Source organism: Arvicanthis niloticus, chromosome 2, assembly GCF_011762505.2.
Source record: "Arvicanthis niloticus isolate mArvNil1 chromosome 2, mArvNil1.pat.X, whole genome shotgun sequence".
NCBI classification, from domain to species: domain Eukaryota; kingdom Metazoa; phylum Chordata; class Mammalia; order Rodentia; family Muridae; genus Arvicanthis; species Arvicanthis niloticus.
In genome coordinates, this window is record NC_047659.1 from 116,943,563 (window position 1) to 117,087,741 (window position 144,179).

Consider the following 144,179-nt stretch of genomic DNA (forward strand, 5'->3'; position numbering starts at 1 on the left):
TGGGGACATGGAGGCAGATGTTCGCCTGTCTCCACCAGTCAAAGATAGTTGATATATCTAGGTTAGGTATTGGGTTACACTTCTGATTGTATGGGCATCTTGTTATTGAGCATTACCAAACTTATAAAGCCTTTGATTAATATTTAAAAAATTGTATAAAAGCAAAAAGAAGGGGGGTTGGGATAGGGATTTTCTAGAGAGGGGAAATGGGGAAAGGGGATGGCATCTGAAATGTAAATAAAATATCCAATAAAAAATTTTTAAAAAATTTGGGCTGTCAGTATGTCGGTAATGTCATATTTAGCTTAATCTATACACTGTATTGCCAATTTATTTAGAAACACCCACACAGATATACCTAGAACTGATGCTTTGCCAGAGAGTTATCCCTTAACTCAATCAAGTTAACTCTTAAAATTAACCATCACAGACAATAACAACAGTGAAAGTATGGTAGATATTAATTCAATTATAACAGTCAACTATGAATATTAATGGGTCACATTGCAGCAGTTCGAAGATATAATTAGAGAGTATCAGAAGAATAAGCCATGTATAAGAAACCAACCTTGAATGTAAAGACACATATAGATTAAAACTAAGAAACTGAAAAAGATACACCATGCTGACACCGACAAAAAGAAACTGGTAATAGTTACACAGATTTCAGACAGGGAAATTTCAGAGCAAGAAATGTTATCTAGGATTTGGTCTGGGGAGGTGGCTCAGTGATTAAGAGCACTGACTGCTCTTCTCAAGGGTGGGTTTGGTTCCCAGTACCTACATGGTATCCCACAACTGTCTATAACTCTGGTTCCAAGGTACCTAATGCCCTTCTGGTCTCCATAGGCACCATGTATACCATGTGATGAACAGTTATACATGAAAACAAACACATAAAATAAAAATAAACCTTTGAAAAAAGAGCATTATCAATTCTGTAAGAAGACATAGGAATCCTTAGCATACATGTGTCTCACAAGGTTGTCGAACACCATGCAATAACAACTGATGAGACTGTAGAAATAGAGGAACACACCAGCATAGTTGGATATTTCAGTGATTATGTCAGAACTGAATGGCTTTAATGGGCAGTTATCCCTTAACTCAATCAAGTTAACTCTTAAAATTAACCATCACAGACAATAACAACAGTGAAAGTATGGTAGATATTAATTCAATTATAACAGTCAATATATATATATATATATATATATATATATATACATATACATATATATATATAACTATATAACAGTTATATAGTCAGCTATATCAACAAGGATATAGCTGAACTAAACATATCAATCAACTGGATCTAATGGACATAACTGGTTACTCCATTCAACCTCGACAGAGTATGCATTCCTCTCAAGTTTACATGCAGTGATCACCAAAACAAGTCACATTCTTGTCCATAAAGCATATAATAGACTGCTCCAAAACTCCCAAAGTTATTAAAAGTAAAATTTGTGCATAAAGTAGACAGGCAACCCAGAAGAAGGTTTTAAGCTCTAATTTAGAAATAAGTTTGCTTTTTTTTTTTTTTTTGAGAAAAATGATGTAAATGCCATAAACCATATTTGGACATAATGGCTAACTTTTTGTTGGCATTTATTTTAGGAACTTTATATTTTTAAAACATTTTTTTTTCTGAGATGGGATCTCATGCTGTAGTTCACAGTAGCCTGGAACACACACCAGTGCCCCTCCTTCAAGCTAAAATTTAAAATACATTTTATTTCATATGTGACATTTTAATCAATCACAAATTCCTCTGGAAATGTGGTAATTTTTAGAAATGTAGCAATTCCATTTACATGTATCAACTGAATTATGCACCTGTCTAATAAAGCACATAAACTAGAATATTCATGAAACGATAATATTCATAGCAGATCAATTCACATATATTTTGTGCTTGTACCTAGTTCTTGGCATGGAGTTTAGCTTAAAACCTTGGAATTTGCAGAGTGGCAGGGATGATAGGCACATCTTTTGTTACAACAAACCTCTTCCCACCATACCTGAGTTGGTGTGAATGGTGTGAACTGTGGGAAACCCAGAGCGTTTCAGAATGAGAGCCAGTTATTTGCTCGGTATCTTCATCCTTCAAGCACCATTCTCTCCATAAATATTGACAAATGTGTTCAAGACACCCTCTCCTCTCACTGTTTTCCTTCACATTCCTTCGAGCATCCAGGAATGCTGTCATGTTATACAAATATCTCTCTGATGGTCATTTGACACTGCTTGCATGATCCTCTCTGACTATCTCATTTTTGTTTGTCTATATATGGCAAGTCTGCCAGGGATGCCTTGTTCTAAAGACTGGGCCCAGAACAATTAATTTCTTCTCCAAAGAAAATACAACTAACCTAGAATTCTTACCCAGTGTTTGCTATCAAACCAAGGTCTTCTGCATGCTAGGTAACCTCTGTACCACTGAGCTACCTGCCCAGGCAGGCCCACTGAGAAAAACCTTTGTGAAAGAGAGAAATTGAGTACGTGAATGAGATTAAGCACTACTATTCTTCCAGTACACCAGCCCATTCTCCTTCCATATGTAAATCTCCTCCTGGGATTAACTCTAATGACCCACACATTTCACTCCCTATCAATGGCAAATCCTCCTTTCTATGTGTTCCGAGTCCAAAGTTCCAGTACATGAAAGATGGTACACCAGCCTTAATAATTTTAGTGGGCAGCATCCCTAGTGCTGGATTACTTTTGTATTGTTGTGATGCATACACAACAAGGACCATTTAAGGAGAAGTGTATGTTTTGGCTCATGGTTTAAGGTACAGTTCATCATCATGTAGAAGTCATGCCAGTAGCGAGGCAGCTGGTCGCACTGTGCCTCCAGCCAGGAAAGGAGGTGAGTACTGATGCCTCACTTGTTTTCTCATCAGACCTCTCTAGAAATGTCCCCAGAGACATGTCCAGATGTTTGTCTCCTACGTGAGTTTAAGTTCTATTTAGTTAACAATTAAGAGTAACCATTAGAAGCCTACCCCTTGTCAACTTGACACCAAATATATCACTTTAATATGATAACATTCCACTCCTGGTCCCCAGAATATTATTTTCATTTCATAATGAAAAATATATTTAGTTCACCTCTAAAAGTCTTCAGAATCTTAACAACTCCAAATTGTTCAGAAATGCAAGTATTGGTTCAGAAATGTAAAATGATCTGGAGGTAAGAACACTTTTTTGTTCTTGTGTAGAACCCAGGTTGAATTCCCAACAGCCACATAGTGACTCACAACCATCTGTTACCCTAGAATCCAACACCCTCTTCTGACCTCCATAGACACCTGACACACACGGTGCATATGCATACATACAGGCAGACACTCATACACACAAAATTAACACAAAGCTTTACATTTTTAAGTGTTTTAAGTTATAGAGTATCTTCTGAGACTCAAACTCTCAACTGTGAATCCAACACATTTTTAAACGATAAAACAAGTTATACTTCCAATGTGAAGTGGTACAAACTGAGCATTCTCTTTCCAATAGTGAAGAATGAGGACATTGCAAGGAAAGACCAGATTAGAGCGAGACTGAAACCCTAAAGGGCCAGTCAAAGCCCTATAGAATGTCTATATCTAGGCCACTTGATGGAATCATGAAGGCTCCAATTGTCGTAGGAAGTCCATCTTTCCACCTGTGCCACCTGTAGTGGACATTGCCTTTCTCTTCATCTGGCTCCTCTGTGTCTGAAGCTTTCTTCTGCAAGATATCCCCTGCTCCATCATCTCCAACATCCTGGTCTCCTCCTGTAACTAAGACTTCACTTTCACAGTTCTATGCAAGGCCTCTTGGGACCTCTATGCAAGGAATCTGACCCTGAGAGACATTGCCAGGTGTGATGGCTAGATTTCTGTAAACTTGACACAAGCTGGGGTTGTCTAGAAGGAACAAACCTCAACTGAGAAAATGCTTCCATCAGATTCATTGGTAGAAATGTCTGTGAGACTTTTTGAAACAAAATACTTTTATGTATATGAGTGTTTTACTTGTACGTGTGTGTGTGTGTGTGTGTGTGTGTGTGTGTGTGTGTGTACCACTGAAGAGCTAGAGTTTGGAGTCCTGGCACCCACAAAACTGCTGGTGAGTATGACAGCCTGCTTATAATTACAAGGCTTAGAAGAGAGACCAGAGCAAGCTTGTGAACTAGTCTAGCTGTATCAGCAAGGTTTGGGTTCAACTGGGAGACCTGCCTCAATGAATAAGGTGGAGCAAAGTTCAAGACTCCCTCTGTCAACCTTGACCCTCCACTTACATGACAGATACATGCATGCACATATTTATCATGCACTCATATTTACAAATATATGCACACACACATGCACACCACACACACAGTAAAGAAAACCCTAATAATAAAAAACATCAGACTGAGCTGGGCATAGAGAATGGATTGATAGTCACCAGATCAGGGAAAGATATGTGTGAGCAAAGGGGTGTGTGTGTGTGTGTGTGTGTGTGTGTGTGTGTGTTTACAAGCTTTTCATTGAGTCTTAGGTACCCTAGTGTTTAAGTCAATTTGAATATATCCAGAGCAACATCTACATGGGTATCTGGAAATTTTTTATGGGAAATATACATGTGTCAGAAGTGGGCTTCAGTTTCTGAAAAGTAACCCATTATGGCTGCTTTATATATGACCAGAAATCATTTATATGTCCTTAGGTTTGGATTCTGTAACCAAGCCCATGACTTAGTAATTTTTATGAAGAACATATTTGTTTCTCACAGTTCTAGCTGGAAAGTCCAAAGTGAAGACATTCTTAGCTTCGTATCTGGTGAAGGACTTGTCTATGCTTCCAAGATGGAGTTTTGTTGCTGCATCCTCCAGGGGTAACAATAACCATGTCCCCATGAAATGGAAGAGTATAAAACGTCATAAAGCCCTTTTATAAGGGCAGATCCCATTCCATAGACAGAGGCCTCATGACTTAACCACCTCCTAAAATGCCATACACCTTAATACTATAATGTGGCATGGTTTGTTCCAAGATACAAAATTGGGGGGATACATTCAGATGGTGAAATGGGAGGTCTGTCATGTCCTTTTGAGTCAGGACAGACTCTGGCTTCTTTGATAGAGTGTGACAAAAGCAGTGCACTGCAACCTGCAAGCCACACTGTCCTCTCATAAAGCATGCTCTTCTAACACTGTCCTCTCATAAAGCATGCTCTTCTCTTGGAGAACACTTGATCTCCTAAACTTTCAATGTAAGAAGTCTAATTATTCTGAAGTCACCATGAGGGCAAAGCTGCACTTGAGCAGGCATTTGGTTGACGGTTTGTGACAGCCTGAGTTGAGCCAGTCTTTCAGTCTTCTCAGCATGGCACTGCCGTGGGAATTAAGAAATGCTTACTCTAGCCTCCAGAGCAGACTATCTCAGGTCTGAGACACAGAGGAGCGAAGCGAACATCAACAGTCCTTCCCATGCCATACCTGGGTTCCTGGCCTACAGCATCAAAATGGTGTTTTATACTGATTTGTACAGCTACAGAAAATGTGAACTAAAACTTGACTGTCCTCACCAAGTTCTCCAAACTGAAACCCACAGACAGAAATTACCAGTATCCATCCATGTGCTCTGTAGATGGTATGATGCAACCCAAATCAACGTGGTGAGTGGTGTAATAAAGCCTCTAAAACAGTAGTGTCCAGGGACAGGGAGCTTGTTCTCCGGCTTCTGTTGTGGGACTTTATGGTCTAACACACTACAACCTTGACTAGAATCCAACCAAATTAAACTCTTCATTTTCTTTCTGAAATGCCAAGACCTCAAAGGGTTGATATCACATTTAAATTAACTAAATGACACCATTCTTCCTGACATCGCAGAGAGCTGCTAATCTTGGGGAAATGAAAAATATGAAACAGGAGTAGACATCTAGATGAGAATTTTATGTGCTTTAAAGGACGTGCCAGGGCATTCAGTCTCCCCACGTTGGCTCTCTCTAGTCCTTTTTTGTTTGTTTGTTTGTTTTCTTTGTGTAGTCCTGGCTGTCTTGAAATCTGCTCTGTAGACCAGGCTGGCCTTAAACACAGAGATCCACCTGCTTCTGTGTCCCAAGTGCTGGGATTAAAGGTGTGTGCTACCATACCAAGCTCCCTCCCTCTCTCAAAAACACTTGCCTTCTCTGAAGGAAGAGTCCCACTTCCAATTCTTCCTTTCTTGCAAACTCTAGTGGCTCTTCATGAGATGTTAGTGCCCCCCCTTATGTCATTTCTGCAGCAAATGGGGGCAGTACAGTGTTAGTCTCCTGACTGGGGCTTGTGAGCACAACCCTTCCCATGTCCATAGCAACAGTGATGCCTCAGTTTGGAGAATCCACCCAGGCTGCAGTCAGAGGCTACTGATTTCATTGCAAAAAGAAAAACCTGAAGAAAGTGTATTCTCTCGTGGCATGACTCTGCCCTATTCGTTTTTTATCATTACCCAGGTAAGACTGTACTGTAAGACCTTAGAGTGAGGCTTTCTCTCAGCTCTAACAGGTGTGTTTGACGTTCCTACACAGCCCTTGTGGTAGTAGCTGAAGTTACTTGTTTAGTTACTCGTTTGGAGCTGGACATATCACAGAAGGCTCATGTCAGATGGATCTGTCTTGATTTCCACTTGACCTCTCTGATGAAAGGCAGGTGGTTACGGCCCCAGGAGGATTCAAGTTGTGGGGAAATATGCACTCAGGCATGAAGATGTGCCATTGCTGGCTTGATATTTCATTTTATAGAAGGTGATATTTGCCTTTTACATCATTCAGTTTATTTCATACACTAGAACTTAGGGAGTAAGATAAATGTACTTGGGCCAGCAAGATGGCTGTATGTTAAACATTCTTGCTGCCAAGTCTGACATCGGAGTTTGATCTCCAGGACCCGCATGGTAGAAGGAGAGCACCAACTCCCAGAAGCTAACCACCACATGCACACTCAGGCATACATTTGCCTACACACATGCACAAATACATTATTTTAAAAGATACACGAGCAGCCAGAGACGGGATGACTCTCACCTGGAGCCCTGACGGCCAGGTGGGAAATAAGCTGGAAATGACCACCAGCCCAGTACCATGGGCCATGGACAGGGAGCTACCCTGAGGCAATCACTAGACTGGTATGACTCAGGCCCAGGTGGGCAGACCATGTCTGAGATGAGCCCAGCCAGGGGCCACACTGCAAGGGCAGGGCATAGCACTCCTGATACCACTCCTGGGATGACCCCTGACACCCAGAGGGCCTGGGCACCACTAAAAGGAACAAGTACTAGAGAAATGAAAGACAAAGAAATAGAAGGATGGGGGCAGATCTGGAGATTAGAGGGTAGTGAGGAACAGCCTGATGCGAGTACCTGGTGATGCCACCTGAGACCATGGTGAGGTCCTGGCCTGTGCTGCCATTAAGGACCATGCCCAGGTCAATGGCCCTGCAGCAGTAGGGGTCTGTTATCACCAAACACCAGGCAGATATCCCTGTTCTGGGCTGTCCCCCAGGGGTCCATGTTGATGTCTGAGGAATGTACAGTGTAGGGAACTGGCCCTGCCTCTATCTCCCTTGCATTGTCATGGACAAGAGAGAGATGCACTCCCCTCTTCCCCCCCTCACACACCTTTTGCCACCTGCAGCAGGCAGAAGAGCAGGTCCTGAGGTCATGAGAGCGGGAGAGCTGTCCCCTGCTTCTCACCAGCTGCAGCATGAAAGAGCAGGTCCTGTACCTTGCTTGGACAGCTCAGTAGAGCTAACCCTGGTGTTAGGGTGCACCGGTGAGCCTCACAGAGGGAGGGATTGTGGGAGAGCTGGCTCTGCCCCTTGCTGGCTGCAGTGTTGGATGAGCTAGCTTGGGCAGGGCTGGAGAGCTTGCCTTGGTGTGTGGGTACACGAGAGGTAGCAGATACCTCCCAGGCCCAGATCCAGGGCTTTGAATTGGCCCACCCCAAAATCTACTCTATCAGTGAACTGCTGGAGTGCATAAAGAGGCTGGTCCTACAGATCCAATACTACAGAATCTCCATGACACAGGACAGCAGGATATCCAAGGGGAGTCCCAGTGAGGCTCCAGTACTGATAGAGTAGCTGAAGCCAGAGGCTTAAACCAGACCAATGACTCATTGCAATGAACATTTGCAAGCAAAGAAGTGTGGACAAATGGGAATACTGTGGGACACACTACAGCTTCCATAATGAGAGTTTTTTTCTTTTGCTGGGGAGGTTGGTTGCAAGGGTGGAGGGTGAGTACAACAGAATGAAGAGACAAGTGGGAGTGGAGTGCATGATATGGAATTCACAAAGAGCCAACACGTTGTTTTTTTTTTTTTTAAAGGCACATTATTTTGAATTACAGATCTGCCATTCAGTGTGTTGTTTCTGATAAATAGGCTGTTGATGATATCAGTTGCCCATCTATAAAATGGGGAAGTAGCAGCACCTACTAAACTAGGATTAAAGTAATTGATAAGGGTTAATTGAGTTATACATATAAAGCAAAGGCAACAGTGCCTGCATGTGGCACATACACAACACATGTGAACTACGACTATAATTCATTCATTATATTTAGGAGAGATGAACAGTTGTCATCTAAAATTAACTTCCTGTGATCTCAACACCTCTAATTAGAAAGACACAGCTTAATTTCATGCTTCTGGAAGTTTAAAGGGCCGCCACGCCACCTCCTGGCTTCAGTATTGTGTGCTTACCTGACCCGAGAAGAGCAGCTTAATTAGGAGATTGAGACTTTCAGAATTGAGACTTTGGCTTACGATAGGCTGGGCAGATATGCTTGGCAACTGTAGTCCAAGTGCCCTTTGCTTCTAGATGTCTCCTTGTTGACGGGTTTTGTTGTATGTTTGCTTGTTTTCACTATTGTATTGGGTCGTTATACCTCTACCACCCTTCCAACCCTTATTCCACCTTAACCTGTTCCAACCCCCCAACACTAGGTAGGAGAGAAAGAAGGTTACAGAGTAAAGGGGGTATAGACCTCTTCCAGTCAACAAAGTAGACTACTTCCTGCTGATTAGGGGCACTGAGTTCCTTGGGGCAGGTATAGTCTTCTCATCAGGGTATCTCTAGCTCCTTGTCTGCTTGCTCACCAGCACTTGACAAACCCACAGCAACAGGAACCAGGAGCAGCTGCCCCAGGCCCTCCTGGAGCTCTCCCATTATACCCTCTCCACAATTCCCAGAATTAAACTATTTGCAGCTGGCAAAAATCATGCTCCTGCTAGTGCATGAGAGGCAAGCCATTATCACCTGCTGGGAAGCAGCCTCTTATCCCACCTGCGATTAAATAAAAACACACTCACATAACATAGCTGGGTTTTTAAAGAAACCAAAATTCTCATTACATCGCCTCATGAAGAACAGAGATACCTTTGCTTTTCCCAGGACATTGAATACTCAACAGCTTTTGGTCATCTCTGAGCCTCTCAACATTTTAGGCTAGGAGATCACTTCATCCTTCATCTCCTGGACCGGAAACTCATACACATTCTTTGACCTCAGTCAGTCTGAGAACCAACAAATAAATGATTTTGGAAACAGGATCAGGGTCTGTGGCACATTCTTAGCAAGCAGTTCTGTGGTCCAACTGTTATGTTGTCTTGAATAAGGCTCCAGTTCACGAATATTAAATATACACAAATAGACATATAGCATGGTTTAAGTCTATCTGATCTTTTGTCTCCTTCCGAAAAGTATATAAACAGTAGAAGAGGAGGTATGGGGATTTTGTGGCTGGATGCTTAGTGTCCACCTTGCTTTTTCTCTCTTCCTTTCCCCCCACCAAAAGAACTTCAACGTGGAGCCCCTCCCTCCTGTCTCAACACGATGGTGGGATGGTGGTGCCCACCTTTAATCCCAGCACTTGGGAGGCAGAGGCAGGTGATCTCTGAGTTCAATACCAGCCTGGTCTGCAGAGTGAATTCCAGAACAGCCAGGGATACCCAAAGATAATCTGTCTTGAGGGAAAAAAAAGTAACCCTTCTCTATTTGAAGGGAGAGACAGGATTTTTCTATATATCCCACATTGGACTTGAACTTACTATGTAGTTCAGGCTAGACTCAAATTCTGGAAATTTTGCTTTAATCTCTCAAGAAAGGTGCTATTATTGATAACAGCACTCTACCATTCATCACTCATTCACTCATTCATTAGTAACATGTCAATGAGAAATCCAGGTCACCCAGAAGAGCTACTTAAAATAGACTCATACACTTTCAGGGAATGATTGAAAAACTAAGCAAGATCTGTCCTTCCTTCCTTCCTCCTTTCACTGGTCATGACAGTATTTCTGTAATATTTTATCTCTGAAGTTATCTTTCAGGTTTGATTTAATGCGACCAAACTTTAACTATGAAAATTTGATGGGCAAGAAGAAAGGAGTTGATACACCCATGTGACCCTAGGATAATTTTTAAAGATTGTTAAAAGGGGTATGTTGGTGTAGCCATTCAATTTCAACACTTGGTGAGGCAGAGGCAGGAAGATGGAGAGGCTGAGGCTAGCCCGGACTACAAACAAGATCCTGTCAAAAAGAGAGAGAGAGAGAAAGAGGGAGAGAATGAAAAGAAGAAAATAAAGAAAATCTTTGGACATTCCTATTCGGAAAAAGTCATTGAGAAATGAACCTTATTTTGAGGTACCATTATATCTATTCATAAGTGCACAGGGGAAATGCAAAACCACCAGCAATAACTGTTGCAAGGAAGATCCATGGACAGACAGATGCTAAAGTCAGACAGCAAATGTCTGAGGACATAGGCATGGGCTAAGCCCCCCTGTGATAGCTGTTTATGACAAAGCGGGACAACAGTGACCTCATAATGGAAGAATGAAGCAGGTATAACCTTACCTCGAACAGTAAGGTCAGCGTTACTGTGCCCGTACATGCTAAGACCCCCGCATCTCTTCTGGAGTATTGTTGCCCAAAATACATGATTCACTCTCAATCATGAGAGAATATTAGGCAAATTTAAACCAAAAAAACATTTTCAAGGCAACCAACCAATGTTCTTTAAATTGTTGACTGTCAGGGAAGACACATAATGCCAAGAAGAGATCCCAGATTTGAACAGAAAGACTAGAGGGTAAGGCAGCTGAAGAGCGAGTGGGATTCTAGACCAGGAAAAGGATGGGAGTGGAAAACTAGTGAAATCCACATCTGTTCAGGTGTGCTGTACGAGTGTTGAGGCCCTGGTTTTGACAGTCATACTATAGTCACAAAACACAAACGTTAGCTGGATCTGGATGCAAGGGTGGATGAAAAAAACTCTTCAAACTATTTTTGCAACTTTTTATAAACTTAAAATAATTTCAAAATACAAAAACTAGGAGACAATACACAACTCATTTTCTGTTTAAAAAATATATTTAATTGAAATAAAATTACATCATTTTCCCCACTCTTTCTTCCCTCTAGCCCCTCTCAGCTATCTTCCCTTGAGCACCCCATGCTCCCTGACTCTCAAATTAATAACCTCTTTTGATTACTGTTACATATGTGTGTGTGTGTGTGTGTGTGTGTGTAGTCTGTTATTATTGTTTATGTGTATACAGTTTTGGGGCAGAGCACTGTACACTGGACAACCAATGGCAGGCTCACTTCTCTGAGAGGCTAATTCTTCTAACAGTCCTTAGTTGCTTGTAGTTCTTGGTCTCAGGGTAGGAGCCATCCTTTCCACAGTAACATGTCCATAGATATTGGTATTGTTTTGGTCTTGTTTATTCAGTCATTTCTAAGAGAGAGAGTTTCACAGCAGACTTCCAGTCTCATAATTGGTCCCCCCCCTTTCTTTCTCTTTTAGTTTTTCAAGACAGGGTTTCTCTGTGTAGCTCTTGACTGTCCAGGAACTGGCCCTGTAGAGCAGGCTTGCCCCAGAGATCACCTGCCTCTGCCTTCTGAGTGCTGGGATTAAAGGCGTTCACCACTACCACATACTTGATTTTCTTGACGATAGTCACTCTGACTGGGCTGGTGGAATTTCAAAGTCGTTTTAGTTTGCATTTCCCCGATGAGTAAAGATGCTAAACACTTTAGATGTTGTTTATTAGTTATTGTTACTAACTTGTGTGTGTGTGTGTGTGTGTGTGTGTGAAAACAGTATGCACATGAAAATCAGAGGACAGCTCTGTGTAGTCATTGCTCTCCTTCCATCTTCACACAGACTCCGGGGATGAAACTCAGGTTGCCAGGCTTGCATGGTGAGCAGCCTTAGCCACTGAATCATCATCTCATTACCCCACCTGGTGACGCTCACGGCCCATTTGTGCTTCTTCTGAGAGCTGTCTGTTCATTTCATTGGACCATTTATTGACTGGCAGCGTTTTGAGTGTTTAGTTTTGGTAGTTCTTTATATATTCTATACATCAATTCCCTGTCTGAAGTCTAGTTGACAAAGACATTCTCCCATTCTGGAGGTTGTCTCTTCACTCTTATCAGTAGTTTTTGTTTGTGTTATTTTTGCTTTGCAGAGGCTTTTGAAATTACAGTTCTTGGGGGCTATTTCCTTTGCTACTAAGTCCTATTCAGAAAGTTCTTGCCTGTGCTTTTATCATGAGATGTATTCTCTGTTTTCCCTTGGAATGTTCAGCATCTCATATTTTACATTAAGCTATCTGATCCGCTTTGAATATATTTTTATGCAGGATGGAGATATGGGTCTAATTTCCTTCTCCTGAGGTGGGTATCCAGGTTTGCCAGCACTGTTTGTTAACTAAGTTGTCTAGTGTATGTTTTTCATACCTTTGTCAAAAATTAGGTGGCCACAGCTGTATAGGTTTGCTCCCGGGTCTTACGTTCTGTTGCTCTCCGTGTCTGCTTTTGTGCTCCTGCAGGCTGCAGGCCACTGTGGTTTCCGCTTTGTTCGAGGTCAGTGCTCTGCTGCTCAGGACTGCCTTGCTAGCAAGTCCGTGGTCTTTTGTGCTTTCATAAGCGTGTAAGGAGTGCTTTTCTGTAGTTCTGTGAAGAATGTAACTGGAATTAACGGAGATTGATTTGATCTGTAGATTCTTTTGGTAGTATAGCCACTTTCACGATATCGGTTCTGACTGGAACATGAGCAATCTTTCCATCTTCTCTGTCTTCTTAAATTTCTGTTTTCAATGTCTTAAAACTAATTGTAGAATCTTTCGCTTCCTTGGTTAGGTTTACTTTAGGTACTTTTTAAGCTGTTGAGAACAGATTTTTCCTTCTTCCCTCTTTCTCTTTCTTTCTTTTTTCTCTTTCTTTCTTTTTTCTCTTTCTTTCTTTCTTCGCTTTCTTTCTTCTCTCTCTCTCTTTCTTTCTTTCTTTCTTTCTTTCTTTCTTTCTTTCTTTCTTTCTTTCTTTCTGTCAACAAGTGTCTCATGCTCAATTTTGTAGGTGGATGCTGAGGATTAGAACTCAGGTCCTCACATTTGCACAGCAAGAGCTCTCTCCGGAGAAAGCAGCACCCACCGCAGCCCCTCCTCAATCACTAGGAAACCCAGAAAGCAGCGTTACCTTCACTGCTTTTCATCTTCATAGGTGAACTCGGTTAGAGCAGAAGCTTCCAACTTTGCCATCATTAAAAGAGAGATGCAGAGGGGTGTGAATTGCCTTCTACATTTTGCACCCCCTGCATTTGAACTTGCTGCAGGATGGATTTTTATCATGTTTGGCCATTCGATTAATTAACTCAGCGGTGGTAATTGTTTCAACATCTATCCCCAACCTCCCCCTCTCCCCATCGCCCCCGCACAGGGTGCCTCTCCAGCCTGAGGGACCAAGTCTCCATTAGAGGTTTTCATTGTATCAGCAGGGCTAGGAAGGGCGCTTGACGATGGTGTTCATAATTGCTTTGTCTAATTGCACGAGAGAGATCGGGGTGGGAAACTTTAAAAGCATGCCTGCATTGAGTGGTGTTTCAATTTGCCTGGTTAAATTATTTTCTCCTGTTGCTGATATCATGTCTGAGTTTATGAAATGACAGTGTGCCCAGAGAAAGGGATAAATGCTGACTAGAGAAGGGTTAATCTAAGAGCAAATGCCTCAGCCTATCTCTTGCCCCTCATCCTGGTCTGTATGTCCAGTAAACTAACGCACAACCTTAGGTGAGCACTGTTCTACTGTTTCACCAGGCTGCACGCAGCCACAGGGACTTCTGATGCTATAGCTTCTCAAATGTAGAAGGCATTCCTGCCTTCCAAAATCATGTCTTTTAAGGAGAACCTAGGACATACCCAATGGGGTGTCTTTTCTAGATCACTCCTGAGTTGGCAAAAGAAGAAGGAAGCAGGAGAGAGTCTGGTCTGGGCCTATCTCTCTGGTTTTCTCTTTTGCCTTCTGTTCTAACTTCTGTCTAAATGTTAGACCTACCCATATCTTCATCTCAATCAATTCCTGGCCTCAAAGGGTAGGTCTATCCTTCTCTGTTTGTTGAGTTGCTCACTACTTAGCTTGGCCTTTGTGGTGGTTTGAATGTGCTTTGGCTCATGGGAAGTGTGCCTTGTTGGAGGAAGTGTGTTACCATAGGGGAGGGCTTTGAGGTCTCCTCATATGCACAGGCTCTGCCCACTGTGGAAAAGAACCTCCTTCTGGCTGCCTGAGGAAGACAGAGGCTCCTCCTGGCTGCCTTTGAATGTAGAACTCTTAGCTCCTGCTCCAGAAGCATGTCTCCCTGCACGCTGCCATGCTTCTTGCCATGATGATAGTGGAACCTGTAAGCCAGCCCCAATTAAATGTCTTTTTTTGTAAGAGTTGCCTGGCCTCTAGAATGTATGTACCAGAGACCTGGGAGGTGAGAGACTCTTAGGACTCAAAGGGAGGGACCTTAGATGAAATGCCCAACACTGGGGAGAGGGAACTTGTAGAGTCCACTTTCAGTAGAGAGACAGGGCATCAAGTAGAGGGATTGGGTTGCCATCCCACAGTCAGAAACTCTGACCCAGAATTGTTTCTCTCTGAAAGAACTGCAGGGACAAAAATGGAGAAGAGCCTGAGGAAAAGCAGGTCCAGGGACAGGCCCAAACTGGGATCCAGCTCAGGGGGAGGCCCCAAGGCCTGCCACTATTACTGATACTGTGGTGTGCTTACAAACAGGGACCCATCATGACTGCCCTCTGAAAAGCCCAACAAGCAGAGCTGAACGTGTCAGATGAAGATACTTACACCCAACCAATGGACAGAAGCTGGTGACCCTGTGGTTGAATTAGGGAAAAGCTGGAAGAAGCTGAGGAGGAGGGTAACCCTAGAGGAAGACCAGCAGTCTCAACTAACCTGGACCCCCGGGATCTCTCAGACACTGAGCCACCAACCAGGCGGCATACAGCAGCTGATATAAGGTTCCTGACACATATACAGCAGAGGACTGTGGGGTCTGGACTCAGTCAGAGAAGATGCACCTAACCCTTGAGAAACTTGGGGCCTCAGGGAGTGGGGAGGTCAGGTGGAGTGGGGGACATCCTCTTGGAGATGGGGGGTGGGGCAGGGAGGTGTGGTATGTGGAACAGTCAAAGGGTGAACCAGGAGTGGGATAAAGTAAGTCTGGACTGTAAAAAAAATGATTTAAGAATTAAAAAACAAATGAGTTGCTTTGGTCATGATGCCTCTTCACAGCAGTGAAACCCTAAGTAAGACAGCCTTGAACTCACAATCCTCCTGCCTAGGCCTCCTGAGTTCTGGGATAACAGGTACATGCCATCATATCACCAGAGTCTTCAGGTTTTGTTTGTGAACTAGAGGGAGACTGGTTCAGAGTGTAACTAACTTGTCCAAATGTACACCTGGACGGTGGTCATCTTCTGTTGTCAGAACCGGCTTCTTGTACTTTGTGCTCTCTAAGTATTCATGACAGTGACCTTTTCTTAGTGTTGAGGGTGGCCAGGGTAACTCATGCAATGCCTCTAGCAGATATCACTGTGAGAAAGTCGTTGAGAGGAGGGCAGAGAAGCCCAGCTATCAGACTCCCTTCTCTCCCAGGGGCAGATGGTTTCCCTCTCAAGGCTTCAGTGTCTCATCTGAAAAGTCAAAGAGAGTCATTACAGAATGATGCTACAACCCCTAGCTTTACTTCAAGTTGGCAGGTTTCAGATTAGTTTTTACTCATATGGTTCTCTACTTACTTCCCAACCTGTGGAAGACCATTTTAAAGGTAGGGTTGTAGATAAGCACCCAAGTAGGTGTCCTACTGACATGAGTCTGCCATGATGAGATACCTGGAGTTGCGTCTAGGCCCTTGACTCACAGTCTGGCCCTACACACCAGCAGCAGCAGCAGCACTCTGCAGGATCAGAGTAAATGCAGGAGTTTAGAGTTGTGAAGGTGGGATCTGTCCTGTAGGAAACACGAAATGACCAATTTATGCCCCCGGGTTTGAGAAACTGATTTGGGGCCTGGAGAGGCAAGAATTGATATAGACTCACCTATGTAAACTAACTGGAGGGGGATGGATGTCAGATGAGGGTGATGGCACAGCCTCCCCTCCAGCCGGCAGGGACACGCCTGTGCCTCCAGGCTTTTCCAATTGGAATTTAATCTGCTTCCATTGGCACAGCTCCATTCTTTCCTGTTCCAAGACCATGAGAGTTTGTGGAGAACACTTCCTCCATCTCATGACTTCTCCAGTTGCAGCTCTTGGCTCACAGCCATCTCTTCATGAGATCCCCAAAGGCACAAAGTGTCAGGAACTAGCACTGTGATTCTTTGGGAACACTTAGGGTTAGATGGACTTTGGGCAGGGTAGCTGAATGACTCATGGCGATGCCAGCTTAATATCTCCAGAGTCCATTGGTGTGGAGAAACACTGAACTGAGAAGGAAGAACAAGACATCAGAGAATTGGGAAATGGCTGTTTCAAGTCAGGGGAGGGAACAGGGGATCAGGATATAAAAGTCTAAGGCACGTGTCTCAAGGCACAGAATCAAGCTACCTGGGTGGACTGTTATTCTGGGTTGTTTGATAGGCTTCTGTGTGCACTCATCTCTTCTGAAGTCCGAAGATGCATCCCAGCACTGGGCAAAAGAAAGGTGTGTAAACTTCCTGCAATGGGACAGAAGCCAATGGCTGGACATTGTTTCAAGCTGGATCTGGACTTTGCCAGTCTTCCGTAGTCTCACAGGCAAACTCACCAGGATAGACTGATTGTTGCCACACTGCTCAGATACGTACTTCACACTGAGGAGGGCAGAGATTCTGTACTTAGCCCAAAACAGAGTTTCTGCAGGTAACTGACCGTGCAAAGCTGAAGCCCCAGTGCATTGCAGGGCACAGCCACCTGGGCAGCTGAAGTGGTCCACCTCCATCTTGGCAAGCTTCTCAAGGTTGCTAGCAAAAGCTCCTCCATGGACTTCCTCCGTGTGGTATTTTGGGGCTGTAAATTTGGGCATAACTACATGAATGAGCCCCCAAATCTGACTCATTCAAGCACTGGCTTTCCCAGTGCTGTGAAGGTTCTGGAGGGAAGTGCTAACTTGCTTCTTCTGAATGCCCAGAAGCAGCAGGCTAGCCCTGCAGCAGTAAGAGCATGTATCCCTTGGTGGGTAGGAAGGAGAGAGAATATGGAGGGGGACAGGTGACACGGGGGAAATCAGAGGAAATGGGGGAGGAGAGAGGACATGGAGGAGGCAAGTAGATAGGACGGAGGTGAGAGAATACGGAGGCAGTGCCAAAGGTTATGTAGGAAGTAAGGTATGTAAGAGGCCAGGGGTTAAGTAGGACAGCAGGGATGGAGGGAGGGAGGATATGGAGGCAAACAGAAGATGCAAACTACCTTGCTCTGTGGGTCTCAGTCCATGTTTCCCCCAACAGGCTACCATCTCTCCCTTTCCAACAAACAGTGCACAGGTAAAGAAAAAAAAAAGTGTAAGGTCCTAAGTCGCCCATGACCCAGCAAGTAATCCCCCATCCATGAGCATGCAAGCAACTCTAATTAAACTCCCTGGTATTTGATGCTTTTTTTTAAACTATGAAAGTAAATGGGAGATGTAATGAGGAGGTTTCTGAAGGCAGTGAAAGGGGGTGGGGGGAGGGAAATGAGGTGTGTATAACTATCACCAAAGCATATTATATAGGTTATAAAATTGTCAAAGAATAAGTACAAAATTATTTTTAAAACAAAAACGACACAAGAAAGTCTAAGGTAGATAAGGCAGATAGGCATGCAGGTGGGTCTGCGGGAGTTCCCAGGTACAGTTGATGAGGGCGGGCAGCATGAAGAGCAGGTGCTTTTGGGAAATGAATGATTTCTCACTCTGTGGAGGCTGCAAGTCTGAGACCAAAGTCCCGGGAGCATCAGGGTCTCCTTTCCTAAGCTTGCAGATGGCATCTCTTCCCGTGTCTTTCCTGGGCTCCCTCCTGCCCATGTGACCTAATGCCCACCAGACGACCAGTCTTAACCTACTTACTTCATTAAGGTGTCTCTTTCCGGGGGCTGGAGATATGGCACAGTGGTTAGATCCACTTGCTGCTCTTGCAGATGACCCAAATTCAGTTCCCAGCACCCACATGGTGGGGCACAAGCTTCCTCAACTCCAGTTCCAGGCATATTTGAAGAACTCTTCTGATCTCTGTGGGCACCAGGCACGCACATGGTGCACACACATGCATACAGGCAAAACACTGACACAGATAAGAAAAATGTAAATACTTAAAAAAAATTAAAGACACCCTTTCTCTGTCTTTTTATAGTCTTTTTTTTTAAATAGTCACTCACATTGTAAGATTCCATACATTATTTCTTCAACCTAGTAATTTGGAGTGCACAGCTCTTCTGAGGAGTGAAGTCGGCCTTTTGGTTGATATCAAAAGTGACCATACAGGGCAGTCTTCAGAGATTTCACCTGCACACCAGGTGTTCTGGACCCAGAACTGTGGTAGGAGTGCTCTGCAGACTGAGGGTGCCTGCTCACCCACTCACAGCCTCTCTCTTGGGAGAAAGGTATAGAAGCTGAGGGCACTGGAGAAGCTGGGAGCTGATGAAGAACAAACAGGTCACTGGTCTTGAGAGAACAAGATCCTGATTTTACATGTGCACAAGACAGGCTGCTTGAGTGCAGGACACTCAACCAGCTGCTTGAGAGGTTCCCTCATCACGTTTGTCTGGGGTGACTGTTCCCTCACTACTCAGCCTCTTACAAATGTGGTGGATGTCCACTGTGCAGGAGCACGTGGCGGTATGGAACAATGAGTTACAGCTGGCTGGTGGCCTCTGAGAGGCCAGCATCAAGCCCATAGTGAGGGTGGAGGAGACAACAAAGTGAGCCAGGGAAGGGAAGAGTGTAAGTTTACACAAGTAGTCTCATAAGCAGACTATCTCTGAGGGTTGCTGGGATCCATGCTACCAGGGACGTCTGTAGAACATGGCTCACAGTCATCTACCTGGGACAAGGATGCTGGGCTTTTGATTCAACACCAGTACCTGCAATTGGCTGAAACCCATGAACTTCCTGGCACTGGCCCCTGTCTTGGATATAGGCCCCCTTTGCTCCTTTTTAAGGCACAGACTAGAGGTGCTGGCAGTGGGACACTATTCCCCTCTTGGGATACAGCAAACGCTTGTTCTCATCCAGCGTGCTCTCCCTGTGCTGAGAGCTGATGTGATCACTGGCTGGATGCACCAGTGATTTCTGAAAGGCACCTCCAGACTCTCCGTATCTGCTGTGCCTCTTCCTTACAAACCTAGCTCCCCGGTTTGATGTCCATTCTGCGGATACGATCCAGCTTCCAGCATATACAGGTGGGGCCATCCCTCTGATGTATAGTCAGTACAATTATAACCCAACAAACATGTTACCCTTTCTCTTTACCTCACCAAATGAAAGATAAGCCCTTAACTAAAGAGAGGAGATCCTGCTGGCATTGAAAAGTCTGTGCTTATGACACGTATGTTACTCTGGGAATGAGAAAGAGGAGATTGTTAGTGTCAAAGACAATGAGATGGAAGACCATGGGACCAAGACAGCTCAGGGCGTGTCCCTCGTAGAGAGCCCTCAGGCCCTCCTTCTTATACCTTCTATTAAAATTTTGGTGTCTGTGCTTTGGGGACTGAAGTCCAGTCTCCTCAATTTTCACAGGACACTTACTGGTCCAGATTGGTCATCTGCTCCCCGACCCCCTATTAATGGGGCTTGCAGAACTTGTTCTAGATGATATCTGAGGACTCTGGGACCTGTGTGTGGCTGCTAACAAGAACCTGGCAGATGATTCCAAGCTAATTCTGCAGAACAGGAGGGAGCTTTTCTCCCCAGTCCTGCCCAGTCTTCACCGGAAATGGGATGGAATGCCTCCGAAGCCCTCGGGGCTTTTTTTTTCATGGTTCATGTGTGTTGGGAGCATAACCTCTCTGAAACCCAGTCCCACATGTAAAATGAATTGAGTGTTCACATTGGACCAGGTGATGTAGGAGAGTCAGCCATCGGCTCTTAGCACTTTATGAAGAAAAGCTCCAAATCACCACAGATAATGAAAAACAGAAAGAAAGAGATCCCTCCTATGGCTTCCCATTGATTACCAACAAGTGTCAGGTTACTTTTTATTAGAATAAATTATATTTTCCTGGCACAGGAAACATCTTGGAGAGGTGGAAATAAATACATGCCTCGATTGTGCTGGTGGCAGTAACAGACAGTTGACGTCCACAAGGCAGATGAAAGAAAAAGGCTGGATGCCATCAGCATCACACTCCAGGGGACAAGCACAAAGCCAAAGAACTGTAATTCTTTCCTTGGCATTGCAGTCCTACTGTAAAGGTAACTCTACCCAGACACCCCGCAAATCAACAGATGTTCATTTCAGATTGTGCTTCCAGGTCTGAGTCTGTCGACCTGGAAAGTCTTTTCTTATCCAATCGCGCCACCCTGCGGACACTATGGGCACTGCGGCCTCGATCCAGGCATCCATCCATCGGTTTTGAAACGCTGGTTTAAGAAAGTAAAGAGATCAGTGTCTGGAGCTATAAAGTGGATTGATTTCACGTTTGTTTGTTTGTTTGTTTGTTTGTTTCCTTTGTTTTGTTTAAGGGAAGGGCAGGGGTTTTCAATGACTGAGGAGATGCTGAGGAATATAATCTTGGCTCCCAGTCTACTGCTGTACCTCCATCCTCTTGGAAGGGCACCGGGGTGTGGGCGGAGATGGACCGCATCCAGACTCGTATATCTCTTTCATTTTGGATTTCCCACCCCACACCGCTGCCTCTGTGTAGTTTAGGTCTTGGCACAGAGTTGGGGGTACTTTTAGAGGATGGGCTCCCTCCTCCCATTAACACCCCCACCCCCCGCCCCGAGCGCCGCAAGTGTCCACGCGACGACATATCCCCCTGGTGGTAAAACCCCGCTACTGTACAGTATGCGGTGTCAAGGCAAAGGCTCTGACCAAAGAGCAGCTGTCTATGCAAGCCTTTCTGAACTGTAAGATGTACCACTTCTTAATTGGATTTGAGGGATGAACAGGAGCACCTGGGGACCAAATTACACGCTGGCCAAAAGACGATTTCTTCCTTCTAGCACCTCCCGCGAAATGGGGGGAAATGTTGGACTGAAGTCAGAATTTCTCTGGACTCTCCAAAAACATGGATACCATCTATTACACTCTTACTGAGCTACCTTTCCCCGCAGTCATCTAAAATGGTCCGAGGCGGTTCAGGATCGTGGGAGTGGCGCCTAAGTGCTATAAATGGGAATTCCTAAGGGTCAGCACACTCCTGGCTCACGGGACCACTTTGCTGAGGTCTGTGAGGGTGGGGACTGCAAAGAACGCGGAAATGAAGGGATAGGAGGACTACAACCTAGGAAAAGCAGGATGCTCAATGGTGACGTCCCCTGAGGACGCCAGGCCACCCGGACACGCTGTAGATGGAACAGCTGCTCCCCATGGTCAGACGCTAACTCTAGTTTCGAGCCTGATTGCCAGTGGAAGCTGGAGGACAGAGGCCTATGAGAGTAGAACTGCATCCGGGTGTGTTCCAGGGACAGAGGGACTCGGTGGGTCGCTTAAAGAGAAAAGCGCTTGGGCGCCTCTTAGCGGCCACACACGAAAAATCCTAGTTTTCCCCACCCCACGTGGTTCGCTGAGCAGAGGAAGCGTTCACTTGCAAGCCGGCTTTTCCGCACTTGCTCTGATGGCGGCGCTGAGACCTATTCGCCTCTTTTAATAACGATGCCCTGGGAGGGAAAAAAAATAGAGGCTTTTAAAATCCAGACTCGGTGGTGTGTGTGTGTGTGTGTGTGTGTGTGTGTGTGTGTGTGTGTGTGTGTGTGTGTTGGGGTGTTGGTGAAAGCAATAAAACTCAGATCGCTTCCTTAGCGAGATAGCGGCAGCTATAATGCTCGGAGGGGATCAGGGTTTATTTGCAGATCCTGGATAAAAGATGATATATCGAGGAGGTTTAGAGTGTCACTGTGCCTGGCCTCTCGGGAAGCCACAAGTACATATTTCCTGAAATACCACCCAACACAATATCTAATCCAATGCCACTTAAGGCTGGGAAGGGAAAGCCAGCATCCCACAAGTTTGCACCCAGCTTCTAAATTCAAAGTGGAGAGGAACACCCCCCCCCCAGGGGTCTAGGGCATCTTAACGTTCCCTGGCTCTTGTCTTCCGTCCAAGTGCTCACTAAATGATGGGCCCTAATAAATACGTTTGAGAAATGTCCTTACTCTTGGCAAATATTGGATTAGCTTTTCAATGACCAGGCTCTTGAAAAGGCTGGAGAAATCCATGCCAGGTCTCAACTAAGCCCAACAGTCAATAGGTAAAGAAAATAAGTTATTTCCCTGGCGGGAATGGGGAATATTGAGAAGGGAGTGTTCACACTATGGAACTATCTACATGGTGGCATTTCAAAGCACCGAAGGGGACAGAATTTGAGGTAACTTGACATCGTCCTCAATTTAGTAGTGTTCATAGTGGCCCCACTTTCTGTAGAGAAACACACCTAGCTTCTATTTTATTTCCACAATGCAGTCTGAACATCTTTTGGTTAGAAGATATGTTGCTTATATGGGTGATGTTTTTAGAGGTTGTACACGGAACCAACTCAGACTGCTTAGGGAAGGCCAGGTACATTCTTTCTAAGCATTGCTCTGGGCAGGAGACATTGAGAATTAAGGAAGGAGTCTCTTCAGGTGAAAAGCAGGGGCTGTGGGGTCAGGTTCTGAATTGGTTTTCCATGGCACTAAGATGCCAGACAGCTATACCTCTGAGGTTCAAGTAAGGATGTGCTTTGACAATCAAGTGACTCTGCCTGGTGCCAGATGCCTTGGCTGTGGCTGCAGCCTAGCAGGGCTGAGTAACCCCCTGGGTCCTTATCCTCTTAGGCCTTTCCAGAAGTCTGTGGAAGGTCCCTTTGACCATCAGTCCATGGGTGCAGGAACATATATGGTTTACATGTATCCCAAAGCCCAGAAGCCCTAGGAAAGCCAGAGAATCAACTAGGTCCTGAGCACCCTAGGCCTGTCCAATGGCTTCAGCATGGGGCACCCTGTCAGCAGAGCCTAGCTGTCATTTCTGATATGGTGAGCACCAGGGGCCCTAAGTGTGTGTGTGTGTGTGTGTGTGTGTGTGTGTGTGTGTGTGTGTGAGAGAGAGAGAGAGAGAGAGAGAGAGAGAGAGAGAGAGAGAGGAGACTGACTCTGTGTCATGGGGCCTAGGCGGGGCAAGCGCCCTCTGAAGCCATCAAAGACAGGGTGGCTTTTTTCCCCCTCCTCCATCCTCCTCCCCAATAGATATAGCACGAATTTTTAATGCGTCTTCCTTTCACAGACAACAATACAGGGTTTGAAAGCCGGACACAATTTGGGTTTTGTGCGGGTCCCTCCTCGCGCTCCCTCGGCCCAGCTGGCCATATGGAATCCAGCATGGAGTCCGCGGATCACAAAGGGACCCAGTGACAGGCTCAACAAAACCCCAAGGAGACTTCTGCCTGACTCCGGGATTCACTGCCCGTGATAAGCGCGCTGAATGGTGCGGGTGGGGGGCTGGGGGGCTTCTCTCTCTTCCCCTCTCTGTCCCCTGCGATCCTTTCTCTGTCCCTTTTTAATATGCACGCCTCTAACATCTCCAGCTCCCAGCTTTCCCATTGTGCGGTTTTGTGCGGCCTTCTGTAGATTGGGCGAAGATAGACTGCCGAAGCGGACCCTGCGCGGGGTGCGCTCCCAGGGCGCTAGGGTTAGGGCCACACAGGGCTCCACGGGCGCTTTTATTGACTCCTAGGGGACCCGAGGACAGAGAAGGGCGGGCGCACGGCCCACCTCCAGGGACTCCTGAGCGGACATACTGAGAGTGCAGGCCTGTGGGCCTCAACCTGCCAGGCAGTGGAAACCTGCAAGAGTTTGGACCTTAACACTCCCGTGAAGATCTCAGAGCTCTTGTGATTGTTTGTGGCAGAAAGCCTGGACCCTGAACACCCACCACTCATCCTTCCCGGGCTGCCCAACAAACCTCCCGACAACCATAGAGGCCTGGGGCTTAGGAGAAGTTACACATAGGATAGTGAGTAGTTGGTTCCAGGGCAGGTTGGGCATCTGCCTTTTGTATTGCACAGCAAACATAGGCAGTGAATTCTCTGGCTTTTACAAACAGCAAAACAAAACCCCACAGTTTCCAAGCTTGTGCGTAGAACAAAGGGAGACTTTTCAGTATTTAGGGAAAACTGTCCCCTTCCCAGAGTTGATGGGAAAGGACCTGTAGGGGGATATTAGAAAGACTGCTATTGCCCTCAGTGATGGGGTGTGTGTGCACAAGGCGGAATACAGTGTAATCACGTCCCTGGGTGTGTTGTCCTAATTTGGTCACAAGGATAATCATGTTTGCTTTAGATATTGAATTAAATCTGATCACCAACTGGATGATCGAGAGAGGGAGGGAGGAAGGGAGGGAGGGAGAGAGAGAGAGAGTGAGTGAGAGAGAGAGAGAGCGAGAGAGAGACAACTGGAGTGTCTCCTTTTGCCCAGCCGGCCACCTCTTTACCTTCTAGCCTCAACGTTGGAGCTCTGGAGGACCACAGACACTAGATCCAAATTGACTGACTTTCAACCTCCAGTAATCTTAGAGATTGCTGGGCTCTGAAGCCACGGTGAGACAGAATAGAAAGGCGTGTGCCCCCTGAGATGCTAACTTGCAAGACCATGTGTGCTCAAGTTCTCAGTGGAAAAAGGACAGATTGCAACCTCTGTGGACTGTGTGCACTTGCCTGTCTTCCTAGCTGGTGGTGGTGGGGGGTTTCCCACTCCAAGCTTATACTTTCTAACCATTCACCCAGAGCCATGACCAAGAAACCAAGAACTATCCAGCTTCACAGGATCCGGTCCCAGGCCAAAGGGATGGAAATGAGTATCAGTAATGAGAAGGGTGGATTGCCTAGGATCGCCAGTAGCTCCACTTCCCTGGCTTTTAGGACTAAAGAGTTTGGAGGAAGGACCAGCAACATCTGGTTCAGTGCCCAGGACCCGGCCAGTTTCTATAGACAGGCAAAGCCTCAGAAACCCTAATGTTAGCTCTCCCACCCTTCATCCCAGGGCTCAGGCCTTGAAGAGGTCAACTAGGCCTCACCTTGGTAGGCAGATATTGAGAAAGTGGTGCAAAGAGAAAGCCATCAGCCTCAACCTCAGATCTCCCCCCCCCCATCCCCTTAGCCAGAGGTAAATTAAATGTAACAAAGTGATAGCCATCAAGTGTAGTGGTTTCAACAGCTTTTCAGGCTGAAGGAGCCACTCGTAGATTTGGGCGAGTGAGGGGGGCTTGCTCTCCTTGTTTGGCGTTACCCAAAGTCACTTTCCCTCCCCCTGTTGGGGATTCAGAGAGCGCGCAGAAGCCGGAGAGCTCCAGGGCCAACAAGGGCTTTGGACCACTGGCTATAGCAGGCTGAAAGCCAAGCTGCTCTGGTGCTGCTCTGACTCTCTCAGGTCTGCCCGCACAAGGCCTATCCGGAGCGCTCCTCCACGGTCTGGGTAACCCCGCGGCCACTGGGCTGCGAGGGGGAAACGCCAGTACAAGCCCAGAGTACAGCCGGCCTAGGCTCCAGATTTAAGATTGACGCCCCCCCCCCCCCCCGCAGGAAGACAAAGTAACAAACTGAAGAACTGGGCTTGGTTTTTGGTGTTTGTTTGTTTGTTTGTTTTTAAACACAAGATTTTTATTAAAATTCTTATTTAAAAAAATCGAAAGCTTTCAGCGCCCGGCGCTCTTGGGGAACCACGTGGAACTGCTGAGTTCCAAGCTCCGGGTCTCAGGAGATGGAAAAGGGGGTCGAGGTTGTTTTTCCTACACATATTTTTCTTTTTCATAGTTGAAAAAAAATGTTTGCACTGAACAAATTAAAAATAAAATTAAAATAAAAAAAAAACCGATGCAACTCAAACATAACCCACCCAAAACAAACGACAAAGAGAGTCAGGCCCGATGGGGATACAGGCCCATCCACAACGTCATTTGGCAACGATCACTAGCGATATTTACAACGAAGAGCGGAAATTTGCCACCAGTTGTCAGAACGTGTACATGGCCATAAATATTTAGCATTTTCTTATAAAAAAGAGATCCTCTATATTTTAAAGTGTTCTCCACTTGCTTTAGAAGGCTGACAATATCGCTACTCACACAAACATAGTTTACAAAATTCACGAAAGCAGTGCGGGGGGGGGGGTATGGGGTGGGGGCTGGCTGGTCCTTTCTCTTTTCAAGTGACAACGTTAACGTTGGGATGGTTTGGTCCCCTCAGGGAGAGGCAAAGAAGCGAAGCTGCACAAACATTCTGTAAACACGGCTTAGAGTTCTACCCTCTCCAAAAGTTCAAAGGAGAGAGCGATGGGGCAGAGTGGATGGAATCTGCCACTCGAGGAGGCACAGGCAACCTCCCGGTGCCTCCTCAACTGAGCCGAGAGTCCGACTCGACTCTATAATAATAATTATAATAATAATAACAACAACCGTGGTAAGGATCGAGTCCTCCTCGCCACTGCCGCCGCTGGGGTGGGGCCAGGGCCTAAGGTCTCCAGTCTTGGAGGGGCGGCGCTCACCAAGTCCACTGCTGGGCCTGGACCAGGGGGTGTGCTGTCGGGTACTGGGGGGTGCTGGCCGAGCTGTACTGGGCGTTGTACTGCATGTGCTGCAGCGACTGAGCGCTGTAGGCGGAAAAGGGGATGCCTGCCTGGAAGGTGGCGGCTGCCAGGTCCTGGGCTTTGAGCGCGTGGCACGGTTTGCCGTCCCTGACCAAGACCGGCACTGCCACGCGGCGCGGCGAGGGCAGAGGCGTCACCTCCATACCTTTCTCGGCCCGGGCACGTTTCATCTTGTAGCGATGGTTCTGGAACCAGATCTTGACCTGCGTGGGCGTGAGACGGATGAGGCTGGCCAGGTGCTCGCGCTCGGGCGCCGACAGGTACCTCTGCTGCCGGAAGCGCCGCTCCAGCTCGTAGGTCTGCGCTTTGGAGAAGAGCACTCGGCGCTTCCGCTTCTTGCCTGCGTCCCCCCCGCCGCCCTGGGTCTCCTTGTCATTGTCCGGTGACTCGTCAGCCGAGGGCTCTGGGGACTTGGAGCTCGAGTCTTGGGGGGGAGCGCTGGCCGCCAGCCCGTGCACTGGGTGGGGGGTGGGGGGAGAGAAGCGCATCAGGCGCCTGGAGGCCAAGTGCCACCTGGGCCACCCCGAGTCCCAAGGATCTTCCGTGGGCCCTTGGCCCGTTGGACCAGCCCAGACCCGCTGCCTTTGCAGCAATCCCCGCCCGAGGAAGCCGTCGGGGTCCGCTAGGGTTCAGAGGAGAGTCTGCGCAGCGGGGGTTCTGAGGCACAAGTTTCTAGGGGTTCCCTCTATTCAGGAGAATTTAGTGCGAAGCAGAGTGTGGACGGTCATCGAGGGTTAAGGGCTCTGGCCCCCTTAAACCGTTTCCTCTCTGGAGAGACGTGGGCAGATTTTTAAAAGGAAAACCTCACAATCCCAGCATTGATGGGTTTGGCGGGGTAAAGCAGGTTTGGGGGGCTTTCGCTTTTGCTTTCGGGCTTTCTGGACGAACACACACACACACACACACACACACACACACACACACACACACGACGCGGGCACCACACATATTTCTTCCTTTTCCCTTTCCTCTTTCTTTCTTTCTTTCTTTCTTTCTTCTTCTTCTTCTTCTTTTTTTTTTTTTTTTTTTTTTACAATCATGCAGGGGCAGAGATGAACTATTATACCCAAAGCCTCCTCCACCCTCTGCCGCTAGCCGGACCTTGACCAGGGATCCCTGCTCCAGGGTGCAAAGCCAATTCCTCTGGGGCATCTGATTCCAGGGTACTCCGGCCAGAGCCGTAAGTCCGGTTGACATCTCTAACCAGCTCTTAGAAAACATCCCTCTTGTCCTTTGCTTTAATTTCTCCCGTGGAAAATATATGACATCAAGTATTTTGCAGGGACTGGGGAGGGATGTCTATTGAAAAGGGAAAAGGACATACGAAACAAATGTTTCAAAATCTAGGGATCCAGGATGGGACTTGAACATTAAATGGCTTCTTCCCCTTAACTCCCATCGTCCACCCGGGTCACTGCCTCAGCAATGGAGGCAGCCACAGCCGTTGCGGCCAAGTTTCGCTACTTACGGGAGTACTGAAGGCCCTCGGTGCTGGCCAGCCAGCGAGTGTAGGGGTTGTCGCTGCTGTCGTAGAAAGGACTCTTAAGGGGCAGGCTCTGCACAGCGTCCAGGGCGCCCTGCCCCAGCGGCCCGGCCCTCTTGGCGGGCTCCGGCCCTTCGCTCTCCTCCTCCGGCCCTTCGGCCACCGAGCCTTCTTCATCGTTGGTGTCCGGAAGGTCCAAGATGTCCTTGACTGAAAACCCCGTCTTTGTGTTGGTCAGCGACATGGTTCCGGTCCCCGCAATTTATGCCACAAAGTTGTAGCCTCACTTGGTCAATTCGTGACTCTCCCCAGCCCTGGCGGGCGGGGGAGGGGGTTAAGGAAAGGAATGGGGGAAGGGATGGGGGATGGGTTTTAATTATTGGGATAATTATTATTTAAAATGAGAGGACAACTATGGGAAAAGGGAAGGGGGAAAAATAATAAAGCCCACCCGGTGCCTCTCTCTTCTCAGAAAGCACGCAGAAATGTAGGCTGTGACTGGCGGCCTGCGCGCCCAGCGCCGCGCGGCCTCAGTTTGTAACTCCAGGAGAGGTGCCAAGGTGCCGTCAGCTCCGGCTCCGGCGGCCGCTCCGCGCGCGGTGGCGGCTGGTGGCGAGGAAAAAATGGGCCATTGCCCGAGCGATCAGTCCATATAAGGCTGGGCTCCACTCACGAACCTGGGGAGGGGGGGAGGGGGAGAAAGAGGGAGGGAGGAAAAGAGGGAGGGGATCGAGGGAGCGAGAGAGGGGTGAAAAAAAAGGGGGGAAGAGACATTAAAACCGCAAAGGTTGGCCACGTGTGGGCGGGTCTTGGGAGTCAAGTGGATGAAGACAGTATTTGCAGATGTGAAATTGTGGGTTTTGGGGAGCTCTGCGCTCCCAGCCAACGGCCCTCTAGAGCAAGATGAGAGGTGTAACGTGTCAATTAATTGCAAAGATGGGGAGAGCTTTTTTTTCTCCTTCAGTATTTACATACAAAGGACCACCGCGTCGCTCGCGAGTCCACACACTTGAAAAGAGCCGTTTTAACAAATTGCATCTTAAGGGAGGGGGGGGGTTGGGGTGAGAAAGAAAACAAAACAGAAATGAGGCGGGGGGGGGGGGGCAAAGAATCCTTTTTAACATTCACAGGTTCCTACCTCTCCAAGCCCCGTGCACAAGTCCCCCCACCCCAGCCCCCCAGCTAGCCAGAAAATTAGCGTTTTGTGGTGCCTTTGGAAAAGGGGGAGGGGGTGAAGGCTGAGCCGCTGAAATCGCTTCTTCCCATCGCTGGTGGCTCCCTAAACAAGATCCGGTTCAAATGGCAAGAGCCCAACTTCTGTAAGCCTCCTAGGTCAATATTTTGGTTGAAGCTTAAGGATGAGTACTAGAAATGACAAGTCAAGTAATTGATTCTAGTTAACCGCGAAAGAGCTGGAAACCCAGGAGAGGAATAGACTTGGACATGCCAGAGCTACCACTGAGGACCACCCCCCTCCGGCCGCCTTTTATTTGCTAAAGACTCATTTACACCCCCCCCCTCCAGCCCCCAATTTCCTAGCGGAGGAAGAAGACTGGCCCTCCACTTTCTGCTCTGCGGGCGGTCTAGGGCAGGGAGGGAGCCTGCCGCTCTAGCAGTGGCAGGGTTCAGACCTGCGCCCTAGCTCCTTTGGCCTCTGCTTAATTCCAGCTGGCGAAGGGAAGAGCCTGGGTCCCCGGCTACCTTTTTATTATCCCAGCCTCTCAGGCCATCTACCCTTCCAACCTTCAGCAAAAGGTGGAGCGACGGGAAGAAAGAGAGGCGGTAGTGTGTGTGTGTGTGTGTGTGTGTGTGTGTGTGTGTGTGTGTGTGTGTGTGTTTGCTCCTCCTATCCCGGTGAAGACCCAGAAAGCTACAGAGAAGAGGTCGAAGGGCCAGCGGATGTTGCTGTGTTGTCTTGGAGTTTGCTTCTTTCGTGCAAATGTTTTAGTTTCTCCAGTTTTGTTCTCCTCGGGGAGTGCGCTAAGGGCGTGCTCCAGGCTTCCAGTTGGCATTAGGTTAGTGAGAACTTTCCAACAACCTCTTTCAAACCTGGGGGCTGAACTTCTCTGAGACAGGAAGGAAAATGCTGTATCTTACACACCCTTCATCCTATTTAAATTTAGGAGGTGCGAGGCAGCAAGTTTGCTACATACCACTTGTTCGCCCCACTTAACCTCAGGAGTGGGCTTAGCTTGTGTGTGTGTGTGGCAGAGAAGACCAGGCTTGGTTCTTTTCACTTTTTCTAACTGTCCTTGTTTGGGTTGGCGAAGCAGAGCGCTCAGGCGCCGAGTCCTTCAAGCGCACAGCTGCTTGGGCCGCGGCGGCGCCCCCACCACCCCCGGGTTTCTAGAGCCTTGTGACAGCGCCTCACTCCGAGCTGCTCAGCGGCTTTCTGCAACTCTCGCTGCCTCGCCCCCAGTATGTGACGTGGGTGACAATGGCTCAGGTTGGAGCGAGCCCCACGTCGGCGCGTCCTGGGTGGTCGGACCCGGGCAAACACAAATACAAACCGATTGCTAAGCTGCGGACAATGAGGGAAATGTAGACAAATGTCCCGCTCCCGTTGGAAGCCTTTGTCCAGGCCCGGTTTTTGCATTTATTTCAGTGGCGAAATAATACATGATTGACGCTCTCTTTCAATGTGTCCTAACTGTTTGGAATAAATCTAAGGTTGTCCCTAGTTGTCATGGCATTCAACCCTTTTCAATGGACTATCTCTTCATTCATTTCTGAATCCGTCCACAATATTAAGGAAACCCCTGCATGTCGATGTTCCCCATTCCTCTTTCTCTTACTTTTCTTTTCTCCTTTCTTCCTCCTCCACCCCCCCCCCCGCAAGAATTAGTATCTGGTTTGAAACGTGTTCCTCAAACTCATTACTTTCTGTGTCTTTCCCCCACTTCTATTTTTCCAGCTTCGTTCTCAGCTTTAGTGCCTGTTGCCTCTCCCTCCCCCCTTTCAGGCTGGGGCTCCCTGCCCAGCAGGGTGGGAGGGGGGAAAGTCAGCTTTCCAGAAGTCGGGGGTGGGGTGGGGGAAAGAACCCAGTTTGGATCCAGGGGTAGGATGGGCTTGCTACACCATTGTTACTCGGTGGCTAAATAAATATTGGGGAGAAATAGTTTCTCAATTCAAGCACTGCAGGGAAAAAAAAAGTTTCTCCCTTTGTTCCTCCTCCTACTTCTCCGTTTCAGAGGGGGACTTCTTTGAGGATCAGGGGAGCCTCTTTGGGGGGGCCAGAGGACTGCTTGGTTGGATCAGGCCAATTCTTGAAGCGGGTAGAAAAGGGGTCGCTTGTTAGCAGTCTCAGAGGCACCTTTAAGGCTCTGATGTGGGTGTTCCTCTGGGAGCTACCTAGAGCCTGCTCATTCCCTTGTTAGAGTTACCTAACACTCTTTTCCAACTTTACTCTTTGGCTTTTCCTAGGCATAGTGGGCCTTTCTCCTTAGAAGCAATCAGTGGCTATTGACCATGCATGCTTCCCAGCAAAGTGCACCAGAGAATTGTTTGTTTTCCTCAGGGAATCCTGGGAATTAATGGTGGGGAGGGAGTGCTTGCTTGGGTGCTTTGAGACAGACGTCCCTTAGCCCCAGTTTACTGAGGCAGCACAAGTTCACAGAGGCTGGGGCTGTCAGAACACCCACTCTTGGGTCTCAACTAAAGGGGACTATAAAGCAGTTCAGCCCACAGGCACTTTTTCTGGATTACCTGAGGGCCCATCCTTCCCCTGAGGACTCAGGAAGCCACCTGGCTCTTGTCCAGCTCTACCCTCACCTCTTACACTAAGCTTTGAAGGTCTGTGGGTACTGGGTACTGGACAAGGGGGGGGGGCAAGAGAAACTCAGGCCTTGCCTTCAGCTGCGAATCACCACAGCAAGACGTGCTCTTTCCATCTTTTCCTAGGGGACCCGGGGAGTTCTGTTTGCCACCCTTTCGTGGCCCCTGGGGTTTCCTCATCTGCTTCCAAAGCGTTAACATTTGCAATTGAAAAGACGAAGGAAGCCCGCTGGGATGCTAGTAATTGAGGGGGAGAAACTGGGCTTGTTAGGAGAAGATCATAAAATGCAAGTCCCCCAGGGGTAGCAGGCAGACCTGGGAAGGCCAGCACAGGCACAGCTGGAGGCAGGGGACTAGACTGCCGCCTGGAAGAGCAGCTCCAGCGTCCTCTAGACTTCTCGGGCTGGGCTTAGGGTCAAAAGAATGGACGGGTCAGAGGCAAAGGAATTTCTAACCAAATTAAACAAGCAGTTGTATTCTAAGGACACCCCAAAGGCCTCCCAGAGAGAGTCACAGCTAGGCCTTTGGACCATCTTCATGGCGAAATCCTACATATCCAGCAGGATGAGAGGACCCAGTCGCGGCTCCTTCCCTCTTTGAAGAGTCTGGTATCAATGCCCCGCCATACTGATTTTGCCAATTCAGAATATGCGAGTGCCTGCTTGTTCTGGCACCAGTTTCAACTCTGCAAGGACCTGCGCTAGTCTTGTCCACGCGGAATTCTTTAGTAAGCTCTTTCCAGGCTCTGTCTTTGAGGCCAGGAGAAGACAGCGTTTTGAGTTTGTGTTTGGGCTAAGCTGCTGTAGTAGTAGGCCGGCCTCGAGTCTCACTCTAATGGGTCTTCTCCTAATGTTGCAAACTTAGTTGAAGTGGGCACTAAAGTTCTACACAGAGCCACCCTGGGCTAGAGGGAGACCTGTCTGGCATCTTTAGTGAAATAGCGCACACTTCTCCTGGGTCAGCCTGACTTCTGGAGCCCTGCTCCAGCAGCCCCTTGGTCTTTATCTTCAGACTTTCAGTCTCCCAACCCTTAGAAGAGGCGCGGCGAGTTACCAGCGGAGGAAGTTACCGGAGGAAGGCTCCTTTCTCCCCAGAAGCTACAAAAGAACCTTCCTTGGGATGTTTGGAGGCGCAGAGGGGTCGGGGGTGAGGGCTCATCTGGCTTCTGTTGTTGAGCCCTGGAACAGACTGAAGCACCGGCTCAGGAGGCTGGAGAGCACGGCGGCCGAGCTGAACAATCGCTGGAGGCCCAGGAGGGGAGGAGAATGTACACAGGCTAAGTGGCTCCACTCCAGGACAAGTGGCCCTCTAAGTTGGCTGGTGTTTACCTGTTTACTTTCCAGGTAGCTCAAACACGAGTGCCCTTTTCTGCGCTCAGGAGCAAGGGGCCGCCTACCTGCGACCTGCTTTAAGGACTTTTCCCCTTTCGGCTCCGCGGCTCTACGCCCCCTGTTGGGGAGGGGGTGAGTTCTAAACTCGAGCAAAAGCGCTAAGGAAGAGCGGTAGTTTGGGAAAGTCCAAAGAGGCTTTGGCACTTTCCTCTCTTTGGCAGGAGTCTCCCTGTGCGTATGGATGAAACAGCGCTTCTAGCCCCAGTCCCCCATCTTGGCTGGGCTTGGTTGGCCTCTTGGGACTTTTGAGTTCACATCTCCCCCTTTCCGGTGATGAAATCTTGCTGGGTAGGTGCATTCTCCAGATGAAGGAAAGGCAGATGAAGTCCTAGGGGCGGGGGTGAGGGTGGGAATCTTGAGCATCGGATCCAAAGGGAGCAGGCGACCCTGAAGTGTCCAAAGCTTCAGCTATCCTCAGGGACCCCTCGTCCTCACACCTGCAAAGCACTTCCAATCATGAAAAATACAAGGTCTCTTCCCTTCATTTGGAAACACTATTTATTTGACTTTTTTATTTTTCTTTCTTTCTTTCCTTCTTTCTTCCTTCTTCTTCTTCTTCTTCTTCTTCTTCTTCTTCTTCTTCTTCTTCTTCTTCTTCTTCTTCTTCTTCCTCCTCCTCCTCCTCCTCTTCCTCCTCCTCCTCCTCTTCTTCTTCTTTGCCTCCTCCTCCTCCTCTTCCTCCTCTTCCTCCTTCCTTCCTTCCTTCCTTCCTTCCTTCCTTCCTTCCTTCCTGGAATAAAAAGGGGCTGAAAAGAAACCCCCTTGCTGGTAGAGTGTGTGGTTGAGCTCTCAGGCTCTCAGGCTCACCCCGCACACCCCAGCTCAGATAACAACCTTCAAGTGGATTAGTTTATTGTCTGGTTAGTGCTAAGGTGCAGGCGTTTGTCTTCTTTCACTCCCGAAACAAAGCAGTGCACCTTCCTGTTCCAGCGAGGATTAATGGCGCACACACAAAGGTTTTGTCCGAGGAGAAAGGTTTATTTTATCTCTCGTTGGAGGCAGAGAGTGGTATGCACTCTAAATAGAGGGGCATGGAAAATGGCTCCCATTCTGATTCCTGTGGGCGGTCATAAAGATCATCAAAAAAAAAAAAAAAAAAGAAGAAGACATCCTCCAAAACAGGCCCCAGGGAGGTTTGGCAAGAGCTGGGGTTGCAAGAGGTTGGGGTGTCAGCTTTGCCATCCATGTGAAAGAAATTCTGGCACTGTGGCCCAGGAGTACCACCCAGCTCCCTTCCAAACCCAGAAAAAGAAGTTGGGTGTGTGTGGGGGGGATTGGGGAAGTCAGCTCTTGCTTCAGTTGGTTGGCTTGTACCTTTGCCCCTGGGGGTAAGTGCATTGATAGAAGCTCTGTGGACACTGCGGGGAGGCCAGGCGCCTAGCTGAGAAGAACCTGACCTTACCAGTCATATAGAGCAGATAGGCCAGTCATGGAGGCTGGCTGAATTGTAGGTTTAAGCTTAAGGTGAGTTTTCCTCTCGCCTTCTTTCCCTCCCTTCCTCCTCCCTCCCTCCCTCTCTCCCTTTCTTCCTTCCTTCCTCTCTTCCTCTCTTCCTTTCTGTCTGGCTTTGGCACATACCATGACATTAATTCTTTAACAGCAGGAAAGGAAAGATGAAGGGTACTAATCAGACAGAGTCCCCCAAGTCATCAAGAAAGGGGTCAATAAGTTTTCCAAACTTAGGATCTGAGCTCCAATAATGTCGTAGGAAATACCGAGCTCTCTTCCCCTTAGAATGGCAGCTAACCAGTGAAAACTGATCAGACCTAGTCACAAGACCTTTAGCCTGGGGCCACCAAGCAGGTAAATGTGGATGCAGGAGAAAGAGAACTAAGAGATGCAGTCCCCCATTCTTTTTCGAGGCAAAATATACAACACTTTACCAATTATCTGCCCCCACCAAAGGGGGTGTTTCCCTAAGACGCAAATTGTCATAGAAATTGGGATTTCTTGTATTAATCAGTCTCATTGTGTGGGCATAAGACCCCGAGGGTCTATGTTAGGACTTTGATAAATGAACTTTAATGAGATCTTTGAAAATGCATCCAATAAACTAAGAGGCGAGAAAAGCCGTTTAACTTTCATGGATGTTAAATTGAACACAAAATGAAGCTCCAGGCAGACTACAAAATGGAACGGGCCTCTCTCCAATATTTTCTTTAAAAACGTAGCTTTAAGCCCCCCTCGGGCCAAAGGAGCCTTGTTCCAGCCAACCCATTATCATCGCTTATTGGGAAACCAAACGGCACGTCCCCGCGGGCGAACCCCTGTGCTTTATTCGTTAGCACAGCTCTAATGATTAAATATGGCACAATGAGATTACGCGTCATCACTGTTGCCTTCAGGAACGTTCTTCCAGCCAAACCTGACCTTCCCTTGATAAAGGCAATTCCAATGCGGGAGATTCAGGTTTCTCAGGGAAGCCAGGCGCTGAAAGCACTTTCTAATCTGAATTTACTCCTTAACACGTGACAGAATCATTACCACAGACTTTGGGAACCAAGCTGCTGCTCATAACCCGTTAGCATTCAGCACTTCAAGCCAGACCAGGCGGGCTGATGGGCAACGCAATCACCCGTGTGAGAGGAAAGCACGCTCTTAGTCGGAGCTAAGTGCAGGGAAAGACAGACACACACCCGCGGGGGCCTCCGGCACAGAGCACAGAAAGGGGACGCCTGAGTCTCTGCCTTATTCCTCCAACCTGGGAACCAAAGGTTTCCCAGAAAGCAAGGGCTCTTCTCCATCCCGAGTGCCACCAAAGTGGAGAAGGCACGAGAGGCATAGAAAGGCCTGTTTGTGAGTTTGCGTGCTGGGGAGGGGAGGGCATGGTAGGATCAGTGGAGGGGGTCTTCCAGCAGACACCCTGACTTTAACAGGCCCCACCAAGGTTCATTTCTGATCCTCTGGCGATCTCTACTGTCACAAATGAGAACTGTCCAGAGCCCGGTGAGGCCCAGGAGACACTAATGTTTCAATCAGCAGGTTTTCGTCGCCTCCCCGGCGACCACCGTCTACAGCTCCAGCCCCCAGCCCTGTGGGTCCTTGACTCTGATTCCCGCCGCTCACCCTCCAGCTCCTTACGGCTCCCGGAGCCACTCGCGTGCCAGTTCCGCCCCAGAAGGAACCTTCCTTTCTCATTAGGCGCCATCTCCAAATTCCTTGGGATTCTGGCCTCTGCTTACCAAGATGAATCGTGAGTCACCAGCGGCGCACACGGGGAGACTCACCCCTCAGAGGTGGGGACCGCGGCGCGTCCTTCCTTACTGCAGCCGGCAAAATCGAAGAGCCCCGGGGGGTGGGGAGGAGGCTGGCGAGGCGCTGGACGCGCCCGCTCCGCCTCCCACTCCCCGCGCTGCGGGGACAGCACCGCGGCGACTCAACACCCGCCTTTATCTAGTCCTCCACCTACCGGGACGCCCCCTCCCGCTGCGCCCTTCCCCCTACCGCAGGCCTCCCGGGCGGGGCCGGAGGGTCTACCGGGCTCGACGTGGGCGGGGGTAGCTGTGGGAGCCGCTCCTGCCCACGAAGCTGGGGGGTCTCCCGCAGCCGCCCAGCTACCCCCAGTCCCCAGCCCCCAAGGCAGCCCCACGTGCTGTCAGGTGAGGCCGCGGGAACATCTGGAGACTGTGGCAGGTAAAACTTTTCTCAACGACAGATGCGACAGGGGTGGGGGTGGGGGTGGGGGTGGAGGGAGGAGGCTGTCTCTTCCCGAGAGCCTCCTTCCTCTAGTGACCAGCCAAGTCCTTGGAAGGCTTAAGATGCCTGGATCTGCCCACCTGCTGCTTCCCAACTCCGCGACTCTGGGACAGAGCCACGTCTCGAGTCCAGAGATGGACGAGTGGGTCGCCGAGTTGATCAGAGGCTTGGTTCTCGAGGCATAGCGAGGTCCCTGCCCAGAATGTGGTCGCGTCCCGGCGGTAGCAAAGACCGACCCCAGCGCCGGTCAGCCCCAGGAGAACAGGCAGTGTGTCCTGGCAATGGGAGGGGGTTCTGGGTTCCGGGCTTCGTCTGCAGCCCGGTCCCCGCTAGAGAGCCGCCGGCGCCCCGGGAGCTTGCATGCATGCAGGACGTGGGCGAGCAGGAGGCTCACCTGAAGTGCGGCGGCGCGGTCCCGCCTCGGCTAGCTTGCTGTTCCTGGTCTTGGGTACTCCGGCCTGCAGCTGGGGAGCCCGGGTTGTGGAGCTGCCCCGAGAGCGCCCTCCTCCCAGCTTCGGGCTGGGGCTCCAGCCGCGCTCACTCGCCCGCTCCCGGCCCCGCGGCCGCCGCAACCTCAGCGGAGGGGCCGCTCCCCCGCGCAGCGCTCTGTTTGTTTTTCTAGCCCGACTGACGTGAGTCAAAATATTGGCCATATGTTCAGCGGTAATAAATTGGGTATGAGCGCAAACACACTTGGGCTTCGATGGCTCTTTCAGCTGCCACATGGCCGGCTTGGGAGGGAGGGGGTTTCCACCTTCCACCCTGCCTTGGCCCCTTCTCCCCCAATCCGAGGTGGGATTTCTCTGTGGCATCTCTCTGAGCTAGAGACCCGGACCCACAGTCTCTCCTAGCACTCGCCCCTCCTCTGTGCTCATCAGGACCCGGCGCGGTGTATGTAGCTCCTGGCGAGCCCTGGCTGCTGGTTTACAAGGTCGCCATCTATAAATTGCTTGGTCGCTAAGACGCCATAAAACCAAAGGGCCAGATGTGGCACGTTATTTATGTGTGAAAGCGCATTTACTCTAGATACACGGGTCCAAGGCAGATAGCACTTCGTAGGAGGTCACAGACCTCTGGCCCTCCGCTCCAGTCTCCTCCCCTGGTGCACTACCCAGCCCAGATTGAGGAGTGTAAGTCTTCCCGGGAAAGGTGTTCAGCTCAGCAGCCCAGGAAGTATTTGTGCCAAGGTGCCACCTGTCCAGGATTAGTGAATCTCATTCCCCACCCCTCTTCAGATCCCCCATTCTGTTTCCTCTCGCTTGTCCCCTTCTTCATCACTCAAGTCTGGGAGGCTTTGTGGTGGCTTGCTTTTCTTTCTTTCTTTCTTTCTTTCTTTCTTTCTTTCTTTCTTTCTTTCTTTCTTTCTTAGGAAGTCCATGACACCTAGGTCTGACCCAGGAAAGCTGAGCTTGCTCACTTTGTCACTTAGGTAGAATAAGTGTAAAGGGTCCCAGACCCTCTAGGGAGAGGTTGATTGGGGGGTGGGAATCAGGACAGGAAGCCTAGGAAGGGGCAGCTCACCTGGACGGAGAACTGAGGCTCCTCCTTCTCACAGACTGCAGCGTCTCAAGTCCAGGCTGTATTTAAAGTAAAAGCAGCTAAGGCCCTCCTAGGAAGCCACATGTGAAACCCAGCCAGCCTCATGTGCTTCAGGAAAGGCAAGGCTATATGGTACGATTGGACCATAATAGAAAGCAATTGTCTGTCTTGCTTTTCTCCTTCAGAAGGCAGTTTTCAGACTGCATGTCCCCAAGCTGGTCACCTCACACTTCCCTTGCACGAATTCATTAAGAGTCATTGTCTCTCCTGGCCATTATTTGATTCTTTCTTGAAGTGAACCCAGCTCTCTCTGTGGTTAATAAGCACTGAGCCAGGCCTCCTACCTTCCTTCTCATCTTCAAAACACCTGGGGTTCCCTGAATGGCATCTTCCTCCTGGCCACATAAAATAAGAGATGAGAAATGTTATCCTACTGCAGGGAAAAACATAAACATCGGACTTCACTATTACAAGGTACCCCACCATTGTGTTCCCTAGATAACTGTCCTTAGGTGGCTGTTACGGGTGGGAAATGATGCTATTGAAAGGAAGTGGGAGGGAAAGAAAGTGTGTGTGTGTGTGTAATATTCAACAGGTCACAAGGGAGCTAGAAACCTGGACACCTGGACACAGACATGGATAACACCATGGGGGTCTTTGCAGGAGTATCCTGAAATCTCTAGTTACTGTAGAAAAATCTAAATAGACCTTCAGGCCTTCAGGAATGGTTGAGGCTAGAGAATTAGTACTGTCATTAATTTAAAAAATCATTTCTGGGGGTTTAATCTAGGTCTTACACAAGTTAGGCCAGCACTGTACCACCGAGATGAAGTTAGTACCATCGAGATGAAGTTAGTCTCCTTGGATTTGATGTCATTACTTAGGTTTAAAAACTGAAATACAGAATCTTTTTTTTTCCACCTTCAAGCATATAGACCCTGGAGTTTGTGGTATATTGGGGTTTTTTTGGGGGGGGGGGCGGTGAACTTCCTGCTGCATGTTCAACATTAGACAAAAGGAGTTGATGGCAGGCCTTTACATTAGCTGCCTTGTGGGGATGGATGTGCCCTCTGATAAGACTCTCCCACTGGTATCACAGACATCTGTGAGACTGAGTTCTGAGATATACAGGGGAACTTAGAAGCTTGGTATTTGTTGGGCTCAGTGAAGAAGTCAGGCTGAGAGACATGAAGCACCAAGTTTTCCAGGCAGGCTTCATCTTGTCCCCCATAGTGGCAAACCCCACTTAGAAACAGCAAATGCACCAAAGCATCACCCTTGTAATTGTTAATAAGAATTCGCTACAAAAAAGATGCAGTGAGGGGCAAGCTGCAGATGAAACACAACTGCTTTGTTGCATCCCCTTAAGGGTCCTGTGCTTCTTCAGAAACCCATAGCAAAACCTGGCCTCATTAAGCATTCCAGACCTACACGGGATTCACCAAGTTCTGATCCCCTCCCCCTCTCTCATATACCCCTGAGACAGGGTTTCTCGGTGTAGCCATGGCCATCCCAGAACTTACTCTGTAGATCAGGCTAGCCTCCAATTTGTAGAAAACCTCCTGATTCTGCCTCCAGAGAGCTGAGATTAAAGGCATGGACCGCTACCACCTGGCAAAGCCCCAAGCTTTCTAATGCTATTATTATTTTGGAAATGTTCCAGTCTGATCCAAGGACTTGAACTTCACAGAATCTTTGTACTGGAGAAGTCTTTCCCACAAAGTTCCCTAAAGTATCAGTTCTGAGAACACATCCGGTTCTTCTCTGGGAGGGAGCAGTTCTCAGCATTTACAAGTAAACATTAAGCAGTTGTGCATCCTTGACTTTTGCAGGTACATCTGTTGTACCTCCTGACTCCTGTTTTAAGTGGATGCATACTGGCCTATCTCAAGAGTCTTTCTCAGATCTCACCTCCATGAGAACCTCTCTGGACACCATTCATGTTGCTTACACAAGGCATTCGTCTTTGGTGAGACTGGCTATGTAGCAACTCAATGTCTGGTAGAAGCAAACATTTCTTACCGAGAGAACCAAAATCATGGTATTATACTATTTGGCTGGCTGGTTGGATCTGTGGATTTTGTTTCTTCTTGAGACATAGTCTGTCCAATGTAGCCCAGGATGGAGTTGAGCTTCCTGTTGCAACCACACCATCACACTTAGCTGCACAATTGTCTTTTTTTTTTTTTTTTTTTTTTTTTTAATGTTCAAAGGTTTTTTAGCTCAATTCAAAACACACTGGAGTTCTTTGAGGGCATACCTGCATTTTTTTCCTCCCACAGATCTCTTAGCAGAGTGAGGAAGCAGAAGGCAGAAATCATTCTTAGGAGGCTCCCAGGCTCCAGAGGTCAAGCAGGGTCCCAGCTCTCCCTTATTTCCTGCACAGAACCATAGGAAGCAAACGGAGCACAAATGGGGTTGTTTTGTGAAAGAGTTGGCAGCATGGGCCAAGTCTTCAAAAGGTAAAAATCCAGTGCATCTGGGAACGGAGCTAGGTTAGTGGTGAGCACGAATGAGAGCAAAGACTGCAGGGTATGGAGACCTGTGGGCGGGACAAAATACTCCTAATGGTAATGGGTGCATAATGCTGCAGATATACCACAGCTGACCAAAACTGCACACACAACATAGATTGTGTGCTTCATAAATTTTGTCTCAACGATGCTTAAAAGACCAACATCTCTTTTCCTCATCTGGGCTAGGAAATAGGAGGGGTGGGAATAAAATTGGGTGAGAACAAGAGATTCTGAGCATACTTTCCCATTTCCCTACCTTTATTCTAACTATTTTGAAGCAAAGTTTCATAATGTGGCCCAGGATGGTCCTGGAGTTATAATCCTCCTGCCTCAATGCCCCCTAGTCCACGTATTTCAAATGCTTTCAAGAAGTTGAAAGTCTAGCAGGATGCATACCCACCCACTCCCCACTCCCCGGAGTCAACCTCTATTAATGTTTTGCACTTACTATACTAAATGCACCTTATCTTTGCAGAACGATTCAGCATTGGAATTGCAGGCATCCTGATGCGTTCCCCATCAGATATTGCAGCATGTATTTCCCAAGAATGAATCTTCTTCAAGAGAACCACAGTAGCAGTACCACACTCCAGAATATCAATAATATCAGTGCCATAATATAATACTGTCTGATAGTCATTCCTTATTTACAGCGCTTAAAATTTTACTGAAAACAAAATCTACTTTTATAACCGTCCGGTTTCCTTTTTTTTTTTTTTTTTCCCCAGATCTAGGACTTATTCGAGGCTTGTGTCCTGTGTCCTGTATTGGAGCTTTTCCTGGTGCTGGGCATCGAACCATCTACCACATCTATCACAGAGCTACATTTGGTTCCTATATTTCAGTTTTTGTTTTTAATTGGTACTAGGTATTGATCATAGGGCCTTGTTATCCTAGGCTATATAATAGGTTTACAGCACTGACTATATACCAGCCCTGAGAGCTTTGTTAATGTCTTTATTCTTTAAAAATGCGTTACATTATTTCTTTGCCAACTACTTTTCTTCCACCCGCTTCTGTCATTGACTTTGGAGAACCCAAAGTCTTTTTCTTCAATCCATTCTTTTGACGGCAGTGAGGGACACTGTCTCAGCTGCCAGCACTCAGGTCTAAAGAAAGTCCTGTTTCATGAGACACTTTATTGACTTCTAGTAAAAAGATGCATGTAGTAGATGATTTGATCTCTAAAATGGGCAGTCACATAATTTACAGCGCCTCTGGCTTACAGGATTATTGCAACTGAAAGCCACGTGCATGCTTACTTAGCAATGCTATACCTTTGAGCTACACTCTGCCCCCAGCCCTGGAAGTATTGCATATTTAATATTTGAAAACTAAAGATCAGTTTTATTCTTTGGTTTCTGGTCAGAAGTTTCTGTCTGGATGACATAGTTCTCCAATAGAGAGGTCACAGGGCAGGAATGGCGTGGCATCCCAAAGTTAGGTGTTCTAAGCTCAGGCTAGTCTAGAGGTTACAACAACATAGTTGTCCCAGGTTCACTGTTTACCTTCCTCACTTCATGAATCATAGACAATGCCCTGCTCACTCCTCTGTCATTTGTTCTTCTTGTGGCAGTGGGGTGAAGGAAGGTGGGAGTGGGTGGGGCCTGTGGAGTGTTCCGCACCAAGGGAGACCTTACCAAGGGAAGCCATATTGTTTGGTATTTACAAATCAGAGAGAAAGAAGCAGTCTATGTTTCCTTAGAAGCATCTGGCCACCCTTGTATCATTGGAAGTAAAATACAAAGGCATAGAGATCAAGTGCAATTGGTATTTCCTGTAATAATCATCTGTTTACAGCCCCTGGTCCTTTTATGTGTTAGGGGTGAGAGGATGAAGGTAGGAAATTAAACTTCCTTGTACTTCATCCAGAGAGCTTTCCATAATGATGGACAATCCATTGGCTGAATTACAAGTTAGTTTTTGAGCCCTCTAGGGTTTTCTTGCTGAAGTTATATTTATCTGACCCTAGTGAATTTAGCTCTTTGAGTGATATTTTTTGGGTGTGTGTGTGTGGGTGGAATATCATGGGTGATATCACAATAAAGGAAATGATAAGGTCTGAGCAATTATAGCATCACAGGAAGAAAAAAATTACATTTGGGGCCAATCACAAAATTGTCATCTAGATCATGGTTGTCAAGTGTAGCTGGTGCAGATGTTGCTGTTGGGGGAAAAAAAAAACCCTCATCATAAGTCTCAGTGATTCTTTGACAGTTTTCAATTTCAATGGGAAATCATGGAGGTGAATTTGATAAAGGGTTTGGAGATGAAGAAAAGGTTTCTTCCGCCGTCCCCGTCTCTTGTCAATTTAGAGATCATCAGAAAATTTGTAAATCTTGTTGAGTTTAAGACTTTAAATTGTTTCGGCTGTTTTCTTTGTTGCAGGGCTGGGTGTTGATACAGCAGCCGTGTGTGTGTGTGTGTGTGTGTGTGTGTGTGTGTGTGTGTGTGTCTACCACTGAGCCACACTACCGGCATCATCTATGGAGTGTTCGTATGGTAAGGACTTTGCATAAGAAGAAACAGGTCATTTGCCCTGACATAGAGGAACTACAGTGTCTTTGGTCTTGTTTCTTGAAAAAAAAAAAAAAAAAAAAAAAAGAACCCAGTCATTAGTTTCAGAAGTTATTTTTATTTAGGCTCTGTGTTTACTTGGTGCATGAGTTTGCTAGAACTGAGTAACATGTATAGTTCAAAGGCTCAAAGCCCCAAACTCACATGCTAACAAGTTGGTTCTTCTGAATGTGAGAAGGGAAGAGTCTGCTTCAGGATTCTATCCTTAGCTTAGAGATGACTGTGCTCTCCCCGTGGATCTTCCCACTTGTGCATATTGTACTGTCTCCATCCCCAGACCCTGAAATTAAGGTGCTGGTGATTAATTCCAGGGCCTTGTGCATGCTAGCCAGGTGCTCTAAACTTCAACCTAGCCCTTCTGCTTTTAAGAGTGAAAGTATTCATCATCCTTTGGTAACATCCCAGCAACCACCTATCTACTTGTTTACCTCTGTAAACATCTCCAAGTAAGGTTGCATCCCAAAAAACAGTGCTTTGGATGGGATGGGAATCTTAAAGATCGTAGAGAGCCCAAAGACACAATGCCATATTTAGTCCAATGTCAGTGCTGGCCTTGGCTTTGGGTTTCGCTGTGCAGTATTTCAGATGCGTTTAGAAAGCTGGAACTTTTAAGTGGATGAAATAATTTGAATAGTAATTGTGGTGGTTTGAATATGCTTGGCCCAGGGAGTGGCATTATTAGGAAGTGTAGCCTTGTTGGAGTAGGTGTGGCCTTGTCTGAGAGAGTGTGTAGGGGTGGACTTTGAGACCTCCTCCTCCTCGATGCCTGCTCTTCTTCCTGGCTGCCTTCAGATCAAGAAGTAGAACTTCTTCCTGGCTCCTTCTCCATCACCACGTCTGCCTGGACAATGCTGTGCTTCCTGCCATGATGATAATGGACTGAACCTTTGAACCTGTAAGTCAGCCCAATTAAATGTTGTCCTTTATAAGAGTTGCCTTGGTCATGGTGTCTCTCCTCAGCAATGGAAACCCTAACTAAGACAGCATTCTTACTATTGTTTGGATCAGTGATTCTCAACCTTCCTAATGCTGTGATGCTTTAATATCTTATGTTGTGGTGACCCCCCCCCCCAACACTAAATTACGCTACCCCAAAGTGGTCATGACCCACAGATTGAGAACCATCGATTTGGAGTTGGATTTTTATTTTTTTAAGTTGTGTTTTTTTGAGACAGCATCTCAGTATGTAGTTTAGGGTAGTCTTGAATTCACCATCTTATCTCAGCTTCCCAAGTGCTGGGATTACAGATGTGCCTCACCATGCTTGGCCTGTGTTGGATCTTCATTGTCCCCCAAATGTTCAGGTGTTGAAGACTTGTTCCCTGTAGTGGCACCATAGAGATTTGAATCTCTTAGGTAATAAGGTGTGCACTACAGGAATCAGTATGGTGGTTCCTCTTCTGAGTTTTTTTTTTTTAAACTAATACTAATAGAAACAACATTCCTGGAGTGTACCCTAAGTATTTGACATCAGTATACCACAGAGACACTTACAAAATATGCTTATAGCTTACTGGTCATAATAGCAAAACTCGAGGCTGAAGCCTAGATTCCCAACAAGAGCTGGATGGATAAAGACAATGTGGTGTATGTATACAACAGACTTTCATTCATTTGTAGAGAAGAGTGAAGTTTTAACATTTGCAAAAAAAAAAAATGGATGCAACTAGAAATCATGTCAATCAGATAGACCAAGTTCAGCAAGAAAAAAAAAATCACTTATTTTTTTTCATATGTGAAGACACCTGATGTTGACTTGTGTACCCCACCCCCTGAAAGTTAAACATGGAACTTCAAGAGGGAAGAAAGTATTTGAAGGGAGACATGAGGGACAAGAGTGGGTAGCTATGGAATATGTGTGTCATGAAAGCAAGGGCATTGCTTGAGACGGAGAAGGGGACTGAGGAGTTGGGGAGAGGTGGGGGAGTGAGGGAAGAGGGGAACAATAAGAACAGAGTGTAACAATATACATATGAAGATATTACGACAAAACTCACTTTATATGCTGAGCGAAATAACAATAACAAGAAGATCAGATGAGACAGAAGAAAAGAGGTGAGGCCTACAGGGAGGTCTTCAGGCCATTTGAGTGTGCCCTGGAAGGGGATTGTGGGGACACAGTCCCTTCCTCTTCTTCCATTTTGCTTCTGTTTACTTCACAGACGTGAAGTGAGCAGTTGACCTCCTGTTTCCAACACGGCCATGCAGCACCCTGCCAAGCAATGGGTCCATCTGTGTGACCACAGTTGGAGATTTCTAAAACTTTTCTCTCTATAAGATCATTTTTTGTGGGTATGAGTTAAACTGACAGAAAGTGGGAGTTAGACAAATCCCATTAGGAAAATGGATACATGTGTAGCAACATCTTGGAGAAAACAACAAAGTTGCCAGGTACTGTGCTTCCCTCGGAGGAAGCAGCTGTGAACCTGGCCTGCTAGAGCTGGGCCCTCACTGTGTTCAGCATCTCTTCTCTTTGGCACTCCCTGGTTGATACTTTACCACAGAACTGCATGTCTCTGATAGCTACATAATTCTCACTGAATTAATGGAAGATTTTAGGTTTACTAATAACTTCCAGTTGACTATTGAGATGTAATTACAGCGCTTCTGTCTTCATCTTCATAGGCTGGTGGCTTTCGGGAGCTCATAGCATACCAACCAAGGGCTCATTACAGTAATCCTCCTAGCATCACTTGGACCAGAGTTACAAGTGTCATTACTCTCATCTTGTGGGAGGGAAACCTGAGGGACAGAAGAGGAAGGACTATTGTCTAATGCCACAGAGAGGTACAGAAGGGGCCTCACTGTCCCTTTGTGGTACCATTTATTCTGGAGAGTTCTATATTTATCTAGACCATCCCCCAAGGCAGCCCTTCTTTTCTATTTTGGCATCCCCAGTCACTGTTTGTGTATGCTGGCTGGTGTCTGGCCCAGGCACAGTTCTGGCTGAATTGAGAAGAAAAACGACAGAACTTCCATTATAATGCAGTGTTTATTATTGGATCAATATGATCGATGGCCACCTGTCAGATCTGTAACATTATCTGGGAACCAGCAGATGGAGCTGTTACAGATAGCATTCAGAGGTTTGTTTATTCTCCAGAGCACGTGTTTCCATCCTGGGGGAAATACCACTTTATTGTCAGGGCCCTGGCGTTGTTTGCAGCCAGATGTTGAGCACACCTCTTCTCTTGGCCCAAGTCTGTGGAATCAAGAGGTCATTTAGGTGTAGGGCCATGGTTTTCACATGAAAGCAGTCTTGTGACAGTCACTGATTCCCACAGGCCCTTGTGGCCGAGAACAGATGAGTCTTACGTACAACAAGAGCATGACATACACTATTATCTAGAATTCTTCTACTTAGACTCCCAGAAGTGGTTACATATGGTGTGCTGAAAACTGCTGGTTTTTGTGAATGCAGCATCTATCACTGATAGACTCATGTTCTGGTCCTTAACTGAACAGGAGAATTTGTTTTACTTGTACTAAGAAGGATGGCGCTAGATGACTCTATCTTGAGCTTTTGAAGATACCCATCATACTTGAAATGTATTTACCTTCCCTTTTTTCCTGTTAGGTGTTTTTTTTTTTTTTTTTTTTTTTTTTTTTTTTTTTTTTTTTTTTTTGAGGGAGGGGTGCTAGGGTAGAGTAGAGTAACTAATAATTTTTGAGTCCTTATTTTTAATAAGTATGACCAGGAAGAGAATAGTTGCTCCTTCAGGTGAGGTTAGAAGGAAAGAAAGCTTGTTTGGGGGCTGCTTGAAGGACAGCATCCTTCTGCTTCCCCATCCTAAGTGCTAGGATTATAGCAATAGGCTACTGTGCCTGGTTTGTGCAGTGCTGGGAACTGAACCTGGGGCCTTGTGCATGCTGGGCAAGTGCACTAGCAATGGAGCTGTATTCCCAGCACCCTTCTTTCCTCTCCTCATCTCTGTTTTTCTTTCTTTTCTTCTTTCTTCCTTTTTTTTTCTACCCAGGTCCCCTTTTCTTTCTTCACCTCTCCCTTCCTTCTCTGCCCATCCCTTTTGCAGATTGATCTCAAGAGAGGTTGGCCTTGAACTTCTGATCTCCCTGTCTCTGCCTCCTAAGTCTCAAGCTTGATTACAGGCATCCGTGCCTAATTTGAATCCTCTTTTAAAATCTATTTATTGTCAGTAACTGGGGATCCCAGTTACTCCGGAGATTGAAATGGGAGGACTCCAAGTTATGACTAGCTAGCCTGGGCAATTTAAGGATATCCCATCTTAAAAACAAAACATTAATAAGTAAAAATTAAATATCATCCTCACATTTTCCTGAAGCTTATGAGTATAAACTAGTTTTAAATATTCAGCATCTTGAAAAGTTTTTCTTTTGTTAATCAGGACCACAAATAAGGGGCTAAAAAGATGGTTTAGTAGTTATGAGAGCTTGCTACTTTTCCAGAGGACCTAAGTTCAGTTCCTAGCACCCACATTGGGCAGCCCATAAACACAATAACATTAGCCAGTGTTTATGGTTACCAATGCACATGGTATATGCTTACATAGACACATACACATAAACAATTAGTATTTTTAAAAACCACAGATAATTACTATAGAGGAGCTGGGCAGTGGTGGCGCACGCCTTTAATCCCAGCACTTGGGAGGCAGAGGCAGGCGGATTTCTGAGTTTGAGGCCAGCCTGGTCTACAGAGTTAGTTCCAGGACAGCCAAGACTATACAGAGAAACCCTGTCTCAAAAAACAAAACAAAAAAAATTACTATAGAGGAATTTTGGATTGAATGTTCACTTTATTCCAATTTGATAATATCATTTTAAATATTTATTTTTATTATATTACTTAGCATGTGTGTTCATGTGTGCATGCATACTGTGGCGTATGTGTGGCAGTTAGAGAACCACTTTCTGAACTCATTCTTTCCTTATGTGGGCTCTAGCAGTTGAACTTAAGACTGTCAGGGTTAAGACGGTTTTATATATATACAAACCTCAAAGTGTTAGCATTCTGTCTAAACCCCACCCCCACAGTTACCTGGCAACAGCCAGGTAGGCCTGGCCCACTATAAAAGGGGATGCTTGCCCCCTCCTCTCTTTCTTGCCTCTTGCTTCTCCCTGTCCCCTCACCCCTTCTGCCTTTCCTTCCCCCTCTCTCCACGAGCTCATGGCCGGCCTCTACTCCTTCTCTTCTCTTCTCTTCTCTTCTCTTCTCTTCTCTTCTCTTCTCTTCTCTTCTCTTCTCTTCTCTTCTCTTCTCTTCTCTTCTCCCTCCCTCCCTCTTTCTCTCTCTCTGTCTTTCTCTCTCTCTCTGTCTCTCTCTGCCTCTACCCTTTTAACTTTCCTCTCCATGCCCTGAATAAACTCTATTCCATACTATACTGGTGTGTGACTGGTCCCTCATGGGGAAGAGATGCCTCTGCATGGGCCCACTGAGACATCCCCTCCCCCCATACCTCTCCACACACCCACAGAACATATTCTCTTTAGCTTTATCTTTTTATAAACACATCACTAATTGCTAAAGAAATGAAATTTGGTGGTGCCAATGTTTCAAATTGAATTTAGAGTTATTGTATCTGTCCAAGTATATACTAAACAAACAAACAAACAAACAAACAAACCCTAGAACCTTTTAGAGAAGTAGTCTAGGATCTCAGTGATGCAGCAGTTCTGTAATCCTAGGAGGTGGAAGACTGTTAGCACAAGTTCAAGACCAGCATGAGCTGCAAGTGAGTCCCTGTCTGTAAGACAATGAAGAAAGAAGGAGCAACAGAGGAGTGGGTTCAGAAGAAAAAGAAGTAGAAGGAAGGGGAACAGGAGGAGGGGAAGGAGAAGCCAGCTGCTTCATCTTGTAATGTTTGCAGTGATTGTAGGTTTTGTGGACAAGAAGAATATGGTGCCTGCAGTGTCCTGATGTCAGGGAGAGGCCTGGATTTTCCCCAAAGAGTAGAAGAAGTACAGCTTTATGGCAGGACCTTTGCTGTTCTCTTAGAGATGGTGTGCTGGGACTGGAGGGACGTCTGGTTAGTTTAGTTACAGTTCTGCTAGAGCCAGTGTTGGCAGGGGCTAGCTGATACAAGCCATTAAGTTTAGGGTGGAGGGAGAGATGAAGATAATAAGTTGGTGAGGACATGCATTTCCAGGCAGGAGATATTTGCACCCAGCAATTGTACGTAGCAGGCAAGTGAAGGTAACAAAGCTGTCTGTGTGTCTTTTATTCGCAGATTCAAAAGGAAGAAGGGTTAGGGCTGGCTGCTATCGATCTGGGAGCTAGGCCTGGTGGGAACAAAAGGGAGCCAGAAGGGGTTGGTAGCGTGGCTGAGGTGCTGGGCTAAGGCGAAAGAGTGTGCGTGTGTGTGTGTTTTTTTTTTTTTTTAAAGAACTGTAAATCTTTATTAATAATCTCTTTTTATCAAAGGACTATTATAAAACAGCCAACAATTAACCAATCTATATAATATATCGATTAATGATAACTTCTTCTACTTTTTTGAAAATTACTCCTCTTTTGTCAATTAATTGTTGAGGGAAATTAGGATTTGCATCTCTCTTGAGAATATTAAACAGAGACTTAAATTCTTTGTGAAGAACTTAAAATAAGATCTTAGCCAATAAGCATCTCCTAGAAACTTTTGAAAATCATTTGAAATAAGCAAGCTATCTTTTTTTTTTTTGCCAGACCCATTATCTGTTTTTTTTTATTGGATATTTTATGTATTTGCCTTTCACTGTTATCTCCTCTTCCATTCCCCCCCCAAAACCCCTTATCCCATACCTCCTCTTTCTATTTTTATGAGGGTGTGCTCCCACCATCCTCCCAATCCTGCTTCCCTGCTCTCGCATTCTCCAACACTAGGGATCCAAACTTTAGGCGACCATGGCCCTCCACTTCCACTGATGCCTAACAAGGCCACCCTCAATTACCTATACAGGTGGAGCCATTAGTCCCTCCCTTTGTGTTCTCAGGCTGGAGGTTTAGACCCTGGGAACTCTGGTTGAGTATTTTGATACTCCTTCTAAAAAGGACCAAAGCACCCACACTTTGGTCTTCCTTCCTCCTGAAAGTGTGTTTTTAAAACTACATGCAACAGATAACTTTCTTCGTGTAAAATCCCACACAAGTAACATTGAATCTATAATTAAACATACATAATGTATATATGTTCATATACATTGAATACATAGTATATTATCTATGATAAAAATATACTGTACACATGTTGTATGATACCCTTCCTCCCCTCTCCTTCTTTCTTTCTTAATTCCCTTCCTCTCTCTCTTTCTCTCTCTCTCTCACTCTCTCTTTCTCTTTCTCTTTCTTTCTCCTTCCCCCTCTCTCGGTGTTGACCTTAAACCCTTGCTCACACACTTCTGAGCTGTCACCAGTCCTCAGGTACTTTCTTTCATTTATCGCTACATTGTGAAGATCTTTGTGTGGCTTATACCTTCTTCTTATCCCTCTTTCTCCCTTCCCTCCCCTCAATGCATCATAACATTTCTTTCCTCCCCCTTTTTAAGTTGTAATTAATTGATGATTTTCTCTTTTTGAGATGAGGTTTCTCTATGTATCCCTGATTATCCCAAAAATCCCTTTGCAGTTTGGGCTGGCCTTGAACTCAAAGAGATCTACCTGTCTCTGCTTCCCGAGTGCTGGCATTAAAGGTGTATGTCACCATCCCCGGCTTTTAAAAATTCTTAACTCCTGATAATGGACACTAAGTTGTTCCCAAAATTTTACCCCAATAAATACTATACTAGAAAAGTACCTGGAAAGTTCCAATTTCTAAGCCCTTAGGAGAGTTCTTATTTATAAGTTTCTCAGAAGAGCTGTGAGAGTAAAAGCCTCTGCTTAGTACTTTCACACATACCGATAATATAGAGCCTTTGGGTTTGCCCATGGCTGGTCAGCCATGCATTCTGAAAGTGATCTTCTAAGAGGTGAACCAGCAAATCTTACAGAGTTCCAAAGTCTCTTCATAGCCTTCAAATGAACTCCCTCCTACAGCCCTCAGTCCCTGGCCTTGTTGCCTGAACCAGCATTTGGAACTACAGACATCTGCAGAAGAGAAAGGCTGACCGCTTTCTGCTTCCTGCCCATCTTGCCCCTGTCCCACAACAGCTAGTCTCATTATAGTGTTACAAGGAGAGCTTTTGTCAGCATTAGTGAGCCATTTCTCTGAATGTTCTCAAAAGAACAACAGGCTTGTGTGTGTGTGTGTGTGTGTGTGGTGGACGCAGAACTCTCAGGGCTAAGCTCAGGTGGGGATCCTTTGACCATGGGATACACGAGGGAATTTACATTTAGATGAGGCAAGAGCAGGCCTGGGTACTGTGAGATCTGAGGAGGCCTTGTGATATAAGACACAGCCCTGAACGTGAAGGAGATGAGCTTATTAGAAAACAGGAACTCTGTAAGTGACACTGAAGAGCTAAGCATGTGGGACACAGCACACAGAAGAGAAATCCCAAGAGACAGTAGGAGTGAGCATGCCCAGAGCTGAGTGACAGCGTGTGACCTGAGATCCATTTTGTCTGTTCACTCTGAGCTCATGGGTCCTCTGCTCAAATGCTACTCTCTCATGTCACTGATGGCCAGTCTCAGACTTTCCAGAAGTGTGCTAAAAGCTGATATAATGATAGATTTAACTCACCTATGAGGCATGTGTATATATATATATGTGTATATATATATATGTATATATATATCTCCCACCACTAAGCTCCACCACGGCCCCTCTTGAAGTGTAATTTTAATGCATCATTTGTGTATTTAGATCCTCACACTGCGGTAGCTCACACACACACACACACACACACACACACACACACACACACTTGGCTTATTGCCAAGTGGATGTTTGATAGCAGCTTTCCCTAGCAGGGACCAAGTATTTAAAATTTCATTTTAAAATCTCACCCGCCGTGCCCCAAGCCAGGCAAGGGTGTCTCTTCTGTATGCTAAAAGGTCTCATGAGAACACTGTTTTTGATGGGAGCCATACATATTGGTCAGAGAGTAAAGTTGAAAATGTGAGCAGACAAGGGAATTCACACCCTGCTGGGGGCTGCCTCAGACTGTTCTAGTCGCCGAGACCTAGATGTTTATGGTCACGTGCTTCATATGTCTTTCCTTCTCATTTCCATGTGGGGGCTGAAGACTCCTTTTCTTTAGTGGCTTCATAGTCACTGACATACCCGTGTAGGCAATTATAAGCTGAGGAATGTGTTCTGCAGGTCTCAAGTTCTCCCACCGAGGTCATCGGCTGATCCAGGCAGGCTTCAGGTGGAAAATCTGCTGGAGACCTTAGGAGATTTGCTAGCTTCCAAATGATTTCTCAAACTAGCTGCAAGTTCATTAGCCTGATACCAAGGCCTGACTTTTTGCAAGGAGGGTTCATGTATACAGGCCGTATGTTCTAGGGGTGAACGGCATTTCTGAATTACCTGGCTCTTTTGTGCAGACTAAGCCATTTTCAGCCCTGAACTCAGAGATTTCAGCTGAAACTGGTGCTTGCTTCAGGCATGGACACACAGACATGTAAAATGGGACATGGTACTCAGCAGTACCAGGCAGAGGGGCTGGGGACATAGATCAGTTGGCAAAGTGAAAATGAAGACCTGAATTCAGATCTCCAGCACGCACATTAGCTGGGGACTGTTGTTACTTTACAACCTGGCTGAATGGCATACACCATTGTCAGGGATGGCTTGTGGGCTATTGCAGTTCCAAGAAAGTACTTCACCATCTTGGTGATGTCAAGAGTAGCCCCAGGTTTTCCTGGAAGAAGTGGTTTCCACAATGACCTTCAGTGAATGAGTTCCTGGTCAGGTAGCAGCAGCAGTGTCGGGGCTTCCTGGGAGGAGCTCCCTGAAGGACCCCACGGCTTGCCTGAATTTTCACTTCCTGTTGCTTACAGCAGCCACAGAGAACATCCTTTCTTTTTCAAGTTGGCTTCTCTAAAATATGACTACGATGTGGAATTATTTGGATGAAATACAGCTGATTGACAGGCACATAAGCCTGTGTGTGAGAGCTTGAGAGGCAAACAAACGAGAGGCTCCTGGTGGCTGTATTAATTCTTAACATGCAAAGACAGCCACATGTTGGAAGCTAATACTCTAGCAAGGCTGAAATCTGTTATTATTTCAGAGTATTAGCTGTAGAATAACTTAACCATAGTGACACATGGAGAAATCAGTCTGACACAAGAGCCAGTGTGCATTTTCTTTAAGATGAACTGGCTGATGGTTTGTGCAATGTTTTAACAGAAGGAATAAGCAAATTTTGAAAGTAAATGAATCAGAAACTAATATGCAAGTAATACATTTGTGGTACGTGAACGACGGTGCTTTGGCCTGTGGTTATTGCTGTATTGTTCTAGAAATGCATATTACGCTCTCTGGCTTTATTTCGCCTGATTCCACGTGTCCCAAAGCTCTGTGCATTTTGTGAGTTTCAGGACCTGTCATTCATCAGCAAGCAACTTAAAATTTCTTTTCCGAAAAGACATTCAATTTAGTGTTATTAGACAAGGTAGTGGGAAAAATATTTTTTCTCTTGCTGTGAAAAGTTGAAGATGGAGAGAAAAAAAGACTGCTTTGCCATTTTAATGACAGAAAGAGAAAATGTCTTCCTCTGAGGTCCCCTACTCTTTTCTTTCCAGCTGCTCAGATTGAGCCTAGAGCCTAAAGCATGCTCGGAAGGCGCTCAACTGATGGGCTATGCTCTGAGTGCGGGGGGGGGGGTCCCTGTTCTTTCTCAAGGCATAAGGAACATCGTATTTTATGGCTTATTAGAAAACAATTACACGTTGAAAATAATTAAAACGCTCTGGTGAAGGCACCTCTGTAATCCTAGCCCAGAGAGATCTAAACCAGTGACAGTTTGATGTGTGCATCTTTGGCATTTTAAATGCACAGGTATACCTATTTATAATATAAATAAAATAAAGGGGGGGCTGTTCTATAGCATTGCACTGCAAGCCACTTTTCTGTTTGACTAGGTCTGCAGGACGCCTTTCTGTATATGCAAATACAGGTCTAACATCACAAGTGGTGCTCCGTAACCGACTCCCCCAGTTCCCTAAATGTCAGGTGTTTTGTTGGTTTTGAACTTTATGATTGACATTGCAGGCATTGTTCATTATGTTGTGTATATATCAGTATGTGGCTTTTAATTATATTCTTGAGACAAATGACCGAAAATGTTGTTGCTGTTTTCAATTTTTTAAAACACAGTTTAAGCAACAGATTTAAGTTTTAGGGTATAGGCAACTCTGATTGTCTCTGCTAGGGTTATCCACAGCAGGACTGAATTCCTCCTGTCATCCAAGTGGTAGTAGCAGAATCATACAGTGGCTGCAACATTGTAGCTGCCCAGTGCACACAGGTGTCTGACCTTCCCCTGACTGTGGGGAGGATTGTGAACCCCTGTTGTCTAACCCCAGTTGTCTAACCTTGAGGTCATCATTGGCAGATTACCTGAGCAGGTCTGACCTACTCACATGTTCCCAGTGACAGAGAGTGAAACACTTGGACACACTCTGGTGCCAGTCAGGAGTGGCTGGTGCAACCACATGGAAAGCCATGTAGCCAGGAGCCAAGAGCTGCGAGTAGGAGTGAAGACCTCCATGGAAGACCCTGGTTGGAGGCTTCAGTCCTATAACCACAAGGAATACCTACCGCCAACTGCTAGTGAGCCCAGAAGACCGTGAGCTCTTGGGGAATGCCATCCTGTGTTGGCCATAAGCAGAGGGTTCTACACACTTGATTATCTGTCTTGTTCATTCCCTCATTGGTAACTGACCAGTCCGCTGTAGAAAACTGACAGACATGGTGAGCAGAGACAGAACACTCTGGGCTTGCTTCTTTCTTGTTCCCAGGCAGTGGACTCTGGTACCCTGTGTGCCAGAAATGAGGCAGGGCAGCCTGTGGTGTGAGCCCTGGTTTTCAGGTTATGCACTGTGGTCCTTCATCCTGTTCCACATGGAATCCACTGGGAAAGAAAAACTCTGACTTTGCCTCACAGTTTAGGACACAGTCTTCTACCTGAAGTACCCTACCTTTTGTAGGGACTTGTCCTTCCTAGCATCTTTAGGTTATCTTATTAATGACAGCACCTTTTCTAAGATGTAAAGTAATTAAGTTGTGTGTGTGTGAGCTCATGAATCCTGATTTATCTAAAGGATTAGAACCTAACACTGACATTGTCACTTCAATTGCATGAGATTATTTTAAGGAATATACCCTTTGGCATTCACCAATCATTCCTGTTCTCAATCCTCAACTTAAAAAAAAATTAAAAAGACTTATTATTTTTAAACATGTATGTGTGTGTGTGCACATGTGCACAAGAGGCACTGGATTCTCTGGAGCTGGAATTACACGGTGTTGTGGGTGCTGGGTATCAACTAGCTCTCTTAATCACTGAGCCATCTCTCCATCCCCACTCCCAATATATTTTGAGCACTTCTTTGTGTGTCCTGGCACAGGTACTCACAACTCTCTCAAACTTCCCTGGTTTTCCCTGTGCAAAGGCATCTAGACAGACCTAGGTACTGGAAGCCTGTAGCTTCTAAGTCTTATCAAGAGGTAAACTCCTCCTCCCCATCTATCCCTCTGTGATAAAAGTGAGAAGTTTATCCTGGATGGTCCATCCTCTTTCTGACACCACTGCTGAGCTGGCTGTTTCTTACATCACCCTCTGCTCTGTTCTGGAGCCCAGGAATGTGGGAAAGCCTCAGGACAGCAGTGCACACAGCCATGATAAATGTTCTGGCTAGGGTTTAATATTTGTTTAGTCTGTTTTGTTTTATTTACCTATTTATTTATCCACCCAAGGCCTTCTTTGTGCAGGCTAAGTGCATGCAGTCACTGCATTACACCATCAGCCTCCCTGTTGTGAAGCTTCAGTCTAAGAATGGAATACTGCATCTGGCTCCTTGGTTTAATTAATTTGCATGTTTGCTTTTAGAAGTAGAGTCTAATAGTGTATCTCCCTGGCTGCCGCAAACTCTTTTTTTAAAAAAGGTTTTAAATTACATTTTTAATTAACTGATTCATTTTGTATGTCTGTGTACCACAGTGCGCGTGTAGAGGTCTGAGGACAACTTTCTGAAGTTAGTTCTCTTCTTCCACCATGTTGGCCACAGGGATTAAACTTAGTTTGTCAAGCTTGGCAGTTTTATCCTCTGAGCTATCTCCAGGGATCCTGGCCTCAAATTCATGATCTTCTTCCCTGAACCTTCCAAGTACTGGGGTTTCCCGTGTGTGCCACCATGCCTGGCTTTACTTACTTACTCACTCATTTTTTTTTTTTTAATTTGAGTATTTTCTTTTCCCCAGGGTGATTTTGTTATTTATTTGAAATCCAATTAGGTGCACTTGTTTCTGTTTGACTTACCTTGTTTTAATTTACTTTTTTAATTTTTTAAACAGGATCTTTTTTTATCCTTATTGAGCAGGAAAACTCTTACTAAGAGTTTATCCCAAGAAGTCATTTTTGCTCCAGAATCTAAGTTCAAGGCTCCAGGATCTCCTTCGGATCCTCTAAGGGAGGGTGATGAGCTCAGTTACTACTGGACAGGCTTCTATGTCTGGTTGCCACTTGGGACTGGCTTTATCCCCAGGAAGGTCCTTAAGGCAGAGGATGAGCCCTCTAGGATATTTTCATTACTAAGGCAGGTCCCATGCAGTGTGTTGGTGGGGCTCCAGAGCAGAGAGAACAAGGCACAGGGAGAGTGCAAAGGAACACGCAAGAGGCACAGTCCCACACAAGGTGTCCTGAGCTCTCAGTTGTCCAGATTAACATGGATGAACATATAATCCTGGATTCAAAAAAATATTACTTTGGAGGAGAGTGTTGGGACAACTGGTGAAGGGTGATGATGATATTAGATATATTTAATATTGTTATATACAACACTATTTCATCAATATTCAATTTTTTTAAATCAAAGATTTGCCTCCTGGATTACTGTGATGGTTCTTGAACACAGAGTGGAGACTCTAGGTACAAAAGGTCATTATAGTTATATCTTCCTCTGAAATAATATTCTCACATATAGGAACACATACATACAAGCAACATCCACACATATGCACACATGTATAACATGTACACATGCATACACATCCATCATACACTAACACAGTGATATGCAAATGTATACATACATCCATGCATGCACACCTTCACCTATGTGCACATTCATGGCATAAACGTGTGCATACACATGCATACACTTATATATCCACAAACAAGTATATTCAGATAGGCACACATGCATGGCATATGCACATGCATACATGTATTCATGCATATACATGCATATATACATACATGCACACAGATATGCAAGCCCACATGCATGGTTTTTATACATATACACGTACACACACTAGCAAAATATCAAAGTGAGAGTACCTAGAAATTTGTTGATACCATTCTTTCAAATTTGTGTAGTTTTGTTCTTAAAAATCAAAGTACAGGTTTTGATAGTGAGTGACTTTGAGGTGACTTTATGTATGATGAGTGACGTGAACTGCATTCTATCCACTTATCAAAATTTGTTTCTCTTCAGCCACTTACGTAGTTATAATAAAACATATACCACATTTTAAATCATGAATGAAACCTTAACACATATATTTCCCAGTACACAAGGTAAACACTCATTATTTATAAGAAAGTACAGATAACAAAGCAGGACATTAAACATTAGTAAATAAACGGGTGAATCTGTGAGCAGAGCCATCTCATTGGAAGGTAAGCCTAGGGGCCAGCTCATCAAAATAGCAGCCTAAAATCTTAATTAAATTTTTTTTTAAATCTTAAAACAATATTTAGGGAAACCTCATTTTGTAGAGGGTAATTCAAAAATTTTGGTAGAAAAATTTCCTAGCCTATCAAGGTGCTGAAAACCATTTAGTAAATTTAATGTTCTGTGGAAAGGAGAACCCAGAGGCTGAGTCTTCATTAAGTCTACACAGAAGTCACTCCACCCACCTCTGGCTTTAGAAGGGAGGAGCCACACATCCCTAGTCTTCCTATCACTTCCTGCCCTCTTCTCACATTTTACTAAAAGCAGAAAGAGACCAATTGGTTCCTTCCTCAATGATAGAAAGTCTCCTGAGGCGACCGCATTCCTCTATGCATACACTGAACTTTCTACACAACTGCACCAGCTGACAGCTTCACTAAACTTTCTACCACCACATAAGAATGCCATGCTCTAGCTTCCAGGAGAACCTTCCCAAGCTGCTGGGAGCACCTTCCCAAGCTGCTGGAGAACCTACACAAGCTGCTGGGAGCACCTTCTTCCCACCTTCCTTTCTTTGTGTCAGTTCTCATGGGCATAGTCCTCAAAGTCAAGATCAAAATTTCTACTGCTGAGTTGTTTGAGGTCTTTTTATTTTGCTTTTGTTTCTGTTCACTCACTACCTGACTCCAAAGCCACTCCTATAGCTAATATATTGATTTGTATTTACTTATTATCTACTTTTGTGGAAGTGGAGTTTAAAACTAGTGTTCACGCACACCAGGCTCTCTGTTACTGAATTACAAAGTTAGCAGACTAAATGAATGCACATGGGTTTTTTTTTTTTTCTTTTTTGACCACTGAAACAACAACGAATGAGTACAATTTCAATTTTATGTAATCTCTATAAACCTTCAAAATAACATGCTCAGTTTTATAGTTCTTGATTTCCCATGGTTCACTTGGACTGCATGTATCTAACAGTGATGCTCTGCCTGGTCAATCTAAAAATAAAACTGTTACTCAGGCTGGAGAGACGGTGCCGATGTTGAAAGTACTTGCTGCTCTTCCAGAGGACTGGGGTTCGATTATTGGTACTCACATGGTGGCTCACAATTGTCAATTCTTTGGCCTCCGAGGGCACCAGGCACACAGGTAGTGCACTTACACATATGCAGGCAAAGCACCAATGCTTCATCCTGCATGGCCAGAGAGCTGGAAACATGACCAGGGTTGCAAGAGAAGGAAGAAAGCACAGACACAGAGAAACACGTACAGAAAGGCTGGAAGAAGTTGGGGCTGTGCACAATCTGATAGAGTGGCACCAACTACACAACACCCTGGAACCTCAGCCAGATTTTTATGTACAGCACAGGGAGAAGGGTTAGCTAGTCTCCTACAGGGCAGGGTAGTTAGTTAGTCATAGTAGGAAGTCTGTGGAAGACCAGGCTGTAAGGATCTGGGCGGAGGAAGCTGCAATTGTTAGATTTTGCACACCCTGGTCAATCACCTGTAAACACTTGTACTTACATACATTGTCAGCATTTGCATTCAAATCAGAGAAGGCTTTGCCCACCCTCTGAGCTTCAAACACATGTCCTTGATTTGGCTGGGCACATTGAAACAATACATCCACTCAGGACTTCATCTACTACATACTCATTAACTCAAAGCTTCCTCAGCTCCTCATTGATGCATAAAGATAAAATACAGATACACAATGGAGTACCACTCAGCTGTTTAAAAAAATAACATTGTGACACTTGCTGGTAAATGGATGGAACTAGGAAAAAAAATCATCCTGAGTGAGGTAACCCAGACCCAGAAAGACAAACATGGTATGTACTTTCTTATAAGTGGACATTAGCTGAAAGTAAAGGATAACCATGCTATAATCCACAGACCCAGATAAGCTAACTAATAAGGAGGTCCCAAACGGGGGAATCCATGACTCTCCCTGGGAAGGGAAAAAAATAGATATTGTGGGTAGATTGGGGGCAGGCAGGTGAGGATGGGAAAAGAAGGGATCAGGCAGGGCTGGGGGAGGATGGAGGGAGAGAGTACTAGGAGACACAACTTGAATTGGGGGTGCATTTTAGGGGTAAGGTAGAAAACTAGTGCAATGGGAAGTTCCAGGAATCTATGAGGGTGACCCTAGCTAAAACTTCTAGTAATTGGAGGGGGGGAGGTATGGAGCGTGAACCAACATTTTCCTCTAGCCAGGCAAGACTTCTAATGGAGGAATTGGGACACCAACCAAGCCACAAAACCTTCAACCTATACAGTTTTTCCTGCCTGCAAGATTTGCTGGGGTAAAGGTGGTGTAGAGATTGTGGGAGTGGCCAACCAATAAGTGGTTCAGTTTGGGACCCAAGTCACCAGAGGGAGCCCACCTCTGAATCTGCCTAAAGGGCCAGGAACCAGAGGCTGGATAGCCCAGAGACATAGGGTATAGCCAAACACAATCACCAACCAACCAACCAACCAACCAACCAACCAACCAATCAAACAAGCCAATGAAATGATTCCTAATGATATTCTGCTATACTTGTAGACAGGAGCTTCATCCAGCAACTGATGGAAACAGATGCAGGGACTCACAGCCAAATATTAGGTGGAGCTCAGGGAATTCTGTGGAAGATCAGGAGGAAGGATTGTAGGAGACAGAGGAGTCACAAACACAAGAAAACCTCCAGCGTTAACTGATTTAGCATCATAGGGGCCCAAAGACACAGACGCAACGGCCTTCTGAGTATATGTTATGGTTGTGTAGCTTGGTCTTCTTGTGAAACTCCTAACAGTGGGAGTGAGGCTGTCTCTGGCTATTTTGCCTGTTTTTTTTTTATTGGAAGTTGATATACCATGTTTGGTTGATATCCTTGGTAAGCCTGTCCTTTTCTTAAGGGAAACAGGAGGAGTGGATTGTGGGAAGGAGGGGCTGGGAGGAGTGAAATTGTGGTTGGGATGTAACATGTGAGAGAATAAGTAAAAAAAAATACAAGTAGAAAAGTTTCATCATTTTCAGTCTGTTTTTCTAATAATTATTTTTATTCTACCTTACAGGCAGATTGGAAAGTTAAAGAAGCCAGGCCTTACCTTAGATAGTTCTCCACATGCTGCAAAGAAGATATCATTGTCCTACCAAGTGGATTTTCAGATGACTCGGAATCATGAGATGCTGGCTAGGGATCTGGTCTAAGTCTCAATTGCATTGGCAAGCTGAGTTTTCTGAAGCATGGGCATACATCCAAAGGAGAGTACTTTCATTCAAACCATACCTGCAGGGCAGCTTTCTCCCAGGGCAAGCCCCTCTTCTAGACAGACACCTCTACTGTCCAGCAAGGTGAGCCTCTGTCTTCAACTGGGGGTATATGTATTAGAGTCCACAGTGGTCTTCATTATTGGGACCCCAAAAGAAAAGATACCCAGAGTTCATGTCAAGGCCTGCATTTGGGTACAGCATATGTACATGGGAGGGATGGTGTGCAGAGAAGATAGACTTTAGCTGACAACAAGGTCAGTAGTGATCAGCATGTGCTCCTATCTCAGGAGGAAAAGGGGGAGGAAGAGAGAAAAGGAGGGGGAGAGACAGAGACACAGGCACAGAAGAGACAAACACACACAGAAAGACAGAAAGAGACAGAGTCAGAGTCAGACAGAGAGGCAAAGACACAGAGACAACTCAAGAGAGAGGTAGAGAGAGACAAATAGACACACATATACAGACATACAAAGAGACAGAGACATAAAGGGAAGGAGAGTGAGAAAGAAGAGAGGGAGAATGGAGGGGGAAATGGAGAGAGAGTCCAGTAAGGGAGAGGGAGATGGATGGAAAAGATAGATTGTATTCCTATCTTCCGTTCATGGATACATGTATTTGGTATCAAGAACAGAAGAAGTAAAATCCCACAGTGCTCCATGCTGAGAAAGTACATCTGCCCATCACTGGTGGACATGGAACCCCCTGGCTAGATACAAGCTAAATGACATTGTGCGAGCTTTGGAGATGCTTTGATTGCTCTATTTGTTCTGAATGTGGTATCCCTAGTTTGGATGACAATCACATATTCATGATATTTAAAGAACTGGAGACTAGTGGGCCGTGTGAAGAGCATGGGAGGGGACATTGCCATCAGTGTCCAGTACTGACAAGTGCAAAGCCACTAGCCACAGGAAATCATTGTGTCTAGGCTAAGCTAGGCGCAGTGGGATGTATCGGTACCCCAGCATTTTGGAGTTTCTGATGAATCTCTTGAGTGTGCTACTTTGAGCCCAGATAACAGGGAACCCATGTCTCAATAAATAAACAGATAATAAGAAACCCCAATCGAATACAAATAAAATAATTAAAGAGTAGTTACTTCAGTTGCAATGTTTATATATCAAAGAGTTAATAGCCACACATGTTCAAGATTTATTTTATAAGATGAAGAATATATATGTGTATGTATGCAAGTCACATATGTGCAGGTGCCTCCTGAGGCCGGAAGTAGGCGTTAGATCCTATAACTCCTGAGCTGGAGTTACAGTGAATTGTGAGCTGACTGGCTGACCTCTATCCACAGGAAGAACAGCACAGTTCTTCATGGCTGAGCTGTCTCAGCAGTCCAGTGCATGTTATATGCTCAGCACTTCCCTTATCATAAGAAGTTCCATTAGAAAGTGCTAGAATGGCTCCCACAAGGGGGACAACATAGTCCCTGTAGCATTGTTCAGATTTGAATGTTGAAATGAGACATCATAATAATGTAATAGCATGTGTAACAAATAGTGAAATTTGGCATTTATTTATTTATTTATTTATTTATTTATTTTAAAGAAATGGTGTTATCGCATATCGCTGGCTGACCTGGAACTTTCTATGAAGCTATAGCTAGCCTTGAACTCACTATAGCTAAGCCAGCCTTGAACTCCTGCCTCTGCCTCCTGAACACTGAGATTATATAGGCAGAAGCTTATATGACTAGTACCAACTCATGGAAAAGCTCAACAGGATACATAGCTTTGTGTTAAGGAAGTTCATTACATATGGTGTTGGATATCTTTTCCCTTGCATGGGTCTCCATATTGAAAGGGGCATTCTTTACCCAAAACGTGTTCTGCTCCAGCAGATATTCTGCTTCACTGCTGGACTTTATTCCCCCTCCCCCACCACAGTTGCCACTTCAACAGTTCTTCTCATCTCATGACCTGTCCCCTTTGATGGGATGAGGACATCGAGACTTTCAGGGTCAATTACTTAAGTTCTGGTCAGTACAACACATTCATGCTTTTTTTGAGGGTCAGCACTTATTTTATTTTACAGTAAAAAGTACTAAAAATAAGGACAAGGGCAGTTAACAACACACACACTCTCCTTTAGATGGAAAGGATTTATTTTTCTTCCCTTGCCTGCATTTTCCTCAATTTGCACCAGATTGAACATTGATCCAGGGTCTGTTGTTTGTAAAGTCTTATCATAGGTGAAAGCTTCGAGTAACTGAGGGCAGCCTGGACATTCTACGCATCATCTGGCCCTCCAGTTACAGACGTGAGGACAGTCAGCACTTAGCACACAGAGACTGAAAGAGAGGCAAGGACAAGGTGTTCTTCGGGAGGTCAGCAGGGCCCATCCTTTCGAAGGGGAAATGAAATGCACATCTAGGGAAGAAAGGGGCAGGGAGCAAACAAAGCATGGTGGTTACAGAATGAAAGGGCACCCAGAGAGAGAAGAGTGATGAAAAACACTGATAAGGAAGAACCAGGATGAATAAGGGAGGTGCATGCTTCTGAGAACAGGTCCTCTGGAGTAACCAGGAAATATTTTAATGCAAGAGGAATCCAGCTCGCTCCTCCTCCCACAAAGGTGTCTGTGATTGTGTGTGTGTGTGTGTGTGTGTGTGTGTGTGTGTGTGTGTTATGGGCTGTGTTTGTCATGGTCAGTGTGTAGAAGACAGAAGACACACCTGTTCTCTCCTTCTACCATGTGGATCGGGAGGATCAAACTCAGGACTTGATAATTAACCATCTTTACCTGCTGAGACTTCTCACTGGCCCCTGTTGGAATATTTTAATTATGCATAACAATGATTTTGTATGACACCTTTACATATATATGTATACAATGCAATTTGATCACATTCATTCCTTTATTACCCTCTCCTCTCTCCCCCCCCATTCCTACCGACTCCCTGTCTTCTACTTTCATATCTTTTTTTCTTTTGATGATCCAATGAGCTTCCCTAGGGTTGCTTACATCATTAGGGGTCGTTCACAGGGAGGTGGGCAACTTGCCAGTGGTCACACCAGAAAGAAAACATCTCTACTTCCTTCAGCAAGCTTTAACTGCCAAAAGTTCCTGAGGAAGAGGTGGGGGCCGGGCCATGTGGGTCTCTCCCCTCGTCGATCTAGTTTGATCTGATTCTGAAGTGGGAGGCTAAGTGGTACTTCTCCATCTTCAATTAATTGGTTAATTAATTAATCAGTTTTGCTATGCGAGAAGTTGAGCTGAAGGCTTTGTGTGTAATGCGGTCTCTTCTCCTACCCAGCTTCACTTTTCTCACTTTACTCTTTAAACTAGCACATGCCTAGTAAGTAAGTACTGATTGACAGCACAAATCAAACCAAGCAAATAGGTTATTGTCTGGAGAACAGATATTTCCTCTCTGTGTTTTCTGTATCTTAATCAAAGCGGGAAATGCATTATGCATATTTGTTTCAATTTGTGTGTGGTGTGCATGTGTATGTCTCACATGTATGAAGGTACATGTGTGTTCACACATGTTAATGTTAATGACATAATGTTAACATTCATTTTGGGAGAACGGTTTTCTTCTGTGGATTATATATCACAACCAAAGTAAAAAATAAATTAAGTAGAGAAGAAAGAAAAACTAGTGACAAGATAGTCACCACATTTCTTGGTAACGATCAGCTTATGTTTTTCCATCTTTCCACCCCCCAAATGACAACACTATATCTTTTTCTGTAATATAATATATATGTCATATACATAATAAATGTAACAGCAATCTGGAGAGCTGGGTCAGCAGTTAAAGGAGTGCACTGCTCTTGCTGAGGACCCGAGTTCAGTCCCCAGCACCCAGGAGCATTCACAACTCCGGGGGCATTCACAATCATGTGCACATACCTACACACAGAGCCACATAACATAAAATAAAATACATCTTTAAAATGCTAACGGATGTGCAGTACTGACTTAGTGTTGACACTGTGAATTAAATGTAGCTGTATAATAAGCCACCCAAAAGCATGGCGACCCAAGACCACAGGGATTTGTCATTTCTTGGGGTTACCTGAGGGTCTTGGCTGTTTTCTCTTGAGCACTAATACAGCTCCCTTCTTCTCTGGATTAGCTGGACTGTGAGGCCCAAGATGGCCTCACTTTCATGGCTATTCTTGGCACTTTCCTTGACTGGGATGTCTTCTTCTACTCAGCTCCCCTACCTTTTGCCCTTCATGACAAATTCTGGCCACATCTTGAGCATTCCTGGAGTGGGCAAGGGATAGAAAGGTCTCTTGTGTGATTAAAGTGCTTTCAGACCATCATGGAGAGTATGTGATTTGGATCCCCAGAGCCCATGTAAATGCTTGGTGGATGTGGTAGCCTACCTGTAATTTCAGCAGGCAGAGACATGGGATTCCCAGAGCAAGCTGTTTAGGATGGATCTCTCACTCTGTGTCTGACTACAGATCATGCCACAGTGAATAACATGGAAGAGCCATCAAATATCTCAGCTCCCCAACATGTACATGTGCACATACATGAATATGCATGTACCCTCAGACATGTGAGATACTCACACACACACACACACACACACACACACACACATGCACACCACACACAAAAGGAAACAAAAACCATACTGTCTTAAGGGATGGGGAAACAGACCTCATCCATCCAGTGGAGAGTCCTCTAGATATTACATTTATGCTCTTTTTAAAGAAGATTTTATTTATTTTATGATTACACTGTAGCTGTCTTCAGATACAGCAGAAGAGGGCATCGGATCCCATTACAGATGGTTGTGAGCCACCGTGTGGTGGTTAGGAATTGAACTCAGGACCTCTGGAAGAGTGGTCAGTGCTCTTAACTGCTGAGCCATCTCTCCAGCTCTACATCAATGTTCTTAAACCTATCTTCTATAGCCAGCGTCCATTTAACCTGATGGAAAGGATAGAAGTGTTGACATTAGTGATCTCAAAATCGGCCTTGAAATGCTGGCTGATGGCCATGTGACCTCTCGTGGTTTGTGTAGCATGCTCACAGCTGTCAATCACAGTATTCTTACTACTGCACACACCCTATTTTGGGCCTGTGATGGCTAAAATATAATCTTTAATACAGTTGAGTGTCCAGGTATTTTCCTTGGGAATGATTATGCTTGAGTAGAAGAAGTAGAAGAAGAATTGCCCCGGCCTGCGGGGACTCCATGACACCCTAGGGAAGGGGGCGAAAGAATAAAGGGACAAGAGACGCAAAGAATAAAGGTTCTGATCAAGCTCTGCAACTTTAATTTCAGGGTCAGGTTATAAAGATACAGCAAAAATGGGAAGTTTAGGGGAGGGTCATTGCTTAGGGCTATCCTACTATTGAATCCTCATTGTCTAAGCCCATCCTACTGTCATATCCTTATTGCCCAAGACCATCCCACTGTCTTAACTGGCTCCCAGGAAATACCAGACATTCTTTAAGTTCCTGAGACCTGAGATCCTTGAAAGTCCTTTCTTAACCTTGTACTGACTAGGCTTTCCAGAAGAGCAGGTAATTTCCTGAGGTTCCCTTAGAACTGCAAGTAATTTCCTGGGTTTGGCTCTCAGCAAAGGACAATACACAGTTTTTCTTGTTTTTATGTTTGTTTTTATTAAGTAAGGGAGCTTTGAAGGATGTTCTCAGGAGAAGTGAACCTCTTTGATCGAACTTTGTCTCAGAACCTTCTTGCTTGGGTGAACAATCACATGGTGTCTTCTCTCTGGAGAAGTTGGACATGTAGTGTCACCTCATGGCAGGCGAGAGCTCATGGTCACTTATCAGAGTTACTAGCCCATGCCTGCCATACACTTCCAAGTCTTTCAGAATAAGTTGGGTTCTGCTATTGTTTAGAGATGGTTTAAGTGGGATCCAAAAGGCTCACATGGCAGCTTGCTCCCAGATCGGCCATGTTGAGTTGGTGGAATGTCAAGTATACAGTGATTAGGTGATTGGGGGATTAATGTGGCTCTTTTGCAACCCTGATTGGTTCTCAAGGGATGGTTGCTATGACAGAGGAACATCAACCCCTCTATGTCCTCCTGAATCTTGTCTTCCATGTGATCTCTCCCTCAAGAGGTGCTTCCTCAGGAGATGCTCCCTCAGGAGGTGCTCCCTCAGCAGGTGCTCCCACAATTCTGATGCCATTTTCCTTGACATGCCATGCCATGGCATCAGAACTGATGCAATGCCTTTTGGACTTTCTGCTCCCAAAATTGTCAGCTAAACAAACCTCTTTTTCTTATGCATTATCCTGCCTCAGACACTGTGTTATAGCAGCAGCAGGTAGACTAATTTATGACCCTTTTCTTCTTAGACTAGGACATCAAAGAGGAGAATGAGGGATGAAGAGCAGGAGAGTTTTTTGTGCAAGAGAGAAATGATCCCCTCTTCTTTTCCGCACTGCAGAGTGGCCACCAGTGTCTCGCAAGTCTCCCTTTGCTGCTTTAAGCTCGCACCACTTCCATCTTTGTCTCTTGGCTCTCTGTTGACAGGTGTACTAGCGACTCCAGTTGTTAGCTTGGTGACAGAAAGGACTAAAAATACACAACCTTCAACTTCCCCTTAATGAAAATCACAGGGTTGTTTAAATAGCAGGTGTTATTAATGCCCATTTGTCCCTTTCTCCCTCATCCTGCTTAATCACTGTCAGGAGCCAGGTAGAACAGCCCGCATGTCAACAGAGCCCCTGAGTCACTAATTTACAGCTAAACTTCAAGCCAGGATGGTAGGGAGGGGCACTGCCTCCCCAGGGTGCTCATTTTGTGCTCCAATGCTAATGAACCCCTCAAAGCCTGCAGTGCTACCCACACAAGGTGGGACTTCCATCTATCTACCAGGCTGATTTTGTCCTGGACTTCTGGGAGCCAGAGGCTGATTTGTATGTTCTCATTGTAACAATTTCCAAAGCCTCAATTTCTGAGGTCTCCCATAGCACACTATAATTTCAGGATTGACGACGATGCTGACAGGAGTCAGAAAGAAAACATATTTAGGGAAAGAGGAATTTCTCTCAACCTTTCTTCTGACATTCAGCAGTCGATGATGGATGTTTTTAAATTACTCTTGATAAGAAGCTATCAGTAGGAGTTATTTTGTTTCACAGATACCTGGCAGGTCAAAAACACACTCAAATTGAACAAATATTCTCAAATTAAGTGCAGAGGATGGCAAGGCCAAGTAGCTCACGCTGCAGAAAGAGGACTGGAATCAGGAGGCATGGACACACATCTGCGGCAGCACACGGAGGGTGGGGTGGGGTAGGCCTGCTCCCACCACGTCTCCAGGAAGCAATGTGTACCAGAAGAAACTCCTGAGGGCCCTTGCATTCACTATTTACATCTTGAGGATTGCAGCTGATTGAGGGAGAAGTGGTGGAAGCCTGCTCCCGGGCTAGGGGAGGCTGGAGCTGCACTTCCTATAGTCAATGCCCACTGTCTGTGTGGGAAAGGCCTGGTTCTCAGCACAGTACTACAGGAGGTGGTGGAGCTAGAGGTGAGGATAAACAGGAGACCTTAGGTCTTTGCAAGTGTGCCTCTAAGGGGACTGTGGGAGGTTGGCCTTTTCCCTTGTCTTTTTTTTTTTTTTTTTTTTTTTTTTTTTTTTTTTTTTGCACCTTGTGGTGAAGTAGACGATTAACCTTTCTGAACCATGAGCCTCCACAGCAATGTGCTTTCTTTCCATGGCAGTCGGGTAAACAACCATGGCCTGAAACCCTGGCAATCAGGAGCCCAAACACGCTTCCTCTCTTGGTTATCTCAGGTATTTTGTTATAATAACAATAAAGCGAATACCATACTTGGGATGTTATCTGAAAGCAACATCTGATTTTCTTACATCTGAAAAAAGTTGGGTGTGGTACCCGAGGCAGGAGGATCAGGAACTCAAAGCCATTCTCAGCTGCATAGGGAGTTTGATGCTAGCCTGGGCTACTTAAGACTCTTTTAAAACCCTTAAAAAAAAAAAAAAAAAAAAGAGTATTCTTCAAGTTTAATTGCCCTTCACAGGGCACGTAAACTTCTCTGGTTTACTGATCTAAAAACTGAGCTGGTAAGATCCTCCTAGTGAGAGGCACAGGACAGTGTGTTCAGGAAACTGCCTGGAAATCATGAGTATTGTGCACCTGTTTTTCTTTGAAGCATTAGAATAGTCAATACAGCTATTGGTGTTGTGATGCATGCCTGTAAGCCCAGACTCAGGAGCTGAGGCAGGAGGATTGTGAATTTGAGGCCAGTCTGGGGCTATAGAGTGAGACTCAAGTCTGAAAAATAATTGTTTACAACAGTAAAGACAATAAACTAGGTCCATGGCAAGCTATTTTTAACTTCTGTCACAAGTCTCTGCACACACACGCATGCACACACAGGCACACACACATGTAATTATATATATATGCACATAAATATGTAATGTGTAAGTAACATTTTAATTATAAACATTAAACACTTTAAACAATATAATATAATTATAATTTTATAATTATATTAATTACATAATGGTATATAATTATATAATAATTATAATTTTATATACAAAATTTATACAATATAATAATTATAAACAATAAGCATTTTAATTATAAGTATTATTGAGCACTTACTTTGTGTCAGGTGCTGTGCTTGGTGGTAGAGATACAAAACAAATGATAATTTTGTTATTATAAAAATCCTACAAGTGATTCCAAGAAGGCTAGAAGGTTTAAGTTCGTCTCTGTACATTTCCAAGGCGTTTACAGACACATTACTGACCCCAGGAAGCATTACCTCACCACTGTTTGAAGGGAGAATTGTGTATCCAGTCCTTTTCAGAAGCCAGAGAGCCACTCAAAACTTTTGTCATCCAAGTTATAGCAATTTTATTTATTTGTTCATTTTTCATATAGAAGTTTGTGTGTGTGTGTGTACACATAGGTTTGTGTAAGCATATCCATACATGTGTGCGGCTGCCTGTGAAGGCCAGTAAAGAGTCCCTTGGAGTTGGCAAAGCAGGTGTTTGTGAGCCGTTCAATATGGGATTCAAACTCCAGTTCCTAACGATTGAGCAGCAAGCTTTTTTAACTCCTGATCCATGTCTTCAGCCCACTAATTTTATTCTGTGTGAGTAGATTTTATGAGCTGTGTTCAATGTGTTTTAGCATCGACATAGTGTTAGTGCTTTGTGTAAAGGTCCCATCTCTTGTGTCTACTTGATGGGCAATGTGTCTCATGTGCCAAGGGAAATGAGTTCTGGGATTTCACAGGTCCATGTCACCTGAGGGGAACTCAAGGGCAAATAGCTTCTGGGAGAGACCGTGGGCATTGTTGTCCAGCCACACTCCTAGAGCTGCTGCTGTCTGTCAGGGCTTCTGAAGGTCTGGGCTGATCACTGAGGCTGGAACTGTGGGGTACCCCAAAGGAAACAAGGGGCTATACCTGAATTTCACATGCTATCTTATGTCCAAAACTACATATGTATGTGATATGTTTGTGTGTGTGTGTACTTTGTGCCTCTGCCCTCCACTCAGAGCAGCACTCTGTCCTCAGTGCCCCTCACCCCATGCCCATGTGTGAACATGGCAGAATATACATAGTAAGAAATTTGATGTCCTGACTTTACCGAGTGTGCACATGAAGAGAATTAACATTGTACATCTACCCCCATCCATCTCTGAAGTTTTGTTCTCTAAAACCAACAACTTGTACCCATGGAATACCACATTCCTATTCCCCAGCCCACTAACCCCTGGCACTCTCTACTCTGCTTCTTGTCCTGTGGGTTTGATGCCTCCAGACATCACATGTTAGTGGGATCAGGCAGTGTCCATCCTCTGGGACTGACTTGTTTCCTTTAGCTGGGTGGTCAACTTCATTCAAGCTGTAACTTGTCAGGATGCCTTTTCCTTGTCATGTGGAACCATGGTCCTGTTCTCTCTTCATATACCTTTGTGGGTGGTGTGAGGCTTCTGAGTCTATAAAAGTACCTGTATTATTCCTTGAACCCACTCTAGGATCTCAGGAATGTAGCTACATGGCCTTGCACATGGAAGCCTGCGTTTCTGTGGCCCCCAGTCATGTCTATACCCATGCATCTGAGGTCCCCACAGGAGAAGAGGAGGGCCGCTAAGTCGTGGTGGATGAGAGGCATTCCTCTCTCTCTCTCCTCTAAGGTTTAGCAGAAGACACATCAATGTCTCAAGGTTCCCAAGGTTCTCCTCCCTTGTGATTGTTGGATTTGTTAGGATATAAGAATGGCCAACATTAACAGAAGGGTACCCGAACAGGCTTGGTTCTGTTAACAGGTGTTGTGGCTTGGATTTTGTGTCCCTCAACAGCTTATGTAGTGAAGTTTGATTCCCAGACAATGGTGCTGTTGGGAGCTGGTGGAACTTTTAGAAGAAAGGCCTTCTCAAAGAGAAGTTATTGGTGCTGAAGCCTGATAACTTTTTCCTTCCCTCTCTTGCTCCCTCCCTCCCTCCCTCCCCCTCTTTCCCTCTCTCCTGGCTACCAGCTACCACAGGGTACACAGCTTTGCTTCGTCACTTACTCTGGGCCTTGATACCCCATCTCATCACGGTTTTCAAAGTAAAGTAACCAGCCAATCATGGATGAAACTCTCCGAAACTGTGAGCCAAATATACCTCTAATCCTTTTAAACTGTTAATCTGCTCAGCACTGTGGTCACAGTGAGACGGAGCTAACCAACACAAACAATGGAAAATTTCCGTAGTGGAAAAAAATGCAGTTTTAGGACTTAAAATCCCATCTCTCTCTTGGGAGAAGCAGGCAACACAGGCAGAATGAAACGTCATCAAGTTGTACGGTCTAGACCTGCACACTGGGCTTTCAAAAGCAGCCGTGCTTTCACTTCCTCTTTCTTCTTCTTCTTTTTTTTTCTATGAGGTTGAAATAGTTTATTTATGTGGTGCTCACCTAAGGTATGAACTCTAAATTAAACACTTACCGTGTTATCAGTTAATGCATGAGAAACCCATCCAGGGAGCTGAGTGAGTGGGCTCTAAAACCAGGTGTAACTGAATGCATATAAAAGGGGTTCAACAAGGTGATCTTTATGTCCTGGTCTCCTGGGAGGCTTTCCTTGAACTGGTTCCCGTCATCAACAGCCTTGCATTCTTTTCTGAAGGACAGTTGAGATCATTGTAACCATAATGAGGCTATATGCTGTGGAAGTCTTGAAAAGCACAGAGGAGGAGTGAGCCCGCAGAGGACCTGCCACAGGCCAGCTTTGCTGACGCCTTAACGTGCACCGCCTCTTGTCTGGAAGCACAGTCTCCCCTCCCCAGGACTCAGGATAACTATGAAAAGTGAAATGAGGCTCTAGGAGAGGCCACGGGTGTTAAGCACGTTAACGTTTCCATTACGTCTAAAAGCAGAAAATGGAACAAACAGAGCCAGTTGAATTTTTCCCCCACTATAATGTATGCCAGAATGTCACCGGAACTCATTGTCTGCGGTGAATGTGAAAACACCGGCAATTCAGACCGAACAATGCCAGAGACTGCGAGTCTATGAAAGCATCTCATCCGCGTGAGTTTCCTCTGCTGTGGTTTTGCCCCTATTTTCTTCCCCACGAAGGCTGCTTCTTGGATAATATGGCCTTTAAAGTTTAAGCTGCTCCAATGGAGTTTCTTCTTTTCCTAGAATGAAATGCAGAATGAAATGAAGTCGGTGTTCCTGCCTAGCCTCTCAGATCCATACGTTTAGTGACTCCTACAGAAAGGCCTGGCATTTTCCCAAAAAAGAGGATGTTGGGTCCACAGGGCTTGTGTGTGTTGGTATCTCTGTGAGGCAGCTGACTTCAGGGTAGGACATGTGTCACTCTGGTGTTGGTCCAGCCCAGGCAGGTGCACATTTATGCTTACGTCTTGGCAGAGCCAAGATTGGTCACCCTGTAGCCTACCTGTACTTTGAGGGTAGGCTCGTGGTCTTTTCTGTTTCCTCTGGGTCTCTTTTTTTTTTTTTTTTTTTTTTTTTTTTGAGACAGGGTTTCTCTGTGTAGCCCTAGCTGTCCTGGAACTCACTCTGTAGACCAGGCTGGCCTCGAACTCAGAAATTCGCCTGTCTCTGCCTCCCAAGTGCTGGGATTAAAGGCGTGCGCCACCACTGCCCGGCGGGTCTCTTGTTCTTAAAGGAGGAGCTAATGGGACTCATAAAGGCTCTTGGTCTGAAGCTGCCATTTTCGGATGAGAGCTTGTTGGAAGGGCATGTGCAATGGCTGGCTCTCCCTGTGGTGACAGAAGTTGAGTCTAGTAGACAGAGAATAAAGAAGATACCACTTGAGTTTTTGGTGAGACCAGGACATGTCTATTTCTTGGTGTGTTTGGCAATGACAGCTGGTTGAGAATAAATTAGGTTACAGACACTCCATGACCACCACTGTAGATAGCCCACTTTAGCATGCCAGCCTGAAGCCACGTATTAAGATGACTTTTAACATTAGACACCATACAGAAAGACACAGAAGAGAGTGTATCTACTTCTGAGAATGAATGGAGCTTTCTGAAAGACTCCATGTATTTAACAACATTCTGTTAGACTTCCTTATTATTTATTGTCACTCCTCCTCAGGTGTGTGTTCATGTGAGCATGTGGGTGGGCAGAGGTCAGAGGTCAATGTGTAGTATCTTCCTCTATCACTCTCCATTTTGATTTTTGTGTTCAGGGTCTCGGAGTTTACTTACTGATTAGGGCTATGTTAGTTAGCTAGCCAGCAAGCTCTAGGGACTCCCTGTCTCCATTCCCTCAGCGCTAGGGGTCCAGATATATACCACTATATGCAACTTTTATGTGGATGCTATTTAAACTCAGGTCCCCATGCTTGGGCTGCAGGCACGTTACTGATTCAGCCACCCCGTTCCTGTCGCCAGCCCCATCACCTTCTCCTCCATCTCCCAACCTCACATCAGTTCTCATGTAGTCTCTCTGTAGGCTGGTCTTGAACTCTCTCCATAGCAGAGGCTGGCCTCAAACCCCCGATCCTGCTGCCTGTACCTCTTGAGTGCAGAGATTACCAGGTGCACTGCTACACATGGTTTAGCCTTCCTTCTCTGTTTACTTTACCAGCTTTCCTGGCTTTTGACTCAGGAAATGTGGCAATAGCCAAGGTTGCTTCTTACTTTCCTTTCTCCCATGACAATGACAGGCTGCTGAATTTTTCCTGGGTTCTGGAGCTTCAGTGTGCAAGACAAGTTGAAGGCTGCAAGTATCCAGAGGGTGAGACAGCCTTAGAAACTATCCCTGCTGCCTGTGAGCACAGAAAGGGGCATGAAGATGTGGAAAGCACTGTGGTCTGAATATGAATAGTGTCCCCAAAGAGTGCTTGTGTTAAAGACTTGTTCCCCAACGTAGCACCATGGAGGCAGTGGAATACTGAGAGGTAGATTTAGGGGGGGGGTGCCTTTAGGTTACTAGGGTGTATTCTCACTTAGATCTGTCCTCTTCTTTCTACTTTGCGGCTCAGTATGTGATTGCTGGCTATGACACACATGCCCTGCTATCATTATGTGCTCGCAGGACAGTCCTGGGCTCTGTGCTTCTAAAACTGACACCTAGATAACCCTTTTCTCTTTGTGAGAACTGGGCACGGTAATACCCCTAAGGCTTCTCTCCCCTGTCCTGTGTTCTCTTGAGCCCCTCCTGGCTTTCTCCTTCTCCCAGATCATGGTTACTACTGCCTTATCCTGGGGCATAATCGGTACCCTCTCCCAGTTCCTCTCTTTAGCCACCTCGTTTCTGACACATCTCTGTATCCTCCGACCTAGGGTTACGTCTTTCTTTTCTCCTAGTCAGAGGCTGGGATGCTCTCTCTGGGGTGGTCCAAACATTTACTAAAGCCATCATCATTAAACACATTTCATGTTGACAAAACAGCTGCTCACATTTATGGGGAGCAGTGTTTTAATTAATAGGACACATACAATGTTAGATGATTAAGTCAGAACAGTCAGCATATCAGTCAAACTTTTATAGTTTTTTTTTTTTTTAAATCATGTGTATATTTGTGTGTCTGCGAGTACATACCACACGTGTGTTGGTGCACACAGAGGTCAGAAGGGTCGGATCCCTAGAGATAAAGTTACAGGTATATGTGACTGTAACTTTATGTATAAATGCATGTTCATGTGTACATGTAGGTGTGTTTGTATGTGTATGTATGTGTAGAAACCAAAGGTTACTCCCAGGTTTCTTCTTTGACACCCTCACCACCTTTTTGAGACAAAATCCCTCACTGAACCTAGAGCTAGCCAATTTGACTCAACTGGCTGACCTTAATTTTTTTTTTAAATGTAAAACCAATATTACTAATTTTTATTCTCATGTTTTCCTCATGGTTTCTGACTATTGTTCATAAGTAATCTTTTTTTTCTTTCTTTTTTTTTCGGTTGTTTGAGACAGAGTGTTGTCATGTGACCCAGGCTGGCTTTGAATTTGTGATTCCCTTCCCTAGTCTCCAGAGTGCTGGCGTCAGTTTATAATTGATCTTATGAATGGTAGGCTCATGTCTAGCCACAATGGCATGCTGACATTTCTGCTGGACACAGCCCAGGATAAAAGCAGATGCTAGGGTTTGGGCTGAGGGCTTTTCATGGGAGAGACAGCAGAGCAGCTGCCTTGCATTGGGCTGTGTGGTCCTCCGATTCCCACCATCCCTGTACTCCTCAGTTTGGTCTTGCTGGCCCTGTGGCAGTGCACCCTTTCCCAAAAGCAGAGATTTCTCCCAGGTTGTAGAAATTTTCCTTACCCTAGCACAGCTGTGGGGCTGCTCTGGGCATGGAGGATAACTGCCAGACAAAGAAACATTGTAAGAAGAAAGCCTGCATTGGTTTGGCAGAGGTAGTGTCCTCCAGTTCTGCAAGTGAACAACATGAAGGCTGGTTCTAGAATGTTTCTCAAGGGTCTCCATGGGTCAGAGTCTTGGGTCTATGGGAATGAAGGCTGGTTCTAGAATGTTTCTCAAGGGTCTCCATGGGTCAACTTCCTTCCCTCACTTCTGTCTCTGGGGATCTCCCAGGAAAAATGTACAACCAGAAGACCTTGTCTCAGGAGCTTTGTTTAGGGGATCCCAAGATATTAGTGCAAACTTCTTTGTTTGAGGGCCCAAGGATGATCCTTATCAGCCATCCAGGTTCTGTAAGAAGGCAGTTCCAGGGCTTTTGTTTGGGTGTGTGTGTGTGGGTACATGTGTTGGGTAAACAAGATCAAGTTTACTGACATGTAATTTACTTAGAGCATAATTCATATTTTGGTGTGCATTTTTGTATGTATTTGACAAATGCATATAGTAGTCGTGTGATCACTGCAAATATCAGGACACGGATTAGCTCTGCGCCTCCCCCCCTCCCCCAATGCTCACACCAAGTCAGCTTCTCACTTTAATTCCTGGTGATCCTTCACCTGCACTTTGGTCTTTGTCAAGGACATGGAAGGAGGTAGGATGCAGTCCTGCGGCACTGGCTTCTGTTTGGCTTCATCTTAGCACCTGTTGGCAGTTCTTGTTGGGGACAACTATGATGCTTTATTTTAGGGTTGACTGGATTAAGGAATACCTAGAAAGCAGATGCTATAGTTTACATATGAAGCAGAGGCTTGGTACCCAGATGATCAGATTTTGGAAAGTGACTGGATTCCAAGAGCTCTGACCTCATGCATGAATTCTTTCTTTGATGGTGTGTAATATGATGGTATTAATGAGAGAGATGAAAGTCAGGGGAGGCGCTAGTTAATGGAAGTAGGTGTGTGGGGGTCATCCTGGGAGATCTTGCTTAGGTCTCTTATAACTCTGTCTCTACTTCCTGTCCACCATGCTGTACCACACCCTCTCTGCCCCTCATGGCAGAGAGCCTTAAAACTCTGAACTATCACAAATCTTTTCTATTTTTCTGTTGCTGTCTCTGATATTTTTGCTCACAGAAATGGTAAGACTTATTGATATTCCAGGAAAAAGCCATTATTTTGGATATATCTGTGAAGTGGCGTGTGAGTGCAGATCCAGGAAGAACCAAACAGGAAATCATGGTGGAGTACCTCGTATAGTGGCTAGCTGCTCACCTCATGTGGCTGAGAAGTACAGAAGAGAGAAGGAATGAGGGTCCAGACACATCCCACAAGGACACATCCACAATAGCTAACTACTTTGACTGTTTTCCTCTTCTCCAGAGTCCCCACTATCTCCCTGTAGCACAATGCTGTTTATATCCAGGAGACACACTTTGATGCTTGGCTCTTTGCGGGACACTTATCCAAATAGTGACCTTTAAATTGTTCCCCAAAGGCTGGAGAGATGGTTCAGTGGTTAAGAGCAACGACTGCTCTTCCAGAGGTCATGAGTTCAACTCCCAACAACCACATGATGGCTCACAACCATCTGTAATGGGGTCTGGTGCCCTCTTCTGGTGTGTCTGAAGAGAGCAACGATGTACTCGTATACATAAAATAAGTAAATAAAAAGATTAAAAAAAATATAAATTGTTCCCCAAATTTAAAAACTTGACGTTTTGTTTCTAACTTTAAATTTTCAAAGAGAAATTTAAAATTTTACATGGAATTTCCCAATTTTTAATAGAAACTAAGTTTAGAGACAGTATGTGTGGCTTTTGTAGGCTTGTATATTGCTAGATTTTCTATCTCAAGTCTTCTCAGTCAAATCCAGTGCGTCTGTCAGTAACTCAAGGAATCACAGAGCTCCCTGTGACAGCAATGCCCAGCTCAGCCTGGTCTCATGCATTCTGCTTTGCAGTCATTCTAGAATTCCAAGAGGGGACTGGAGGAAGAAAATGCGGTTCTAGAGAAATATTTTAGCCATAAAGAAGGATGAAACTATCTCATTTGCAAGAAAATAGGTACAACCAGAGAGAATCATGTTAAGAAAATTAAATCAGTCTCAGAAAAGCAAATATTACATGCTTTTTCTCACTTGTGGGTCCTAGGCTTTATAAATACACAAATCACTTAGGAACAAATGATATGAAAGTAGAAACAGAGCCATCCAGTAAAACAAAGGGGACTAACGGAAAGGTAGGATAGGTAAGAATTGGGAGAGTAGTGAGCTGTGGAGGGGATAGCCTCAGGTACCTCATACCTGTGCATGAAAATGGCCTCTTATAACTTGAATAATAATAATAATAATAATAATAATAATAATAATAATAATAATAATAATAATAAATCATCCAAGTAAAAATAATAGATTCCCACTTTACTGTTTTTACAGCAATTCTGCAGCACAGAAATTATCCTCTGGTGTGATGCTGCTGTGCCTTTGTTGTGTGCCGGGCAAGCAGGCCATCTGGAGGCCGCACCTTTGAATTCTGCACCTTCCTGCCAGTGGCTAAAGTTGCTTTACAGCTTTTACAAGCATAAAACATTCTGGTTTGGGAAGCAAAGTGCTCCATTCACCCATTCAGTGGAAAGGTGGCTTCAGTGGTGGCAACAGTGACTGTCAGGGATGCAGGCCAAGGCTACTGTGAAAGAGGCAGGTTGGATTCACCAGGGACCATGACCCAGGGCGGGGCTTGGATGAAGTATCTAAGGTCTCTGTCTGCAATCCTCTCTCATTATCCAGGAAGCAATGTGTGTCCCTGTCCTTAACAATTGTTGTTCAAGGTCGTTGTGGATGCTCTGAGATTGTAAAGGCCCTTTCAGGCCCAACCTTGTCATGTGACAGCCAGGCCTCCCTGTTCAGGGTGAGCTGGGTTTGTATAATGACAGTGACTGCTCTTCACTGGGAAATGCTCAGATCATCAGAGACAAAGCTGCTTGTCTGTCTTAAGGGGAAATTCCTGGAGTTCCCTGGGTGAATCATCCTAACAAAGACAATCCTTCAAACTTAACAGCTTTCTAGATAGTCAACCCTAAACCTCTTGTTTCCAAACAAGGCAGTCGCCTGTGTGTGACTGTCCTATCCCTTTATGTGACAGTCCAAGGTTTGGGGATTAATTGTGCAGTGGGCTGGATCTTCCTGCCTTTGAGTTTCCTGAAACTTCAGGTGTACAGGAAGGTACTTTCTCAAGTTCAACCAGATAGTTACCTTGAACATTTCATTTAAATCCAGATAAAAACTTTTCTTGGCTGTGGGCTGTGTCTATCTAATTCAAGTAACTATTGGACTGACTGATCTTAAGATAGATGTATGGGCCACATTCTGGAGGATGGAAGGCTGGGGGCGTGGTGGAGGAGTAGTGTGGTGTCTCTGCCATGCCAAGGCTGCTCTTTTCGAAGACTGTTCCAAACAGTGTATCCCAGCAATCATGAACTCGATAAGACTTTTTTTTTTTTAAATGTATGTGTCTGAATAGCAACTAGAAAATGTCACTGGTACCCTTTCATGTTCTTGAGAAGCAGACATATTCAGAAATGGTCCTGTCTCCTGGGACCCATCATCCTCTGGTGTTGCTATGTTTACTTGGTGGTACAATGTGATCCCAAATGACTCAGCTATGCAGGATGCTGATGGCAAGTCCTCACTCCACCTTGGTCCCTACTGTCCCATATAAACCAGGAGGGCTATGACTATGATCTGAGACTTGTGGTCTTTTTGAATTTGGAGTCTGTTGAAACCACAGCTTGGAGAGAAGTTGGGTCATACTCTTCTCGAGGACTTTTGTGTACTTCCTGGCAGCAGTCTGGGCTACATGTGACTAGACAGACTTAATATGAGAAAGGAACTTACAGACTCATGTAATTAAAAACTGTGGGCCTAGATTCTTGTGTTTGTGGATCCAGGAATAAGAGGGTAGCGTTGGACTTGGACTCTAGTCTCTTCCGTTTTGGAGTGCAGCTTCATCTTTTTTCAGGTTCATGCTGGGCAGAGGCAAGGTAGTCGTTAGGGCCCCGTGTTTAAGATGCTAGCTCACACTAGCTCTTGTCCTAGGATTAGCTCTTTGGCTAACCCCTGCTGTGCTCTACCAGACGGAGAACAGACCCCACTGACAGGTAGATTTGCCTCTTGTTCTTGTCTTGAGGCATGGTACCAGGCTAACAGCTGCTTAGACCTAACAGCCCAATTGTTGAGGATGAGAGTCTTCTAAAGGCCACAGAGGCTGCTACCGAAGGGAAAGGAAGAAAGAAGGCCATGGAGGCCAGCTCAGGCCCACAGGGGCTGCAGTAGCAGCAACATCAGAAGTTCACAGCTCAGCCCTTGCAAGCCAGTCTGATGCATTGCAACCCTGACCTCAGTTAGAATTTCCTGGGTAGCTTTTATATCACCTTAATCCCTCCCCTCTCCATCCAGTTTTATCTGGTTATAGAATTAAACGGGGGGGGGGGAGTGTTATCATTGTAAGTGGTCATCCAAGTGCCCCAAGAGGCAGACAGGTCGTGAGAGCCACGGAGTTCAAACAAACTCTTGTTCCCAGAGACTTCTACTTACAAACTGTCATAACCAAGGGTGAGGCCTCTCTGCTGAGAATAGTAGTTTAATTTAAGAAGGAACATGGCAGGTGGCAACTTGAGGCAGGACGCCATGGCTTTGTTGCTGTGCCAGGGGTATGAAATGAAAATTTCTGGGTTTTTTTGGAGGCTCAGCTGTGTCGTGTGATGTTTTTCTGGAAAATGTCTTATGAGAGGATTTTTTTTTTTTTTTGCTGAAGCTGACACGTGGGAGGATGTTTTGCTGACATGGTGTTTTTCTGGAAGCAGCCTGGAAAAAGGACATGCGATGTTTTGCTAGAGTAGACGCTTTAGAAAACACATGAGGTTTAAAAAGTGTATAAGCATAACCCAACAGACAATGGATGACGCTGTGTGGAACTGGTTCACCTTACCATTCTTTGCTGTTATCCTTGGGCTTTGCTGACGCTGGTCTTTGCTGGTGACACTGTGGCATTGGTTCACCTTGCTGTTCTTTACTGGCCATCATTTGTTGTGACTTCATAGAGAGAAACACACCAGAAAACTTCTGGTGGTGTTCCAGTGGCATCCTGATGCTTCAGTGGACTCAGGCCGATCGTCAGAGCCTTGTGGTTTCCTCTGGATCAATCTGCCATTGCTGATTCATGAGCGGTGTTTATGAGTGTATTGAGCTGCTGCTGCTGGTTTATGTGAAGTAAACTGCTGTTGTCCTGACAACGCAAATTGGGTTTGCTCCAAAAAACTATTTCTAAACAGGCCCACATCCTTCTTTGCCCTATTAATCTTTCCTTTCCATGGTGGTGGGATAAAGGGAGGTTAAAACATTTAAGAACCCATATTAAAAATAGGTTTAAAAAAATGTGAGCCTACAGAGGTACTTTAGGCAGCAGCTAAAATGTTCTTGTGTGTGCTGAGTATCCTAGAACCCTGGGCTCAGATGCCACAGACTTTGTGACTGAACTTCATATCTGATACCTGAAACCATGGCATCTAACTTCTAGTTTTCTTATCTGCAAGATGGAAACACTCTCAGACTTATTTCCTTGTCTGTCTGTCTGTCTGTCTGTCTGTCTGTCTGAGACAGGCTCACTATGTAGCTTTGGTTGGCCTAGAACTCTGTATGTGGACCAGGCTGGCCTTGAATTCATAGAGATCTACCTGTCTCTGCCTCCCAAGGTCTGGGATTAAAGGAACGAACCACCACATGTGTAAAGACTTAGCGTTTTTAAGCCTCAGACAGAGGTGATGGCACAGATAGCCACGGAGGAGAAGCAAAAGACACAGGGGCGGCCATTCCAAACTATAAAGGCAAGTATGAGATCTCATGCTTGTAATCCTAGCACTTGGTAGGTGGAATCAAGAGAAGCACCTCAAGGCTTTAGAGTAAGTTCTAGGCCAGTCTGGACTATAGAGTGAAACAATGTTTTAAAAAAACAAAAAGAACCCCCTTAGTAATGTTGGTGATGTTGGTTTTACACCAGTCAGGGGCAGAACAGATACAGGCCTTTTTACATCCTTGCTTGTTGCCTGGATTAGTGGCCAAAGCTGCCTTATGCCTAAGACTCATAAAAATAAATAAAATAAAAAATAAAATCCAGGTAGTGCAGCACAGGAGGAGGAAGACAGACAGAGACCTGGGAACTGCAATGCAACCCACAGACCTGCCCTCCAGTGTGTATGACACCCATGAGCCATAGACACCTGCTTGCTATCACACCACTTGGCATGGATGGAAGATGCCACAAAGGCCTGCCAGCCACGTGGCCGGCCTGCAGCAGGAACCACTCACACCATAATGTGTGAGAATGTGGTGGCCAGATGGGAGAGAGAGAAGTGGAGTAGCTTGAGCATTGTGAAGAGAGATGGAACTGGGGACCTGAGTGTGGAGAGGACTAGCCTCGTGTAAGTGGCCTGCCCTGCCACCTGAGGTCCTGGTGAGGTCCCAACCTGAGCTGCAACTGACGGCCATGTCTGAGTCAGTGGCTATGCAGTGGCAGGGCTGGTGTCAATGTCCATGGCTCATATTACCAGTAGAGAACTTGGAATGTCCCTGGTCAGGGCAGCCACTGAGGACCACATGGATATCTAGGGATTATGTGTAATTGGCTCTGCTCCTCACTGGATACGGTGCTCTGGAGAATCGGCCCCACCTCTCACCAGGGGCAGCACTTGGAAGAGCGGGCCTTGCACTTCACCCAGGCAGCCTAGTGAAGCTAGTCCTGGCAGCAGCAGTGTAGGTGAGCTAGCCCTAAGGGTGTGAGCATGAGAGAGCCGACCCTGCCACAGAGGTGATGTGCTTGCTCCCACTGCCCCTCACCATCTCTGGCAATTGGAAAGCTGCCCACAGGTCATGATCTCAGGAGAGCTATCCTTGTCCCTCACCAGCTACAGCACTCAGGAGAGCAGACCCTGTGCCTTGCCTGGACAGCACAGCCGGCTGGAGCTGTCTGAGGATGCAGGTGAGCAAACCCTGAGGGTGGCAGCTTGGGAGAGTTGGCCCCGCCACTTGTCTCCAGTGAGATGGTGTGGGTGTGGAAATGATGTTTCCCTGCCCTCTTGCACCTCACCACCTGTGACAGTCAGGAGAGCTGGCCTTAAGGTCGTGAGACTGGTGAGTTCCCTGTTCCCCTCCCTCTGCATCACTCAGGAGAGTGGGCCCTGCACCTCTCTTGGGAAGCACAGTAGAGCTGGCCCTGGTGGAGGGGTGGTAGCTGAGCTGGCACTGAGGATCATGAAAGAGTGGACCCTGCCACTCTGTCTGTCATGAGATAGTATGGGTGTAGGAATGATGCCCTCCCCCTCCTCCCCTCACCACCTGCAGTAGCTAGGAGAACTGAGTCTGGGGTCATGAGAGCAGGAGAGCTCTCTGTGCCCCCTCATTGGCTACTACACCTCACTAGGGAATCACAGTGGAACTGGTCCTGATGTTGAGGCCATGCATGGGTGAGCCATCCCTGAGGGTATGAGGGCAGGGGAGCTGACCCTGCCTTTTGCTAATGGCAGCACTGGGTGGCCTAGTTGGAGAAGTACTGGAGCCCTTATCCCGGTGGTGCAGTTAAGGGAGAGCCAGCAGGCTGTCAAGCTCAGCTGCTACCCAGGCTCAGATTCAGGCCTTTGAATTGGCCCTCTCCAAAATCCATATTATCTGCAAATGTGCTGGGGTGTGTGAAAGGGCCAGTCATGCTGTTCCAAAGCTGCATGACCTTCATGACACAAGGCAACAATAGGATAATGGAGAGGAGTCCTGATGAGGTTCCAATATTGATGACGTCACAGAAGCAGTAGGTCTTGATTGAACCAGACCAATGACTCATGGCAACGGACATTTGCAAGTGAAGATGTGTGGACAGAGGGACATACCATGGAACACACTGTGACATACTACAGCTTTCACAATGCGATGTTTTCTATACTGTTTTTTGTTTTGTTTGCTTATGTGTGTGTTTTATTTGGGGGAGGTCACAGGGCAAAGGTCAGGTATGAGTGGGAATGGGGTGCATGATGTGACACTCACAATGCAATCAATAAAAGACAAATTAAAAAACAAAGAACCGGATAAAAACCCTCCACAAATGCAGAAGTATAAACAGACATCGTGATGGCTCTGAGTAGGGTGGTGGGATTCGACTTTTGAAAGGTTTAATTTTGTGGTAGAATAGCAAAATTCTATATATATAGAGAGATTTTGCAGGAAATAATAGACAAGCGAATCTGCCTGATGCTTTCTGTGGTACAGGGTAGAGAAGGAATCCGTGCTTCGGTGGCTGAAGCAGGTGAGCCACAGACCCTGGTGAGTGAGGACAGAGGAGGAAGCACAGGGTCAGAGTTAGAGCACACTGGGCATCAGGAGAGCATGACAGCATGACAGGGGCAGGGACACAGAGTAGAATACTCCTGTCTCAAACACCTCACTGAGAACAGAAGGAAAGAAGGAAGGTCTCCGGCACCTCGTAGGAAGGGTGGTGACTTTAATGGGGACATTTCTTGACCAACACCTTAAGTCTGGGAAGATGGTGGATGGGAGGTGATACAGACATATGGGAAACCACAGGACATGATGGCTTAGGGTGGAAGCATTTCCTGGAAGGATGTCTGTCACATGCAACCTCCTAGAGCAAGGAGACATAAGTCACGGCAATGTTGCATGCAACCTTCCAGACCTGACTCCAGGAAGCAGTAGTCTGCTCAGTGATGATGGGGTGTTTTGAATTGAAAACAAAAAGCAAGAGGTATGTATGGTGATCTTGTTTGTAAAGGGTGGGCCTCAGTGCACAGCAGCCCATTAAAGGCATTGGGAAGGTTTGCACTTAAGTCTTAGAAGGCTGGACCTGCTTGAGCGTACACAAAATCTGCTCCTGAAGCGGGTCACGGCAGCATTTGTCACTCCGTGTGTTAATCTCACAGTGCTGCCTGTCCCTGGGACCATCTATTTCCTGAAGCTGAGATGTGCAGCATGAAAAGGTAACCAACCACATCGCCAGCCCTGGCATGAGGTGAGTGCTTTCCTGGTCAGTTTAATGAGAAGCTGGGCTACTTGACAAGGCTGGTGTTATCTAGTCCCTGCTTGGAGCTTAACCATCTAGAGCAAAGGGCGAAGGTTAAACGTCAACAGTCTCAGACAGTTGCTTCCTGGTCCAGCATGTGAGATCATGAACAACTACCGTACAGCTGGCTTAGTTACTGGTTGCCGAGCATGCAGTGGCGTGCGGATCGCTAGCTGGGTTTGAGGAAGCATTGGAGTAGATGGGAGAGACAAAGACCAGTGCGGGGACTTACTGAGGTGATGCTAGACAGTGGAAGTGGAGCAGGGGTGTGAGAAAGGAGGGGCAGTCACACAGGGGGTGTTACTAGGCAGATTGCCAGGGACCAGAGCCTATGTCCTCCGGTTCTAGGGATGGTGTAGAATGTGCCACACCCAGCCGGGCGGTGGTGGCACAGGCCTTTAATCCCAGCACCTGGGAGGCAGAGGCAGGCGGATTTCTGAGTTCGAGGCCAGCCTGGTCTACAGAGTGAGTTCCAGGACAGCCAGGGCTACACAGAGAAACCCTGTCTCAAAAAACCAAAAAAAAAAAAAAAAAAAAAAAAAAGTGCCACACCTCTTGAGAATTATACAGTGACCAAATCTTTGTCCTTCTGGGCTGAGGGCAGATGCTGAGGCATTCCTCTAGCTGTTCGAATTACCCTGTGGCTCTGAGACCCGAGCAGAGGGTTCTGTAGGCATGTTAGATGGACTGAGCAGTTCCCAGTAGGAACAAGGATACAGAAGGAGATGGATGCACACCGTTCAGGGGCTTGAGTGGACTGGAGTCTTTCCAGGGTAAAGGTGAAGCAGAAGCTAGGTTGCCTATGCTGGTTGCCAGCCACCATGCCTCAGCACACACCCTCTTGGACTCTGACCTCCTATTCTCACACGTAGGCATTTTAGCTGTGGTCAGTGTTGATAAAAGTTATTTTCCCCCTGAATTCATTGGAGCAAAACAGAGCCCATAAGCAAACACTGTCCTCCAAGATTAGAAGAGAGCTCAGGTTGCTGATGCAAGCTCTCTGGCTGGTGAAGGTTTCCTTAAGCCTGGAGCTCAGAGAGGGGGTAGTGGAGTCCACTCATCAGAGTGTGGAGTTTGGCTTGAAGGCCCCTGTTCCTGCCTGTGTCTTCTCCATGTCCTGTCAGCTGAGTCACTGTGGTCAGCCCTGTGCTGTCTAACTGACCCATCTCACATCAGCCATGATGTGTGTACGTGTGGCAGCGTTGATGTGTGTATGTGACACACGCTGCCACACACCAGCACCCGCACAGCACACACCTACCTTTAGGACAGTGGTTCTTAACCTTCCTAATGGGGTGACCCCTTAACTCAGTTCATCGTGTTGTGGTGATCCCCAAACATTAAACTACTTTGTTGCTACTTCATAACTCTAATTTTGATATTGTTATGAGTCATAATGTAAATGTCTGCTATGCAGTATATCTAATTTGCTACCCCTATGGAAGGCTCACTCCATCTCGAAGGGGTTGTGACCCACAGGTTAAGAAACACTGCTCTAGAGGCTATACCAGTGTGTCACACTTCTCCACAGGACAGAACCAACTAAACTTTCTTGTTTTCTCTTCCTTTAGTTATAAAACAAACAAATCAAACTTAACAACAATTTCCAATTTTAAAGCTATTACTTGCGTATGGTGCAATATTTCAGACTCTGATTCAATATTGCATTTTCCAAACCCAAATGAAGCGCCTCACAGTTTGCTTTCCACCGTATCATTCTGAATTTAAAATAGGAACAAAAAGCCTAAGTGATTGTGTGGAAGGACACACGGAAATAAGGTTCGCCCCTCTGCATCCAGGAAGCACAGGGCGACCTCTGTTTGTTTGGAATCCACAGTTAATACGTGAATCTGTGGCATACAGGCGTCTGGAGGAAGCTGAGATAACCACACAGCTGGAGAAGCTGCTGGAGATTCCGGAAGGTCATGTTTGAGGGGTACAAAGTGATGCTGTGACTTGTGTATAATTCAGTACTACTTTGAAAGCGGTCATCGTCCTCATCAGAAGTTATTTCCCATTTAATGGCACTTTGTAATCTCACCAATCTCCATGACCCCCTTCTCCCCTTTCCTAGCCCCCGGAAGCCACTATTCTACTCTCAAATTATCTTTTGGGTTTTATTTTCCACAACAATCAAGATATGGGATTAACAGACAAAGAAAACACATATATACAATGGCCATAAAAATGTTGAAATCCTGTCATTTGTCTGATCCCAGAAGAAAATGTGTTAAGTGAGCTATGACAGGCATAGAAGGACAAATTCTACCTTCTCACTCCTATGGAAAACTCACTTTTGAAGCAGCTGAAGTCTGCATGGAGTCTACATGGAGAATTAGCTGACCGTGTCAGCTGACCATGTAATTGAGTTAGCCTCTGTTAAAATGCAGGGTAACAAAAACATAAAAGAAGTATTTATAAAATTAAAGTTTATCAGTAGTTATGATAATTGCTTTAAGATTTTGATCAATAAAAGACTTTCTTTCCTAGAGGAATGTGTGTGTGTGTGTGTGTACACATACATACATACACATACTTTTTATTGATTTTTTTGTGATTTTTTTTTTACATTATGTACCCCATTCTACTCATTTTCCCATCCCTCCATATCCACCATCTGCCTTTGCAACCTCCTCCATATAAGAAAGCAAAATGAAGCATAGAAAACATCTTGTCATGGAAGCTGCAGTGTGTCACAGTGTGCCCCATAGTACACCCTTTTGCCCAAACAGCTTTGCTTTCAAATGCTCATTGCGATGAGTCATTGGTCTGGTTAGAGGTCACTGGTTCTGTTACGCTATCAGTACTAGATTCTCTCTGAGACTCCTCTTAGATATCTGATGGTTGCCCTGTGTCATGGAGGTCCTGCAGCTTTGAATCTGCAGTACCAGCGTCTTCATGTGATCCAGCAGTTCACAGATGAGGAAGATGTTGGGGGTGGACCAAATTGAAGCCCTGGATCTGGGTCCTGGGTTATAACTGAGCTTGTCAGCCCATCAGGGGAGGGACAGGGCCAGCTCTGCTGCCTACAGCAGCCATCTAGGGGCAAGACCAACCTGCTTGCACCCATGCCACCCATGTCACCAGGGCCAGCTTTTCAGCACTATCCCGGCTAAGGGCAGAGCTAGCTCATATGAATGCTGCAGCCAGGGAGAGGGAGAGCCATCCCAGACGAATGTTTTATGCTTTATCCTTTCAGAGTTTCTGAGTTATAAATGATAGGACGTATAGAAATAGACACATCACAATAGCAGACCTATAAATGGCTAACATATGCTAAAAATGTTTATCTTCATGAGCCATTAGGGAAATGCAAATGTCCCAGTTATAATGGCTATCATACAAAAAAGAAAAAAGAAAACAATAAAAGAAAAAGAATTAAAGAGCCCAGAGAAACAAATGCTGGGAGAATATACAGAGGCAAACAACTCTTACCAACTGCTGTAAAGCAGCGGTCTGGGAGATGACTTACTGGGTAAGGTGCCAGCTATGCATGAGGATTCCAGAACCCACATAAAAGCTGGGGGCAGCAGGGCATGTTGTGTCCCCAGTGTGTTAAGGGCAGGATGGGACAGAGACAGGTAGATTCCCAGAGCACACTGGGCAGCCAGGCAAGCTGAATTGTTAACTTTCCAGATTCAGTGAGAAACCTGGTCTCAGAAACTAAGATGAAGAAGAATTGAAGGAAACACTTGACCTTCACATTCATGCACATGCATGCATGTGCGTGTGTGTGTGTGTGTAATCTCACATGCATACACACACCAATATGTATATATACAACATGCACACATGCACAAAGAATAAGAACCCTAAAAATAGAAACCACTACATGATCCAATTATCCCACCTCTAGTTATTATTCAAAGAACATGAGGCCACCATGCTCAAGAGGCACCAGCATGGACATGTTTATTGTTACATTATTTACCATAGTCAAGATGCGTTGTCAGCCTAGGTGTCCAGTGATGTATGAACTGAAAGAGAAAACGTGGACTAAATGTGCACAGTACTGTTCAGCTATAAAGGTGAAAGAGAGTCTGCTATTTGTAGTGAAATGAGCAAAACTGGACGACATTACAGTACCTGTAATACACCAGGCACAGACAGTTCTGTCTCGTATGTGGAAACCAAATAATAATAACAATAATAATAATAATAATAATAATAATAATAATAATAAATGATGATTTGAAGCAGTTATTAGAGATGGGGAATGGTGTACCTGGAGAGAAAAAAATGGGGTATGGGAATTGATTAGCACATACTATGTGCCTCTGTGGAAATGTCACATTGAACCCTTTCAATATGAATGGTTAACACATACTAGTAATTGTTTTAGGATCCGGGCCATGATGATAATAAAATGCAGAGAGCATTTCTCCTTATGACAGTTCCAGGATATAGCCTGTGTTGAACTTACAGTCTTCCCTCCTCCACTTAAGGTATAGGATTCAGGTCTGAGCCACACCCTTGGTGAGCAGAAGACGTTTAACCGGCATTGATGTGGCTTGCACATGTACTTCAGTGTTCCAGTGGCCCCTTTCTTGGCATACTGGTGACTCGTGGGGCTGTTGTGAGGGTTAAATGGACAGAAGGAGCAAAGCATTAGGAAGTGAGCTAACTTTGTCACTCATTTTTCTAGAAAGCACACAGAGATAGAGCCACATGCTCAGCAGGTAACGGTGTTACTGTGCAGGCCTTGTGACTCAAGTTCGAGTCCTGGCTCCCACATGAAGGTGGAAGGAGAGAACTGTTCTGACCTCAACATAAGTGCCTGCACATGCTCACTAATAGATAATAATGATAATAATAACTTTAAACAATAAAATTAGAGTAGACATACATCTCACTCTAAAAGAACCCCTAGGTATTTTGACAAGGACATTCATAAACTGTAAACATCTTCATATTGAGAAGGGTGAAATAGTCAAATGGTCCTCTAAGAGTCCTGAGGAAGCTGACCCACCAGACTGCAGCATTTATCCCAAATCTATAATAAGATATTAGCTCAAGAATGAGAAAAGAGAGCTAATGGACAAGAACAGAGTCCAAACATTTAGAAACTTGGCATGTGACAGGCCCTTGGCCACAGTGTGGACTCAGCAAGCGGGGCTGGGCTGACTGTATGTCCAGCAGGAAAAAGACGAAGTTAGACACCTATTTCACAACCTGAGTGTCATTCTAGATGAATCCGATGAAAATGAGCATGATAAATGTAAATACGTTTCAAAGAAACCATGTTTCTAGCTTCAGGTACAGAAGAGTCAGTGAAGAGAGAGTTCTGGCTCTGGGAGAAAAGACTGTAGATTCTGTAATTTTTTCAATCAAGAAAATGCAAATTTAGATGATGATGAGATACCATTTTATGTTCCCTTGAGTGGAAACAATGAAAAATTGTGATTCAGAGTGTGGTGGTTTGAATAAAAGTGACCCCCATAGGCCCATAGAGAGTGGCACTGTTAGGAAGTTTGGCTTGTTTGAGTAGGTGTGGCTTTGTTGGATAAAGTGTGTCACATTCACTTCCTGCTGCCTGCTGATCCAGATATAGAACTCCCAGTACTATGTCTGCCTGCATGCCATCACGACTGCCTTCAGGATGATAATGGACTAATCCTCTGAACCCTAAGCCAGCCCCAGTTATATGTTTTTCTTTACAAGCATTGCTGTGACCATGGTGTCTCATCACAGCAATAAAAACCCTAAGACATAGAGTGTTGATGGAGAGATGAGCTACTGAGAGCTGAATTCTGGGGCGGGGTTGTTACTGGGCACAACCACTTTGCAAAACTAACTGGGGGTTATTTGGAAAAAGAGCTCTGCCTATCCCATGGTCCAACAGTTCTGTTACTAGTATGTACCTGAAAATGGTCTTGCTCATCCCAGCTGGAGCCAGGCACAGGACTACTTAGAGCTGCAGTGTTCTGGGATTACAGCTATTTTAGTTGTGTAATCCCAGGCATACTGGGATTACAGATGCATGCCACCACATCTGGCTTTTTATGTGGACTCTGGGAACCGAACTCGAGTTGTTAGGTTTGCACAGCAAGTGCCTTTACCCGCAGAACCATCTCATTGGCCACTATGATACATTCTAAAAGCTTTATTTATTTTATCCTTCAGTTTGTATTCCACATTTAACCATTTTAAATGTCTCGGTGGAAGGTGTGAGGTAGGGATCCCATTCCCCACTTCTCATGTGAGCGTTCACTTGCCGGCTGCAGATACGGTGAAGATATCTTTTTCCTCATTACCCTTTACTTTTATTTTTGTCAAAAACCATTATCTATTTAGATTTCCTTAAGTATGTTGATGCCTACCTATGATCCTGGCACTTGGGAGACAGAGGTAAATTTGAAACCAGCCTAGACTACATAACGAGAGCCTATCTCAAACCAACCAACCAACCAACCAACCAACCAACCAACCAACCAACCAACCAACAAAACAAACAAACAAGAAAACACTAACCATTCTCTTACTCTATCATTTAGTTACCCATCTGCCTCATTATGATCATTTTTTTTCTTTCTTTAAAAAAAAATCCCAATTACCTAATGTTCTCCTAGAGATGAACCTGGAGAGCTTGTGGACTTGTCTGGAGGTTCGAGCAGGGGGTGTAGCTTGGACTCACATGCCCTTGCCTGCAGAGCAAGCCCAGGGAAGGGCATCCTCCTTAATTAAGCATACACTGACAGGAAGGATGAACATGAAGCAGTGAGGGAAGAAGGTGCCACTCATAGCCAACCAGATCAGCCAGTCATGGTGATAGACGGCGTGCGACAGATCTCACCAACAAATACCCTCACAGTTTCTTAGCATCTTCTTTGGTCCTGGTGGTGAGTAGAGCCAACTACTGTCTACTTTCTAGTTCAACAACGTCTCAACTATTGCTTACTGCTGGTCCTTTGTTCTTCCATGTACATTTTAGAATCTGTGTGCTGATGATATTTTAATGGGAACAGCAATGAATCTATACATCAATTTGGTGTACAATTGGTGTTTTATTATATTGAATCTTTCTATGATATATGAACATTAAGCTGTTTCACATATTTAGCTCTTAATTTTTTCAAAAAAAAAAACATTATGATTTTTTGCATAGGTGTTTTGTAGTTTTGTTAGATGTATTCCTAAGGAATATTTGTCTGTCTCTCTCTCTATCTACCTACCTACCTACCTGTCTTCTATCTATCATCTATCTATCTATCTATCTATCTATCTATCTATCTATCTATCTATGTATTGTGTGTGTTTGAGTGTGTGCTCCTGCCAGAGTATGCATATGAAAGTCACAGGACAACTTGCAAGATTGAATTCTCTCCTTCTAACAGGTTAAGTTCTGGCATCAAGCCCAAGTTATCAGGCCTGGCAGCAAGAATTCCTACCCACTGAACCATCTTCTAATTTTTTGCATATTCTTTGAGTTTCTATGCATATAATCACATTATGTGTAAAATAAGAGTGCTTTTCTTTCTTTTAAAAATTTATGTACTTTTTAATATAATCATGTGCTCCATGTCACTGGCACATGGCTGAAAGGCCATTAGCAGGCCACATATACAACAGAGTATGTGTTTATCACTACATGAATATATCATATCATCTAGTAGTGCCATAGCTGTTCTTGTGTAAGTTCACAGATTATGGTGTTTATACAAGATATCTAGGAATTCATCTCTCAGAATATCTCCTAATTAAAGGCTACAAGTGTAGATTTTTCTTGTGTTTTTGTAGTGGATGAAACCCCTACTGCAAACGTTGGATCGAAATGGTTATTGTGAACATCTTTGTCTTCATCCTGATTTTTGAAAGAGAACATTTCAGATTTCACTATAGAAGGGCTGGGTCAATACCTTAGTGGTTAAGGGCACTCATGTTCCTCCAATACAAGATCAATTTCCAGCACCCACATGGCAGTTTACAATCGATTTTTAACTCCAGTTCAGGTAATTTGGTGACCCTTTCCAGGCTCTGAGGGCACTGGGCAGGCCAGTGGTGCACAGAACACATGCATACAAAACGCCCATACACATAAAATTTTCAAAAGATTCATTTCTTAAAAAGTTCACTATTCAATTGGACTTTGGGGGCTAGAGAGAGCTCCGTGGTTAAGGGCACTTTTTGCTCTTACAGAGGATCCAGATTCAGTTCTTAGCAGCCACATGGTGGCTCACAACCACCCTTAACTCCAGTGTGAGGGGATTCAACTTCTTCTTCTGACCTCTGAGGGTACAGACATACATGTGGTGAGCACATATACAGGCAAAACATTTATGCACATAAAATAAAACAAATAAATAAATAAAAATTTGAAAAAACTTTCGAATTTCAGTTGAAGGCTTAGATAAGAGGTGTTCATCTGAAGTCCCCTGTTTTCTAGATTTTGATCACGTTTAATTGATGAGTTCTACACATCTTTCAGTTGCTTTTGTGCATCTATAAAATAATCAGTTTTCTATGTTATGCCTTTGACCCTCCGCATACTGGGGCTGGCACACAGGGAACAGAAGACATGCTAGGACTGACTCTGGGTGTTCCATCACCACCACTAGCTGACTTTATATTTTTAAGGAGACGATTTCCTAACACTAAACATTATTCTTGAAACAACCTAAATTTAGTAACCTGCCATTTTTGTTTTAAAGAATTATTTACTTATTTATTGAGACAGTGTTTCACTGTGTAATCCTTGCTGGCTTGAAAGTGGACATGTAGACTAGGCTAACCTTGAACTTAGATCCAATCTGCTTCCTGAGTGCTGGAATTAAAGTTGTGAGCTATCATCCCTAGATATTTCATCATCATCATCATTATTGTTGTTGTTATTTTTGTTGTTGATGTTTATGTGTTTGTTCAAGAGAATGTCATGTAAATGACTGTACTAACAAGGCAAAAAGAGGGTGTTAGATTTCCTGGATCTGGACTTACTCATGATTGTGAGTCATCTGTTGTAGGTGCTTTTAAAAGTATAGTTTAGTTTAAATTTCAAATTTTATTGATAATGATGGTAGTGTGTGTAATGTATGGGAAAGTGTGGGCCTCTGTGTGGGTAGAAGTGAGAGGTCAAGTTTCAGGTTCTCCTTTTCCACTGTGAATTCTCAGGATCAGACTCAGGCCATCAGGTCTGTACAGAAAATGCTTTCAACTGAGGAGGCATTTTGTTGGCATCATTTATTTTGAGACAGCGTGTCACTGTATCGCCCCTGCTCGCCGCCTGGAACTTGGGATCCACCTGAGTCAGCCTCAAGATTGTTGGGATTGTGGATGTGTACCTGGCTCTCTCTCTCTCTCTCTCTCTCTCTCTGTCTGTCTCTTTCTCTATCTCACATACACATTAGGATTTTTGAATCTATATCATACATACATACATACATACATACATAATATTCATTTATAATTTTCCTCCTTCTGACTATGGATTTTGTTATCGAACCTATGACAGCTTCAAAAGACAACCCAAATAACATGTCTTACTCTGTTTTCTAAATGAGATTCTAGAAGATGGGCCTGATTCTCACTTACTTATTTTGAGAAATTTGTACATCAGTATATTAAAGGGCATTTGCAAAAACTTACATTCACACACACAGTTCCATGTAGCTTAGTTAATTGTAACAAAATTGTAACAGTTTAAAATTATAATATTTATAATTACAAAATGCAGAACATCATATAGACTACAGTTTTACAAAAAAAAAATAATAACACACTGAATCGGAAAGTTACATTGCAAAACCCTCTCCTACTTTGGAAGCCAAGCTGCCTCCAGTTAGAAACCATGAACCATTAAACGGGCTGTGCGGTTCTTTGCCACTCTCTTGGCTTCTCTGAGCTCCGAGCTTCCTTAATTGTCAGGTGTGTTTGCTTAATGACTCTTTGCCTCCTGGAGTTGTCAGGAGGAACCAGTGCAACAACTGTATGTCAGGTGGTTAACCCAAGTTGGGTATGTAATGGGTGTTCAATGCACGGTGATGAGTTTACTACCACATAATCAATTTCCAGTTTTAACAGTAAATCTTTTCATTCCAGTCATAACTGAGTACCCAATGAAAACCAGAGGCTTTGGAGCACACCAGCAAAATCAAATGTGCCCTTCGATGTATCTGGTACAGGGATCAGCACTGAAGTTTGGGGATCTATGAAACGAGATGAAATAAAGCAAAGATTGAACCTGTCTTTATGGTGCTTTGTTCTGCATGGACAAGGGTAAATAAAGTCAGCTATACCTGCTGGGAGGACAACTGGAGCTACCTACTCGTGGGCTCTGAGGCTGTCACATATCAAGAACCACCCAAAATGAATCAAGGTGACTTGCTCAATCGGGCCCCAGGTCTAAGGCCTAATTCTGGCCCATGCAGGTTATCACCGGTGTTTATCCATCAGAGCTGACAGGCATTTTGGGAAATCTTTGCATCAGGCCTCACTTTCTGCCACATATGACTATGCTAATTTTTGATATCCATTTCTTGGGTAGGTTAACGGAGCCTTAGGGATAAGACTTACCTCTTGAGCCTGTTGCAGAAATGTAGCAAGACATGTTAGGAATGCGGTGATGTGCAGCAGGGGACAGAGAAGGTGGACTCATCTAGTTGTTGGGTTGGTGTGCCAGACTGTCTATTCATGGAGATGAGAATATATGGATGCAGAGTTGGAGCTACACCTCTAGAGAGATGGGTACACACATCTGCATGCAACTGTATAGTACATTCACATTATGAATTCAACGTTTCAATAATATACCCGTGATGTGCGGTTTGATATATTTGCACTACTGTGTCAATCAGTTGTGAATTCTGCCTGCAAAACCGTTAGAAGTGTAAAACGGGACCTTGTAATGCCAGGACACTGGAGATAGCCCTCTTTGGGTATGCCTGGACAAGACCTGGCATTCTGCCCTGCTTGGCAGTCAACCTTATTCTCCTGCAGTTCTGCCATTGTAGGGGTGTCAGATGCCAAGGGGCAGAATGGATTCGGAGGAAGCTGGCGTCACTAAAGCATGAATGGCCTTTACTACTTCTGTGCCAAAGGGCTGAACCTCCATGGGTGGGAGGACACGGAGAGCTGGCTGGAGGGGCAGGGAACTCCATCATCTTGTGAGGGCTTTGGCCAAATGCAGGGCTGGTGCTCTTGTTCAGAAAGCGGGAGCTGGTGTGACAGGCCCAGGAGCTTTCTTTACAGCAGAGTGGAGCCTGATCAACACAGCATGAGGTGCTCTTGACATGGGCTCATCTGGAGCCCGGTGTCTCTGCTGAAGAGCCTTGCAGGTTGTTAGGTTCCTAAAGATGCGCTTGTTTGGTAAGAGAATGAAAAGCAGGGACCGAGTTGCAAATTAACTGGGGAGATTTCTCTGGTAAGTGGAAAAAAATGAGGTAGTCTCAGAAATACAAATGTTGCATGCTTTCTTCTTTTGCAGACTCTAGATTTCATAGGTACATATATCCACATAGGTATTGATGACTGGAAACTAGAAATGAAACTGTCTGGGGAAGTAGTTAAAGGGGAGGGGAAGAAGGAGGAGGATAGTGGGTGGTGTATGGAGGGGAATATGTTCAAAGCACATTACACACTTTCGTGAAAATGGCCTTATGTAACCTTATATATCCTTTGTCTTCAAAATCCAGGTTGTGAGTCAGATGTGCTTGTTGGTGTAAAAGATCAGGCATGCCAACACTTCAGCATGTAAAAATATTATTATTTAGAGGCCCCTTGAAAGTACAGCTCCCAGGACACTACGTGACAGCTCAATGAATGGAGTACCTTTCAGTGTTCCAGGACACAAGAAGGGGAGCACAGTTGTATAGTACACGGTATCTCTCAAAGCAGTTAGAAGAGGGCATTATGAATGTAGTCACTACAGAAATGACGCAATGTGATTGCTCTGACTTTAGCAGGTCCAATGTGTACACAGAACTAACTTTCACCCTAGCCCATATGCACATGTAGTTACAGTGTGCAGCAAACCACAAACCACTGTCTCTGCTTGGTGATCGATTGGGGACAGTTGCTGCTCAGGTTTCCCTCACAACTGCCCCCTGCCAGATGATGGCAGTGAGTACCAAAAGAAGAACCCAGGCATTACAAAGCAATGAGGGAAGCTGCTTGGTGGCAAACATCTTATTGCCTCAGTCCACGGAAAGCTGAGGCAGGAGAATCATGAGTTATCCAAAGCCGACCTAGACCACAGAATGAGATCCTGTCTCAAAATAATAACATGAGAGCCTTTTTAAAAAATGTCAGAAATAACTGTAGACAGTGAAGACCTTTTGCCTTTAAAGAAATCTAAAATCTTGGTTTCTGGGAAAAGTAGTGAAAAGGTTATTTCTCCTGCACCCTGGCCATCTGGATCAGTCTACTTCAGAAGCTTCCTAAAGGTTTCATTTAAACTTGCTTAGATGTTGTCCAGTAGGGATCCTGAGGCCTTGGAGACCCTGGTGCAGGTGATTTCTTATGTGAGTGGGTTATATGCTTTATACAAAGTGCCACAGAACATGGGGATTCCCCTTTACATGTCACCAGCGAGAAGTTCTCGACACTGGCTTCATCAGAACCAACTGATTCAATCCCCTGACTACAGCCCAGACCAATTCCAGCAGAGTCTCTGTCCATGGGGTTCGGGCAGTAGTAGTGCTTAAAACTTGTCCAGGGACCTGGTCCAGGCCAGATGAAGAAACCCTGCTCTAGCAGGAAATTCTCCAGACAGCAGAATATCATGGTTTTGTTTTGTTTTAGATTACAACTTGCTGTACTCTTCAGCTAGCTTTGAACTCCGGTTCCAGCCATCTCCAGCCTCAGCCTTTTGGATAGCTAGAGTACAGAGTGTACTACAATGCATAGCTCAGAATCATATAGGAGACAAAATTTTTTTTAAAAAAAACATTATGCAATAATTGCTTATTTTGAAATGAATAACAGAGAGTATAAACTTATTCTCGCCCTTGCTTGGTCCTTGTGGCTGGGGCAGACACCTAGCTGGTCTGCTCCTGTGAAGACACCATATCCTGAGACATCCTAGAGGAGCCACTGCACTCAGAGAAATGGGTAAGAACACTCTCCCACTACCTTATGCCCCAGAGCTACAACTGGGAGCAGGGGCCACTCAGGACCCACCAGGAACCCAGGCCCCACCCCTGCAGAATACCACTTCCCTTCTGCCCTTCTCTTGGTCCTTGTGGCTGGGGCAGACACCTAGCTGGTCTGCTACTGTGGAGACACCATATTCTGAGACATCCTAGAGGAGACACTGTACCCAGAGCAGCTGGAGCTCAGGATCACAGTATCACAGAGACATCTGGATCCTGAGGAGTTCTGACACAGGCAAGATAACTGAAAAGACAGGCTTCAGTCAGAGACAGTGAGTGCAGGTAGCACTAGAGTTAACCAGATGGTGAAAGGCAAGCACAAGAATGTAAGCAACAGAAACCAGAGTTATTTGGCATCATCAGAACTCAGTTCTCCCACCATAGCAAGCCCTGGACAACCCATCATGCTGGAAAATCAGGATTCAGAATTAAAATCACTTCTCATGATGATGATAGAGGACTTTAAGAAGGACATGAATAACTCCCTTAAAGAAGTACAGGAGAACACAGGTAAACTGATAGAAGCCCTTAAAGAGGAAACACAAAAATCCCTTAAAGAATTGCAAAAAACCCACAACCAAACAGGTGAAGGAATTAAACAAAACCATCCAGGATCTAAAAATGGAAATAGAAACAATAAGGAAATCTCAAAGGAAGACTACCCTGGAGATAGAAAACCTAGGAAAGAGATCAGGAGTCATAGATGCAAGCATCACCAACAAAATACAAGAGATAGAAGAGAGAATCTCAGGTGCAGAAGATACCATGGAAAACATTGACACAACTGTCAAAGAAAACACAAAATGAAAAAAAAAAAAATAAACCTCCTAACCCAAAACATCCAGAAAATCCAGGACACAATGAGAAGGCCAAACCTAAGGATAATAGGTATAGATGAAGCTGAAGATTCCCAACTTAAAGGACCAGTAAATATCTTCAACAAAATTGTAGAAGAAAACTTCCCTAACCTAAAGAAAGAGATGTCCATGAATATACAAGAAGCTTATAGAATTCCAAATAGACTAGACCAGAAAAGAAACTCCTCCCATCACATAATAATCAAAACATCAAATATATAAAACAAAGAAAAAAATACTAAAAGCAGTAAGGGAAAAAGGTAAAGTAACATATAAAGGCAGACCTATAAGAATTACACCAGACTTCTCACCAGAGACTATAAAAGCCAGAAGATCCTGGACTGATATCATACAGATCCTAAGAAAACACAAATGCTAGCCCAGACTACTATACCCAGCAAAACTCTTAATCATTATTGTTGGAAAAACCAAGATATTTCATGACTAAACCAACTTTACACAATATCTTCCCCAAAATCCAGCACTTCAAAGGATAATTGATGGAAAACTCCAACACAAGGAGGGAAACTACAACCTAGAAAAAGCAAGGAAGTAATCTTCCAACAACTCCAAAAGAAGATAGTTACACAAACATAATTCCACCTCTGATAACAAAAATAACAGGAAGCAACAATCACCATTCCTTAATATCTCTTAATATCAGTGGACTCAATTCTCCAATAAAAAGACGTAGACTATCAGACTGGATACATAAATAAGACCCAGAATTTTGCTGCATACAGGAAATGCACCTCAGTGAAAAAGATAGACACTACCTCAGAGTAAAAGGATGGAAAACAATCTTCCAAGCAAATGGTCCCAAGAAACAAGCTGGAGTAGCAATTCTAATATCAAATAAAATAGACTTTCAACCAAAAGTTATCAAAAAAAAATAAGGAAGGACACTTCATACTCATCAAAGGAAAAATCTACCAAGATGAACTCTCAATTCTGAACATCTATGCCCCAAATGCAAGGGCACCCATATACATAAAAGAAACTTTACTAAAGCTCAAGGCATACATTACACCTCACACAATAATAGTGGGGGATTTCAACAACTCACTCTCAGCAATGGACAGATCATGGAAACAGAAACTAAACAGAGACACAATGAAACTAACAGAAGTTATGAACCAAATGAATTTAACTGACATCTATAGAACATTTCATCCTAAAACAAACCTATACCTTTTTCTCAACACCTCATGGTGCCTTCTCCAAAATAGACCATATAATTGGTCACAACAGGCCTCAGCAGATACAAAAAGATTGAAACAATTCCTTGCATTCTATCAGATCACCCTGGACTAAGGCTGGTCTTTAATAATGACAAAAACAATAGATAGCCCACATACACATGGAAACTGAACAATGTTCTACTCAATAATGACTTGATCAAGGAAGAAATAAAGAAAGAAATTAAAAACTTTTTAGAATTTAATGAAAATAAGGACACATCATACCAAAACTTGTGGGACTCTATGAAAGCAGTGCTAAGAGGAAAACTCATGGCTCTAAGTGCCTTCAGAAAGAAACTGGAGAGAGCAGACACTAACAACTTGACAGTACAACTGAAAACTTTAGAACAAAAAGAAGCAAACACACCCAAGAGAAGTAAACTGCAGGAAATAATCAAACTCAGAGCTAAAATCAACCAAATGGAAACAGAAAGAACTATACAAAATATCAACAAAACCAGGAGCTGGTTCTTTGAGAAAATCAACAAGTTAGACAAGCCCTTAGCCAGACTAACCAAAGGGCACAGAGGCAGTATCCAAATTAATAAAATCAGAACTGAAAAGGGAGACATAACAACAGAAACTGAGGAAATTAAAAAAATCATCAGATTGGAAAATCAGGATGAAATGGACAATTTTCTAGACAGATACCAGGTACCAAAATTAAATCATGAGAAGATAAACCATCTAAACAGTCCCATAATCCCTCAAGAAATAGAAGCAGTCATTAAAAGTCTCCCCACCAAAACACATCCGGGACCAGATGGTTTTATTGCAGAATTCTATCAGACCTTCAAGGATGACCTAATACCAATTCTCTTCAAACTATTCCACAGAATAGAAACAGAAGGAACACTACCCAATTCGTTCTATGAAGCTACAATCACGTTCATATTTAAACTTCACAAAGACACAACAAAGAAAGAGAACTTCAGACCAATCTCTGTTATGAATATCGATGCAAAAATACTCAATAAAATTCTTGAGAACTGAATCCAAGAACACATCAAAACAATCATCCATCAAGATCAAGTAGGCTTTATCCCAGAAATGTAGGGATGGTTCAATATTTGGAAATCTATCAATGTAATCCACTACATAAATAAACTCAAAGAAAAAAAAAACACATGGACATCTCACTAGATGCTGAAAAAGCATTTGACAATATTCAACATCCCTTCATGTTAAAAGTCTTGGAAAGATCAGGAATTCAAGGCCCGTACCTAAGCCTAGTAAAAGCAATATACAGCAAGCCAGTAGCCAACATCAAACTAAATGGAGAGAAACTTGAAGCAATCCCACTAAGATCAGGGACTAAACAAGGCTGCCCACTCTCACCCTACCTATTCAATATAGTACTGGAAGTTCTAGCTAGAGCAATTAGACAACAAAAGGAAGTCAAGGGGATACAAATAAAAAAGGAAGAAGTCAAAATTTTACTATTTGCAGATGATATGATAGTATACTTAAGCGATCATAAAACTTCCACCAGAGAACTCCTAAACCTGATAAACAACTTCAGCAAAGTGGCTGGATATAAAATCAGCTCAAACAAATTACTAGCCTTCCTCTACTCAAAGGATAAACAGACTGAGAAAGAAATTTGGGAAATGACACCTTTCACAATAGTCACAAATAATATAAAGTATCTTGGAGTGAATCTAACCAAGCAAGTGAAAGATCTGTATGACAAGAACTTCAAGTCTCTTAAGAAAGAAATCGAAGAAGATCTCAGAAGATGGAAAGATCTCCCATGCTTGTTGATTGGCACAATTAATTTAGTAAAATGGCCATCTTGCCAAAAGCAATCTATAGAGTCAACACAATCCCCATCAAAATTCCAAATCAATTCTTCATAGAGATAGAAAGAGCAATTTGCAAATTCATTTGGAAAAAAAAAAAAAAAAAAAAAAAAAAAAAAAAAACAAACAAAAAAAACCCAAAACAGGATAGCAAGAACTATTCTCAACAATAAAAGAACTTCTGGGGGAATCACCATCCCTGACCTCAAACTGTACTACAGAGCAATAATGATAAAAACTACATGGTATTGGTACAGAGACAGGCAGGAAGATCAATGCAACAGATTGGGAAAAGATAATTACCAATCCTACATCAGACAGAGGGCTAATATCCAATATTACAAAGAACTCAAGAAATTAGACTCCAGACAACCAAATAACCCTATTAAAAATGGGGTACAGAGCTAAACAAAGAATTCTCAACTGAGGAAACTCGAATGGCGGGGAAGCACCTTAAGAAACACTCAACATCCTTAGTCATTAGGGAAATGCACATCAAAACAACCCTGAGATTCCACCTCACACCAGTCAGAATGGCTAAGATCAAAAACTCAGTTGATAGTAGATGCTGGAGAGGTTGTGGAGAAAGAGGAACACTCCTCCATTTTTGGTGGGATTGCAAGCTGGTACAACCACTCTGGAAATCAGTCTGGCGGTTCCTCAGAAAATTGGACATAGCACTACCCGAGGATCCAGCTATACCACTCCTGGGCATATACCCAGAAGATTCTCCAACATATAACAAGGACACATGCTTCATTATGTTAATAGCAACCTTATTTATAATAGCCGGAAGCTGGAAAGAACCCAGATGTCCTTCAACAGAGGAATGGATACAAAAAAAAAATGTGATACATTTACACAATGGAGTATTACTCAACTATTAAAAATAATGAATTTGAGAAATTTTTAGGCAAATGGATGTAACTAGAAAATATCATCCTGAGTGAGGTAACCCAATCACAAAAGAACACACATGGTATTTACTCACTGATAAGTGGATAGTAGCCCAAAAGCTTGAAAGATTCAACTCACAGACCACATGAAGCTCATGAAGAAGGAAGACCAAGTGTGGTGCCTTGGTCCTACTTAGGAGTAACAAAATACTCAAGGGAGCAAATATGGAGACAAAGTGTAGGACAGAAACTGAAGGAAGGGCCGTCTGGAGACCATTACACTTGGGTATCCATCCCATGTGCAGTCACCAAAGGTAGACGCTGATGTGGGTGTCAGGAAGTGCATGCGGACAAGAGCCTGATATGGCTGTCTCCTTAGAGGTCTGCCAGAGTCTGACATACCCAGAGGCAGATGCTCACAGCTAACCATTGATCTGATTAAGGGATTCCCAATGGAGAAGTTAGAGAGAAGACTGAGGAGCTGAAAGGGTTTGTGGCCCCATGAAGAGAGCAATAATACCAACCAACCAGAGCTCCCCAGGGTCTAAACCACCAGCCTGGGAGCACATAGGGAGGGACACATGACTCCAGCTTTATATGTAGGGGAGGATGGCCTTGTCGGGCATAGGTGGGAGAGGAGATCCTTGATCCCATGAAGGCTGGACACAGAGTGGGGGGGGAATTCGAGGGTGGGAGGTGGGAGTGGAGGGGTAGGTGGGGGCACATCCTTATAGAAGCAGGAGGCGGGGGAATGGGATAGGGGGTTTCTGGGTGGGGGGAATGGGGTAAGGGGATAATATCTGAATTGTAAATATAATATCCAATAAAAAAAATAAGTCTAAAAAACCCAACAACAACAACAACAACAACAAAAACCTTATTCTCATCCTTAAAAAGTTTCCTCCTGAAATGTAAAGGAGAAAGAAAAGTGAACGGAACAACAAGGTGGGGAAAATCTAGGGCACATGTCTGCAGAGGCAGGCCATACCTCAGGCCACACAGTCTTGGGCTAGAGCCAGAGACCAGAGACCAGAGACAGTGTTACTAGCCTTTCAGGCTGAACTTGGAGCACTTCAGAAATCCAGTCTTTTTCTTCCAGCTCCAGAGACCAGGTGTTTTCTCTGTTGTTACTGAGGACTCACAAATGCCCCCAGGAATTTCTCAGGCTGTCCCTCTTGATAGCAGGCTCTGGGCTATTCACCGGCTGCCTCTGTGTTCTGTACAGGAACAGCATCTGCAGCCTCGCACATGAGTCCCAGGGACAGAGGTCAAATTAGTGACACAGGTTGCTAATATCCTGGAGAGACCCTCTGGTGCTGCAGGCTTCCACCATACAACCCGGAGTTGGACATCCAGCTGGGAAAAGTCACTGGCCTTTTGGAGCCCAGAGGAGCAGCTGCCTCTGGGAATGATTTGTCAATCTCCTGCGCCCTCTAGCGGCAGACGCCTGTCGTGCCTGCGCCAAGAGAGTACTTCAATTTTTATCTTAGTGTTGAGAGTTCAAGCTATTCTGCATTTCCTTCTTTCTTGTCTAGCTTACTACACGTTATTTCCACAAATATTCTATGCGTTTACAAATGACTAATGTATCTATTACATATGTATTCATTTCTTTATGTGTAGATAGAAAAGTAGATATGTAGACACATATATGCTTCATCCATGCACAAAACCCATGTCTTATATGTAACCATAAGTTTTGTTAGATATTTTTGTATGCATGCATGTATGTATGTATGTATGTATGTATGTATGTATGTATGTATGTATGTGTATGTACATATTATATATATTGAGACAGAGTCTCTCTATGTAGCTTTGGTTGGCCTAGAACTTGCTACATAGGCCAGGCTGGCCTTAAACTCAGATATCTGCCTGCCTTTGCCTCCCAAGGACTGGGATTGGGACTAACAATGTATATAGGTCACCATGCCTGGTCATATTATACATATACAATATACATACATGTACATATAATGTTTGCAAATGTAAAAGTATTTTAAAACATTACATAAAGTACTTATATATTTGATATGCACAGTAAGATTTGGTTATATAACTACAAATGTTATAAATATGATATATCAAATTAATCAATTTTATAGTATACATATTTTCTATATAGAATATATTTTAACATATTTATATGTGTTGTGTACAATAACAAATACAAGGTTTCAATATATAAAAGTAATCCAATTGTCTTAGTTGGATATAATGGAAATGAGTTAGTATTTTAGTTTGCTCTCTGTTATTGTAATCAAACACTGACAAAAAATAACTTTTTTTGGGGGGGGAGAAAGGGTTTATTTGGATTTAAAGGTTATAATCCCACCACTGAACAAAGTCAAAACAAGAACTCAGGTCAGGAACCAGGAGACAGGAACTGACATAGAGGCAATGGGGGAATGCTGCTTACTGACTTGTTCTCCATGGCTGGCTTGACCTGCTTTCTTATATAATTCAGGATCACCTGCACAGAGGGAGCACCACCTCCAGTGGGCTAGGACTTCTCACATTAATTATTAAGAAAATGCCTCACAGATATTCCCACAGTGAATCTGCTGGAGGCAGTTCCTCTTCCAGACAATCTGATGGAGGCAGTTCCTCCTCCAGACAATCTGATGGTGGCAGTTCCTCAGTTGAGGCTTCCTCTTCCTAGGTGACTTGTTTGTATCATTAATAAGAATAAATGAGGGGGGGCATCTTGATTTGTTTCCTCTTTCTCAGTCATGATAACTCCTTGCATATGTGACTTTGTTTACATGAGGGAGTTTTTCTTCAGAACACAAACTTGTCTTTCATTTAAGTCGGAATGTAAGGCTGAAATAAATCTTGTGAAAATAAGAAGGGTTAGAAACAGGACCTTGTAAACTGAGGACCAAAGTGGCCAGGGGGCGAGAGGATGTTGGGAAACTGCAGGGTTGTTTATACCTGTAGGCTGGAGTTTTTGTTTTGATATTTAATTAGGAAGAACAACACTTTTATGTGGCTCAAATTTTATGGAGAATGACTGAAAGGTTGTAAGCAAAGTCTCCACCTCCTTTTCTGTCTTCCAGCTAGCTACACAGTTCTTCATGGAGACCATCAATAGTACTGGTCCTTTTGGACTCTACCCAAGATCATTTATATGTGAGCAATCAAGAAAACAAATCTCTAAAACAGGAACTCCCCAGCAGTAGAAATCTTACTCAGTTTCAGGCCCCCTTTTTGCATGCCTTGGCAGTTTCTACTGGTGCAATATGGTTCACACTCTCTAAGACTGGAGGCACTAGGTATTATGTTATTTACCAAGGATGTAAATGAAACAAAAAAGGAATCTCTGAGGGTAATTTTAAGACATTTTTGTAGTACAGTCTCAGCTAAATACCAACAAGGATTCCTGAGGGCTGCATTGGCTTCCAGACTGGGGGCTTCTTCCACAAACACTTGATGCAGCTCTCTGTGGGCTTGAGACTCCTTGGGTGCTATATGGGTGATTTTGCAGAAGTTCTGCTTTTCTTGACCCCTCCTTACCAAGTTCTCCACATTTTGGATATGTGTTGGCAACGTCACATTCTCTTCTTATCTTCCTTTCTCTGAAGTGTAGTCCCTCTCTTGGATACCGGCATTCAAGAGGCATTGCAGAGAAAGAGTATCCATATGCATAGAACACTGCAGGAGCCTGGGTGCTGTGTTCCTTTGGCATCTCTGATGCTCTCATGTCCACATGATTTTCTCCCACCTGCTTATGTGGCATGCTCATCAAGAAGCCAACCTGAAGCCATCATGTTCCTAAACATGGCTGGCACTTATACGATGTTAGGTTTCTGTTTGAATTGTCTCCCTCCGTTCAGAATGCATGGCTTGGGGATCCATCCCATATATAGTCACCAAACCCAGACACTGTTGTGGATGTCAGGAAGTGCATGCTGACAGGAGCCTGGTATAGCTGTCTCCTGAGAGGCTCTGCCAGAGCCTGACAAATACAGAGGCAGATGCTCTCAGCCCAACAGTGGACTGAGCATGAGGTCCCCAGTAGAGGAGTTAGAGAAAGGACTAAAGGAGCTGAAGGAGCTGAAGGACTTTACAACCCCATAGGAAGAACAATAATATCAACCAAGCAGACCCCTCCAGAGTTCCCAGGGACTAAACCACCAACCAAAGAGTACACATGGCTCCAGTTGCATATGTAGCACATGATAGCCTTGTTGGGCATGAATGGGAGGAGAGGCCCTTGGTCCTGTGAAAGCTTGATGCCCCAGTGTAGAGGAATTAGAGGGGGAGGAGGGAGAGAGTTGGTGGGTGGGGGAACACCCTCATAGAAGCAGGGAGAGGGGGATGGGATGGGGGTTTCTGGGTGGGGGGAAACAGGAAACGGGGTAATATTTGAAATGTAAACAAAAAATAATCCAATTAAAAAATAAAAAGAATGCCTGGCTTAGACCGGGTGATGAAAACAAAGCTATCTTCAATCCCATGAACAACCAGAAATGTGCCCTGTGCTTCTTGTTGGCACCTATCTACTGGGTAACCAGGCTCTCTTCCATCTTCCCCTTTTACAACCACGGAAAGGATAGCACCCTGTTGGGGCAACTTCATTGTCTCAAATCCCTGCAGCCCAGCACAGTACCTGCCTGAGGAATAATGAATGCCTGGCCTTGTAGCCAGAGGTTACACTAGCAAACACCTCCCTGTCTCTCTTCATTTCTCTTAAAATCTTGATCGTTAAATCTCAGCATATCTTAAAGAAAATCAACGCTGAAACAGATCCCTGTTATCTATCCATATTGAAGATTGTTTTTCTAGAATCTTCATTTATACTAGCCAGAGCAGCCATAAATTGAAAATCCAAATCCCACAATGTTCCAAAATTCAAAACTCTTTTGCCCCTGACATGAAGCCTCAGTAGACACTTCCACACTGATCTCACAGATGGGTCATCTCCAGAACATGTCAGAACTAAAAATTTTATATAAAGTTACCTTTAAGCTCCAAGAAGCTGTACATGAAACATGTTTTATGTTTACACTTAGGTACCATCCTTAACCGTATTTTATGATATCTATACAAATATTCTAAAGCAGAGGTTTCCAACCTGTGGGTCAAGAGCCCCACAGGATCACATATCAAAATTTACTTCATGATTCATAACAGTAGCAAAATTGCAGTTATGAAGTAGTAACAAAACAATTTCATGGTTGAGGGTCACCACAACATGGGGAGCTGTATTAAAGGGTCACAGAAGCACCAAGAAGGCTGAGAACCATTGCTCTAAACTCTCAAATCTGATCACTTCTGGCTCCAACCTTTTGGGTAAGGATCTTCAATATCAAGGTTGTCTACTGGCTCCACTGATAAAGTCTCACCATATTTGGAATGGAAATAAAGAAACAAAATTGAAAATCGATTTGATTTCGATCCTTGGTCGGTGAAAAGGCAAGCAAACAAACAGACAACAAATGAACAAACCAAAACAACACCTCAACAAGATTCAGGTCACTCAAACATTTACTGTCTGGCTGGAAAGGAGAGAGAGAGAGAACAGGCAATGGCTGGAGGTGGCCATGTGTGCAGGGATTCCTGCTCTCTGCATAGCGTATACCAGTGCTTAGTTCTGTCCCATTAAGCTTTTGACTACTTACTCAAGCTGAGGTTACTGTGGTTTTGAAGTTATTGAAGTTGCAATTCTTACAATCGAGCTTTATCTTAATGACACTTGAAGAGGGTTTGGAAAATGTCATTGAATCGCTGCAACTTTCCACTCATTCACCACCTTAAATATTAAAAAAAAAAAAAAAAAAAAAAAAAAAAAAGCTGGAAGAAGTGACCCACAGAGGGCTAGAGTTTGGCCTTGGGCCACAGAGCTCGAGGAGGACTCCATTCTGTTGTGACATAGAGCCATCTACTTTGACAGTAGGCAGGCCACCAACTCTGCCACATGGTGCTGCTGGGGCCGTTTTAACACATTTGAATGCCACCATCAAGAAGGGTGGGTTGTATCTGCCAATAATGGCTGCCCCAGTGTCCCCCAAACTTCCTGTTCTTTTTCAATGTGAGCTGGCTATCACTCTTCTTTAGGTGGTTGTAACCACTGTCCTCTTGATCTGGTGTTAGACTTGGACCTGAACTGTTCCCCTCAAAAGCATATGCTCTAGGCTTAATGTCTAGCCTGTGGTGTCACTGAGAGATGGTGAAGTCTTTATGAGGAGGGATCTCATGGGGGAAGTTACGTTGTTGGGGGATATTGAGATTCCATGATGTCATGAGGTGAGGATCTTCCTCTAGCACGCATTGCCATCCATGAGACACTCACCACAGACACAAACAACAACAGTTTCAGGTCTTGAGTCCTCTGAGACGCTGAGCCAGCTCAAACCTTTCTTTAAGTTGCTTTCCTCAGGAATTTATCATAGTAGCAGAAAGCTGGCTAACATCAGGTGGATGGTGGAGGGGATTGGTTTGTCACCAATAGAAGGTAGAAATGCTGCCTTGGATGTTATGGCTTCGAATGTCAAGTCAGAGGAAGGTTTATTCTGTAGTGACTGGCTGATTTGAGCTGTCTACTTGACTGGGTTGAGTTACCTAGAGAAGTGGTAACTGAGCCGGGAATGTGGCTTATTGGGAGAACATCCATATAACTGTTTCATATATCCACACACATATATACATATATGATCATATATAAAATATAATCGTATATAACATAATTATATATACATATACATAATATATATTATGTATAAGTATATATTGATATGTACCAATAAAGCATTAGTGTGTATGTGTGTTTGTGTATTTATGTGTATGTGGTGTTTCTAGAAGAGCTTAGCATGACTGTCAGCAGATTAGGTAGAGAAAATCCATGTTTATGTGGGTGGCCATAGCTACTCCTCTGGGTGCTTGGAGAGAGCGCATCAGGCCAGTGTATGTTCTTTCCTAGATCAGAGACACACTACTCTCTTCTTTGGAGCACCAGCATTCACCTGTCTGTGCTTCCCAGCTGCTGACAAGGTGTGACCAGCTGCCTCACAGTGCTGCCTTCATGCCTTCCTTCCAGTGATGTGCTATATATACCCTCTAACTGAGAGCCAAAGCACACTGTTCCTCCTTCAAATAGATTCTGTTGGGTATTTAGTCACAAAGAGGACAGAAAGAAACAAATACAGATGCTGATCCATGCTTGACCCTTCCAGTGCCTCCCCCTTGCAAATGCCTTCTTAGCTTTTATGATCACCCATATGCATGTCACTTACTGGTTCTGTTCTATCTGGAGACTCCTGATAAATGCAGAAGTCCTGGATTCCTTTCCTCTGCTCCTCTAGGATACTTTACTTACGGGCCAGCTTCTGAGATGGCAGAAGCTGAGGATCAGAGCCATGGTTTGCAGCAATGCTAGCCTGGGTCTGAGACATCTTATCCATGTACCAGAGACCAGATAGAAGAGCTATGTATCCAGCTGTTCCGGGGTCCCAGACACCACCTGGAAAACCTAAATTATGTTTTACTTGACATCAAGATTCTCTGAACTTCTGGGCTAGTTTTTTGGGTTAGTTTCACTGAGTAGTTCAGGCTAGCCTCAAACTTGTGATTCTCCTGCCTCAGCTGCCTGAGCGCAGTGATCAGCACAGATATGCTTGTTTTGTATTAGCTAGAGGCAATTTGTTATGCAGAAATATTTAATTGTATCAAAAGGCAAAGTGTGATATGGGTTGACATGTAAATTGCATTAAGTTGAGGGGTGGATATTGCCATACCCAGACTTAGAGGGGCTGTCCTTTGACTAAAATAGAAACACTCTCAGCTTTTTGCCTTGATTCACTTCTCATTTAGGAAGATATCAAGGAGATTTCATCTAATTAACACTACTGTGAATTTTATGGCATTGTCTGACTGCCATCAAGATTCCTTCCCTCCCCACACAGGTACTCAGAAACCAAGATGGGTGCGTGGTTACAGGATGGGAATGAGGTTCCAAATGCTCCTGGCTCTGCAGTAAGCACCACAAGGAAACTTGCTGAGGTACCAGTGCCCTTAGTCCAGGACTGAGTCAGCTGTTGAGAGGTGTCCAGAAGCTCCAGGTTTGTGATGAGCTAAAGTAAGTGATGGCTTTCCATTCTAAGTGTTCCTGGAGGAAAGGGAAATGTATTCTTCTCAGCATCTGGAATCTGGCAGAGAACAACACTGTTCTCATTGTCTGGAGTGAAGAGAGAGGATGCTGGGCTCTAAGTTCCCAGAGCAGTGCACTGGAAAGTCCTGGGTCTACAGTGTGTTCTACTCTGCTGGGTTCTGTGATGCCCACAGACTCTCAGTGAGAGGCATCCTCCTCCCCAGAGTGCAGTGGGCAGCTTGAGCCACTGTATGCTCTAACTCTGGATGGGTTGATGCATTCACGGAAGAGTGGCAGAGATCATACCACAGAGCCAATATCTTGTTAAAAAGAGGAAGCTATGGGCTTTGTGTGTAAAGTTGCTTAATACACAAGCCTGGAGACATGGGCTCAACCTTTGGAACTCATATAAAGGTGGAAGGAGAGAATCCACTCTACAGAGTCATCCTCTGGCCTTCACACACTAATAATTAATAAAGAAGTAAGTAAATAATAAATACATTATTATTTGAGAGAGAGACAGAGAGAGAGAGACAGAGAGAGAGACACAGAGAGAGAGAGAAGAGCTAGGAAGTTTGAAGAAACAAGCCAGTTCAGTAATTTACCCCACATTAAGTCCTTTCCAGGTAGTTCTGATCTGAGATCTCTGTGGGTTTCTGTAAAGACCTGGATCTTCAGACACCGTCTACAAGAAAGTTGGGCATAGGTAAAGATGAAGGAAGATTTGGGTGGGTGCAGGTGCAGTAGAATAGTTATCACACACAGGACAGTACAAGGGGGCCTCACTGGAAGGTCAGGGTAGCCCCAAGTTTGACCTAAAAGTCAGGAAATCTCTGGTTCTTTTCGTATGCAGAGAAATAAGAGGTGGACAGTCCACCCCTTATTTTTTTCTTGGCTCAGCCTTGCAACCTGATACCACTAAACTCACTGCTTCCTGTTCCAAATGTTAGCCAGCAGCATCGCCAGCCAGCAGCATCTCTCTAGTAGTATGTAGCCATAGTCTCAGCAAGGATGGAAGCCATGTTCGTAAGGGAGAGGCACCATGACGTCATTCTGTTATGGGTGTTGCAGTTGAAATGACCTCAAGCCAAACATACTGGTAACTCATTAGCATTGTACTCATGGCTGACAGCTGTAGCCCACCCTAAGCAAAGTGCATCTAACGCAGTTTTCCTGTAAGATACGGCCTTCTTGTGTTTGGGGATGCTAGGCTGCACTTGGACTCCATGCTTGGGGCCATTTTGGTCATCAAATACCCCACAAAAATGTAAAGACTCTGACCCATTAAATGAGACCATGGAAAGGATGCTTTGACTATGTATAACTGTACATGGGATCTGGACCAAGGTGTCATAACCATTGCCTTCTTTACCTAAGCTGAGCTAAGAGCAATGGGTGGCACAAGATCTTTCATCCACATATGTATTTGAGTTCCTGGGGAAATCCTGAGTGTATTGATGTGGAGGCTAGAAATACATTTTAATGAATATTCAGAATCCACAGGGAATGAGGATTGCAGTGTTTACTACGTAACACTCTATTTTTCCAATAATCTGTTCACCGATCCCAGCTTTCCAAAGTGATTATCCCCTAAAGGCTGGGCAGGATGTGGGAGGTCAGGTGGTGGCTCTGTGGGGACAGCAGCTCCTCCCAGAGGCCGATCCTTGCTTGGACCTGCAAGCCTGCAGGTTGTCTTCAACATTACTCCTACTGTGACCTACCTTTGATAACACTATTGGGATCCTAGATTGATTTTTGATGAGAAAGTTGGAAATGAATATTTTTTTTCTCTGAAACACATGGCCTTTTAACATATAGATGGCTAATTAAAATAAAAGACCTTAAGTAGTATGTCAGCCATAAAGCGGAAGTAACATGTTAGTAGACATTCATGTCGACTTGAATTTAGTCGAGAAGCTAGACAATGGCTCAAGCAATCTACCTGTCCGTCCAGTTGCATCTGTTTATGTCAGTTACCATATTTGATAGATAACCTGTCTGTCTTCCCTTCCCCTCCTCTGTTTCCCTTTTCTCTTCTCTACTTCCCTTCCCTCTTTACTCTTCCTCAACTTTCTGAAAAAGTCTTGTTGTAAAGAGTAGGCTAGTCTTGGACTTGCCATGTAGCCAAGGATATCAAATTAGATATCCTCCTGCTTTAACAGACATGTGCACCCAGCTCTATCTGCTAAAAATATAAAAATACAAATAAATTTCTGCCTTAGGAAAATAGCTGAGGTTTTAGATGAATAGGACTCTTGTGTCAGATCAGGATAGCACAAGATCGGCATTCAACGAATATATACTATTTTTTTTTTTTAACCTGGGACTGCCTAACTCTCTCCTATAGCTAATAGAGACTGCCTGGCGGCAGTAACAAGGAAACTGACTTCACACAGAAGAAGCAGGATGATTGCCTTCGCGCTTTCAAGTGTATCAACCGTCTTGCAATAAGTGTGTTTGGGTTTTGTCTTTATCTTGTGCCTCTCGGTATAAAAGCTTTCTGCGTGGTTATGTCTGTGAAAACAAAAGCCTCTATTTTTCTTTCTCTAATAAAAGCTGGGTAATGAAAGATAAGGATAGGTTCGCACCATGGCTACCGCGGTTGTCAACGGCCCTTTGAGGCGTCGTTTTTCTGTGGAAATCAGCTAATGAGTGGAGTTTTCCACGAGACTCTGAGGTGACTTTTCGACTAGAGAGCAGAAGTCAGTGACACTTTTTCCTGTGGCATGTTGAAGGGTTTTTTGTCTGGTTTTGTGGAGACACCAACAACAGTCGGGTCTGGCGCCAATCTGGCTAATTATCGCAGGTGGATCTTTGACCCCAGGAGGAGAACAAGGCCCTGGGGCACTTCTCTGTGGCATCCTCGGGACCCTTCCAAAGGGATAGACTGCTGGTCTGAAAGCTGCTTGGGTTATAATGATTCTCGAATGGGCTTTTATGTGGACAAGCAATGTGACCTGAAGCATTGGGGACACGAGAAAGGACACTTTTTATGCAGCTGGTGATGTGAGCTGAGAGCAAAAGAGATTTTAAAGATCAGCAGGCAGGCGCTCTTAAGCGTTACAGAGTGTCCTCCGAATGACGAGGGTACTCGGTGAATGGCACTTAAAGTTCCCATTTTTGGGGGGAGGAGATAACAATATGTGCTTTATACTCAGTGTGGATTAGGTGTGGGTTTAAGAGCTTGCTGTGTGTAGTCTCACTGACTTAACCATTTTGGGGATCTGGAGGGGTTCAGGCTGTGCTGACCAGTGTTTTAAAGGTGAGGGGACCGAGGCCATCCCCTGGGACTCACTGAGCCCCACTCAGTTGACCCTAAAGCTTGTACCCCTCGAGGATTGATAGAGTGGCTTAGGTGTGGCTGAATTTATTCACCTAGCAGACCAAAGCAGGATGGGAAATTTCTATGTCAATAGCTGGGAACAAATTTCCTCCTCTTCCTCCTCCTTTTTTTTCTTTTTTCAAGTTAATTCTGTTATATAAAAAAGGAACTTAGAAATAAAAAAAAGCACTACTCACTAATATGAACCAGACACAAAACCCCCACCTTGCTGTAGTTAGACTAGACATTCTGATGTTGTGGTTCCACCTTAGATTTTACAGTGCAGGGTATATTTTTATGCATTATTTACGACCAAATGTGAACAATCAATGGCAGAGTTAGAACTAGAAAACATTTACCTTTATATCCGCTTATGTAACTCATGCCCATTAACTACCTCCAGTCTTTCTCCACCCCCTAATATTTAGCCTCTCTTGTCATCTTTTCAACATGGTGTACTATACCAAATATATACATATATTACTGGCTAGGTTATGAATATGAGGGAGAGACCATGTGGGTTTTTTTAATTCTAAGATTTATAACCTTACTTATTATACATTCAAAATAATCCATTTTCATGAAGATTTTGTGACTGTGTTTTTCTTTAGAGCTTAATAGTATTCCATTTTATATCTGCTTTAAGTCCAGGGATGACTACAAGCTCATCTGAGAGAAAGGCAAGTCATGTAAGAAGCTGAGTGATGCATTATGGACCCACTAATTATTAGCAATAGAGGCTATCCATTTGACCTCACTCTCTCTTTCAGTCTGGATGCAGGGTCACATCCTCACTGGTTCACAGACCATAGGTAGACGACTGAGGCCTATGCCTTTAGAAGGGGCAATTGGCTCCTTGTCACGTTACTTTCTTCAAACATGAAGCAAGACTATCACAGTCAGCTGGAGAGTCCAGAGCTTGTGAGGCTGTGATATTAACTGTGCATCTCAGGAAAATACCCTGGGAAAGAAACAGGTGTGTGAGCATCCTTTCCCACCAAGGCCTCCTTGTTTTTCTAAGTCAAGACATCATGCCTTGGCCGAGGTGGGAAGGACCTGCTTTATGGACTCTGCTTAGGGATGGAGAGCTAAGTACCAGGCTGAACCAGTTCCCTCATGGTACTGTTGGTATTTCTGTGATTGGCATCTCATAGGTCTGGTTCTCATTTCTCCATGAGCTGCAGTCATCATGCTAGGCTTTTATAACCTGCAAGAGTTTTGAGCATGTTGGGGTACCTGTCCTGTGTGGATGTGGTGAAGTCTCCATCCCTAAGTGACTGGCAGCATAGTAGAAATGCATTGGGAAGTACAGGAAGCTGGCAGTCCAGAGGTCGTGCTTGCCAGCAGGCTGCTTACCCGAGACTTCTGGAAACCATCCTTCTCTTCTTCTTGTCAAAACCTCACCAGCTGCTTCATGCGGGAGGTTAATTAACGCAATTAACAACGGATGCCTTAATTGTAGCTGTTTAGAGAGACTCTTTACTGTTATCATTGTTATTATTGTTTTGTATACAAGTCTCTGCACACTTGGATATCTCTTTAGTAAAGCAAATAAAACCATAATTAGGTACAGCCTAATTTAAACAGTAGCAGCCGCCTGGAGCCGGAAACCATAATTCAACAAGGAGCATTCTTGACAAATATTTTGTTGGTGCAGTAATTGGCTCTGTGCCAGAGAATGATGCTTGGTTCCTGGAGAGCTCTTACCTGCAGCCTGGCCAGAAGAGGAATACTGGACAGAAGCAGACAGACTGCCTGCAAACTCTTGAACAAGCCTGGAGATGAGGGTGAAGCTAAAAGAAACATCACTCACGTCCGTGGCTACAAAAGCAGTGTTCTTAGATGCTGGGAGCTTGTAGTCCGTGGCTACAAAAGCAGTGTTCTTAGAGAGTGGGAGTTAAGAGAAAAGCCAGAGGCAGTTGGTTGTGTTCAGATTGTGGCTTGGGATGCTGAGAAGGAAAGAAACTGAGATCAATCAGATCAGCAGATGAAACCATCAATCAAGAAAGCATGTCTCTCAGGCCTTGACCAAGGAGTCTCTTCTGTTTCCCAACGGCACAAGAGGCTCACAATGGGAAGTTGGTGCATCAATATGCTAATGACGGCCTCTTTAAGTGAAATTAATGCCTGGATTGTGTGCATGGAGCAGCCCTTCATTATTCCCTGTGATATGAAGATATGTTGGAGATTCTTCCGGGCCTCTCGGTGACACTCTTCGTACAAAATTTATCTCTTTTATGGGTTTGAAGCTCTTTCAGATACATATCAAAGACCTTTCCATGCCTCTACCATGCATAATATATTCTGCAACAGCTCGTAATAAATCATCTTCCTTCCCTGACTGGTTAGCATGAGCTGACATGGTTGTTGCCAGGGCTGAAAAGATTTGGAATCCTTATATTTAATTCTTTGCCTCTCACAGAAGCACTTTCTGTCCTCCCACTTCTCCAGAGAAGCCCCACAGAAGAATGTGGAGCTGGGATCGCCCCCAAGTACAGTTCTGTTTTTAAAGATAGCCATGAAAGAAATTATCCAATAAAAATAATAAAATAAAATAATAGGTTAAAAAAAATAAAGGTACCCATGGGTGGATGATCCAAGAAATGTGGCACACTCTCCTCATGTTAACAGGATATCTCACTCTCTTCTGTCTCATTTTTTTTTGTTCCCAGAAGCAGGTATAGTAGTACAGATACTTGCTGCATTTTCAGATCACTTAGCTTAGGCAAGGTGTAACATACCACGACTTGCATCTGAGTGAAGCACAGAAGAGTTTTTTGTTTTTTGTTGTTGTTGTTTTGTTTTGTTTTGCATGGAGAAAAGCAAAGTAAGACAAAGGATAAGGCTGTTCAAAATAAAATGGAGGCTTCAGGGCTTGTTCCTAAGTCACTGCTGGCTGCTTAGCATAAGAGGTTCTAATTCGAATCACTATTCCAGCTTGTTTCTCCGGACCATTTGCTTGGAAATCTTTTCCCAGCATTTTACTCTGAGGTAGTGTCTGTTTTTTTTTTTTTTTTTCTCCAATGAGGTACATTTTCTGTATGCAGCAAAATGCTGGGTCCTGTTTATGCATCCAGTCTGTTAGTCTATGCCTTTTTGACTTTTTTATTGGGGAATTGAGTCCATTGATGTTAAGGAAAGATATTAAAGAAAAGTGATTGTTGCTTCCTGTTATTTTTGTTGTTAGAGGTGGAATTATGCTTGCGTGGCTATCCTGGGTTTGTTGAAAAAAGATTGCTTTCTTGCTTTTTCTAGGGTGTAGTTTCCCTCCTTGTGTTAGAGTTTTCTATCTATTATTCTTTGTTGGGTTGGATTTGTGGAAAAATATTGTGTAAATTTGTTTTTTTTTTCATGGAATATCTTGGTTTCTCCATCTATGGTAATTAAGAGTTTTGCTGGGTATAGTTGTCTGGACTTGCATCTGTGTTCTCTTAGAGTCTATATGACCTCTGCCCAGGAACTTCTGGCTTTTATAGTCTCTGGTGAGAAGTCTGGTGTAATTCTGATAGGTCTGCCTTTGTATGTTACTTGACTTTTTCCCCTTACTTTCCCCCTTCTAATATCCTTTCTTTATTTTGTGCATTTGGTATTTTGATTATTATGTGATGGGAGGAATTTCTTTTCTGGTCTACTCTATTTGTAGTTTTGTGGGCTTCTTGCATGTTCATGGGCATCTCTTTCTTTAGGTTGGGAAAGTTTTCTTGTATAATTTTGGTGAATATATTTACTGGCCCTTTAAGTTGGGAATCTCTGCTTTCTTCTATACCTATTATCCCTAGATTTTGTCTTCTTACTGTGTCCTGAATTTCCTGGATGTTTTGTGTTAGGAGCTTTTTGCTTTTTGCATTTTACTTGATTGTTGTGTCAATGTTTTCTATGGTATCCTCTGCACCGGAGATTCTCTCTTCTATCTCTTGTATTATGGCCTCAAGCTGTATTACAGAGCAATAATGATAAAAACTGCATGGTATTGGTACAGAGGCATGCAGGTAGATCAATGAAATTGAATTGAAGTCCCAGAGATGAACCCAAATACCTATGGTCACTTGATCTTTGACAAAGGAGCTAAAACCATCCAGTGGAAAAAAGACAGCATTTTCAACAAACGGTGCTGGTTCAACTGGAGGTCAGCATGTAGAAGAATGCAAATCAACTCATTCTTATCTCCTTGTACAAAGTTCAAGTCCAAGTGATCAAGGACCTCCACATAAAACTAGATACACTGAAACTAATAGAAGAGAAAGTGGGGAAAGCATTGAAAACATGGGCACAGGGGAAAATTCCTGAACAGAGTTACAATGGCTTATCTCTGAGATCAAAAATCAACAAATGAGACCTCATAAAATTGCAAAGCTTCTGTAAGGCAAAGGACACTGTCAATAGGACAAAATGGCAACCAACAAATTTGGAAATCTTTACTAATCCTACATCCAATCAAGGGCAAATATCCAATATATACAAAGAACGCAAGAAGTTAGTCTCTAGAGAATCAAATAACCCTATTAAAAATGGAGTGCAGAGCTAAACAAAGAATTCTCAACTGAGGAATACTGAATGACCGAGAAGCATCTAAAGAAATGTTCAACATCCTTAGTCATCAGGGAAATGCAAATCAAAACAACCCTGAGATTCCACCTCACACCAGTCAGAATGGCTAAGATCAAAAGCTCAGGTGACAGCAGATGCTGGAGAGGATGTGGATAAAGAGAAACACTCCTCCATTGTTGGTGGGATTGCAAGCTGGTACAACAACTGTGGAAATCAGTCTGTCGGTTCCTCAGAAGATTGGACATAGTATTACCTGAGGACCCAGCTATCCCACTCCTGGGCATATACCCAGAAGATTCTCTAACATATAACAAGGGCACATGCTCCACTATGTTTATAACAGCCTCATTTATAATAGCCAGAAGCTGGAAAGAACCTAGATGTCCTTCAACAGAGGAATGAACACAAAAAATGTGGTACATTTTCACAACGGAGTACTATTCAGCTATTGAAAACAATGAATTCATGAAATTTTTAGGCAAATGGATGTAACTAGAAAATATTCTGAGTGAGGTAACCCAATCACAAAAGAACACACATGGTATGCACTCACTGATAAGGGGATATTAGTCCAAATGCTTGGAATACCCAATATACAACTCACAGACCACATGAAGCTCAAGAAGAAGGAAGACCAAAGTGTGGGTGCTTTGGTCCTTCTTAGAAAGGGTTACAAAATACTCATGGGAGCAAATACGGAGACAAAGTGTGGAGCAGAGACTCTAAAGACTGCCCCACCTGGGGATCCATCCCATATACAGTCACCAAACCCAGACACTATTGTGGATGCCAAGAAGTGCATGCTGACAGGAGCCTGATATAGCTGTCTTCTGAGAGGCTCTGCCACAGCCTGACAAATACAGAGGCAGATGCTGTCAGCCAACCAGTGGACTGAGCATGGGTTCCCCAATGATTTCCCCAATGGAGGCATTAGAGAAAGGACTGAAGGAGCTGAAGGGGTTTGCAACCCCATAAGAAGGACAATAATATCAACCAACTAGACTCCTCCCCCAGTGCTCCCAGGGACTAAACCACTAACCAAGAAGTACACATGGAGGGACCCATAGCTCCATCTGCATATGTAGCAGAGAGTAGCCGTGTTGGGCATCATGGGAGGGGGGGTCCTTGGCCCTGTGAAGGCTTGATGCCCCAGTGTAGGGGAATTTGAGGGGGAGGCAGGAGAGGGTTGGTGATTGGGGGAACACCCTCATAAAAGCAGGGAGAGGCAGGTAGGATAGGGGGTCTCCAGGTGCAGGGACTGGGAAAGGAGATAACATTTGAAATGTAAATAAAGAAAATATCCAATTTTTTTAAAAAGAGGTTCTAGTCTGTAATTTGGAATAGCACCAGAGAAATAGGAGTGCAAACCTGAAGAGTCAGCAGAGTGGAGCAGAAGGCTAATGTTTGTTTATCAAGAAATATAGATTGTCTATTTGTGGAGTTATTCCCCAAGACCAGTGTGTATTCAAGAAAATGTACCCTGAAGTTCGAATGGCTGGATGGACTCCCTGGGCTGCTCAGATATTCTTGCCTTTTTTTTTTCCTGTAAAAGCAAACCTCAAATTTACAGCTGAACAGATGATCGAGTGACGCTTTCCAGACTCTCTTGCAGCTAGGAGTAATGATGATAATTCAGATGACCAAAGATTAAGTTTCCTAAGTCATACACCTGGGAAAAGTAACAAAAACAATATTTGAACCCAGAACAATTCAGTTCCCCAACAAATAATCTTTAATTGCTTATTTTTTTCTTTTTTCTTCAATCTAGACTTCCTGTAGGATCACTTTTAAACTTTCTAGAGAATAAAGAGTATGCCTAACTTAAAAATGGATTTTACTTTAGAACAGTTTTATTATTACTTAGAGGTACTCTATTTTATATAAAAGATATAGTAAATAAATAAAAATACATCATTTGAATAGTCAATGAATAGTTTATTTTAAGTAATAAATATGTTTTAATTAGTTTTATTGGATTTATTCAATTTAAATGCAGTAAAATTTGTGGGCTTCTGATGAATAGTTTGTTTGGTGAAAAGATGGATACAGGATATGATTGTCTCAGTTGCTGCTAGTTTAATTATCCAAGCTGAATGAATGAATTATCTAAGTATCATTTACCAGTGATGCTTTGAGTGGCTCTTTATACACTCAGAAAAGATGTGTACTATATTGTTTGAGTTTGTGTAGAACTCAACGGAGCTGTCTGAACTACAACAGATGGCTGGATGAGGATCCAAATCCAGAAGACTCTTCCAAATGTCCAGCAAGTTGCATGAAAGCCACGTTCTCTGCTTAACTGGGCAAATGTTTCCTAAGTCATAAACCTGGACCTGAGGAAACCAAGAACCACCTCTCTAGAGTTCCTGGAGGCCAGGGCCCCAAAAAAGGCCCTGGTCAGCTGTTTATATCTTGTCTTAGGAGCTCTGAGGAGAGTGCCACAGAAAGTCACAGCTGAACTTCAGATGGATCCCTCAAATGTAACATGAGATGATTTATATTTCCTGACACTGAACCTCAGTCAATACCTGAAACTCCACTACACATGTCCACTTGAAGCAGTCTTATGTTCATGTGTGAAGCTATAGGAACTATGTATCTTTTTATTAATAACTTTCTTTTTTCTTGTGAATTTCATACATATTGAAATGAAATATGGTCATATAAACTGTGCTTCTCATCTTCCCACTTTTGCAACATCACCTCAAACACCGTCTTCTTCCAACTTCACTTTCTTTTCCTCCTCTTTCTCCTTCCCTCTCTTATCTTACCTGCTGTGTAGGTGTTTATGAATGAGTACAACAGCCATATTGTGTCCAGAAGCATTTCACAGCACTCTCATACCCTCTGACTCTTACATTCTTTCCTTCTCTTCTGTGATAATCCCCTAGGTGTTGGTGAGGGTTGAGATAGGTGTCCCATTTCTGGCTTAACACTCAGTCTCTTCTTCTCTACAATTTAACCCATTGTGTATTTCTTGATCTATACTGTTGGCATCAATCAAAAGAAACTTTCGCTCTGATCAGCTTGAAAGCAGTCTGGGTCTAAAGGTATAAACACAGGCAAATTTGACAGCATGGCAATTTAACAAAATTCCAATAGCAGGGTTTACCCTAGAGACTCTGACCTCCCCCTGCCTCCTGCTCTTAAGCAGGATTATACTAGGCATGAAAATCCCTCTTGTGAAGAAGTTCAAATTCAAATATAGAAAAGTAGGTTACCACATAACAGTTGGGCTACTATTGTACCAATGGGTAGATCTTGTTTGGCAGATCAGTATTGGGACATTCAGTACTCAGTGATGGATAAGACCATTGATGTCTTTTCTCCCCCAGCAGCCTCCATAGCACTTTTTGACACCATGAAAGCTAGCTATCAGGAAGAAAGTTCTTTGCTTGGTTTGAAATTTATTTTCTTCTGTCTTGCAGCCAAAGTGTGTGGTGTCTTCAGCAATAATACTTTACTATGCACTTATAGTAGGTAGCTAAGGGCAATGACAATAGCCTGCGTTGTTTTGGAGACCTCTGGGCCTCCCTGAACACTTCACTCATAGTTAAGTATCCTATGCTTTTATCTTAGGTAGGGCTTTCATTGCTTTGATAAAACATCATGACTAAAAACAACTGGGGAAGGAAGGGTTTATCTATCACACACTTTCACACTGTGTTCCATCACTGAGGGAAGTCGAGGCAGGGACTCAAGGCAGGAATCTAGAGTCAGGGACTGACACAGAGGTCGTGGAAGAATGTTGCTTACTGGCTTGCTCCTCATGACTTATTCAGCCTGCTTTCTTATAAAACTCAAGACCACCAGCCCCAGGGGTGACTCCACTCAGAGTGAACTGGGTCCTCCCACATCAATAGTAACCAAGAAATGTCCTATAAGACTTGCATCTAGGATAATGTTTTGGAGGCATTTTCTCAATTGTGATTCCCTCTTCCCAAGACTCTAGCTTGTGTCAAGTTGACATAAACTTAACCAACATGTTTTGTGTTGTGGTTTTCATTTAACAGCTCATGTCTTCTCAAAGTGACATTGTCTAACCATGCAGGATAATTCTGTTCAAATTATTATTTTTTGAGACAGGGTTTCTCTGTGTAGCCCTGGCTATCCTGGAACTCACTCTGTAGGCCAGGCTGGCCTTGAACTCAGAAATCCACCTGCCTCTGTCTCCCAAGTGCTGGGATTAAAGGCGTGCGCCACCACTGCCCGGCTGTTCAAATTATTTTTAACAGTTAAATTTTGAAACTAGTTTACTACCTATTAAGTTTCCATAAAGATCTCTCTCTGTGCCCTCCCTCCCAATTTGGTTAACCCAACCTCTATCTTCTTCTCTTTCTCCTCTCTGCTTAATCAGCTGACTCCTGGTATTCTCCTTTTTTCTTTCATATCACATGAATCCTACTATCCTGCCAATTACATTTTTATTTGGGTTTTGAGACAGTAGGCTTCCCCATGGCTTTTCAGACCCCCCTCCTTTGGATTAGCCCTCTTTCTACATCATGACTGCTTCCATATTTCAGTGCCCCTCTTTGCTTAAGCCTTTCTACTCCCAGTTGCAACAGGTATCTTCTCAGAAGGTGCCATGAAGATGGCCTGTGTTAGCTCTTCCTAATGCAGTAACATAGAAAAGTGCTTTCCAACCAAGGGGGATTTTGTCCTCAGGAGACATTTGGAAATGTCTGGAGACATTTCATATCTATATCCACGTCACAACTGGAGAAGGCAAGACTTTGACATCTAGTGGGCTGAGGCCACAGATGTTGTTAGACACCCTCCAATTCAGGACAGGCTTTTCCAGCTCGCAGTGTGGATAGTGTTGAGATTCTTGTTGCTGTGGCAAAAGCAGGTTATGGAAGGGACAGTTCTTTTCAGCTCATACTTTATGTCAGCATGCTGCACCGTGGCAGGAAAGGACAATGGTGGGAGCATGAAACAAGTGTTCAGAAAGCAAGACAGGTGACTACCGGTGTTCTGTTAGCTCTCTCCTTTTTATTCAGCATGGGACACCAGCTCATAGAAAAGTCCTGCCCAAAATCAAGGCAGGTCTTCCCAAATCATTAATTCTCTCTGAAGATCCCCTCATAGACATGCCAAGAGGCATGTCTCCAAAGTGATGCTAGATTGCATGATGTTGACAATCAAGATTGAATATTCCATGGGGCTGGAGAGATGGCTCAGTGATTAAGAGCACTGGCTCATCTTCCAGGGGTCCTGAGTTCAATTCCCAGCCACCACATGGGATCTCTCTATAATGGGATTCGATGATGCCATCTTCTGGTGTGCAGATGTACATGCAGACAGAACATTTAACATAAATAAATAAATAAATAAATAAATAAATAAATCTTAAAGAAAACTATTCCATCCTGGTTTATAGATTTCAGTATCTTAGTTGGTGTACAAACGCTTTTGGATAGTAGAGTCTCATTAACATTTGAGGTGAAATGCCCAGCCACCCTAGGTGGTACAGTGTTATATGTACCCTCACTCTTGTTGTGATAGAACACTGCTCAAAAGCAACTTTGTAAAGAAAGGGCTTATTTTATCTTACACTTCCAAGGGACAGTACATCATCAAGAGAAGCCAACACAGGAACCTGTTGGGAGGTAGGAACTGAAGCAGAGACTGGAGGAACGATGCTTAGTGACTCATTCTCCACAGCTTGCTTTCTTATACAACCCATGACCACCTATCCAGGTTTGGTATCTCCAGTGAGCAGGACCCTCCCACATCAATTACTAACCAATAAGACGCTCCCTGGATATGCCCAAAGGCCAATCTGATGGAGGTAACTTCTTAACTGAAGTTTCTTCCTCCTGGATGCCTAGTTTGTGTCAAGCGACAGAAACATAGCCAGCACATCCAGGAAGCAGCTCTGCTGCCTTCCCATTCCTCTCAGGACTGCACACCACAGTCTTCAGTGCACTGATCTGACAACCATTTCCTATTGCATGTAGAAGGCTGACATTTATATAGTTTATCCAAATTAATTTGCATTTAAGATGCTGTGACTTTAAGGGAGTCACATTGTTCAGAAATATAAACAACTATGTTGTGTGTATTTTGTAGACTCTCTTAAGATATTTACTTGATCTACAAATAATTCAATAACATAGCAGCGGAGAACAAATAAGACAATGAAGATGTATGCAGAAGAAAAAAAGAAAAAGCAAGCCTCCCACCCGACAGCCCCCCATCCCACTTGAGTCCTGCTTCCCTTTCCAGAGGCACCTGCTGTTATACTTCAGTGTCCAATTTAGTACCTGTGTGCTTTCTTCATATTTACATTCACAAATATGCACATACAAATTGTATTGCTTACTTTCCTCATAGCTGCCACCAAACACTGAATAAAAGCTACCTAAAGAAGGAAAGGTTTAGTCTGCCTCATGGTTCAAGAAATGCAGTTCCTTACAGTGGGAAAGGCATTGGTGGTGGGCAGTTAGCAGGACAGGTCACATCTAGGCAGATGAACAGAGACACTCTGCCGGAAGTGGGGCTAGGTTCTAACACCCAAGGCCCACTTCTCAGTGGCCCACTTCCTCCAGCGGGGCTTTACCCCTTAAAGGGCTTTTCCCTTTAAAGGTTCGACAGCCTCCCCAAACAACACCACCACCCGAGGAAAACACAGTTCAATCATGTTATTATGCAGCAGGGAATCATTTCATATTCAACCATAACAGAGACACATAGTCTTTTATTAGTATTGAATTGTGTTCGGGCTCATGTATTACCTCCATTCCCTGCCCGCTTCCCTCTCTCTAGTGTGACGGGTCTTAAGAAACAGGGAATATTTCTTTCTTCCGTTTCCATTTCCCGTTTCCACATGGGAATTCTTGAGTTCACTTTGTCCCATTGGCCGCCGTCTAGTGTGGTATGGCTCCAGTATGCCGCATTGGGATGTTTATAGTGAGGTAACTCCTCTGAGGACATATCTAACCTTTCTGGCCCTTAAAGCATAGACCCAGAACTTGATAGACATTTGAATCCCAAGATACTTAGCATCTCCCAGGCTTGGATGCTTTTCATTTGTGCCTTGGTTTTATTGGCTGCAAAAAAGGGGGGCAATTATTGAAATCACCCTGTCCCAGAAAGCAAGACAACCATACCGTTACATAGACATCTTCCATGTTTCCAGAACTCAACATGGAAAGGGAACAATTAGAATCACACTGAATTCTCTTCACTGGCCACAGATGTCTAAGCAGTAAAGCCCATGTCTTAACAAACACCAGGCTTAGGAAGTATTTTTGTTTACTTTCCTAGAATGTCCATTTCGCAGCCGACTAGGCTTTAGGCTGGATATCAGTTGATTCCGATGATTCTTTATTTCACCTTGGCATGTCTTTTATCAGAAATCATATGAGAACTTTTTAATTTATGGGCTTTTATTGCAATCCTCAATTCACCCTGAGTAGTGTATTATTAAGAGTTCTAGAGGTTCTTATTGTCCCTTATCAAAGAATTGTATCTTAGTGCAATTCATCTGTAGTCATTCTTCACAGAGAGAATCTTTCATATTCTCTTTCTTTCATCATACGACAACTCTTGAATACATCATTATTCCCCAATGAGCTTATAAATTATTATCATTAGGCAATTTTTCATATAATCTGATTTTATAAACTGTTTCTTTTTATTATCGTTAGCGGGAAACCAGTAAATGCATCTGTCTGTTTTGATCCCCATTGATAACAGTAATAGAAAAACTTAAGTACAGACATCTTACTGAGCTACAAACACTCTGGCTATGTAATGACTTCAGACCAGGATATGAACATGCACGCAGTCAAGCGCCATGGCTCTCTCTAGAGGGCACAGCTGTCACCTGTCATGCCATCTCAGCTGGTAATGAGGAGTGATAGAAAGGTCTTTGGTTTTTTGGGGGTGATGTGGGGGTTCAGGCTTGAAGCCAGGGCTTGTGCCCAATAGGCACCTTATCACTCTTTCACCGAGTCACACCCTCAACCTCCCAAATGCCCTTAAGTATATTATTTTCTTCTCATAGAAGTGAGTTCTGGAAATGTTAATATACAACTTATCTCTATTTTACTTATGTATATGGCTATTTTATCTGCATTCAGGTCCGTGTATCACATGTTTGTGCTTGGTGCCCATGGAAGTCAGAAGAAAGGATCGGATTCTCTGAAACAGAAGTTACAGGCAGGTGTGAACTGTCATGTGGGTGCTGGAAACTGAACCCCAGTCTTCCCATAGAACAGCCAGTGTTCTTAACCACTGAGCCATTTCTCTAATCCCACTATACATTTCTTAAAATGAAAAGGCAGGCGTATGAACTGCATAGAAGTATGCACTTTACTGTGTGAAATGGTAACCCCAGAAAGAACTTCCAACACACACTCCTGCGTTCTCCTGCTTACCCCTTCCTAGAGAACACAGGCTTCTGTTTCACATAAGAGTGCAGATTTTTTTTCCCAAGTAAAAGCTAGAAGGTACATTTCCCACACGATTTCTATTTTATTTACTGCTGAAGATGGCAGCATTCGTGCATTGCTAGCCATGTCCTCTATCGCTGAGCCACACCTCAGCCCATTCTCAACATGGCTTTAGATCAGTGTTATCCTACAGCACATAGGTGAGGGTGAAGCCATCGTCCTCTCTGTCTGCCATGCTAGCTACATTCCAGCCCCTTGTGCCATTGTTCAGTAAAACGTGCCTTGTGAAACTGTGAGACTGAATTCAAATGTGCTTTATTTTAGTTATTTAAGCTTAAGTAGCTTCTCATGGCTAGTGACCTCTACGCTAGCTAGTGTAGTTGACTGTCCAGAGCTGGAGGCGTGGGTACTTAGCATTACTGCTTGATTCCATGAGTCTGGAGAACTGAGAATGCATTTTTTTCTCCTATTCCAGGAAATCTGTCAGGGGAACTGAGGACTAACGCTCCCTATGAACAGTGTACTGTCCACCAGAGATACACAACCTGTCAACATGCAGAGAGTAAGAATTACAGAGTGCTCAGCCCTCAGGGACATCTATGTCACAGCTCTACCTTCCAAGGTTCAGATATCACTGTATAAAAGGAAGCAGAGAGATCGTAAGAGGGAGAGGAGGTGGGTGGCTTCAAGGACACTGTTTTCCAGGCACACCAGGGAAGCTGTACATACAAACTCATTGTGGTTGTGACAGTGGGCACAAGACCAAATCCATGCATGGAGACGGGAGCCAGGTACAAAGTCCTACATCTAACTAGGAAACTGTTAGCAATGGATAAGCACTAGGAGAGGGAGACTAAGGTTTCCTTAAGCATGTGGCTGGTGGTAAGTCATCCATGGTCTAGCAGAAGGCTGCATATCCAAGGGAATATGAGTAGCACACATTGAAACTCTCGGATTTAGAAAAGAAAGGGAGAGTACCCAAAGTTGGGTGTGCTAGGAAGGGAGTGGATCTAGGAGGAGCTGGGGCGAATCTGATTAAAAATGCACCACAAATGCACCACTTGCGGTTCTCAAAGAACTAATACAAATTGTAAATGATTTCAGATAAATAAGACTAATAAAATGTCAAAAATAAAAAAAAGAATATAGTTACTATTCACAGTCGCTGCTTCTCGGAGCCCTAGCGGTGGCTTAGGTCCTCTTCTGACACCTATTACCTGGATTAGTCTGTGTGATCCTCACACCAGTGATGAAGGATCTGTATTTCTCACCTCAGTCCATATATCACCTTGGTGTGCTCTCTAAACGTGTTTATTTAACAGAATTAGCATACCGTATGAAATAGTGAGGTTCATCATGACATTTGCATACATGTGTGTGTGTATACTTTGATCATGTTTCCCCCTTTCTATGCTCTAAGATAATGCTCATTTAGGTTTTAAAAAAGTCTATGTGTATATGTGAATGCATGTTGCCCATGGAGGTCAGAGGGCATCGGATCCTCTGAACCCGGAGTTGTAGCCAGCTGTGAGCTACGGGTGTGAGTCCACTGCGTGAGCAGTAAGCACTCTCTAGCGTGCCCTTTTCTTCTCCCACAATTGTAAGTGTTCCCTTTTCTAGGGCACTTTACTTGGTTTCAACTACTAACACTTCATCTGACCTTCTATCCGGCAACACAAATATTCTGCTGTCACCTGTTTGTGTGTGTTCCTTTCTCTACCATGAACCTTTGTGCTGTTTCACAGGACGGCCTATCAACTCTGGTCTTCTGACACAAGCTTGTTCTGTGTAGGAGGGTGTCCCGTGCATCACAGACTGATGACCAGTACTGCCGGTCACCACCCTCTGGATCTTTAGATGTTGTAAAGTGAATGCCATAGATGAAGTGTAACAAATTCCAGTATCACGTGGCTTTGGTATTGCCTAATTACCATTAGAGTATTGAGGCTTTATAAACACAGCCTGCTTCATTTCTCTACGTTTTCTCAATTTATTATGTCTTTTAGTAACATTTTATTTTTTTCCAGGAATATTTTATATATTGTTTGTTAAGATTCCCCCCACGCCAGAACATCTTGCAGTGCTTTTGTTATGATTAAAAAATGTTTTCTAATTCCAATGTAATTGGTTATTGTTGGTAGAGAGAACACTACTAATTTCTTGTGTGCTTATCTTGCATACAAAAATCTTGTGTTCTTTGATTAAATATACTTGTCTGAAAATCTTCTAGACTCCTCTGTGCAGATAATCACTTTGTCTGCAAATCAACACCATGTTAGCCCTTTATATTTCTTCACTCTTTGACTTCTTTTCTTTCTTATTAAAAACTTGCTTTTCATACACTGTATTTTGATCATGATTTTTTTCCTTTCTTTACCTCATTGCATTGTCTAATACCTCCAGGAAAGTGCTGAATGGGGGCCTGGGTAGAGAGACACTATTATGTTGCAAGCAAAGGACAAAGACCTGATTCACCCAAGGCCACCTGATAAACTAGAGGCAAAGGCGTGTTCCGTTCTTAGGTTTGCAAATCCTTTGTTTCTGCTCTTTTCATTTTGGTTAATTTGGTTAAAATAAAAACAATTTTCTATCTGAACTCTTTTGATTTAAACCTCATGACAGTCTTCAGAGAAAGTTTGAATACAGTGTATCAGGACATTGACACCTATGTGAGACCTCTGTTACTCTCTTCTGTGGCAAATGCTTATCTATTATCTATTGTCTATTGTCTATTATCTATTATTATTGTTAGTGAGAGAGATTAGGAAGGATGTGGAGGAGTCATGTAGTGAAACTAAATACGTTTAATTTATCATTTAAAATTAAGCAGACACCTGTGTTAGGAACTTTACAATATCACCTCAGGGCATATTTATAGCAATGCTCTGATTTCTATATTATTGCCCTCAGTTTGCAGATAAGGAGTCAATGTCAGGATATCAAGCAACATGTTCAAGGCTTCTTGTGTCGAAGCTTGCAGAAACGTGATTCAGTTCTAGGCTGGACTCAGAACTACCTGTCCTTCTGGATGCCACTGGGCGGAGACATGTAGAAGTACCAAAGGACAAGTTCGGACTCAGATGAAGTGTCAGAACTGGATACTTGTCATTACTTAAACTGAAAGAGAATGCAATAACATGAGAAATAAAGGATATTGTCTTCTGGCATCCCTTTCACATAAATATATTCAAAGTGTCAACATATAATTTAGAAAATGCTCCAATAGTCTGGATACATAGCCTATTATGTCTTCTCTATAAAACAACTGTGGACAGGAAGTTCTGTTTATACCATTTTAGGGCTTGGGAACCTGGAGATGGAAGGACAGTTCACAAATTTCTGGGCCAGGTTGCACACTGCTCTGTGCACCCATCCCTGACAAGTGGGAGAGTCAGCCTAAAGCTTCCAAGTTCTGTTGCCTTTCCAGTTGACACAACGTATTTCAGCAGCTGAACTTTAAAGAATCATTTCCATCATTATGCAGTTCATGAGAGTGGAGAGGGGCTTCTATAAACATGAGTACATGTTTCCAGACAGAGGGGATAATATCCATGACAAACAGCCATTATCTGGAACATCTGCTGAGATGTGTCTCCTGGCTTTACATAATGCATGGCGCGCCGTGCTTCAGGTGGACTGAATGCACTCCAGCTCTGACCATGGTTCCTGGGATCCCTGGGTGTGATGAATGAGATATCTGTTGATCATGGAGTATGATGCTTAATCAAGCACTTTGGCTTCTGATCAAATTTTCTATATTTTTAAACCATAATTATAGCTATAACCAACACTACTTATCTTGCTTTATAATTTGCATAGTGATTCCACATTCATCGTCTGTGAGCATTTAATGCTCCAAACAGCTCTGCTCAGCCATTGTTAATATGGTCCTCATGACAAGGTTTCTGAGCCTGCTCACATGTATTGACAAGGGTATTGTCCTTTGAAGGAGGGGAATTTTTAAAATATGATTTAATGAGCTCCTGTTTAGGCTTAACTATGTCCAGCAAAGAGGACAAATGAATATAAAACAGTTGACTAGATCTCTCTGGGGAAGAGTTTTGGAAAATTATCCTTACTCTTTTTTTGTGTGCCTAAATTCTCTTCTCTTTAAAACAATTTAATTTATTTATGTGTGCGTGTGTGTGTGTGTGTGTGTGTGTGTGTATCAGAAGTTAACACCAAATATCTTTCTTTATGGTTATCCTCATTATTTGTTTATGTTGGCCTATTTATTTGTATTGAGTGGACATTCACATGGCACAGTGCAAAGGTGGAGATCAGAGGCCAACCTCTGGGAGCCCATTCTCTCCTTCTACCGTGTGGGTTTAGGCTTGGTAGCAACTGCCTTAACCCCGAGAGGCATCTTGCTGGCCTCTCTACTTTATTTGTTGAGACAGGGTATCTCACTGAACTTAGCCACCTGGCCCATTAATTCCAAGAGATCCACCTCCCTTTACATCTAATTTCCCCAACCCCTACTGCAGGTGTTATAGAGGGAACCACTGGGTCCAACTTTTATGTGGGTGCTGGGAGTCCAAATTCAGGTCTTCATGCTTATACAGTAGACACACTGGAGATTAAGTCAGGACCCCAGATCCTAAAAATTTAATTTCAATATATGCATGTGAGTAGTCTTTTAAAATATAGGTATACTGTGTTTTAAAATAAAATCATGTATCTCACAAGGCTGGATACAAAGCAACCCCAAGGACTGTCACTGCCTTCATGTCCCCTGCAGTGACACATATTCGACATGGACTTCCTGCTGTGGAGGAAGAAGCTGAGAACACTTCCATGTGTCTACCTATCTTTTTGTTCTTGAACTCTCATTATAGGCTATAGAACCTTCTGAGCTTAAAGGGTTTTTTTTTTTTTTTTTTTTTCACTTAATTCTCTCTTAATTTTTAAAAAGATGTTGCCTACCCTTTTCTGGTTCTATTATCATATTTTAATTCTTCCTTTCTATTCTCTGGTTGTTCTCTTGATGTATGATATTGATTTTGACCACTGGTATACCAGCTTCTCTTGACTTCTCTAAAAAAAGTGTTTATGATAATTTCATTTTGGAGGCTCTCTTTAGTAGCCAGTGAGTCTGCTGTAGTGTGAGGGCTCCAGTGTACAGTGTGGAATTTTTATTGTCTGTTAGATGATCCTCAGCTTTCCTAAGGCCTGCAGCTCTTCAGGTCCAACACACCATTTGTTTTATCCTCCTTGAATGAATCTCAGCCTTCTGCAAGGTGGGGGAAGATGCAGCTTTGTGTGAGGATGCACATCTGTTCTGCTGTTTTTCTGGTCCATTTGTGGTCCCGTCTCTGAAGCTCCAGACCTCCTGGGTCCCGTGGTTCTGTTGCTGGGCAGAACACCAGGTGTTCAGGGGATAGTGGCCGGGCAGTTCTCCACTCTCCCTTCATCTCCCACCCCATCCTGTGGAGCTGGATTGTATTGTCGACATCCACTCTCCTGTTCTCCTTATACCTTTTAACTCACTCTCTCTCCATGTAAAAATGTTTTTAGAGGATTTGAGGCGGACATAGTGCTGACTACTTAAGTTCCATCTTTCAGATTTAATCGAAGGCTTTTGCATCTTGTGTTCAGGAAGCAATCAATCTCCCACTTAACTGGAAAGAACTGTAGAGTTTTAAGGTCTTACCGCTTCATTCGCTCCGTTGTCTTTAGTGATGGGGGTGCACCTTTCCCTAGCAACTGCAAGGGGGGCAGATAGAAGAGGTTTCCAGTTTGATGTAACAAGAAACAGAATAGGTGGAGAAAGATCTCCAGCTTGGCAATTTTCTGGTGAGACTTCTTGTCATTAGTAGAATGTGAAATTTGTGGATTCTGGCCAGTTTTGACCTGTAAACTAATTAAATAGACAAGAACGAAGAAGAAGAAAACAGAACACGTGAGACTATATTACACAAGTAAGTGTGTTTTAAAGTTTTTATTAGATAGGGCCCTATGTAGCTCAGGTTATCCTTGAAATTACTTGATAGCCAAAGATGACAATGAACTTCGGATCCTCTTGCCTCTTCCTCCCGAGTGCTGGTACTATATATGTGTGCCACCGTGTCTGCTTTATTCAATGCTGGGCTTCACACTTAGGGCTTTGTGCTTAGCAAACACTCTATCAACTGAGACATACCCCCACTGATAATTGTTTTGTGTGCATACTGACAGAGTATGTATAAATGTTATTTGCCACAGTAAAGGGCATTTTAAAAAGCGTGTGAACAATGCTTTAGTAAAAATATAATGGATTTAAAGATCTTCAGTGTTCGTCTTTCTAACCAGTTGACTGAATACTGGCAGTGGTTGCAGACCCGGACTTAATTAGGGAACCCCTGGAAATCTCTTTGAATTAATAGAGTAAGGGAATGGACATTAGGCAGCCTCCTCTGTTTACCTGATCCACTTACCATCCTGTCTTGGACTTTCTGTTGTGACTTTTCCTTGGGACATGCAACACACACACACACACACACACACACACACACCCCTACACCTACACACATGTACACACACCACACCCATATGCATACTTATATATCTATGCATACACACACACACACACACACACACACACACACACACACACTTTTATTTATCCCAGAAAGGGAATTCACAACAGACCAAGTATTGATTGCACCAAAAGTCAATTGATTGCACCAAAATTCAACTTGGTGAGCCAATGGGTTTTTATTAGGGTTGTGAACAGGATCAGGGTTGACTTAAATACAGCCACATGATGGAAAGGCCCATCCCAACATGAGTGATGGCCCATAGGAGCTGCAGCCCTGGAGCTTTTTGCACAACTTGCAGGCAGTCCTACAGGTCCAAGCCATCTCTTCTCAGCTGCTTTGGAAGTCGGTCTCCCGCCTTAGAAGTAATTTTTGCTTCTAGAACCCCTGTGAGGAAATCTGGTGAACTGGGCACATTTTGGATTTTCCAGGCACATGGAGTTTGTTGAATTCTGACTCTGAGGAATGGCTCTACTTCCTCCTGGAGGCAATGTTTCATTCAGGAGGAAAGTGCTTCCTAACAATCCTATGCGGTACCTTCCTGGGGAGACCTCCACGTTCTACATCTGCTGCAGCTTCAGTTCATGCCACTTGTCCCATGAGTTGTAATTGTGAACTAAGCCAAAGCACAGCCAGTTCCCATCCGGAGTTTATCTGAGGATAAACATGACTGAGGTAGGGTTACAGCATTAAAATGTAAGTGAATCTGGAGCTGAGGAGAAGCTCAGTCAGTACAGTGTTTGCCTTGGGAACATGAGGACCTGAGTTCCACTCCCCAAACCCATATAAAAACATTATAGATGTGGTACTTGGGAGACAGAGACAGCTGGGTTCTTGGGGTTGCTGGCTCACCAGATTAACCTAATTGGTGGGTTCCAGGTCAGACAAAACCCCTGTCTCGAAGAAAAAGTTGGATAATGCCTGAGAATAACACGTGATGTTCTCTGGCCTTCACATATATGTACACATGTACACCTGTGCACACGCTTGTGCACATGCATGCACAGAGATAAAAACTGAAAATAATCTTAGGATGTTCTCATAGTGCACGTTAAGTGTGGAGGCGGGGGTTCATTCACCAAGCCACTCCACTGAGATCTTGAGATGGCTTACCGAAGGAGAAAATTGTGTCTGTAATTTATTAGCTTTCTTTTGAACACAGAAAATTAGATATACTAAGAATGGCTGCAGCAATAATTTACATGTCACATTTTCTTCCAGAATTTCATCAGCTCTACCAAGAGGTAGATGCTTAGTCTATGCACTTAGGGTGGTGACCTCAAGGAACTGAATATAGTGGAAGTGATTTTATATGATTTCCAAGGCTAGGTCATAAAAAAACATGCATTTTATGTCCGTGTGTCTGTCTGTTTGTCTGTCTGTGTGTCTGTGCGTCTGCCTGTCAAAACCTTTGTGCAGGGAACCAGATTATCATGTTGTAAGAAAGCCCAGGTGCTATGGCCATGAGACAAGGCTCTTTGTCTTTAACCCTGCTGAGCTTTCAGCCGTGGTAGTGAGGCAACTCCCACTCTCTTCTGAGCCACTCCAGCGGCTGCTGCATTAAACAACGATGAGTCACTCCTCCCAAGCCCCGCTCCAAATGTAGGTTTGTGAGAAAAGAAATGAGAGGGGTTTTAAATCTCTCTGTTTTGGAGTGGCTTTCTAATGCAACAGTGGGCAGATAAGAGACAAGACAACACTCAGGTGTAATGTTGTGGCGATAGAGTGTAGAAGTCCACCACAGTAGCCACTCTGATGCTGTCAATATCATCAACAGAGAAACTAATAATGCCCATCCAGAAATAATGCCCATTCCAGTCACCCTTGTGAAGAAAATTGGCAAGTGGCACAAGAGCAGTTTCTTGGGTGGAACACTTGGAGAATGATCTTTAGAAATGTAAAACCTTTCTTCATTCCTCCTACCTCTTTCTTTCCAAGCAAGCATACCATTGCTTGCCATGGTGTGTGAGTAGAGGTCAGAAGACAACTTCTGGGAGTCAGTCTTCTCCTTTTATCACTGAAGTGTCTGGTATCCAACCTCATCAGGATGGTGACAGTGCCTTTACCCACTGAGCCATCTTGCCAGCCCTGCGGAAGATCTTTAAAAAGGTTTTTCAATGGGAGTTATCTCTTTGTCCCCCTTTAACCCAGACTTTTCTTTGGCATTGGACCTAGATCTGATGAATGGGTTTCAGCAGCCATTTGTGACTAGGAGATAGCTTAGAGATAGGAGCTGTGAGCTATGGAAAAAAGAACAAAAGATGCAAGAGGCAGATGATGTGCCAAAACTCCAAGCTAACCTTGGAATATCTGCTAGTGTTCATGGGAAAGGGAATAAACCGTTAGTGTCTTTGAAGGTCTATTATTTTATGCCTCTAGCCTGGGATGGAAACCTAATTAATGTAGGTTAGTTCTTATGAAACTCAGAAAAATGGAGATCACTGCAAGTGCTCAACCAAGCATTAAATAAGTGTGAAGCATGTGAGATCCCGTGTCCTCAAATATTTATGATTATCCATTTGTCTGTGTACCAGATAACTTTGTAAGCCCCGTTCTTATTTAACAATGAAAAGGCCTGAGAGTCATGTACAAGCTTGTTTGTTTGTGAGTCTGTGTGTTGATATAAAGTTCAGACTACCCATGGACTCATGGTCTTCCTGCCTCAGCCTTCCAGATACTGGGATCACGGCTAACCTTTACAAGGGTTTCCCTAGCTCCCTTTCACACCAGAGGCAAGTGAAGCTGGGCTTCCTTGTACACACTAGAAATTCCAACACTGAAGTAGCTGAGGCGGGGGTGGGGGGATTATGAATCTGAGGATGTCTTGGCTTGAGTAGTGAGACCAGGTCCCAAACAAATGAATTAAACAAACAGAAATGGAAAAAAAATAACAGAACCAATGAGATTCAGAGTGCCCACTCAGACTCCTAGTGCTGAATGATGCCGTTGTTCGGATTCCAATACTTTAAGAGCTGTGTGAGAGGTGAGAGAGGAGAGCCTGAAAGACGGTGAGGGCAGCAGAGACTTGGGTTGAAGTTGGTCATGCAGTAGCTACTTGAGTGTGGGCAAGAGACAGGAGGTCTGGTCTTCTTGCTGGTAAAAGTGAGGGTGGATGATTGTGAGATTTTAAAGGCTGTAGTCGCCACAAGCAAGAATGACAGTAACAGTACTTTCTCTTTAGTATTCGGTTTTTCTGAAGGTGGCTGTGACTCTTCTTCAAGCTCCGCCATGCCTACAGTGTGATTTCCATGCTATTCTCACTAACCGAGGAACTTTGTTCTTCTTCTCTTTCAATCTTGGCTCAAGAGCATGATGGAACTGAGCACGTGTGATGTCCGAGACCAAAGCATCAAAATAGGTAGTTCCTAGCTAGTCCCCGCATTGGCTTTGGAAGCCAATACCATGGTTGCACAACTAGCATTTGGAGAGGCCAAAGGGCAGGAAATTAGTAAGTTCCCAGGCAGCACCAGATCACCAGCTACATCCTAAAAATTAGTCCCCCTGGTTCCCACTGTGGCTGCCTCTGCTGATATCAGTGATGGTGTCTCCATTGGCCAGGATGCACTCTCAGATTCATGAGCTAAAGAAATGATATGCTTTAAAAGCCACTAAATCTCAGAGTGGCTTATTTATGCAAGCGGATAAGTGGAGCAGATGTACAGTATTGTAGTGGTACTTCATAGTAGTTGATGCAAGTTAGCAGTGATTAATTTTGTAAATATCATTTTTATGGATTTGGCTGTAGTCTTTTTTACTGTCCATAATTAAAGATATTTGTGAACATGCACGAAGGGATCAGAAGATAGAAATATGGAGATTTTTTTTTCTGAGTGGTTCAGTTCCCAAGGGTTTGTAACCATAAGGGCTTGGTGTCCTCATCTTAACCATGTCTTTAGATACATCCACACATGGTGTTTCCCTCTGTGGTTTGAGAGATGAAGTTTCAGCTTATTCACCCAGGGACAGGAAAGGCCAGGCAGAGCCTTCCCTCCCTCTCTTGGAGGGATCTGGGGAGCTTTAGGTGAATTGTGGATCCAGTCAGTCTCCCTGGATTATCAAAGGGGAGATACTCACATCTAAGATGACGGTCAGGATGGCAAGACAACACCAAGGAGATGCTGAGGTCAGAGATGAGGTCAGACTCTCTATTGACCTTCCCTTCCTTTGAACAACTCAACAACACAACACAGCACAACACAATCTCTCTCTCAATAACTCTCTTCTTCTTTCTTCCTTTCCTCCTTCCCTCCCTCCCTCCCTCCCTCCCTCCCTCCCTCCCTCCCTCCCTCCCTCCTTCCTTCCTTCCTTCCTTCCTTCCTTCCTTCCTTCCTTCCTTCCTTCCTTCCATTCTTTCTGGATACAAGGTCTCATTATATAACTCTGGTTGGGCTAGAACTCACCTGGAACTCTCTATGTAGACCAGTCTGGCCTCAAACTTATGGAGATCCACCTGCCTCTGCTTCCTGAGTACTGGGATTAAATATTTTGGGCTGCCTTACTTGTCCCTACCTTGTTTATCTAGACACTGTCTCTTCTTGAACCCAGAGCTAGTTGTTTTGGCTTGACTGCCCAACCAGAGTGCCTGGGATACGTCTGTCTCCACTCAGCAGGGTTATGAGCACAAGCTGCATGGGTTGCTGAGGTTCCTCACACCTGTGCAGCAAGCACTTTACCCTCTGAGCCCCTTCCCCAGTTGCTAGAGTTTCTTTCACAACAACCTCAGTTAAATGTGTCGACCTCTGTGGCGGCAGCTATTTTGTTTCTTCCCGGGCTAGCAATGCAGACTCAGCTTTCTCATGTCCCTTCGCCAGATTTCCCCTGCCTTTCTTCCTGCACACACCCTGGGTAAGAAGACTAAATCTAAGGTTCAGTTAGAGCTCAGCCAAGTCCATGTGAAACAAAACGAGTGATCCTTGGTCCACACAGCCCATGCTTTCCGGAGAGCTCCTAAAGGCCTCCCTCTCATACACCACATTTCTCACTTCTGTTGAGCTCAGGTTTACTCTGAGTTTTTCTTTCTACTCCTTGGTATCTGTATTCTTCGTAAGTTTTAATTCTTCCTATTGATATGCAGCTTGCTTGCTTACAAGAATATTCTTCCCGTGTATCTCTCAAGGCCCTCTTTTGTCTTTCTCCTCTGTCCAGGAATGCTTACATACACTAGGAATGCTTACACCCCAGGAATGCTTACACCCCAGGAATGCTTACACCCAAGGAATGCTGCCCTTCATTTATGTTTTAGTTCGGTTAACTCATTTCTTGATTTTAGGAATCTGTGGGCCTAGCATATGGTATCTGTTGCAAACACCCACTTCACTCTTATCCTCCCTGTTTATAAGCTGGAGCTGCTTCTCTAGGAACGTTATGCTCAGGCTGAAGAAGCCCATTCTACCGGAAGCTGGAGGGCTGGAGGTGGGAATGGGTGGAGCAGAGGTGGGGGAAGAGGATTAGCCTACTGGAATTAGCTGTCAGCCAGTGATGCTCGGGACTTGTGGGTCAACATTGTTGTCCCTTCCTCTCCCTCCAGGTCAAGATAAATTCTCATAGAAATTCTACATCATGTCCATGAGTAAGTACCCTAGCAGGATTGAGTCCCATGGTTCAGAACATATACCTGCTTGCTCCCCTGTCCTTTCTAATGCAAGTATCTCCCAAATAACCATTTACCCTCAAACCCTTGCTTGAGATCTCAGCTGAAGACATCTATTGTGATATGAGTCTGTGGCTGTAATTAGCAGGAGAATGGCACTGAGAAGCAAGCTGTCTTTGTAAGGTATCTTGTCTGAAGTGGCTGGTTCAGTCGCTGGCATGCCTCATGCTAGAAACACCCGGATACATCCACTGTAAAGGACTCTTATTCGTCCACCCACTCGGCTAATACTGAGTGCATACTCTGAGCCCTGGGTAGGGAATTGCAACACCGCTACTTTTCACATCACTGTGACAAAATGCCAGATTGGGGGGGAAAACTTAAAGTAGGAAGGGTTTCTTCTGTCCACCATTTTAGAGGGCCCGGTCCACCATAGCAGAGGAGCACAGAGTGGCAGCTGATGCTGTGACAGACAGGAAGGAGAGAGAAAGGGGAATGCTTGAGCTCAGGTGTGAGACGTTGCCACCCCAATTCAGGGGTTGTCTTTCCCCTCGGTTCATTCTCTCTGGAAACGCTCCTACAGATCCAGTCACAGGTACCTCACCCGTCTCCTAGGTGATTGCAAATCCAGTCAAGTTGGCAATGTAGACCAACCTTCAGAGCACTCCTTTAGTCTACCTGCATGGAAGCTTCGTGATAGCTAGAAAAGCTACGTTCTCGGAGCCATGGCTTGCTAGGTACGCATCCCACTTCACGAAGCTTTGCTACTGATATTGCCTGCATGGCTGCAGCTGCCTTCTGCTGTCTCTTTCTCCTGCCTCCGGCTCAGCCTGCAAGACTGAAAGCCAGAAAGGAAACGCTACCCTGGAGAAGTGTTTGTTGTGTATGGTGCCGCAACAGTAGCAGAGGAAGCAAGAGAGAATGTCTCCTGTGATTCTCTCAGTGAGCCCTGCTTAGGTAGTTTGGGAAGAGTGTTTAGACCAATCGCAGCCACTTGCTTGACCAATCACTGTCTTGTTCCTTAGCGCACGTCCTGCTGCCCTTCTTAGACCAGTGTGCAATTGGCTCACCAAGGCTTGCGATTGCAAAAGCCTGTCACAAAGTGCTTCAAACAGCTCTGGCTAGGGCGGTGCCTTCAGGAGCCAGGACTCTGTAATATACTCTTACCACAGTTGTCTCGGGTCATCTACGCAATGTTCAGGATAGCTGGTGCTGGCATGAGGGTGTCTGACTGGCTGTTAGATTGTTGGGGCTTTTACTCATAGCCAACCAGAGCAGCAAGAGAGAGCTTAATAATCGCTAATTAGGACAACGCAATGCCACGTCCCAGCACCCTTGCTATCTGTAGGAACACGAACACTTGCAAAAATAAACCTAAAGACTCTATCATTTGCTTTTTATTGCGGTGGGCAGTAATTAATGCAGAGACTCATAACTTTAAAGTGCTAAAAATCAGTGACTCAGAGCACTTAACTCTCAGGGAACATTCTAGAAGAGAGAATAGAAAGGTTGAAAGAGAGTGGGGAGGAATGCTGGGAAATGTTACCCACGGCAGCTGTGGGTACCTGTATAAGACCTGGATCATGCAAAGCCAAGCAAACTCCCGGGGTAAATGGGGGAAGCGTTCTTCAGGCCCCACCCCTAGCTGAGGACCCATTGGCAGTTGATGACTGTGAGAGAGGAAGAGACACTTCGGTTGAGAGGTGGTTACTGGTAGGTTGCCCAGACCCCAGTGAATGACCCTACATTCATGTGCATATATAGGTGGTACTAGTGAGACTCAATGGGCTAGTGATGATGATGATGGCGGTGGTGGTGATGGTGATGATGATGATAATTTTTAAAAAGAGAGTATACAGTTGGGAGGCAGATGTATTTGAGGGATCCTAGGGAGAATTGGAAGGGTAGTAGGGATTGGTAAAAAAGAAAATATCAAGTGTGTGTGTGTGTGTGTGTGTGTGTGTGTGTGTGTGTGTGTAAATTTCATAATACTTACCAGCCTCCTGCTGCCCAGGAGAGGTAGGTCCCTCCAGTCTGTCTCAGTAGCCTCTAATTTTAGTATGTAAGCATAAACATGCTGTCTCCCAGCCCATGAGTCAGTGACCATCACCACTGGTCGTACTCGGCCCCATTTCCAACTGTCAGTGTCAGCATGGACCTATCCAAGCCAGCTGTCCTACCTATGTCTTGCCACCTACAGGCAGTGGTCTGAACCTTGAGCTCTGACCTGGCCCCTTCCTTGCTTCGCCACCTTGTTATTTAAGGTGGTGTATACCTCATAAGCCAATTACCTGGGGAGGAACCACCATCTTAGGATCTGCTTCTGGGTAAACACGAACTAAAACTTGGTTTTAAGGCAGGCATGGTGGCACCTGATCATTTCAGACGCTGAGCATCAAGAGTTTGAGGCAAGCCTGGGCTACACAGTGTGACTCAGTCCTAAATAAACACCCAACAACAACCAAGGTTTCTTTTTAAGCTGGCAGTTAACCTTCAGCAAAACCTGTGACTTTCTCCTTCTTGTCCCCTCAGTGGTGGCTGCTGCATCCCAACTCTCAACACTGTGAGATGCTTTCCCATTATTATTATTATTATTATTATTATTATTATTATTATTATTATTATCTTTCTGTTACATTTGCAGTATTCAGCTCACATTTATGTCTTGCACTCATATTTAAATCTTTTGGCTTTTATCCTATCAGTTAATTTTGAAAGTTGAAAGCCAGCGATTAAACACAGAAATTGTATCTTTTTTTTTTGTTGTTGTTGTTGTTTTAAAATCTGTCTTTAATTGCAGAACCAAGCTGGTTTGCATTTCTTTCTTCAGGAGTTAATGCCGAGACTCTCAAATCAGTCAAAGGAGAGTGTTTCCAGTGTTCAGGGTGGCGTCTCCTGGCTAGCTCCATCCTTTGCTCGGAGGCACACTTCTATCCGCTCTGGCCTCATAGCTGAAGCTGACTGGATTGACACGTGTTTCGCTTTAATTTTCCTTGTCTTCTGCAGAGATGCTCCATGCCACAAGCACCAATGTCTCTCATCCCATGCCGGTCTTTCTTCAGCGCGTTCTTCTTGGAGCCATTTTGGACTTCTAGTTTTTCTCATTAGGGTTTCTCAACCTGCTCTATAACTCTGAGCTTTGCGATTCTTTTTATTTGCATGTCAGGATTGGTTTTACTTTTATACTTTCTTTACACACTATTCTCTTCTATTAGCTTGTATTCTTTTATTGTGGAGCAGCCTTGGTGGTTTCTATAGGAATAATGCTGAGAGGTTCACTCTCCACGTCTTTGTATGATTAAAACGTGTTTAATTTATCTCAGACTTATTATTAGTTTCACATCATATAAAATTCTTACACTGAGTAGTGCTAGTATAGAAGAATTGAATAAATTAATTTTCCAACAGGAGATTGAACGCTTTCAGCACAGTCTAATAGTACCTGGTTTGTTGATGATAGTTGGGTTTTAATCTTTTGTATATGACCTATTTATTTATCTGTAAGCATTTATACTTCCTTTATATCCTCAATAATGTAACATTTCAAAAGTGTCTACATAGTTTGGAATCACTTTCCATTCATTTTGCTGGTACTCAGTGGACTATTAAACATGAAGACATGGATTAAATTCTTCGGTAACTTTTTCTTTCTTTATGTCTGTTTTTTACTGAAAATAGATTTTTTTATACACAATATTCCTCTCTTCCAATGCTGTCCAGATCATTCCAGCCTCACTCATCCCAATTCCCCCTCTCCCCCCTCACACACACACACAAATACACACACACACTAGAAAACAAACAGGCAACACAGACAAATAAACAAACCAACCCAAACAAAATAGGACAAAACAAACAGAAAAAAAAAAAAAAAGAAAAAG

General features: G+C 44.3%; 2 protein-coding genes and 1 long non-coding RNA gene across 4 annotated transcripts; 1 reads left to right on the forward strand and 2 right to left on the reverse strand.

The window, feature by feature from the left end:
- Positions 1–26,100: 26,100 nt before the first annotated feature.
- Positions 26,101–28,957, reverse strand: Nkx2-2 (NK2 homeobox 2). Its single transcript, XM_034496466.2, has 2 exons — positions 28,567–28,957; positions 26,101–27,555 (listed from the first exon to the last, which is right to left on the reverse strand). Exons 1-2 carry the CDS (start codon positions 28,823–28,825, stop codon positions 26,993–26,995), a joined length of 822 nt encoding a protein of 273 aa, XP_034352357.1. The 5' UTR covers positions 28,826–28,957; the 3' UTR covers positions 26,101–26,992.
- An 8,526-nt stretch (positions 28,958–37,483) lies between these two features.
- On the reverse strand, positions 37,484–39,923 carry LOC143441200 (uncharacterized). Its single transcript, XM_076928293.1, has 2 exons — positions 37,837–39,923; positions 37,484–37,717 (listed from the first exon to the last, which is right to left on the reverse strand). The coding sequence occupies exons 1-2, from the start codon at positions 38,252–38,254 to the stop codon at positions 37,602–37,604; spliced, it is 534 nt and encodes a 177-aa protein (XP_076784408.1). The 5' UTR covers positions 38,255–39,923; the 3' UTR covers positions 37,484–37,601.
- A 67-nt stretch (positions 39,924–39,990) lies between these two features.
- Positions 39,991–96,122, forward strand: LOC143441459 (uncharacterized). Of its 2 annotated transcripts, none has more exons than XR_013108869.1 (5): positions 39,991–44,969; positions 61,878–62,157; positions 83,796–83,869; positions 85,815–85,903; positions 92,653–96,122. It is a non-coding gene; the product is annotated as an uncharacterized LOC143441459 (long non-coding RNA). The 2 variants fall into 2 exon arrangements; XR_013108868.1 differs by lacking the exon at positions 92,653–96,122 and adding an exon at positions 87,792–88,443.
- Positions 96,123–144,179: the final 48,057 nt, after the last annotated feature.

Coding starts and splice junctions, on each gene's coding strand:
- LOC143441200 (XM_076928293.1), bottom strand. CDS start 38,254: ATGCCACAGAGAAATCCCACCTCGGATTGGGGGAGAAGGGGCCAAGGC. Junction 37,718..37,836: donor ACCGCGCCGCCGCACTTCAG/GTGAGCCTCCTG, acceptor TCCCATTGCCAG/GACACACTGCCTGTTCTCCT.
- Nkx2-2 (XM_034496466.2), bottom strand. CDS start 28,825: ATGTCGCTGACCAACACAAAGACGGGGTTTTCAGTCAAGGACATCTTG. Junction 27,556..28,566: donor CGAGGGCCTTCAGTACTCCC/GTAAGTAGCGAA, acceptor CCCCCCACCCAG/TGCACGGGCTGGCGGCCAGC.